Source organism: Talpa europaea (assembly GCF_964194135.1).
Source record: "Talpa europaea genome assembly, chromosome: 10".
NCBI lineage: Eukaryota > Metazoa > Chordata > Mammalia > Eulipotyphla > Talpidae > Talpa > Talpa europaea.
In genome coordinates, this window is record NC_140077.1 from 78,463,393 (window position 1) to 78,607,571 (window position 144,179).

General features: G+C 35.6%; 1 protein-coding gene across 1 annotated transcript; it reads right to left on the reverse strand.

Annotated features, from left to right (window-relative positions):
- Positions 1 to 3,382: 3,382 nt before the first annotated feature.
- Positions 3,383 to 117,473, reverse strand: PTPRC (protein tyrosine phosphatase receptor type C; the record flags this gene model as incomplete). Its single annotated transcript, XM_084244488.1, has 30 exons — positions 3,383 to 3,652; positions 5,099 to 5,234; positions 6,668 to 6,846; positions 7,060 to 7,182; positions 9,029 to 9,163; positions 10,031 to 10,164; positions 11,076 to 11,166; positions 14,259 to 14,408; positions 16,897 to 17,032; positions 17,231 to 17,388; positions 19,481 to 19,606; positions 20,316 to 20,413; positions 20,788 to 20,824; positions 24,581 to 24,657; positions 24,742 to 24,832; positions 25,407 to 25,516; positions 26,649 to 26,683; positions 27,368 to 27,476; positions 33,399 to 33,459; positions 35,579 to 35,784; positions 36,930 to 37,088; positions 42,360 to 42,479; positions 47,188 to 47,352; positions 49,999 to 50,193; positions 51,860 to 51,883; positions 52,878 to 52,991; positions 53,726 to 53,869; positions 56,423 to 56,560; positions 59,031 to 59,228; positions 117,407 to 117,473. 30 exons carry the CDS (start codon positions 117,471 to 117,473, stop codon positions 3,383 to 3,385), a joined length of 3,786 nt encoding a protein of 1,261 aa, XP_084100614.1.
- Between the last annotated feature and the right edge of the window lie 26,706 nt (positions 117,474 to 144,179).

Below are 144,179 nucleotides of genomic sequence, written 5' to 3' on the forward strand. Positions count from 1 at the left end.
ATTATTGATGAAATTCATATGGTCAACTAATCTTTGACAGAGGAGCAAAGACTATGCATTGGAGCAAAGAAAGTTTGTTCAATAAATGGTGCTGGGAAAACTGGGTCGCTACATGCAAAAGAATGAAGCTTGACCACTACCTCACACCATACACAAAAATCAACTCAAAATGGATTAAAGAACTAGACATAAGACCTGAAACCATAAAATACATAGAAGGAAATATAGGCGAAACACTACGTGATTTGCACATCAAAGACATCTTTACAGATACATCACCCAAAGCAGTGATAGTGAAGGCAAAGATAAACAGCTGGGACTACATCAAATTAAAGAGCTTCTGCACAGCAAAAGAGACAATAACAAAAACAAAGAGAAACCCCACTGACTGGGAGAACATTTTTGCACCCAACACTAATGATAAAGGACTGATCACAAAAATCTGCAAAGAGCTGATGAGACTCAACAACAACAAAGAAAATAACCCAGTCAAAAAATGGGCAGAAGAGCTAAAAAGAAACTTCTCTGAAGAGGAAATGCAAATGGCCAACAGGCATATGAAAAAATGTTCAACATCACTTGTCATCAGGGAAATGCAAATCAAAACTACCATGAGATACCATCTTACACCAGTGAGAATGGCACATATTAAAAAAACTAGCAACAACAAATGTTGGCGAGGTTGTGGAGAAAAAGGAACTCTCCTGCACTGTTGGTGGGAGTGCAAACTGGTCCAACCACTATGGAGAGCTGTGTGGAGATTTCTTGACCTACTAAACATAGAGCTTCCATATGATCCAGCAATTCCACTCCTAGGTATTTACCCAAAGGACACAGAAACATCAATTCCAAAGAGCACCTGCACACCTATGATTATAGCAGCACTGTTAACAATAGCTAAGCTTTGGAAACAGCCCAAATGCCCAAAAATAGATGACTGAATCAAGAAGATGTGGTACATATATACCATGGAATATTACTCAGCATTCAAAAAAGATAAACATGTGCAATTTGCAGCAACATGAATGGCACTGGAAGGGATCATGCTCAGTGAAATAAGCCAAAAAGAAAAAGAAAAATACCGGATGGTCTCACTCATAGCAGGAATCTAGAAAACTTAAATAAGGGACCAGGAAAATGAGTAACTGTAAGAAAGTGAAAATCAAAATCAACAAAAAACTATGAACCAGAGACACTTTTTGGGGGGTGGGGGGCGGGAGGGGAGGGATTGGGGTTAGAATGGGGGGGTTGCTATTGTATGGGGAATATAAAAATAAAATTTATTATAAAAAATAAATAAATAAAACTCTAAAAAAAATAAAATGCACTTCTTTTCATATGTCAGTGACAAAGCACTATCTGATGATGTAAGGGTTAATTGCTAATTTTGTATGTATATTAATAAAAGAATTAAAAGAATAAACACAGAGTAAATGTCAGTTGACTCAAAAACAATGGATGATGTTTTGTTAAGACATTTAAAGTCAGTCAAGAGAGGTAAGTAATAGAAAATCAAACCAGGGTCTTCCTCCCTCGTGGCGCAAGGGGTTAAACATAGCACTGTGAATCTATCCTCAGCCTCTGCAGCATGAGTTTGATACCTGGCCATGGCCAGGGAGGTGGACCACATGGTGCAGCAGACCTCTTCTGTCTCGCCTGGTGACCCCTCAGCAGTGTATTTCAGTCAGTCTGCCTGTTCTGTTTCCCACTCAGTCTCTGGTGAATTCTCTCACTACCCACACCTCTGGCCTGTACCCCAGTTCTTATATGCATAAATAAATAAATCTTTAAAAAAAAAACAGAAAATCAAACCAACCTAAAGGTAGTGTGTGACTAATATAATAAGCTGATGGAGAATTCTCCAAAAGGAGTTTTGTTTATTACTATTTGAAAAATGCAATATTCCTTGAAATTTTTCTATATCGTAAACAATTTTTTTAAAAGATTTATTTATTTATACAATAACTGGGTACAGGCCAGATGTGTGGGGGGTGAGAGTACTCACCAGAGACAGAGCAGGGAATAGAACAGGCAGACTGACTGAAACACACCACTGAGGGGGGCAATGGGAGAGACAGGAGAGGTCTGCTGCGCCATGTGTTTTTCTCTCCAGCTGGCCGGGATCAAACCCCACACTGCAGAGGCTGGGGACAGCTTCACAGCTGGTGCACAACTGCCTGTGCCACCAGAGAGGCCCTACCATAAACAACTTTTTACTGTGGATTTTTTTTCAAATGTGACCTGTAAAATTGTTCTACAAATGTCAAATGCAAGTCTATATTTTAATGTCTATATGAACATGTAACACTTAAAATATGTACAAAAAAGATAATGAGCAAATTTTATTATTATTATTAACTCCTGGTAAAAGCAGTCTAAGCATTTGAGAAATTCAAAGTAAATACACTTCAGTGAAAGTCAAGGATGAACTTTAACATGGAAAAACACATATGCAATAGGATATTTCTCATATCAATGTTGCACTCCATAAAAATAGCTACATTAGATTTCATGTGTTAATACTTAGCACAAATACATTTGAATGATTCTATTTTTATCCTATGGATTTAATATATGTTGGATTTCTTTAAAGATGTTCAGTTGTCAGAAACATACAATTTTTGGTTAAAAGTACCAAGCAATGAATTTCACATACTAGGCACAGAATATCCATATTGCAAAATTGTAGAGACTATGTGAAGATAACAAGATAGCCTTGCTTGAAAATTTAAATTAGGTTAAATAAGCTTGAAAAAATATCGGACTATATGCTAACATTTGGAATAAAATTTTTCAATAGTTTGATTTAGCTGGCCTACATTTGGTAACTATACGCACACACTACTTACATATCTATTTCTAGAAATAAGATAGTAAACATGAGTAGAACAAGGAGGACATCTTGAGGTCAATCTAGAAATATACAGGTATTCTTTCACAGATCCTATATATAATTCATGATTTAAAAATAGGTCTTTTAATCTAAATTAATACTTCCAGTATAAAATGTACTTTTTTCCAAAAGACAAAAAAGGCAAAGTTTTTCAAGAGCATTTAGATTCACTTGAATTCAGCCTTCCTCTTATTCTTTCTACCTGTCACACACTCATGCACACACACAAACACACACTAATGCAAAAGACTACAGAGTCCTTTAGTGACAGATAAAATTTAAAAAAAAAAAACAATAACACAAGACTGTACAAAATGTTTTCGCAAAACCATCTTAAATATTTTTTTTCACTGTTAAACTGAAACTTCTCACGGATACTGGCCCAGTGCATTTCATTAATCTACTATATATCTATTTTACCCACTTACTTCTAAAAAAATAAAAACACTGGCTAGGTGAGTTTTTGAGTTGCCCCAATTTTGTCTTTTTCTATGTACTTTGTGTTAAAGCTGGATTTGCTGGACCATTGGCAGATTGTTCTGGCTCCTCAGTGCCACTAGTGGATTTGGAAACTTCTTCCTTGTTTCCTTCTTGGGCTTTATCTAGGGCACCAATGGGACTAACACAATTTGCATCCTGATTTGCTTTGTCCACTTCATTATCAAATTCAATTTTATCTTCTTGGTTGTTTTTCTTTACTTGTCCATTCTGGGCAGGATAGATGGTAGCAATGATGTCATATAGGAATTGATACTGTTCCTGGTAAAGAAAAGAAGCAAGACATTAGAGAAATTTTAGTAATTATTTTTATATCAGATGAAAATTAACAGGAATTAATCATTTATTTGTGGAACTCCTGAAGAAACTCATGTTAATAAAGAGAACATTCTAAATGGCTTACAGTTCTAAAGGTCTGTCTGCAAGTACTCTTCAATATTTACCTTATATCAAAACTCAGTTAGTGCTCATTCCTCTTTCAGGACATGTGCTTTCTCATTCCCATGCCTGCTCCTATAATGCCACCACCTTCTGTGCTTATCCTCATGGTTTATGCCCACACATTATCTAAGTATCAAGGCAAGAGTTGCCTGAACCCCATAGGTTCAAATAAGTATTCTCATTTATGTTCTGCAATTTCTTTGTCATTTTACCTACTACATTATTTAATAAATATTTGCCTTTTTCTTCCACTAAACATCAAGTCTCTTAGTGACAGGAGCACATGGTAAGTGCTCAATACATTTTCAAAATCAATATATACAATATATACAAAATCAATATATACAAGCTCAGTGTCATATACAAATAAAAGTTGCATATATTTGAGTGAGTAGTTAAGTTTATATTGGCACTACTTACTAAATGCAGACTTTCATTTATGGTTGCTACCACTTACAGAGAATACATGTTACATTGACTACAAAAAAAAATTACACTTTTGTTCTCTGTTCATGACTGCAATGTGATTTTGCAGAAACTTTCAACAAGAGGTGGAGTCTATTTCCCCATACTTTGCATCTGGAATGGCCAGGTGACTTGTTAGGTGATAAAATGCAGAGGAACATGTATCTTGCCAGTTCTAAGCCTGTGTCTCTAGAGATCTTGTATACTGATGTTCTCCTCTTAGACCTCTGGAGCATTATATGAATATGCCTGAATGAATCTCCATTTTTAAAGATTTATTTCATTTTTATGCAAACAAGAACTGGGGTATAGACCAGAGGTGTGGGGGGGTGGTGAGAGGATTCACCAAAGACAGAGTGGGGAGCAGAAAAAGCAGATCTACTGAAATACACTGCTGAGGGGAGCAGCAGGTAAGACATGTGGGTTAGCTCCCTGGCTGGGGACCTAATTCATGCCACAGTGGCTGGCAGTAGTTTGACAGTACTGAGACATTAACCCCTGAGCCACCAGGGAGGCCCCTGGATGAATCTTCTTCTTCAGTGGACACATCAGTGGCAGTTTGGTCCAAAATGGCTAAGCCTTAAATGATGAACAGAACTCTTCTATTGGCAAAATCTGAATAGGTCTCCTATTTGGATTGATAATAATACAGTGTGAATTATCAAGTAAAGTGGAAGATAAAAATGAATAGAAAAATTAAAAGAAATGAAGGAAAGGAAGATGGGAAGAAAGGGGAGATGAGGAGATATTGTCCAAGTAAAAATACAAAATATATTCAAAGCAATAATGAGCTGTACTTACAAATGTGGGAACAATTCCTGGCCTTGCTTTGCGTAGAGATTTTACTACTTGAAACACATCAACCACCTCTTCTGTTTCTGCACTTTCCAAGAGATTTAACAAAGCACAAAATATTCCCGTTTGCTGAGATCCATCCCTAAAAGTGATTTAAAAAGATAATTCTACATTTTCTGGAGGAAGTGATATTGTAGTAGAATAAAGATTGAAAGAGACATAGAATATAGCCTTCACTTAATGTTTACTGTAATTATTTTGAGCTTTAAAAATATACTTTCTTCTGTTTAATACTTTGAAGATTATAGTCCATTTAAAATTTTACATCTGAAGTTGCTAAAACAAATATCATAGTGCCAATTTGATAGATGAGGACATCACGATTTAGGATAGATGAAGTCATGGCAAGAAATTGAGGAAAACATATACTGGACCTGATATTTTATAAGTTACTAGACTACTAATTATACTACTTTTCTCTTCTGTCTTTCCCTTTGTCTTTGTAAATTATTGTATTTCTGCATCAACAGAAAAAAATACCTTAAGGAATTATTCACTAAAAAGAAGGCAACCAAGTGATTTGCAAACTGTGAGAAATATGCTACATGTGTAATATTCAACTTAAAAATGTGTTATTAACAGGATTATCTAAAGAAATTATAGTAAGTAGCCAACCAAATCCTAAGAAATATAGTCTTAAAACCTAAGCTTTCCTTCTTCAGCTTTTTTTCCCTACATGTTTTTCACTATTGAAAACCCAAATTAATACTTAAAAGTATGATATCTGTAAGGACTTGATTCTGTGTATGCGATCATAGCAACAACAATAATAATAAGGCTTAATCAAAAATTCTTAAAGCACTTTGCTAGATTTACATTTACTTCATCATTTTCATTTCTCATTTACTTTAATTTTTAAGTGCAAACACTTATATTAACACCCTCCTTTCAAAAGCTCTTATTTAAGTTGGATATGAATTATCTATCAGATGAAACTTAAGGATTTTAATAATAGAAATTAATAAAAAATCAAGTATTATTGTGTACATTATTAAAATCTTTGTTCTTTGAGTCAGTTTAGAAATCAAATAATGGGTTTCATATACAAGTTGCTAAGCATTGAGATTTTAGTTAATATGTAACTGAAGATAGGTTTATTAAAGGCCAAGCATTCAGTCCCCTGTATTCTTTTAATATCTAATAGAGTGGACCAATATAGTGTAAGCAATTATAATACCTGTCACTTTATCTGTTCATGCATACTTACTATCATTCATTAATTCACTCAGGACATATAACATTCTAGGTTCAATGTTAGCCACCACGGAATCAAAGATGACATAGAACTAATATTAAGGAATACACAACCTAAAATTCTTCCACTACAATGTAATAATTTATATGATATTTCTATAATAGTTATGCTTGCGAGAATAATTAAGAGGGACTTCATAAGGGACTTTCACTGCAGCTGTGTTTCATGTAACAGGATAAATAGAATTTAACAGTAAGTGTGAACCAAGATGTCAAGTATTACTATGATTTTTAGAGAACATTTTATCAAACCGTACCTACCTGCAATGAATGAGAAGAGGCACATTCTTGTGATACTTAGTTCCTTCGGTGGAATTCTTCTTGGGAAGTTCTTGTTTGAGAACCTGAATCATAGAGATTAATTCTTTGGGTTCTGCAGGAAGCTCTTCCGCACTCCAGTTATGAAATTGGTACTGGTGTATAGTTCGACAGTCTTTCCTCTAAAACCAGAAATGGAGGAAGCATTAACTCCATTGAAGTTCAGCCCATTTTATAATTTAATAGTCATGTTTTCTTCACAAGTACATTCATATCATCATATTAAAGCTTTATTCTGAAGGCATGATGTAGTTGTTTTGCCCTTATTGAATAATTCATATTTTTTACTGGATAAATTGTATCGAAGATATATACTCCAGAAATTGTGTACATACCTTGGAATGCCTTAGTTCAAATACACGGAGTGTGTAAGCTGGAGATTTATTTGTGTTTTTCATTTCAACTTCTACATCTTCATATGTTTGCTTTCCTTCTCCCCAGTATTGAGCACAGACTTCCTAGATAAGAAAGAACATAGATCACCAACTTCCAAGGTAGTTTGTTTCTTAAAACATTCAGAGTCCACCCTTCTCTCCTGTCTGTCTCCTCTTTCTTTTCTTCTTATTTCCTTTTTTCCGTTTAAATTAAAATTATTACATTCTATAACTGAAACCTGTCCATAAAATGCTAAAATCTATCCTAGTATGTTCAACATCCATTCAACAAATATGTGGTATTTCCCCGTGCAAATGCAGGGGGTGCAGGTATAACCAAGGAAGTCAGGACACAACAGGAGCAGCTCTGTCCTCCCTGTGCAGGTCTTACATTCCGTACTCCTATGCTTACCTCTTAACAATCTATAGATGGAATTGCAGCCTATCAGGACCCCTGCAATACCTCGTGTCTTTCTGTTCCACAAGAGGTCTTTGAAGGAGACTGAATTTTGGTGAACAGGACCACTAGTAGCTCTATATAAGTTGACTTAAAATCTAAGTAAAGGGGTAGGTTCAAGAACAAATGCATTACAGACATTTTCTTCCCTTTGTAAATAGTTCTCCATCAACTACTATCCCATAATTGCTGACAACATTCCTGCTGGTCCTTCTGGTTCATTCCCTAGCTTTCACAATTTAAGTGAATAAAAATATTACTGGACTTTCATGCTGGGAATCTGGATTTATTTTTAAAGAAAAAAAATCTATCAATATATTAATAGAAGACAATTTTCTATGTATAAAAATGAGGGGAAAGAGAAAGAAAAGGCACAAAATATAATTGCTTGTTTATGAGGACATCATTAAATGAGTTTTAACATATGTCAAATTTGACCATATGTTCAATACTAAAGCTAAGTATGGCCTACTGCCAGAGAAATTTTGATAACTCAAGATATTAAGGAAAGGGTCAAATATATGTCACAGGTATTTTTATTTCAAATTATGTTTATGAGTAGGTTTACAAAGGGAGAGAGAGCATGTTTAGATAAATGGAATGTCAGTAAATTAAGACTCAGAGCTGACAACGCAAATGGTGTGTTAAGATTCAGTTAGTAGGGCCTCCCCGGTGGCGCAGCGGTTGAGCGCTGGGTTGCGAAGCTACCCGCAGCCTCTTCAGCACTGGTTCGATCCCTGGCTGTTCCCCGGCCACTGGAGGAGGGTCCCACATGGCACGCAGACCTCTCCTGCTGCCCGCTGCTCCCCTCAGCAGTGTACTTCAGTCCTTCTGCCTGCTCTGCTCCCCACTCTGGCTCTGGTGAATCCTTTCACCCTCCCGCACTTCTGACTGTACCCATTGCTTGTATAAATAAATAAATAAATAAATAAATAAATAAACAAACAAACAGATAAATAAATGAATCTTAAAAAAAAAAAGATTCAGTTAGTAAACCTAGGTGTCCAGAGTAGAAAATAAGGAAAAACATTACTGCATGAGGTAAATGAAAAGATAGATGAGACTCTGATTACTGAGGGGCTTAATATCAGACAAAGGAATATGCTTTTTATCCTGAAAAAATATTTATTTACTTATTTTTGAAGTAACGTTGGTTGAGAACACTGCATATGAGTCAGAGGTGTAAATTCACACCTTTTCAGATGTTTGTTATCTTCAGATGTTTGTTATCCCTTGGTTTTCACAAGGGATGACAGCAGCAAGCAGTGTTGGGAGAGTCAAATATGAGAAACTGTCAGAAGCCAGACAGTTGATGGCGGCAATACTTGAATGGAACGGGATCAGCAAGAACAAATGGTGTACTGTGACAGAAGGGTCAAGAGACTTGGACATAGGTAGCCAGCCATAAAAATCCAAGAAAGTAAAACCATGTTTTATGACTGACTTTAAAAAAAGATTCTTGAAAGTACAAACCTGGTCTCCATTCTTCAGCTCTGTTAACATAACAATAACTTTCACTTTTCTTTGGAATATCATCTGCCAAAAATCACCGATGGTTTCTTTCAGAGGTCCCTGAGCAGCAATCATCATTTCAGGTTTCCAGTAACTCTAAAGAAAAAAAGGTGGGACTCTGTAACTACTGCTAACTGATGAGAAATCAGTGGATCTGTAAAATCACCATTTGAAAATACAGTTACTTAGTTTGCTATCAGTACTATTACAAAAAAAAATTAAGATTTTTTAGTTCAAGGTCCAATGTTATATTTATGCAAAATACTTATTAATGATAATTCTTAGTAAAATCACATTGAAAATATATTACTTTGCAAAAGTAATTAGCTTTCTTGTCTACAAATATCGTTTCTCTCTAAAATGGTTAATGTAATAAAAAAAATAAATTGCATGCACATTTTAAGTTGTCTTCAGCATGTCTAAGCATTCTTATGATGGCTTATAATTATACTAGTATTCTATGAATGTATATTTGTGGAAAACTTGAAAAGTAAGTCTAACAGTAAATATGTAAAAAGTATTTACCAAAATACTGTAGCTACCTTGTTCAAATCTCAATTTACTGAAAAAAAAAGTTATGTAGACTAATAATTTAGATAATATGAATGAAAAATATTTAGCTATATGAATAGGCAAACTTGGATTTACTCAACAATTTGGATGTGTGAGTAAATATAAACATTTTCAAAAAGTTATATTTATTATTTTTATTATTTTAAATTAATATAATTATAGTCATATTTATCATAAATTATAATTAAAAGTTATTGTATATCAACTCATTAGGTTTCAATATTTTTCCTTTAATAAGTTAAAATATAGTCTTAAAAGTCTCATGTCATCAATATGCCATTGTAATCAAGCTCATTATTCTTTTATAAAACCTCTCATAAAATGGCCATAATAACATAGCTATACTTTTTAAAGAATTACATTTTGGGCTTTGGAAATTGAAGTACCTACCATTATAAAGGATGCATTGATATATTTGCTAATTTCCTCTGAGTCACTGTCATCATCAGAAGACTCATCTGAATCATGCTCACTCTCTTGGCTCATTTCCAGTTCATGTCTAAGTGGCACTCTGTTAAAGTCATCTGTGTAAAACAAACAGTAGTAATTCTTACTATAAAAATATCTGCTTGATAGTCATGTGGAAATTAAAAAGTAATTTTAAGGGACAGATTGTATTACATGAATTTATTGACCTATGTGAATGCGAATGTGATTCTACCTAAAATTCAGCTTTTATTAAAAGATTATGAAAAAAAGATCCCAAAAGGATTCCAGGAAAAATTTGTCAAACTTCTTTAATTTATAATAAACTGATCAAATGATCTAATTATCTACATCACCATCCATTGCATATTTTAAACTATATTCTTAAGGACTTCTTCAGAGGTTAACTAGATTGACAGTGTAATTATCTGAATTATTTCATTGTCCAGTTTATTAATCTACATTATATTTTCCCTGTGAATAATTTAGCATATGCAACTGGACAAAATTCCAGTTGTACCCAATATGGTACCATTAATATACCTAAGTAGCAAAATACAAGGCTTGAACACAGCATATTTTGATGTGTTAAATTTGATGATTGACAATTTATAGAGTACTTTCACCTACCTCAACCTCCAGATAGAAGGGAGAGGTAAGAGAACAAAAGGATGTGATTTCTGCTATTTGTCAACAACCAAAAGTAATGGAAATACCCTAAAGATGAAAGAGAACTGTTGAAGAGAACTTGATCATAATTTCCAAGCTTCAGAAGTTTTTGTTTTCCTACCCACCAAAGTCCATTGTGAATACCTGGGGTTCAAAGTATTTGCTGCATCTAAAATTGAAGTAACCTGTTAACTAGTCTCTATAGTCATCCAATTGTTGAAAGCTCGCTACAAGATCATTCGTGTGTGTGTGTGTGTGTGTGTGTGTGTCACTTTAAACAAATCCAAAAGAAAGCTTAACTTTAACTGAGACAAAAAGTAAAATAAAATAAACTACATACATGGAATGACATGAGAATTCCTGTTTTTACTTTTATTTTCTTCATGATTTCCAACATGCTGTGTCCTCCAGCTCTTATATGTAGGAAGTCTCTGAAAGAAAGGAAACTAGTAAGTCCTTTTAAAATGTAAATATTGGCTTATTTTATTGATATTTTTGGTATTATAAATACTCCCTAAAGAAAAGCATTTCAAGTTTTGTGAAATCTGCACACATTTTCTGTAGGTCACAAATTGTAAGTGTGCCTCTGAATTTTTCCTTTTAATTGCTGAAGTAGTTATATATTTGACTTGGGAGGTAAACTAGAAATACACAATTATATAAAAGAAAATACTTCTGACTGAAGAGGAAGAGGGATAGTATGGTTGTTCTTATTTATGATGAAGGTGCTATACAGATGTTGGTTATTAATTAAGATTGCAAATAGTAATGACACATTATTTCAATTATCAGAAATAAGCTCTCCAGACACAACATTTAATGAAGTCTTAGCACATGCTTCCAGTTGTGGATACATCATTTATTTATGCCTTCCAAATTGCTTTCTCCCTCACTCATAGCAGCTAGTCCACAATCTCTACCATTTCTACTGGGGAAGCTTCAAATCCTTTTACAATCATTCCTTACTTAACATTGCTGAGAGGTTCTTGAAAATTGTGACTTTAAGCCAAAGCCTTATAACAAATCAGTTCCTCAGATAACAGGCCTGGGACTGTTTTTTTTCTCATCAACATTACAACCTAATAACATAAAATGATATTGGAAAACATGCTGTCCTTTTCTCTCCTTAATTCCACTTTTTTGGATATATAATTTCTTTTTTTAATTTTGTTTGATGATTTTATATGCTTTTTTTTTTCTCTAGAGGCATGTCTTATTTATTTATTTATTATTTGTTTGTTTGTTTGTTTGTTTTGGTTTATACATGCACTGGGTACAGTCAGAAGCGCGGGAGGGTGAGAGAATTCACCAGAGCCAGAGCAGGGAGCAGAGCAGGCAGAAGGACTGAAGTACACTGCTGAGGGGAGCAGCGGGTGGCAGGAGAGGTCTGCGCGCCATGTGGGACCGTCCTCCGGTGGCCGGGGAGCAGCTGGGGATCGAACCGGCGCCGCAGAGGCCGTGGGTAGCTTCGCAACCCAGCGCTCAACCGCTGCGCCACCGGGGAGGCCCGATTTTATATGCTTTTTTATTGTATCATTTATTATTGAGATAATGTTAGTTACAACACTGTATTTTTTGGAGTTATAAATCCCTTCTGATGTATATTACCACATCACACTCACCACCAAAGCATTGTACTCCTCCACAGCATGGTGGACTTCAGTCCACTTTTATGTCTCATTTAAAAGCATCAGTTTCTTAACTGGGCCCTATCTGCCCTCTCACCAGCTCTAATCCTTTTAAAACCAAACCAGCAAGTTCCTCTGAGGCTCTTTAACATCTTGACATCCTTGTTTGAATACATCGAAACTCTTTAATTTTTTCCTTTTCTAACCTCTTTTTAATACAGTACAAAAAGCCTTCAAGGATCTATAATCTCTAGTCCAGTAGGAGATGAGGCTGACATTGTCATTCCAGTCTCATCCACCGCTGGATTATCTAGAACCTTGAATTTAGTTTTTTACACTTCTATCAAAGCCTCCAACATATTGTCTTTACTACTTACTTACTTTCTGAGGTCATGTCCTTCTATGATCAATTCCCTTTTTATCGCCCACCACTACGTCATTCATTTGAAAGTACTCTCAGCTCATTTGCTCCCCAACTTTTAAACAGTCATTTTAAAAAATCCTAGATGAGTTTAACTCAACTGTCAGCATTTGCAGCTTCTATTCCTTGCAAGCTCAATGATTCTGTAGAAAATACAATCAACTAACTCTTATTAAATCCATGATGATACATTTCAAATGATCCAACAACAATTTCTGGCAATCTTACTTCCTTTGCCTAGGAAGATTGCTTGCCTACTATGTTTTAACTATTTAATAACTTTCCCTTTCCTCAGGCATAATTTCTTTGTTCTACTCACTCTTGTGCCCCTAAAAATCAACTGATGATCTTGCTTCATATTTTCTTAAGAAAAGGCAATTAAACAAGAACTATTTCAAACTCTCAACAGCAAATCTACCAACTAACCATTCCTGTGCCTAGACTTGTACTTAGCACAGAGTAGATATTCCATCATATTTGTCCAGTGAAAGAATTTACTTTCTTTTAGTGACTATACACATGAATGTTTAAAGTAAGTTTATTACAAGTCTTTCCAAACAATGTATGTGTATATGCGATTAATTAGGGTAAGTGTATGGAATGTATTGTATTGAATGTAAGTGTATTGAATTTATCAGCTAAAAGAGCAATAAAATATCCCTCTGTTTAAGAATGCTCTCTGTGCCTGCTAGTTCTTCCATTATAATATAGGTCTTCTGGTGAATTGTGTTACTTAGTGATCTACCTCCACATCCAGTCTCATACCCACTTTGTTCCAAAACATTATTCATTCTGCATCTGATTAAAAGCACATTCTAAGTCTTGTTGTGAAACTCCTTGAATTGACTATTTTGGTAGTTTACAGAAAGCTTTCATAAACTGGAAATCATGGATAAAAGAGAAAAGTTTCAAAACTTTTTTTTCTGAGACCTGAACAATTGGAGACAGCACTACCAATTCTTTGAAATCATAGTGAACTGCATCCTAGGTTAGTTTTTAGAGTAATTGCCTAATAAATAGGTTAGGACACATGTACTGCATGCATTTATACTTTAGTTTCTGTCTACCAGTTCCAGTCAGTTCAACTTCCTAAGGAGTCATAAACTCCTCTAATTATTTCCTTTACAAACCAAAACCAGATGCAAGTTTAAAGGTGAGATGCTGCACTGCTTTTGGCGGGCCAATTTTGTAGCTATATACTATGATCTTGACACTTTATTTTATACTAGCTTAATGAGGAATGGCTAGAAGTGTTGACTGTAGAATCAGATTTATAGATTTAAACAAGTCTCCTAGATAATTGTGTGATTCCAGGCATTTTTCTTAAACTGTGTCTTAGTATCCTCATCTGTGCTCTATTGGTTATAGTGAGGCCCAAATGGAAGAAACTATGTCAAGTGACTAGCACAGCACTGGAAAATAGAACGCAATGAAAGTTATCTATTATAAGTATTATCATCATCTTTATTATTACCTGGAATTCTGCCTCTAGTGGAGAGGGGTCACTGGGAGGATCTCTTTTCTTCAAGTTTTGTAGAGATGAATGGAATTCAGACAAGCTCAATTCTGTTTCCCCATGCTGAACGTATTCCACCAATGCCTGATGGATCAAAATGTACTGTGCCTATAATTTTAAGGAAAAAAAACAGAAAATGAGTTGATAATTTACAGCCCTATAGATCACATTTATATAAATTATATAGTCCAATAATTTTGTTCATATTGTGACAATATGTGAGAGAGGAAATCGTAACATGTAAATATTAGTTGACTCTCACAGTTCTCCAGAATATGTGCAAATTCCATCTTAAGACTAATTTTCCAGGGAATTGGCTTCTACAGTGTAGTGGGTAGCTTGTATCTTTTTTTCTAAAAACTAAAACATACTACATGTTTCTTCTTTTGGTGATTATTATATCGGTAATTCAACTTACTAATATGTAGAACTATAATAAAAGTCACACTCTATGTTAGGTTAAAAAAAGCAAGTTGATATTCCATAGAACACATTCTTGAACAGTTTTCTCTAACTTTTTAAATATAGAAAATTATTTTTAAAACAAAATATGCCTGACCTAGATTTAGCAATGCTGAAACTTTTACCACATTTGAATCCACTATTTTTAAAAAGATGCTCTATTTCTGATAAACTTCAAGCCTGAGTTTGGCTATATCTTTCACTCTATTTTTTCATATGACATATTTCTTTCTGCTTAACAGTCTTTTAATATTTCTACACTAATATCTGCATTTATAAACATTATACATGTTTGTGTTCTCTTCAAAATTATGTCTTACATGTTTCATTTGGTGACTTTACTCACTTATTGCTTCTGATATGAGCACCTGTCTCTATATATAGAGAGAGCCTATGTATAGAGAGAGAGTTAGATGCTAGATATATATATATATAGAGAGAGAGAGAGTCAGGTGCTTTTATATATATATATATATTTTAATATATATATAAAGCTTAAACCTTTATATATATATATATATATATATATAGGTAGGTAGGTAGATAGATAGATATAGACATAAAACTAGATCATTCCTTCTAACTGCAGCATAGAGTATATTATACAAGGGCCCAAATATCTATATTTTGTTTGTCCATTTCCCTATGGGTATGTATTTAGGGTGTCTCCCCTTTTTGGGCTAGTCTAACAATGCTGAATGCAATGAACATTCCTGCAAGTTTGTAGTTGTATATAATATCAAGTTCTTCTCATAGGGACATAGTACATACAGAATTGCTGGGGGAAGTGTAGAAATTTTCTATAATAACCATCACTGACAATTACTGATGACCTGCATGTGCCAGGGACTAATCTAGGTGTTTTATTTACGTGGATTATCTTTTTGTTGTAACTTTATAAGGTGAATGCTGTCATCTCTATTTTACAGATGACTTGATATAAACATTAGGAACTTGCCCAGGTGTGCATAGTATTAACAAATGAAAGGCAGCATTTGAAACTTGGAAGTCCAGGCTCTTAACCACCATGCGAGTCTGTCTCCCTAGTTTTATTTTAATTTTATGAGATGCTGCCAAATCAGTTTTTAGTGTTGTTTCCCAATGTGATATGTTGTTGTTTCATTATTTAAAAAAAAATATTTGAGGGGCCTCCCCTGGTGGGGCAGGCGGTTGAGCGCTGCCCTGTAAAGCTGTCCACAGCCTCTGCAGTGTCGGTTTGATCACGGCTGGCCAGCGAGGGTCCCACATGGCACGGCAGACCTCACCTGTCTCGCCTGCTGCTCCCCTCAACAGTGTATTTCATCAGTCTGCCTGTTCTGCTCCCCACTCTGTCTCTGCTGAATCCTCTCACCCTCTGGTGCACCTGGCCTGTACCCCAGTTCTTGTACAAATAAAATAAATAAATCTTTTTTTTTTTTTATCTCAACAACCTTTAATATACATATTTTCCTGACAAACAAGACAGAGTATTTATCAGAAAGCAAGATGTCCTTTTGTGAGATACCCATGGTATTATATTACTGTATTTTGATTTTATTCAGACTGGTTAAAATGCCCCGCCCAGCACATTCTAGGAATTCAGTAAATGTTGCTGGCATTCATTTCACAGTACTGGTGTGATTATCAAGGAGGTCATGTTATGAACCTCATGCACATTTAGCAGATGATTTATTTATTTATTTATTTATTTTTAAACATTCTTTCCATTTTTATTTTTATTTTTATTTTTTTTATAAATTTTATTGTTATATTCCCCATACAATTGCAGCCCCCCATTCTGACCCCAATCCCTCCCCTCCCGCCCCCGCCCCCCTAAAAGTGTCTCTGGTTCATAGTTTTTTGTTGATTTTGATTTTCACTTTCTTATAGTTATTCATTTTCCTGGTCCAATCTTTAAAAAAAACATTTGATAGTCAACTTCTTTGTCAGTACTTTTAGCTATGAATGGAAAATGCACTATGATTGCTGCTTTCCACTTACTTTAGTTTTAATTTTAATTTAGGAATTTAAAACTATTTTTGCCCATTGTCTGAAGTTGGAAAGAACTTGTATTTATTTTGAAATTAGTACATCCACCACAAAAAGATTGGTCAGAATGCCAAAGTGATAATAGCGATTGAAGGCTAGAATATACCTCCACTTGAACCATCAGGCATCTCTGTCGCCTCAGCTTGACAACATAACCATAAATATCCACTTTGTTCTCTGCCTCCAGGCCTTCTAGCATGGCGTCAATTCCAATGTAGGTACCTGTGCGCCCAACACCAGCACTGACAAAACAAACAAAAAAAGGCCAAGGCATGAAAGGCAAGGAAATTAATGAAAAAGTCAATAAGGATGGAGCAGAGAAAGGACTATGAAGTTTCACTGCCTAGATTGCTTCCCAAAATAGCAGTAGCCAAATGGGTGGATGACCTAATAGCACAAGGATGTGAATAGCCCTGGTGCTTCCAGCTGGATTCACTCACCTGCAGTGCACCACTATGGGGCCGCTGAAGAAGTTGCTGAAAGCGTTCACTCTCCTTCGCAGCTTGAGGAGCAGGTGAGGCTCTTCAGGCACCCCGTGGTCTGGCCAGCTGGTGAACTGAATGTGAGTTATCTCTCTTGTGGCTGTTTTTTCTTTTTTCTGGACAAGGGATAATGTTTTCATTGACTTTTTGTTTGTTTGTTTCAAAGCAAATAACCTGACATAAATAAATAAGTGGAAGAAAGTCCAGGACAAAAACAAAAAAAAACACAAAACAAAACAAAACAAAACAAAAAAAGCAACTCCTCATGCAGAATTTTTTTCTAGGCAATATAAACTTTTCCATTCCAATTAGCAACTACTAACTGAGATGTCATGCAGGACTGGCATGCACTGACCAGTAAGCAGTAACTTACCAGGAAGGTAAGTAAGGTATGGAGTGTGAGAACTTAAATCTTTAGGTACTTTCATGCTGCCAAATCAGAAACTAAACTAACAAAAACAAAAACAAAACACACACAATTGGGAGATGGTGCATGGATGTGCAAAGATACAAAGGCCATTCAAATTGCTGCTTGAAATATGTATGGTTTGAAAACCAGCAAATAAGACCAACTGCTATGTAAACAAGGTCTGATGAATTATTTGATTAACATTCTCTTTCTTAGACTCTCTCACATTAGAAATGTTAACTCAGGGGCCTCCACTGTGGCACAGCGGTTGAGCACTGGGCTGTGAAGTTTCCCACAGCCTCCACAGCGTCCGTTCCATCCCAGTCTGCCGGGCGAGGGTCCCATATGGCACACAGACCTTTCCTGCCTCGCCCGCTGCTCCCCTCAGCAGTGTATTTCGTCGGTCTGCCTATTCTGTTCCCTGCTCTGGCTCTGGTGAATTCTCTCACCCTCCCATGCTTCTGACTGTACCTAGTGCTTGTATAAATAAATAAATAAATCTTTAAAAAAAAAAAAAAAAAAGAAATGTTAACTCGGACCATAGAGAAAGAACTGAGCAAAAATACATCCCATATTTGTCCCAATCTCTAAGTAACCACCAGAAGATGAATAATTCATAATTCTTTCACCTGGTATAAAGAAGAACCACCTACATGTAGATTACAGAAGAAATAAAAAAAAATTGGTTGTAATTTTCTAATAGGAAATAACTGAGTTAATTAAGAAAAGTAACATTAGACTAAATGTAATCAGATTGGTGTCCATTTTTACATATCACCCAAATCTATGATTTGTGAGACTTCAAAGCTTAGTCCATCATGTATTTAGCCATGAAACATCAGTGAGGTTGTTCCGCAGGTCTCCAGGGTCATATAGTAACTAATGCTATGGGACTCTTAGAAGGTCTTGAGGTGAAAAAAACCTTAGTGAGGGGGAAAATAGCCTTAGTCATTTTTTTTTCCTGTAGAAAATGTTTCTAGACCATGCAGAAATAAAATTTAAGTTTCTAAAAACCTACCAATGAATAGAATTCAGAGAAAATTTCAACTTTGTCTATAAAGACCCCCATTTTACATACCATAAAATTAAATTATTTAAAGTGTGATTTTTTTTATTATATTTAGAGTTGTGAAGTCATCACCATCATCCAGTTATAGGACATTTTATTTAATCCCCCCAAACTCATATGGATTAGTGGTCATTCCTATTCCTGCTCCACCCTCCTTAGTCCCAAGCAATCACTAATCAACTCTATATCTCTATAAATTTGATTAGTCTGGATTTTCATGTAAATTGAATCATATAATCATATGTGACCATATAGTCACACCTCCATTTTAACTAGATTTTTAAGATCACACTGACAGTTTTATTCTCTGAATAAAATGTTTTATCTCTACATCATAGTCAGAACTTTATACTTCTTACATAGTCTCTCTCATTGTGTGATTCGTATAAATATTCTTTTCATAATGGTAGCAAACCCATTGAAAATAGGGACCGTTTTATCCTCCATTCAATAATTCAATCATTTATTCAACATATTTCATGTGCTCTTTTCTTATACTTAAAGGACCACAGAACCATAAATATTTGTGTTGTGCTTTGCACAAATAGCACTTACATCAGTGACTTAACTGATCCTCTTGGCTTGTGTTATTGTTCTAACCCAACTTTTCCTCCTGCAGGACACTGAAAATATTTTCCCATATACATTTAGTTTCTTATATTTAATATCTCCTAATCATATTTTAGACAAGAATATGAAAATAAAAATTATGTAACCAAAAAAAACTCACATTTGCAATGTTCAATTTCTGAATGACATAATCTGGACATCTTTTGTACTCAGTGAGATTTACAGTAACATCTCTGAAAGTCCGTGTCCCCTCTTCCATTGATGGCCAGTACTCTGCACATTTGTTCTGGGGTTAAAAAAAAATCGTGAAATCTAGATTTCATTTGAACAAACCTGTTTGTCAAACATTCTTTTAAAAGGCAAAATAAAAATGTATTACTCTGATATTTGTATCGTCTCCTTTAAATACATATAAACCCTAAACTGTCACGTTTTAAATGCAATCCACTTCCCATTAATGGGTTCTGAAGGATTTCCTCTATACTACTTAGGGGAAGTATGATCTTCTAGCCTGAGCTGCATATTAAAAGAGGATATGCTCAGTGGGAGCAGAGTGATGTATATGCATGTGGTGAGCAGAATGAGAGTTGGAGAAGTTTCCATAGTTCCTAAAGTTACATTGTACGAGTCACCACCTCTCTGCCTAAGGTCAGTTTTGTTTCAGGTATTCATCAGTAATTGGGAAGTCAGACCAAAGAAAATAACTAAACTTAAAAAAATACTGCAAAGAAGTATAATCAAATGAAAGCCCAGCATTGAAGCAAAACATCTAAAGTTTGCTCATATACACATGTACTTAGATATGTATATGTTTTATTTCTCCACATGAATGAAAATTTAAAGCAGTTTTATACTGATTAAAGCAGACAACTATCTGTTTTAGTCACCAAGCACACATATGTGACTTCTTGAAATATAAATAAATCTTTTTTCCTAACCCCATCTGTACCCTAGGAATCTCTATCCTTCACCCAATGAAGCTTCTGGGTTCTTACCCTATTTCCTTCCTCACATCGAGTGACCATGACAATAACTGTGGCTTTCTGTTCCCAGATCATCCTCCAGAAATCATCAACTGTTTCATCCCTTGGACCTAGGAGGTAAACAAACACAAACTGCTAAGAAATATCTTCTTAAAAGTGATATAAACAGGGGCCTACCTGGCATCACAGGGGTTAAGTCTCAGTGCTATCAAGCTATCACCAGCCACTGCAGCACAAGTTCCATCCCCAGCCAAGGAGCTACCCACAAGGTGCAGCAGACCTCTCCTGTCTTGCCTGCTGCTTCCCTCAGCAGTGTATTTCAGTAGATCCACATGTTCTGCTTCCCACTCCATTTCTGGTGAAACCTCTCACCCCCTTGCACCTCTGGCCTAGACCCCAGATCTTGTATGTGTAAATAAATAAAAATAAATCTTAAAAAATAAACAATTGTTCAAAAAGAATATTGGACTATCCAACAAATTACCTTGTGCAGCAATGTATTTCCTAGGTTCTTTGAAACCCTGTTCAAAACACACAAAGATATATCATTTACTGAAAGCTCAATTATTCATCTACATGCAAAGCTGTGAGCTGGAAGAATTTGCTTCAGGCCCAACATTTCTTCATTGTTGGTTTCCCTGGGCATTTTAAAATGACAAAAGGCATTTTATAAAGTCATGAGCAGGCATTTAACTGTGACAATGATCTTAGCATTCACAAACAATATGCGTAATTTTCGTTTTTTTCTATATACACAAAACAAGAAAAAACAGACTTCATCCTCGTGTAGATGGTACAGCTATGTACAGAAATAACTCAGGCATTCCTCTGTTTTATATCCTGCCAGTCCTTAATGTGCCCTCAGTCATAACTCAAACCTTCTTATCAGGCATGTATTTACTTTGAGGATTTTTACCCAATTTCTTTCAATAAGTCATTTCTTCCCTTTAACTCATCTGGCTTATATTGCTAATTCCCTAGGCTCATTTATGCCATTCTCGACAAGATAACTTTTATTTCATTACCTGCAATATCTGCTTTCTCCACTCCTGTTACCAAGGCAAAAAGGAGTTTAGAGCAGATAAGATACTTTGATAATTTCTTCCAATACTACCTCACATTCCTTAATTTTATCTTGCAATCAGAAAGTCTTTTAGGGAGATAACATGTGCCATTAGATGAAATTCAGTCACAAAAATTCATGATGAGTTTTAGTGACTTCTTGAAATTTCTGTATCATGACATAGCATTATTCATATATTCATTTATTCAATATGTATATAATGAGTGGCTAATATATGTCACATGCCCTTCCAGGAGCTCAGGGCTCTGCTGGAGAAACCTGAGTATACCTCAATACTGTAATAACCATATACATTTGAATAGAAAATACAGATCAGATTATGCTTTCTTCAGAGACAATATAAATCCTTGTGAAATTGACATTTACTCTCAATTATTTTCCTTTGAAGAATAAATTGCTTAGAAAAGATGCTATTCATTAAAATAAACTTGATTGATGTTAACTATGAAGCTTACCAACGCTACCTGAAAAATTGGTTATAGTAGAGGACAAAGTTATGTCACATTACTACTAATTATTTTTCACCATGATCTCAGATTTGTAAGAGTTGGTTATTATTGTAAGCAAGGCTTTTGAGGATCATGTGAAACACAAATAAAAGCAGGAAGTTACACTGTGATATAATGAGCACATGTCATAGGAGAGGTATCTCTTGCTTAGGCTATTTTCCAGGGACAGCAATAGAAAAATACACAAACTATATCAAAGTTAATGGCAGGCAAGACACTCTAGAAATTAGAATGCTTTCTCTAGAGAAAGTGTGTTTAAGAAAAAGAATATCCCAAGTCTGTTCCTACTAGCAAAACAAGGAACACCTCATAGTGTTGTTTTGAGAATTAATTGATTTAATATATGGAAAGCCCTTAAAAAGGTGGCTAATAAATAGCAACTATGTAGCCAATTGCATTACCAATTGTCATTATAATCATTAATGTCAAGAATTTTGCTCTGGAACATTATTAGATGTCTCAGAAAGGAACTTTATTAAAGATTAAGTTACAGATGTTGGAGATGCATGTTTCAGGAATGATCCAAGTTAAAAAAGTATTTCCAAATTATTCTATATTTTTACATAAACTATGTGTAGCAGATTGAATAGCATTCCCCCAAAACTCAAGTACATTGGGGTCTCAGACTATAATTCAACTTGGAAATAGGGCCTTGGTGGATATACTTTGGGGACATGAGATCATACTGATTTGAATCCAATGACTGGTATCTTTATGAAAAAGGAGACACAGTGGCTTGGAGACTCATGGGGAAGAGAGCCATGTGATGCTGATGCAGACTGGAGTGATACAGAAACAAGCCAGGTATTACCAAAGATTGCCAAGATCTACAAGATGCTAGGAAGAGGCAAGGAAGGATTTTCCTCAGAGCCTTCTGAGGGAGAAGGGCTTTGCAGACACTTTGATTTTGAACTTCTAGCCTCCAGATTTGTTCCAAAGCATAAAGTTCTGTTGTTAAGTCACCTACTTTGTCGTACTTTATTATGTCAGCCTTAGGAAACAAAAGCATAATAATAATATGACTATTTCAGCTACTCCAGTAAAAGGTTATACATTTAAATAGATCAAACTAACAACTAGGGGAAAAAGTCCTCAATTTCAAGGAAAAAATGTGGAATCTAACTTATAACCAGCATATATGGAAACAAGACATCATTTTGTCAATTTGTCAAAAAAATATTTGATAACCACTCTTTTAGTAAGTCTGTGTGGAATCAGAACACTCTTGTACACTGTAAGTAGAGTATAAATGGGTGTAACCACAGTGGAGGACCATTTGGAAACATCTTTAAAATTAAAGGTGCATATTCTTTCTGAGCTGGTGATGCTTCTTTTAGAAATTTATCATATTGATATACTGAATCCCAGAATCCCATCATGAAAGAATGTGAGTCAGTTATTCATTAAACCATCCTGTGTAATAGATTAGAAACCACACTTACTATATATTATTATAGGAACTGATTAAATAAATTACAATGCAACTATATCATAAATTACTACAAAAATATAAAATAAAGATGCAGATATGCTCTATGTCTGGTGTTAGCAAACCACAGCCTGAGACAAATCAAGCAGGCCTGATTTTTTAGGGTTTTTTTTGAGCACGGCAGCCATATTATGTATTTATTGTCTATGGAAATGGGGCTACAAAATTGCAGAGATGAGTAGCTGTGGCTCAGATAAGTCTTGTAGAACCCAAAATATTTGTTTTCTGAACCCTTACTGAATAAGTTAGCCAAGCTCTACTTTTCATAATGGTATTATATATATCTCAGTTATGTGCTTTTATTTAAGGTAAATAAAGCATGGTACAGAACAGTATAAATATTAAAAGTTTTGCAAAAAGAGAGGGATAATATTTATTTTTTCTTGTTTAGATGTAAAGAAACTCTGATTGGATATCTAATAAGCAACATATAGGTTACTCCTCCTGATTGGTGGGGACACTGGATTGGGGACAGTGGATTGGGCGGAAGGAAGATTTTTTTTTCGGTCTCTATATATTTTTATACTTAAAATTTTGAATTCAAATGATAGAATATTTAACAATTATATAACTATTTTAAAAATTATTTTAGATAGATTAACCCTATTCATGTGCTGATATTTGTTTGGGGGGGAAATATAATAAATACAGGATATTTATTGATGAAAAGTATCTCTATTGAAATGCAATGTTATGTAATTGAAACTCAACAGTTTGGAGTCAAGCAGTCCTGGGTTTGAATCCTAATTCAAACTTTTACTAATTGAACAGGTAACAAGCTAGAGGCACCCAGTCCTTATTTCTACAGCCAGCACAGCGCACGTGGCTAGCACAAATGTGAGGCTTTTATGAGAAGTACATACATAGTTTAACAAATAATTTAGTCTAATAGTCAGTACCTAATAGGCACCAGAGTGTTTTAATTATTACAATCAGTTTGTTTGTAGATAAAAATCCTATATTACATCTAGGACCAATAGGCAAATAATAAATATTCTTGCAAATGGTAATGATTGTTTTGCTTATATCAGTGATGATATTATGGACTTATTTCAAACTATTTTTAATAATATTCTAAAATTTTGATATGACAAAGGAACTGAATGGAATGCATAGGTACAATAAAAAATGCAAATGGCCAATGATAAAATGATGAAGATATAAAATAATCTGACAATTATGCCTTGTTACTCACATCAATATAACTGGCATTTATGTAGTTTGAACCTGCATCTCCATTTAGATCAGAGAGTTCAACACGATTATAATCATCTGTTCAAAGAAAAAATATGTGAGTGAAATAATGAGTAATCAAGTCATGTAAATAGATGGAGATCCAATTCTCTGAGTACTTACAAGGAAGGATGTCAACATAACGGTTTTTATTCTGGTTAAAGGGTTTTCGAGCATCCTTGATAGGAAACTTGCTGAACACCCTTGGAATGCTCTGCAAAACACAGATTCTTTGGGTTACAGCAGATTCAAGAAAAACAATTTTCCCCTTGTCAGTAATTATTTCCAGCAAATGAGAAATACTGTAATATATTTCCTTTATACTGATGAACATGTTTCATATGGTATTGAAATCAAACTTATACAAATTATGCAAATAACCCTTTTTTCCTTTAAAATGAATGATTAACTACTTTAAGAATAAGTCCTATAAGTGTCAGTAAATTCAGAATTAGTTGCCACTTTAAAATGCATTTACTTGGATGATACTCCATCATACTTGGATGATACTTGGAAGAATATCTAGTAAACAATTACAAAATCAGCCAATCATGTTCTGTGCCACTACGTAAAAGGAAATAACAAAATGAAGTATTATTTTAAAATATTTACTAACTATAACTATTACTCTCCTCATCTGTAAACATGTGCTAGTGATAGCTGCTTTGCCTATATTGCAGTATTATATGGGATTAATTTGAAGCAAGTGGTTATACAATACATTAAAGTAGAATTATCTTGATAATTAAATAAAATTTCTCATTATATATATTAAGAACAGCACACACCTGAAATTCAGCCAGAAAAAGTCTTGCTTCATCAGCAATCTTTCTCTTATAAGTTTCCACCAAAGTATCTGCATTGATTGGCTCCACATTCATCAGTTGCTTTTCATCATCTTTAAACACATTGAAAATTCAATATGAATGTTAGATCTATCTTTCAAATGTTCATGCAGGTTTCATTCAGGGTATATCTTGGATTCAATCCTTGGCAGACAGTGGGAAAGCCTACTTATATATATACATTCATTAATAAACCTATGGCTTTGAAATCTTATGCCCCAATCCTATTCTGGGCTTTCCGTTAATCTTTCTGACTTACTCTCTGATTTCCCATGTAGCTATCCCATATGCACTCACAGGTACTTGATTTAGGAAAGATGTTCAAAGTGAAGGTCATGTTTTCCCTTCATCTAGCATTTTCAATCTGCAAATAAGATCAACACTCACAAAATAATTTAATACTGAAATGAATGCCTATCGAGGATTCTAAAGAATCAATCCCAAAGCTTCTGTTTATAAACTTGGTGCCTGTACTTGCTTGAGAGAAACCCTTCAAAGACAACTTAAAGTAAGACAGAGGAAAAATTTCAGAATTTTTTTCCTATCCTGAGTATACAAAAAAAATAATTTTCTTTATTATAAACATAACTTCAATTTCTCTAACTCCACAGATCAAAAAAACACATTTTTCAAAAAGAAATTAAGGAAATAATGTAAAAGTTGAAAAACGTGGAATTTGTTTTCTTATCCTAAGTAAATGATGGGCCTGTAGAGGGAGCAGCCATCCCACCCAGGCAGGGACTTGAACATTGTATTGACTCTTCTGTGTGACTTTCCATCTGCCTTTCCCTCCTTCACTCCCTCATCTGCTGCCTAATACTTCCCACAATCCTAGAAGACTCAGATGCACTTCTCTAGTTTCTCTATCTATACACATTGAACACTATGGCACTTATCTGATTGCTGTCATATTTGTCAGTGCTTTTGTCTTCCACCTATTAGGCTCTAGACTGCTTAAGAGCAGAGTCTGTGGCATGATGCTGCCAGATTTTCAGTGTCTGGTACACTATTTGGAATACATTTGAAATTCACAGATATTAGCTGGTTGAATAAATAAATAAATGAATTTAAGTTTCATCATTGTATCAACAGAAGAAGATCAGCAAGATTAATAAAATGTGAATTCTTATTTAAAATGGATTCAAATGTGAGGAGAGATTCATGAGTAAAACCAGACATACTTACCCCTTTCAACAAGTTCCTGTTGTTCTTCTAAATTTCTGTGAAAATAAAAAATGTTAATTTTTATATTTTAAAGAAATGTAGAATTCATTTTATATTCAATTTATATTTAAAGAGTATATTGGAGGGAGGAGGGGAAGCTGGTTGGATTTAAAAATAAGGAAAAGGGGAAGGAAGGGAGGGGAAACGAGGTGGAAAATGACGTGAGGGTAAGGAAGTGAGTGGGAGGGGAGAGGAGAGGTTGGGAGGGAGGAGGGAGGAGGAGAAAAAATAAAGAAAATGTGAGGGAGGAAGAAACAAGCTAAGGGTTGTCTGCTAAACTCAAATAAGGGATGACATTATTTTACATTAAACCTCTTAGTTTTCATAAAATGAAATATTTTTCAATTGCTTCTGGCAAAAAGGAATGCATATAATTCCCTAGGTACTTCTTCCTTTTCCTTTTCCTTTGTCATTCCTATATCTTTCTGAGCTCACTTTATACTTAAAGAATATACTCTTTTCATTGGTTATTTTTAAAAGAAATACACAACAATATTAATAAATAATTTGATGTAAACCAATAGGACATTATTAAAAGCCTTTGATCAAAAGATCTGTGATGAACCATACTTCATGTTGTCTTTTACTGAATTTACTTTTTTCCCATTTCAGTGGTTTTAAATTTGTCTTACAGTTGAGTGCTCCCATCATTGGTTTTTCTTTTTGAAACCAAATCTTACCTGGATCTTCTCTTCTGTAGATCATAGATTTTATAGAGAACAATAAGTAGAGCTATTGATGTCACAATAATCAGAAATGCCAAAAATATAATCAGTGATTTAGAATCATCTAGAAATGAAAAATAACACATGAAGAGAGGTTTATTATGTCAAATATTTTGCTGGATTATTTTAATAATCACATTTATTTATTTATTTATTTATTTATTTTAAAGAATTATTTATGTATACAAAGCTGGGGTATAGACCAGAGTTGTGGGGTGTGAGAAGATTCACCAGAGACAGAGTGGGGAACAGAACAGGTGGATTGACTGAAATATACTGCTGAGGGGAGCAGCAGGTGAGACAGGAGAGGTCTGCTATGCCATGTGGTTAGCTCCCTGGCTGGCCAGGGATTGAACTCATGCTGCAGAGGTTGCAGATAGCTTCATAGTGCTGTGCTTCATAGTGCCCTAAAGAATCACATTTAATTTTGATTTTACTATTGTCACTTATTTTGAGGTTTTCAAAAAAATACTTGCTATGAGAATACAATGAGTTTCTGATTTTGTGAATTCTGTCTATATTTTTAAAAAACAATAAAGCTTTTCTATTTTAAAAGAGTAATTAGAATGGGGGCCTCCCTGGTGGTACAGTCTCAACACTATCAACCTGTCACCTGTCATCATGAGTTAAATCCCTGGCCCGGGAGCTAACCCACATGACACAGCAGCCCTTTCCTGTCTCACCTGCTGCTTCCCTCAGGAGTGTATTTCAGTAGATCCATCCTTTCTGCTCCCCACTCTGTCTCTGTTGAATCTTCTCACTTCCCACCTCTGGCCTACACTCCAGGTCTTATATGCATAAATAAATAAAAAATCTTTAAAAAATAGTAAGTGAAATGTAGAAACACAATTCTCTTTCCTTTCATTAAAGAATATATTTTTATGGCTATTATCATTTAGATTTCTTCCTTGTTCAGTATCTCTATTTGTAAGGTCTCAAAGAGGTAGCAATCCAGCTGTTGTAAATCTTTTAGAAAAACTCATATACAATAGTAAAACTTTATATGCAGAAGTGAGTAGCCTTCTAAGGGGATCAGCACAAAGACATACTTTCTTTTTTTTTTTTAAATAGAGGCACGTTTTTATTTATTTGTTTGTTTGTTTGTTTGTTTGTTTATACATGCACTGGGTATAGTCAGAAGCGCAGGAGGGTGAGAGAATTCACCAGAGCCAGAGCGGGGAGCAGAGCAGGCAGAAGGACCGAAGTACACTGCTGAGGGGAGCAGCGGGCGGCAGGAGAGGTCTGCGCGCCATGTGGGACCCTCCTCTGGTGGCCGGGGAGCAGCCAGGGATCGAACCGGCGCGGCAGAGGCCGCGGGCAGCTTCGCAACCCAGCGCTCAACTGCTGCGCCACCGGGGAAGCCCCAAAGATATACTTTCTTATCTGCTTATTAACTATAAAATAAATTAACCAAGGGACAAATTTTTTTTCATTCTACAGTAGGATTCCCTTTATCTGACATGAATTTCACTAAGGTTTAAACTGAAATGCCCTTTTGATGGAAAGGTAGAGAAATGAGAGTGTGATTAGAATTATCCCTTGCCTGAGTATATCACTCTTCAAGTACAGTGACAGTTCAACAAAATACTGCAGGGATTTAAGGGCCTCAGCTCTCTAGAGAGAGTGCTTACTCTCTATCAGTTCCTTAATAGGCCCTTGGGCAGAAACCTTACTATGTGTCTCCATTCCCCAATTCCAATTAAACAGATTCCCAGGGCTGGGTGCAGATTAAGTACTAATTATTCACTATTCACACACACACACACAAAAAAATTCAAAAACTGCCGTAGATATCTAAGATACCTAAGAGAACAAAACAGAAACGATCCCTGTCCTCTCAGAACTGACCATCTGGGGAAGGACAATTAGCAGTATGCATAATATATCAGCAAATGGTAAAGTAGGTTAAATGATGGGAAGAATATGAGAAGGAAGGAAATTAAGCAGATACATGGGGGAGGTACTTTCTAGGCAGAGGTATGTTGAAGGCCAGAACCTAAGCTTGAAGGCAGGAGCATCCCTGGCAGGTCCAAGGAATGACAAGAATATCAGCAGAGGGAGTAGTGAGTGGGGGGTAGGCAGCCTGAGATGCCACCTGAGAGTGGGGCAGGGAGTGAGGGAAGGACAAAGGTTGTTGTAAGGCTCTTATTTTAAGGATACACTGGTTTTTGAGCTAAGTTTGAGAACTGCAGGATTTTTGAGTAGGGCAGGAACAGATTTTTATAACGGTTGAGACTGCCATAGTGCAGGCAAAAGATACAGAAGTTTATACCAGCTTGTTATCTCTTCTAGTTGGAAGAAATAGTTACAGGAAGGATTGATTAATGGAGATCATGAAGGCTCTGGGAGAAGCAGGATTGAGGAAAGGACAAGAGCTCTATTTTGGATCTGAGAGTTTGAAAGAATTGACACCCACGAGGAGTTACCAAGGAAGAAATTGAACATGCAAATCTGAATCTCTTGCACCATGAATCTTCTGAGAAACTTTCTGGGACTGTACATCAACTTGATAGTCTTCAATGTATAGCTATTATTTAAAGCTCTAAGACTGAACTATTCATCAGGAAATTAAAATTAGAAAGGAATGAAATCTCAAGAGTGACTCCTGAGACAATCCTATATTCAAAGGTTAGGGAGGAAAGATGGAACCAGCAAATGGGAAGAAAATCAAGTGTGGTATTCAGGTACTCAATTTAAAAGGAGGCACTTCAAAGAGAAAAGGAAAATCAACTAGAGAAATACCACTGCCAAGTCAAGTTGGATACAGATGAGAATTTACCTTCTGGCTTAGCACCAAGAAGATATTATTAAATTTGACAAGAGCAAAGTTACAAATCAGTTGAAATTTTAAGTTATGGAGATTGCTCTGGGTGAGCTGACCTTATGGTGAGTCCTTTAAAGGCAGGAGATCAGAGATTCAAAGTACCAGAGGATCCAACATTCTCTGGCTATCTTGACAATGGAGGATCCCTTTTGGAAAGGATCTGTGAATGGCCTTTGTGAGCTACATGAGACCCCTGGCCAAATCCCCCCCAAAATACGGGGTCTTCAGTGATTTCTCTGCATTGACTAAATTATCTGAGTAAATGTCCTAATCTGTAAAATGGGAAAGATTTTATCCTTGTAAAGGGGTTACTGTGAGAATTTGTGTGTTGATGTACCAGCTGATCTATCTATCATGTATAGCCTATCTTTAGAAAGAGAACACCAGCACATATTCAACAATCACTTTTTGTGGATATATAAAAGGATGAATATGTAGATAAATGTAATTATATACATAGATTGTATTCAATGTTTTAGGGAAGAAGTTCTTATTGCAATGGGCTCCTAAAATGACCCAAATGTTCTTTGTTCTATCTCAAATTATTGTCACTAAAATTATCAATCCATACTAGTGATTAGTGGCATATATTAATCTGTTCCCATATCTGTGGATAAAAACCTCATCAGAGAGGGCCTCCCTGGTGGCCTAGAGGTAAAGTCTCAGTGCTATCACCAATATGGTCTGAGTTCAATCCCTGGCCAGGGAGCTAACCCACATGTGGTACAGCAGACCTCTCCTGTCTTTCCTGCTGCTCCTTTAGCAGTGTATTTCAGTAAATTTACATGTTTTGCTACTCATGCTATCTCTGGTGAGTCCTCTTACTAACCCCACAAACCTCTATGAAAAAAAAAAGTTGTTTAAAAAATAATAGATAAAACCTCATCAGAGAGACAATCATCTAATCTTGTCTCCTTCAAGAAAATTATTAAAATGAAAGACTTTTTTTTTAAAGATTTATTTATTTCTTTATATAAGCACTGGGTACAGTCAGAAGCACAGGAGGGTGAGAGAATTCACCAGAGCCAGAGCAGGGAACAGAACAGGCAGACTGACGAAGCACACTGCTGAGGGGAGCAGTGGGCGCGGCAGGAGAGGTCAGCGCACCATGTGGGACCCTTGCCGGCAGCCGGGGATCCAACTGGTGCTGCAGAGGCTGCGGGCAGCTTCGCAGCCCAGCGTTTAACCACTGTGCCACCAAGGAGGCCCTAAAATGAAAGATTTTACTAGCAAAATAGAATACCCTGAACTGAGATTTTGCAAGAAAATGCACCAAATGATTGAGTAAACCTTTCAACCTATATCAATGAATTAAGATTGATTCTACAGAAACAGTAAGTAACTTGTAACAATAAACTTGTAACAATAAAACAAACAAGTATTCAGCTACATCTCATGCAGTAAGTACATGTTTTTCTACCTTCTGTCTATGAGTTCTTCTAATACTAAAAAAAAAAAGCTAAGAGTGGCATAGATCTGTAATGACAGAGAGAATGGATAAGAGAAACTAGAGAGACAACTCACAAGGTTTGGAAGGTAGAAAACAAAGGAAATCATTACTAAGCTAGCACACCATAAAGGATGGATGCCACTTACTCGGGATCTCTGACTCTCAAGTTTGGAGGCATCAGATACAATGAAAGTGAATCAAAGCACCAAAAATGGTGCAGTTGAACAACCAAGCACTCCTTAAAAGATATATCCCCCAAAGGAGAAAGTGATTTTCTGGGAAAATAAAATGGAAGAGGTAAGAAACTCAACGTCAAATCAGACCACATCAGAACAGGGATGAAACCAGGAATAAAATAAAGAGGAAAAGTAAAGATCTGTATTTAAAATGGTTGGGCACTATCCCCATGACCTGTCATGGGAAGAACCATTCCTGCCCCCTCCCCCAGATTTTACCTCACTACTAGGAGTGGTATGTTGATTATTTTCTGGAGATAGCGAATGACACAGCAGAAAACAATAATACCATAGGGATTCTATGCTCCTCAGTCAATAAACCACTCTACAAATGACAGAACATCTAATCAACTTTTCCTGTTGCCTTGCTGTAAATATGATCAAATGTCATAAGAGCTAAACTCTCAAGAAACTTTAAACAAGTAAAATGGGTGTCAAAATAAGAAGTCAACTTTTGAGTTGCAAATTACAACTAGTAGGAGCTCCAAAAGACAATAGAAAGAAAAGAGAGCACTAAAAGATTTCAGAGATATAAGACTTTAGATCACCAAAGCCAATATTACCCAGGAAAATAAGTAAATCAGACCCATGTATACTAAGAATAAAGAGAAAAGACTGAAAGTTCCAAAGGGAAAAACAAGGGAACATGAGCAGAAGCAGGGTGGAGGCAAGGAAGTGATACAAAAATACTTCCTGAATTATGGATTTTTATTTATTTTTTAATAGAGGCATGTTTTATTTATTTATTTGTTTGTTTGTTTGTTTGTTTGTTTATACATGCACTGGGTACAGTCAGAAGCGCGGGAGGGCGAGAGAATTCACCAGAGCCAGAGTGGGGAGCAGAACAGGCAGAAGGACCGAAGTACACTGCTGAGGGGAGCAGCGGGCGGCAGGAGAGGTCTGCGCGCCATGTGGGACCCTCACCCGGTGACCGGGGAGCAGCCGGGGATCGAACCGGCGCTGCAGAGGCCGCGGGCAGCTTCACAACCCAGCGCTCAGCTGCTGCGCCACCGGGGAGGCCCTGAATTATGGATTTTTAAACTTAGAATTCTATGCCTGGTTAAAAAATTGACTTCAGTGAGATAAATCAGGGCAGATTAATATCTAATGTCTGCTTCTGCCAAGCATACCATTGAAGGACAAATAAGATAGTACACAGAGCAATATGTATTGTTCTAACATGAAGAAATATCATAAACATAATCATTATTTAATAGTCTATACAGATAACACAAATTATTTATTGAAACCAGCAATCTTTTAATAACTAAATCTCCTAATTTGGATTTAAGATATTGTCCTTAGAAAGTAGTAGAAAGTAGTATTCTCATACTTATGCTCTTTTCAGACTACCTCAAATATTATATTTATGAAAAATTTATAATTTAAACACTAGTAATTAAATCAGAGTAAAAATAAAAACATTGAAAATGCTAACATATTTTAATATACATGTAATAAATAACAAAGACTTACATGATGTTTCTTTATCTACAGAACATGAAAGTCCACGATGTTTAGTATTGTTGTAATAGACCTGAATTTCAGCAATAAAAGAAAAAATAGTTTTTTAATGGAAATTTATTTATCATAATAAACACTAACTTTATTCTCATAAAATGTTGTTTATTTTCATTAAAAATATACTGAGTAGTTTTAATCTAAAGGTGAAACTTCAAGGTTATGCTAGTATTTTGTTGTAAAATAATTTTTAAAATAAAACATTTAACATTGAAAAAGGTATAAATAAATCTTAGCTCATTTAATAATCATAGTAATTATAACAATAATCACCGCCACCAAAGAACAACAAAACTATAGTATTTATTCTCAACAGTAATTAAAGAAATCCTATTGAAACAAAAAGATGAAAAAGATGATTAAAAAAAGAGAGATGTCAATACCACTTTCACCTAAACACCAAAGACGACAATGTTGGTGATTCTTTCAAAAGTAGTCATTTCATGCAATGTGATGGAAAATGTAATTCTATAACTTTCATTGGAATAAAAAAACTGTAAGTTCTTGTTGGTACAATATATTCATTTTCAGGAATTTATTCATACAGAAATGATGAAAGACATAATAAAAGATTTTGCTGTTTACTGAAAGTATGCTTAATGATGTTTGTGACAGAAACCAAAACAGGTATAGTTAGTTGGATGTGACAAAGCCATAGCATAGAACACCATGCAACCATAAAAATTTACATAGTAGCAGATTATCTAACATGGAAAATGCTCATGATATGGTGATATACGAAAAATGCAGTTTATCAAACTGTATTCACAATGTTGATTGTATATGTTGAATATGTATACAAAAGTGCATTACATATTATAAAGGTTGTGAGGTAATGGAAACTATCCATTGGCCTCTATCCCCATTTCATGGCACAGAGCTCCTAAAAACCCTTGAAATTTCCTGGGTGACAGAAATTACTTTCTTCTAATAAGGTGACTCCAGGTGGTCTTCTGGTTGAGGAAAAATCACCAGAAAGACTCTCATGACTGGAAGCTTGGAATTTTCAACCTGCCCTCCATTCTTTTGAGGAGGCAGGCAAAATGAAAAAAAGAAGAGTTAATAATCAATCTTTACATGCCTATGTGATGAGCCCTCCATAAAATCTTTTAACTGTGCATTTTGGAGAGCTCCCAGGTGGGCCAAAACCTGCATACTGGGAGGGTAATGTGCCCCAGTTTCACGGAAAAAGAAGTTCTGCCCCCAGATCCCACCCTATGTACCTCTTCAAATGGCTGTTCATTAGTTTCTTTCATTATAATTTTTAATAGTCTGGGATACATATCTCCTGAGTTCTGTGAGCTTCCCTAGGAAATTAGGTGAACCCAGTGAGGGAGCCATGGAAATCCCTAATTCATGGCCAAGTTGGACAGAAGTTACAGGTGAAGTAGGGATTTGTAACTGATATCCGAAGTGGGACAGGAGCTGCCTTGTGAGACTGAGTCCCTAACTTTCAGGATCTGACACCATATCTCCAGGTATGGTGTCAGAAGTTGACACCCAGCTGGTATCATGAGAATTGCTTGGTTGGGGTAAATCCCCCACACGTTTGGTGAACAGAAGAATCAGGCATGAAAAACTTTATGTAAATAGTAAGGAAACTCACAGAGAAGAACTGAAGGAACAGGCAGGAAAAACTGAGGGCTTTTTTTTTTTTTTTCCGGAAATAAACACAAAATGTGGTGAGTAGACAGTGGGTGAGTTTTCTTAATTCTCTAGATTTTCTGGTATTTCCTAATATTTATTTCTAGCCTCAATGTATTTGTACAAATGTTTGTAATTCTAAAAAGTCACATTAGTAAAGATAAACTATCAAGATAAGTCAAGTATTTGGCAAAGTAAAAAACCATTGTGCATTAAATGTGCTTCCTGACACAAGAGCTAAATTCAGCTATAAGTAAATCATCTCAAAGGTCAAAAACACTCTAACAAAACATTTGCTTTAGACCACTGTATTTAGTCCTAAGGACGAAAAGTTTGGAGTCAAATTTTGAAGACTTTAAAATATGATTCCATTTGACATCAAGAATTTCTCAAGTTCATGTGAGTACTGGTCTGAGTTTTATTTTAGTACTACATAATAGTCTGTATAATCTACAGCAGTACTATAGGGATTATAGAAATTATCATCTTACCTCAAAAGTGTACGCTGTTAAATAATGAAGGCCTTTTACACTGAAGTTGCAGTCTTTGCTGTTAGTAGTTCGCATATCATGACCTCCTTTGACTATCAAATGATAACAGCCTTTTGGACCATTAAGTTCTTTAGGCGGCTTACAAATCACATTCATGCTATTGTCTGAAGTTGAAACAACTTTCAATTCTTCAACCTTATCAGGCTCTATTAAGAATTTAAGAAAGATGCTTTACTCTTATCATTTGGTAAATGCATATTTAAATGACTTCCCCTAATATGCATACAACAGGAAATGACAATAGTACATACAAGAAAAAGCTGCAATGAAACCTCCAAAAAGCAAATTGTTCATGTAGAATAGCCACATGGACTCCATTCTTGAAGCCATGAGGGTTTTGCAGTCTCCCAAAGAGGGTGTAGAATTAGAGAACAGAAAGACAGGAGTCAAGAGGGGCAGAGGAGAAGCAGGAAGGGAAGAGCAGGGGACTGATCCAAGGCCTATGTGCAATGCAAGTCCTCCCTTCTGGTAGTGCTTCCATTATCCTGGTAAGAACCTACCTGACTGGGTTCTGCAGGAGCAGCCACAAATTCTTTTCTGTGTTATCACAAAAATCAGGAAAATAACAAAGTCATAAAGTTTGAGGATCTGGACTTTCTAAACAAGAACCTAATGACAGAAGGAGCATTTTCTGTCTTCCTTAAAGAAGACAGTTTTTCCTCATGCACCTGATGCCTGTATGGTCTGGAGCTGCTGCCTTGTAAACAGGCATTTCTCTTTGCTGACCGCCTGGAGTCATGTTCACTTCAGAGACAGATCTAGCTTTGGGTCTGGAAACTGTGGAGATACCATACTGGTGGCAAGAGCCACTGAAAGGGAAGCTTGAAGGAAAAATGTGACATTAAATAAAAGTGCAGGTAGTTGAGTGTAACAGAAAAGAAAATGCTAAGGAAATAATTATGTTTTTTGAGTTGAGTAGAGGTTAGCAAGTGAATGAAACATTATTAGGTGTCTGAGTGCAGTTAATATTTCTAGATTACAAGGAAAACCACAGACATTACATTTTTATCAAAGTAGATTGCACACTTAATTGCCTGAAATCTTAAATATTGTACCAGTTAATAAGACCTCATGCTTTGTTCTCATGATTCTATTAAAATATCTGAAGGATACAGAGAACATGACAACAATTTTTAAATTATTGTATATTAAGTTAGTAAAAATCCTAGATTTTATCAAATGCACCAAGTCAATGAGTCTCCCAAATGAAGCATAAAGATAGATATATTGTGTGCTAAAATGTTCATATGTGGCCTGGTGATTCACAGAAGCACTGAAGCATATAACTTACCTGAAGGGTTTGTTCGAAATTTACACATGGCTGCAGTTCCATTACGTTGCACTTTTCCGATGGTGGTGGCGTGGAGTGATACAGTATAGTTTGTGTAAGGTTTCAATCTCTCCAAATACTTCTCATTTTCTTCAGCTGGAATATTATAGTCCTCTTCATCTTGGAAAAAAATAAAATACCCATTAAAAGTCAGAATTAGGGACTTCCCTGGTGGCACAGGGTTAAAGTCTCAGCACTATCAAGCTATTGTCAACCACTGCAGCATGAGTTTGAACTCCTACCAGGGAGCTACCCACATGGCACAGCAGACCTTTCCTGACTTGCCCGCTGCTCCCCTCAGCAGAGTATTTCAGTCAGTCTGCCTGTTCTGTTCCCCGCTCTGTCTTTGGTGAGTCCTCTCATCTCCTGTACCTCTGACCTACACCCTAGTTCTTATATGCATAAATACAAATAAATCTTTTTTAAAAAGTCAGAATTACCACATTTTTAATTTGTTCTCTACATGAAATCATTCCAAGTCTACTCCAACCTGAGTGATTGAGAAATACATATTTCTGGTACTCAAATGTACATCCACACAATTATCAACAAATGTATTGAAAAAATGCAATATTATAAATGAAATATTCAACTATTTTGAACTGTACTTCATATAATTAATTTCGTACACACAATATTTTATTAAATTAAGGCACACTTGTGAAGATGGTTTCTTCTCTTTCTGAGAAAAGGACTTCAGGTGCAGAATCCATTTGATCACCAGTAACTCTGTCTACTCTATCATACAATTTAATTCATGGGGGCAGTGAGAATGAGGGAAATACAATTTGGCAGAGGAATCTGAGCGGTTCACTGAAAGATGAGTGAGACTGAATAGGTGAAAGGGAGAAAAGAAAACATTACATATGAAAAAGGAGCACTTCAAGTTTGAGGGACAGGCCTGAGTGGGATAGCAGATTTTAACTGGGAAGGCATATGAGAAGTCAGATCTTGTTTAAAAACATTTTAACATTCAGGCAGAAGAGTTAGCAATTAAATTAAAAAATCAATATTCATAGACAATTTTTGAGTAGTCAAGTGATATCAACAAAGAGAGGTTCAGGAAGCTAAGTGTGACAGCATGTCACTGGGTAGCAGTTTCAGTGATGATGACGGATGATGATGGTAATGATAATTATTATAAATGTAACACCAATAATGATTAATACAACAAATAAATCACTCTATGTGCCAAGCTCTGCTTTTAGTGGTATACATGAATTAACTAATTATCACTACTATCCTATTGGCTGGCATTCTTGATATCATTCAGTTTAACAGTTGAGAGAGCAGCCACAGAGACATTGACTGATTAATCTGCTCATGATCTCAGGGGAAATGAAACACAGCCAGGATGGGATCAAGGCACTGAGGTTCCAGAGTCTGTGCTCATCTTCACCACTGTGCATACCCTGATTAGAAGGAGGGACAATGTTTACAGTGGGGCCCAGCTTTTCCTAAATCATGAACACTTCAGTTCTCTTTCTGGTCCAGCCGGATGCGCCTCCAGAATTTCAATAACAGTGTATGAAAAGACCTAACGTGCTAATTTCTTGTCTCAGTTACTTGTCTCAAAATGAAGGTTACTGTATTATCTGTAGCTCACCTTGAGATGCTCAGTAGTGAGGTGAAATGTCTATTCTAGCATGCTTAAGTGTCTACTTTTCAGAAATCCCCCAAACTGGGGTTAGTTGTCATTCACCTACAAGCTCAGTTCTGCCCTAATGCAAATTCTCTCTCAGGACAGCAAAGGTGAGCTCAAGAGAGGGACATCTGACTCATGGCTCCTTACATGGGATCTGGCACTGGGCATTGCCCCAGTTCTTACTCAGCTACAATCCCAAGTGTCAAGATGTCATTTGTAAAATCAAACTGACTTCCATTCATTGACTAATTTTGTATGTTTGTATACATAACCTCACAAACATTCTGGATGAAAACACATTTTAATTATGTAGTTCTGTAAAGTTTTGTTTCAGTTTTGACAAAATTTGAATGCTTATTAATTTTGAACAATGCATTGTTTAAAGATTTGATTGTTTGGGGGTTAAAATTCTCAGCTCTTAGAAAGGTGGTTCAGAATGCTTATTTCTGATGGCCAATGGTTTCAAACTTTGGTTGAAAGCCTTAAATACTTTCTATGAACATCTTTGCCTCCTCTGTGTGTTTGAACCTCAGGATGCTGACATTAAAAACACAAGTTGTAGGGGACAAGTTAAGGACTTAATAGGCTTAGTGTTGAGAATTGTTTTTCTAGGGTAACAGGAATATGCCTATAGGGCTGGAAATGGCCAGAAGTACACTGAATGCCACATGTCACCTTTTTTTTTTTTTAGAAAATATTTCAGCAAATCCATTAACTTCTTAATTTGTACTACTCTCATGTATCTGCTTGAATGCTATGCCATTCACCTCCAAAAGATTTTGTGATGGCAAAAATGGTATGTTTTCTCTTATATTAAAAGGTATTACACAAAACAAATTTCATCAATCATCACAATCTTGAAGAGTGCCACACTGGATTCAAAAACATTTGAAAAGTGGACCTTTGAATGTAGCAAAGCAAAGCAGTCTCTGCCCCATTATTGAGGAATGTTCACTGTCACCTGTCATTATTATAGTGATCACAGCACTGCAGTTCTCCACGATAACTCATGCTAGAAACATGCAAAAAGAGTGCTGTTCAGGCTATTGAATTTGAACATTTAAGTTTTGTGATTCTCAGCTGCATCTTAGGAGCTATAAAAATATTAATATATCTCCTTTCACGAGCATTATTAAAATATTTAACAAAATTTTTAAATATTATAAAAACACCCAAGAAGACAGGAAACTGAACAAATGCCAATTAACTTTCCTCCACTTTTATTCCCTATCTTTCAGAGAAACTGAAACAATTATGAAATAATGAGATGAAGTTTAACATATAATTAAAAAGTAATTATAAATTGCAGTGATAATTTAAGACTTTGTTCCTGTGAATTTTAAATTGTGATTTTATTTTGAATAATGAAGGTAGTTAAAAGATTAACTTTAACAATGCTATAATCCTTTCAACTCCCTCTGATTTATATAAAATGGAGAAGATCTCATTATGGCCTATGTTTGAGAAAATGATGAATAAAAGCAGAGCACACTTTTCTCTAGAGTAGTTGATTTTTTATTGCTTTAAAGAGAGAGAAAAGACTGTGTGAGGTCAGCTTCCAAAGGTTCCTTTAAGAAGAGTCAGTGCATGATGTAGAATGGAGGATAGATTCAGTTACCAATGAACAGTATGTGAGAAAAAGACTCACATAACCTGACATTGTCCAGCTCCCCCTTCTCTCTCAAGTATGATATTCGATAGCCATAAATTTGGGTAGCACTAAACAAGGAGTTATACTGTTAAAAAAAAGCAAAAGAAAACATGCTAATAACTAACATATTCTTCTTAGTCAAAATATGCAAATAGCTTTGAAAAACAATATTGACCTAGAAAGCTGATATAGCTTTCCAGAGAGGATGGCTACCAGGAGGGGAGTGGGACGGGGAGGAATGAGAGCAAGTTGTCAGGGAGCACAATGGATGATGGTGGTGGACAATGGGTTTCTTGCTGAGGGGTATGTGTGGTCAACAAGTCCTGAGGAGATATATACTATACTTCTAATACACAAACAATAATGTAAACCAGTGTTACCATTAATTAATTAATTAATTAAAATAGCTATGAAGAATACAAGGAAAAATAAACACTGCTCTACAAATTTCTACCATATACATTTTCATACAAAATACTCTGTAGTGGGGGGTCTCCCTGGTGGCCTAGGGGTTAAGTCTCAATGCTATCACCACGACAACATGAGTTCGATCCCCAGGCAGGGAGCTAACCCAAATAGGGCCCAGCAGACCTCTCCTGTCTTGACTGCTGCTCCCCTCAGCAGTGTACTTCAGTAGATCCCTCTGATCTGCTCCACACTCTGTCTCTAATTAATCCTCTTACCTGCCCCAACACCTCTGGCCTACACCCCAGTTCTTCTAGAAATAAAATAGAATGGTGGAAGACAGCAAAAGAATAGAAAGAAAAACAATGTGTGTCAATACAGAAACCAAGCAAAGGGTGTTTCTCTGTTAGGTATCCAATGAGACAGAGACACCTGATGTTTTGGTAATCTTCCTATAATTCCCCACATTTCCTTTCTCATATATCTAACTTTTTAATTTTTGTTAAAGATTTATTTATTTATGCATACAAGGATTGGAGTGTAGGCCAGAGTTGCAGGGGTTGAGAGGATTCACCAGGGACAGAGTGGGGAGCAGAACAGGAGGATCGAATGAAATACACTGCTGAGGGGAGCAGCAGATGAGTCAGGAGAGGTCAGCTCCTTGGCTGGTGGTGGAACTCATGCTGCAGTGACTGGAGACAGCTTGATAGTGTTGTCTTTAACCCCTGTGTCACCAGGGAGGCTCCTATCTCTAACTTTTTAAACTGACCTCAAATACATGGCATGCTTCTGCATAGCATTTGATTTCTCTTATGCTAATTTGAAAACTACATGTATATTTAACTTTGATTTATTAATTTATTGTGATTCAAACCACCAAAAAAAGTCATCAAAATATAAAATAACATGCAGAATATGTATGTTATGTTCAACTTTCACAGAGGGAAATTTATATCTAATTCTTTCCCACCAAAGAAAGAGATGGCAGCCTGTGAAATGTTCAGCTCAGTCCTTTCTAGCATGTGGGTTATTCCAGGTGCTGAGGTTGCTCTAGGATGGTCCATTGATGCTCCCTACTATCCACTGATATCCCTACTATCCCTAACTTAAGCATTTAGATGCTTAAGTTACCCAGACAATGTCTGCTCTTTTATTTAGTTTCCCATTTGGGGACTCATGGTTGAACTTGTTTTCACAAAATTTTGGACTATATTTACTTTTGGGGAAGTCTAATCCAAATGGCCTTTAGGGCTAAAGGTATATATGCTATTTTCATTCATCCAATATTTTGCACATAACAATCAGAGCAAGCATTGTAAGCTGTATGCTTATGGGTCAGAATGATGATGTCAAACCAGTGCAACTCACTGGAGTTACTCATTACTGAAAGACAGTAATGAACAGTATTTTTAAGAGATTTTCTTTCTCCAGGTTTGGAGTGCAAAAGTTTGAACAAAACAGATCATTAAAGACAAGCAAATATTGGAGTGTTCTAGTCTATAGCCATTTCAGAGTATCAAGAGTCCATGGTATACAAAACTGATTTTCAACAGTTCTAAAATCAAAGCACAGAGGATGCCCAACGCAGTCACTCAGCAGGGAGCTCCTGACTCACTAGCTCAACCCACATTTCTAATATTTTTCCAATTCTTCATTTTTCTTTTCTAATATGGAAATATATGAGAATTACCTGTGCTATTCTTATAATAAAGATAAAAGTTATGAACGTTTTTGTCAGGTTTGATCCAGGTAATCCGTCTTCCACGTTTATCTTCAAATTCACAAGTAAGATTCTTAGGCGGGTCTGGCACTGTTGAAAAAATAAGAACAAAAATGTGAAAAATAAGAAATTGAAAAAAACATTCTTATGCTATAAACATACATTATTAATAAACCATATTTATTAATTATAATTATGTATGTTTAATTATAAATTAACAATGACATTAAAAGAATCACATTTGGACCTATTCCAAGAGATCAATTAACAGAATAAATGTCACTGCAGAGTGGCACTGTAGAACCTAAGCATGCCACTGACTTGAAGTTACCTGAGAATCCCCTCACCCTCTCCAATATATTATTATCCAACTATCTTGGGATGCTTCTCTATACTAATAATCTGTCATTGGTAGCATTCATAAATCTAATAGTCATCATTTGGAGTGACACTTGTCATTGTGTCAAGTAACTAGTCTTTTGAAATTAAGATAAAGTATGTAATAAATGCTTAAATCAACTTTACAAGGTATAATATACATCAAAACATACCCATTTGAAGTATAGTTTATGAGTTTTGACAAATGTATGCATCTACAGAGTATAACCACAAGCAAGCTATAGGACATTTCTGTCATCCCCCAAAAGTCCTTTCATTCCTAGTCTAGTAAACTCAGTCCTCCTGCCCAACTGTAAGCATCTTCTGAATGGCTTTCTGTTATTACACATTAAATTTGTCTCTTCATTCATTTCACAGAGATACAAAACAAAGAGCAAGTATTTTTTATGTCTAGCATATCACACTCAATATAATGTAACAGAGATACATACTGTTGCATGTTTCAGTAATTAGTTCTTTTTTACTTGCAAGTAATATTCCATTGTAAGGACATACTACATATTATCCTTTAATTCAACTACATGTGTTTTTTTGTGTGTGGTTTTAATTTGCTTTAGAGAGTTATTAAGAGGCATGGATTTAGACAACTCCCTTATTTTCTGGTATCCCTTCTATATGAAATTTAGAATCACTTCAGTATAGTCAATCAAAAATCAGTAACATTATAATTAGTAAACAAATTATTCAATGTGGCAGACTGTAAGATCAATACAGAAAAATCAGCTGCATGTCCACATATTAGTAATAAACAGCAAATAAAATTTTAAAGACATTACCATTAAAATCAGGAATAAATTTAAACCTAAAAATAAATTGAAGCAAGTGCAAGACTTGTGTACTGAAAACTGACATACCTTTTTTTTTAAATTAAAGGAGACTTAAATTAATGAAAAGATACCCCATATTTACAGATTGGAAGACTAACACTGTTAAGGCACTATTCCCTAAATTGATCTACATATCCAAAGGACCCCTTATCAGAATTTTAGCTGGCTTCTTTATAGAAATTGACAAGCTGATTCTAAAATATACATGGGATTTTGAGGGAAATTTGATACCCAAAATGATCTTGATGTAGAATATAGTTGAGGGATTCACTTTCTGCTTTGAAATCTTATACAAAGCTACAGCTAATCAAAAATGTTGTACTGTTGTAAGATAGACATTAAATCAATGGAATACAACTGAATTCAGAAATAATTCAGAAATAAGATCATATCATCGTTATGATCACTTAATTTTTGATATGGGTAGCAAGAATACAAGAATATTCAACGGGATAGGAATAGTTTTTTCAGCAAATGGTTCTAGGACAACTGGATAGCTACAACAAAAGAATAAAATCAGGCCCTTACCTGATATCATGTAAAAATACTGGCTCAAATTGATTTAAAGGGCTTAATTTAAGAACATAAGCTATAAATGGTATAGTGGGAAATGTAGGTAAAAATCTGTACGTAAGGATAAATCTGCATGGGTTTTTAAATGTGGCACCAAAAGCATGATGAAAAAAGGAAAATTTAGAGATTAGACCTCATCAAAATGGAAAATGTATAAGCTTCAAAAGCTTTCAATGAAATAAAAAGATAACACATAGACTAGGAGAAGGTATTTGTAAATCATGTATTTTTTTTTTTTTAGAGGCATGCTTTATTTATTTGTTTGTTTGTTTTTTTGTTTATACATGCACTGGGTAGAGTCAGAAGCGCGGGAGGGTGAGAGAATTCACCAGAGCCAGAGCGGGGAGCAGAGCAAGCAGAAGGACCGAAGTACACTGCTGAGGGGAGCAGCGGGCGGCAGGAGGGGTCTGCGCACCATGTGGGACCCTCCTCTGGTGGCCGGGGAGCAGCTGGGGATCGAACCGGGGCAGCAGAGGCCGCGGGCAGCTTCGCAACCCAGCGCTCAACCGCTGCGCCACCGGGGAGGCCCTGTAAATCATGTATTTGATAAGAGACTTGTGTTTAGTATATATAAAAATGTCATAACTCAATTAAAAAAACCCAGTTGAAAACTGGGCATAGAATTTGAGGACTATGGGTGCCTTAGTGGTAGGTCTGGCATGGTAACATACTTTGAATTATGTTTATCTCTGAATCTTATTCCGTATTATAAACCAGTGTCACCTCAATAACAAAATAAATGAAAGGTGGGAAACAATAAATAAGAGTAAATTAGGGGGGAATAATTTGAATAGATAAAAGATATGCAAATGGCCACTAAATCATTTGTCATTAATCCCAATCACAATGAAATACTACTTCATACCCACTGGGATGGATGAAGTAAAAAAGTTAGGCAGTTAGGAATGTTGTTGAAGATGTGTAGAAATGAGAACCCTCATTCACTGCTGGTGGGAATGAAAGATGAAACAGTCATTTTGGACTGGCAGTTCTGCAACATGCAAAATATGAAGCAGCCATCTCACCTCAAAATTCCAAGCACAAGAGAAATTAAAACGTGTTTATACACAATCTTGCGCATGCATGTTCATAGCACTATTCACAACAGCCAAGAGGTGAAAATAACCTAAATATCACTCAGTTGATGAAGAAACAAACAAAATAAATTATATTTATACAATGGAATATTATTAGGCAATTAAAAAAAAAACCTGATGTATTGATATAACATGGCTGCACTAGAAAACATTATGCTGAGTGAAAGAAGCCAGTCACAAAATAAAACAAATTATGTGATTCCATTTATGTGAAATGTCCTGAATCAGCAAACTCACCAAAGCAGAAAAGCATCAAAGCACCAAAAGATTGGTTACTAGCTAAGGATGGAGGTAGGAGGGAAATGATCACAGACTGTCTATAGATATGGGGCTTCTCTATGCTCTGATAAAAACATTCTGAAAATTGATTCTGGTGATGGTTGTAGAACAACCATAGAACTGAAAATGTTAAATGGGTGAATCATATAATAGGTCAATAAACAAAGTTTTTTTTTTTCTTTAAGAACATGGCTTCTTTACAATTATTCTACAAAAATACCCCTTCTTCCCAGAATGAAACAATATGTAACATGGTTAAATTGCTATTTTTTCAGGTTGAGGGGTTTCTGCATTACTGTGATAAATCTTGCTCAATAATTTTTAAAATAATGATTCTATTTTTTAGAGCATTTATAGCTTCTCTGCCCCCCCCCCACACACCATCCATTACAAACACCTCTCCTCTGAGTTCATACATATGTTACTGATGATGAACCTGCCTTGACAAATCACCCAGAACCTGTAGTTTACATTGGGGTTTACTCTTAGTATTGTACATTCTATGTGTTTGGCTAAATGTGTTTTATGACACATATCCATTATTCTGAGACCATGTAGAGTATTTTCACTGCCCTAAAAATCCTTCCCTCGCCCCCTAACCACTGACAATCACAAATCTTTTCACTGTCAACAGAGTTTTGCCTTTTCTAGAATGTATTAGGGTTGGAATCATACATTTGTAGCCTTTTCAGATTGGCTTTTATTCACTTAATAAAATGTATTTAAGTCTCCTCCATATATTTTCATAACTTGATAGTTCATTTCTTTTAAGTGCTGATTATTATTCCATTTCTTGGTTTTACCACTGTTTACTTAGTCTGAAGGACGTCTCTGTTGCTTCCAAGTTTTGACAATTATGAACAAAGTTGCCATAAACTTTCATGCGTTGGTTGATGTGTCAATATGTGTTCACCCATTAAGTAAACACCAAATAGTGTGGAAGACTATGTTTAATTGTGTAGACACTATCAAAATGCCTTCCAAAGTGGTTGCACCATTTTTCATTCTTACCAGGAATATATGAAAAATCCAGTTGATCCACATCCTCACCAGCATTTGGTGTTTGTTGTCAGTGCTCCAGATTCTAGCCATTCTAATAGGTGTGTAGTGGTAACTCACTGTTGTTTTTTAATTTCCCTAATAACATATGATGTGGAGCATCTTTTTTATATACCTATTTGCCATCTTTGGTTATTACATATATTTTTCACACTTAAATCTGCCTCTGTTTTATTAGTGTATGTGCTCACTCTATGCCTAATAACGGCGGGATTTGATGGACAGGCAGAGGGTGTAGGAGCACACCAAGAAGGGAATGATTCTGCAGAAAGAATGGGGAAGTGAAATTGGGAATGAATACACAAAACATTTCACTTACTGCTCAGTTTGTTTCTGCCACAACCTCACTACAGCCCATACTTTGCAAAACAAGCAAACAAAAAAGGCTTGATGGAAGTTTGGATGCTCTCTTATTTATTTCTAAATTCTACTTTAAAGAGTCTGACAAATTAATTCATTTTCTGAAACACTTTCCCCAAATCTACAGCATCATTTTCTGATTCTCAAAAATTCATAAAAATATAATAAGAAGTTTTACATATTACATGTAAGTAAAATACTCACTTCCAATATCTGTTAAAATTGTAATATTTTTTTCAAAAAGCAGCTGGTGATTATAAAGTACTTGTGAAACACAATTATAATTAGTTTCTGGTTGAAGATTTTCAAATAGTCTTGAATTATTATGAGATTCATTAGGTAGGGTCATATTAGATCCAGTAGAGTTATCTGAAAGAAAGAAGTATCACATATTAAGTATATTAACATACCATATCACACTTTCTTTTTATATTTGTATCTGTAATCACATATTATCTATCATGTTGAAAATTTATGCAAATAGTCAAAATAATAAGTAAAATATCCTGAAAACAACTACAATAATGCATTATTTTGCTGCAATTAGTTTTAAACAAAATATTAGGAAGTATAAGTGAACTTGAGTATCTCTGATTTAACTGATGGAATGAGGCATTAGTTCATTGTTTTCTGTTCAGAAACTGAGATTGCATCTGAGATAGTAGATATTTTAGATTCAGCTCTGTTTTCTTATCTGCTTGCCATGTATTATCACTTTCTTTATATTGCATATATCATAGCCATGCATCTTGCTTGTAACATGATCACAACCATGTCACAGTCCATCCGCTGTGTGTGAATGAGTGTCTGTGGCTATTTGCCAAATGTGACCTAGCAGGTTAATTCAGGGCAAGTAAAGGAGATTACATCTCAATAAATTTAAATAAAAAGAAATTAAAAATAAATAAATAAATAGAAATACTACCTCCATTATTCCCACTCAAAACTGAACCCAAAATCATAGTTCTAGAAGAACTTACATTTCTTTCCCACTTCCCTTTTCATCTAAGCATTCTTGAAATTGTTTAGGAATTTTGTTGATGGAGAGCTAACCAAGCAAACTTTTTCTTTAATACATTTTTTTAAAGATTTATTTATTTATTTATACGAGAACCGGGATACAGGCCAGATGTGCTGGAGGGTAAGAGGATTCACCAGAGACAGAGCGGGGAGCAGAACAGGCAGACTGAGGAAATACACTGCTGAGGGGAGCAGCAGGCAAGACAGGACAGGTCTGCTGTGCCATGTGGGACCCTCGCCGGCCAGCTGACCGGGATTGAACTGGCGCTGCAGAGGCTGCGGACAGCTTTATAGCGCAGCGCTCAACCACCTGTGCCACCAGGGGAGGCCCCAAGCGAACTCTTGAATCAGATGATCTTATGTTTGCTTTTGCTTCATTCCAACAATATGTATAATGTAATGTTTTATGCACTCTCTTTTGATAATCTCTTCAATGGTAGCTTGTAAATAACAGTTGCCAAGAAAAACCTTGTAAATGAATTGATCTTTATTACTTATTTTTAGGGGCAGTCTGTCTAATTTGTGAATTTGAGTCCTATAAAGAATACAATGGTTTGAGTCCAAACATACCGCAGAATAAATAAGAGAGACACACAAGGGGAAGGGAGAAGAAAAGAGAGAGAGGGAGAAAGAGGGGGAGAGGGAGAGGGAAGGAGAGGGAGAGAAAGGGAGAGAGAGAGAAAAGAAATGGAAGGAAAAAAGGAGGGTAGGGAAGGTGGGACAAGAGAAGGATGGAAACATTGCATAATATCTAAAACAACTTCCTATCACAGAAAAATTATTGGTTTAATGCCATATTCTTACCACAGTGAAATGTGTACATAATATTTTCTTTACAGTTATCAGTTGAAGTCCAATTTAAACAAATAGAAGTATTTGCTGTTTCAGGCTGTGTGCAATTTTCCAAGAAAAACACTGTCAAGAAGATATAGAAATAGATGACTAATATTTCATATGTGTTATAAGTCCAGTTATAGTCAATGAAATCACACACAATTATATCTTCCTTGGTAAGCACATTTGGATTACATTTGAAAAGTTTAATAACTTAAGGCTTATTTCTTGATTACTTAGTTTACTCTTTTTTCACATAATGCATTTGGCAGCTTTTCATTTAGAATTTGTTACTTTTTAAAAAATGAAAACCTAGCAAACATTTAGATAAAATTATAAAGTTTGCACATTTTTAAACACTCATTCCAGTTCATTTTCTTATTTGTGTTGTTAGTTATTTTCATTTATTCCTTGATCATTCACTGAATGACTATTATACCAAGAGCAGTACAAGGGCTTCCTTTTTGGGAATGCATTTTTTAATTCATTATCATCTTCTCTTTTCCATGGGTAATTTATTTCAGTAATATTTAGAGAAAATGAATAGATAATATTTTTTAAAAACCTATTTAAATGTTAATGCATCAGTAATTTTGAATTATTAAATGATGTAAGATATTCAACCAAATCACATGGTCCCTGAATCCCCTTTCCAGAGCAAATTCTGCTTTCATATTCTTTAGCCCTTCTCTTTCCTAACCTGGCCAAACCTGCTTTATCACCTTAATGACTGTAATATTCCTTCTTTTGTGAAAGATTTTCATTCTTCCACAATCATCAAGTTCTTGACTGTGTTTTTCCCCAATATATCCCAGATACACCTGTATTTTACAGGACTCATATGTGCATACATTTATTTAATGACTTCAATTACATTGAGGAGAAAAATGAAAGCTTGCTGGTAATCAGTGGGATAAATTACATCTAATCTGCATGAGCCACTTTGAAAAAAAGTGAAGGGAAGTAATTAGTCATAAAGCTTATATGAGTCTGTAATTTTCTTAGGTCAGGGGACTAGAAAGGTCACCTACTCCCAAGGTGCTGACTTTCTTTCCTCAGCCTTATTCACCCAATGGACTGAGTCCTATGACTCTGTAAGGCAACATATGCAACACTGCACTGTTTTTGTAAATACACAATTAGAAATCAATTCCTACTGACCTGATGGTGCTGTGAATGTCTTAGGTGAATCAGGACATGAAGTAAAATTTACATTGAAGTTCTTGCATGCCATTAGGTTACTGATTGTTTTGTTTTCACACTCAGGTTTACATTTATCTTTACCATGAACAATAAATTTTGCAGTAAATGTTTTATTTTCATTGCCATAAGTGTAGCTCACAGAGATATTCTCACCTGAAAGAAGATACAATAGTAAAGATTATCTTTTTTTTATTTTTCAGAACAAGTAAATCTCCATTTAATGTAAATAACTTAACATTTGATTTTTTAAAAAATATGAAATTATTAACAAAACATTTGTCAGAACACGAAAATGAGAAGGAACACACCAGGTGCCTCCTTATTATTTTTTTCATATTCCCCTTTATGCACTGTCAAGTGCCTCAGCTTGTAAATTTATATTTGGATGGTTATTGGATGAATTTTTGTCTTCCTAACTGGACTATAATTCTATGACAATAAAGTTCATTTTATTTTGATCATGACCATAAAAACAGATCCTTATATAATGTTACTATTAAAGATGCACTAATTGCTTACTGAGTTAGTGTACAGATGAAGGTGAGTCTGACAAATTTCTTGTTTTATAATTCCCCTTACTTCTAAATGCATTTTGGTTATGTTTCTCCAAATACATGGAACATAAATTATTTAAAGACCACAAGTCTCATGTTTCCTTTACTTTCGTAATATTATTGATAATAAACCCTCCTAAACACCATTCCACCAGGTTATTTCACACTCTCACCTGAATTAAATGAATTCCATTGACTGATTTAAAAAGTATCTCTTCAGCAGATATTAATTTATTGAACCATTTTAATGCAACAAAAATTATTCAGCCCTCATTATGTTTAATACACTTACCCAAGCACTAAATATACAAATGATCAACATATAGAAATGTATAGTCAAGGTAGAGACATAAATTGTAGAAGGCATGTGAACTCCTAAAATAGGTTTATGCACAAAATAAAATGGAAGTAAAGAGAGACAAATCTACTCAGATTAGAAGAATAAGAGAAGCTTTCCAGAAGAGGTAACTTTACTTATGTTTTAAAATATAAGCCAAACTTAGAAATCTCATGGAGGGAGAGGGTGTACTAGATAAAAATGGATGGGAATTTCAAGTGTATAAGAAGAAGGGCAGGAGTAAACACCAAGGTAGAATGAAATGCAATGTGGTTAGAAGACTGTAAGTAGTTTCTCATTACTTAATGAAGAGTGTAAGCAGGCAAGGATGCTAGAAGAGCCTAATCATAAGCATATGGGACATCTTTGCACTCAATGTCTGAACAGCTACTGAACTCAGGAGATTTGGTGTAAAGTTCAGAAACATAGGAAAGAAAAGGAGGAGGAGAAGGACTCTGTTTCCACAGAGAAGAGAGGAAGAAAATGGGACTAGTCTCAAGCATCTGCTTTGAGCCAAACCCTGCCAAGACAGGGAGAGAGGGGAAGAGAGACAGAAAGATTATTTTCTTCCTGATGAGCTTTGAAGGTTTACCCACCTTGCATATTTATCATCACAATTAATCCTTACCCACCCAAAATAAACTTGCTATCATTACATTTTACAAATACCGAGCTGAAGTTAAGTGGCTTCACCCAATTTGCTAGGTATTATTTATTAATCCTGGTACTCAAAACTAGCTCTGAATATGACATCAAAGCTTCTTGGTCCTGAAGCACATTGGCTTTTAAGATGTGGAGCTTGTCATTGGTGAAAAATTTGAGTCAGTGAGTTCAACGTTCTAGTGGATCTTGGAAGCTTAAAATACAGGAAAAAATGTAACATGCTCTTCTAAAATGATATATGCTACTTCTCAGTGCATAAACTTACCACAGGGCACCACTGGAGTTGGAGCTGTAAAAGGGAAAAATGCAAATATTAAAATTTAATTTTGAAACATTTCTTCTATGACCATTTTGGGGAAAGGTGGTTTATGAAGTTCCAATTTTGTAGCCTATCCAGTTCTTTTTATGGTTAATTTGGGGTTTCAGAGTTGCTAGTACAGTATTTTGATCACAGAACTTCAAATATTATAACTAAAGGGCTAGTTATATAAAATATTTTCATAAATTTACCCAAAAAACAAAATTGTGATAAGAATAATATTAAGCCCTTTCAGGTTGAATATTCAAACATGCTAAAGGTCCTCAATCCTTGATTAATTTAAAATATAAATAAATATAGCCCTCAGAGAGTTCAGTTTACACTTTTGTTTAAGCAAGGAAATAGGCAAGGGTTGCTTCATTCTCTAGTTTAACTTTTGTTAGCTCTTTGCACATATAGTAGATCCTGGATAATTGCTCTCTCAACAAATTGAGGCATTATCTTGTGTGAACCTATGTATTTAACTGACCCATGAAAGCTGAGATCTCTGCTGATCTCATCTTTGAGTAGGAAGACTTTGAGTGAGAATGGTGGGCTTGCTGGCTCTGCCTTGCCTGGCGCCTTTACAGACACCACCAATCTCTTCCTTCCCTAGAAGCCCTTTGTCTTTGCCTCCACACTCCACGCTGTTGGATCAAAACTCAGCCATTAGTCCTTTGCCACTCAACACATGGAATGGAAAGTCCCATTGATAAAACTGTCCCTTTTCATAGAAACACCTAAACTCACTCTTACAGAAAGAAGTCCTAGTATATTTGGGCATTTATCTACTTATTAAAACACACATTTCCGGGGGAGGCTACGTTATGACAATAATACTAGGCCTCAACACTTCAGCTGTTACACCTGCGAAAGTAGATAAGTAATTACCACCCTCAGTATTAAAATGCTCTATCGCATTCTCAAAGAAAAGAGCCCAGGGTAGATCAGCTGTCAGACTCTTCTGGGAACACATCCCAGGTACATGGGGGTGGCATGGTTGCATGACTGGAGGTAAGGTTGTCACCTATGGTTGTGGAAGCGTTTGTAGGGGCAGTGCTTGCTGGAGAGCTCTGAGTGGATGGTGCAATGGGCTGATCTGCAAGGAAATGAACAGAAGAATAAAAGTTAATGAGCTGGTCATATTGAAGGGTGAGGGAAAAATAACGAAGATAATCCTAACTGAATCTTTAGAAGTTTTGATCTGAATTGACACTTGTTTGCTTTAATATAAGAAAATGACCAAAGATTTATCTACCAATGGTCTGTTTAGATAACTAGTGGTTAAAATCATTAGAATTAAGTATTGTATAGTTGAAAGGTGACTTGAGATAATTCCTACCTGACTCACCATCTTCCTCAAACTATTCCTTCCCTTTCAATTAAAATTCTCCTCATTAATTTACTAATAAGAATCCAGGTTGCTCTTTTATAACATTCATTGCATTTCAGACATTTTACTTACTCAGTCCTCACAGCAATCTTATGAAATTACATCCATTTTTCAGATAGGAAAACAGACACACAGAAAGAGTTAGAAGCTTGTGTTACAGTCAGCTGGAAAGTAAAAGTACTGGATGTGACTCCAGGATTAAAAGAATAAAGTACATCATCTTTCTTCTTTGTCATAAACTTTCATAATACAGAAAATAAAATATGCCCAGAAAAAAGCTTCCTGCAAAGTTTATTCTGCCTAATTTTGTATTAATTTGTGAAAATTCATATATCAGGAAACCTGATAATATATGGTGTGAAACAAAAGAGATGCCTGAAAGTTTCAGGTGCCTGTTTCATTATCCCTACCCTAAAACACCTAGAGCACCATCTTCAAACCTGAGGAGTTATCTGTGGTGAGGTTGTTGGAGGTGAGTGCAGGTAAGGCAGCGGAGCTGCTGAGTGCAGGATAGAGGGTGGTTACTGGTGTGTAAGCTGTGCCTGAATCCAAGGTGCTGGGTGTAGTCTTGTCTTCTGGGGCACCTGAAATCAGAAAGGTCATCAGCATTGCTGCTCATGCTACTAGGCCAGGGCAATGCCAGACATCTCACAAAAGGAAGATTATTGAAGCGAAGGCAGAGCAGCTGTTAAGCACTTAGGTACAACCACATGTGCATTCTGCAATCTGAACGAAGTTCAGCAAGGCTTATGGGATAAATTTAAGTGCAGGCAACTCGAAATCTATGCACCTTTGTAATCAGACCACAAATTTTAACTTTGAGAGGTAGCTTGGACAACCCAAGCCTCCTGGTTGAAAACTGCCTTTTGGAGACATCAAAAATCCTTCAAGGTAATAGAGTGGAGTATGGGCTTGTTGGTGCTAAGACCACACCACGAACGTGGACGAGGAGCTCTGAGTGTGAAAACCTGTGCTAGGGTTTGTATAGGAGGAAGTGCAGCTTTCCACATGCTGAGAACCTCACAGAGGGTGCACCTCCCTGGGGAAAGATCTCTGGGTGGAGGTGCTGACTTCTAATTTTCTTAAAATAGAGCTGAAGATAGCTGCTGAGCTCTGAATTTTTTTCCCCTTTCCAGATGCAGATTACAATTCTGCTTTGGTCATATATGCCCCCTTTACCAGGAAAAGTAGAATTGGTTTGGAATTAAGGAAGTTCCACATTATACTTTCTCTCTTTTTCCAATCACATAGGAGCTAGTTGTTATAGAAGCAAGTGTTGTAATAAAGAAACTGCATGTTGTATTCAGTAAGGATGTTTCAAAGTCAAGCTTCAAAGCACCTCATGTATGCTGTATCAACCCACAATTATAGCCCAGGCTATCAATATACATTCATTGGGGATCTACTAGCTAGCATGATGTTAGCTGTCAAAGCAAAAGCTTAAGAAATTTGAGCTACTCCCTATTTAAGCTTGTTTGCTTTTTCACTGTAAACACCCCAGGGGTCATCCGTTCAATGATGTGATATCAGCCTTGCATTTGTGGTCTGATTCGCAGTGTCTCACGGTGAAGCATGCACACACATTTAGAAAATGACTTTGACATCAGAATGTAGGCCTTCTCCAGGCCCAAACTATCCATTTGAAATGAAAAAGCATCTTCCCCCTAAATATGAGTTTGCGTTCTCAGGTCCACTTCAAAATCCACTAAACTCCAATGGGGAAGCCATAGTATAGAATAAACATCAGTTCTTCAGTTCTGAATCCTCAGAGATAGGCTCCAAAAGAAGGAGCAGGTGAGTAGGAAGATTCATTGTTTTAGCCTTAAAAATAATCAGAGATTGGCCCTCTGTAAAGTTTTTTAATCAACTAGATTTGTCTTTAGCCCTTTGCCATATTCTCTTTTTCTCTTTTCTTGCTCTTTTCCTCTCCCAGCCATCCCTGTACATGTACTGCTTTGAGGCGCCCCCCACTTTGAGGTGTCCACACCCCCCACTTTGCTACCATCACTCTTCTAAGGAAATGACTTTCCCCTTGCTGTGTGGTGACCTTCAATGACAGTTTAGGAGTAGCATCTTATAATTTTAATTAGGTTAATTAATCCAAACAGATTTTTACATAGTGGAATTGGCCTCTGGGAGAGGACTAATCAAGAGGATTCCTTGATAGAGGCAAAATAGACTAATTTGTGTGGAGATTAGCCCCACAGTTTGGTCTTTTATTTTATGGCTCCTTTCCATCCTCAACTTCTGAATCTGTGGATTTGCTGAAAGCTCCAATTCTTTCCACTATGGTTCCTATGGCAGCAGGTGTAGGTGGGATGAGGCAGGGAGATGGACTAGCTCTTTACTCAGTAGTTCAGTGTTTATAGACTGCTTGTGATGGTTTTATGCTAAGTAAGCAGTTTTAATACTCCAGAATCATAATTATGTTTGACTTCCAACTTTGATCCACACTTAGTAGAACCATTTTAGTGCCAATTCTGTGGGTGCTTTCTTCATACCTGTAACCTTCAGTCACACATGTCACTAAAGGAATATATATGACTGGATTTGTAACCTGAAAAATATGATGCTTGTTTTTGAGGAAAAAAGGGGTACCATGAAGTGATTCAGACACTGATTTTGTAACACTTTGTTGTTTTTATTTTTTTTTAAATAGAGTTGCTAAGCTGACAGTTGTTTGAATGGGGACTCTGAGCATCATCTATTTCTTTCTTCTCATTCTTTAAAAAAAAAATACTGATAGTGGAGTCAATATGAACTACTCTCCATTGTTCTGTTTATTAGTAAAAGAGCTTTGAGTAAAGATTAATGTGTTATTTATTAATGTGTAAAGAAAAAAATTCATTTTCATGGTACAATACTTGCCCCTGATATAAAGAAACACATACGTGAATAACTGTTTTCTCTTGAAGAAATTTCCCCTATGTTATCATAATTCTCGTTCTTTATTATTTCATCTTTTGCAAGACCATCCCATGGGGCCTCATAGACTAAGAGTAACTATGAAAGTTTGAAATTTCAAGCTCATCAACTGTAAGTGCTACATGGTGACAAATACCCCTCATCCACCATTATTAAGCAAGGCAGTTGGCGTGCACTCCTCATATTTGCACAAGTCTAAGGGACCCGCAAACCTGATGTGTCATTCATGCCAGCAGCAGGGATGCGTGCGGTAAGGGCAGCTGAGCTGCTGAGTGTCTGCGTGTCAGGTCTGGTAGAAGGCGCTTTCGAGTTTCCATGCATGGAAAGGTGAGGCGGTGTTGGTGTAACATCTGAGGTAAGAAAGTGAGATCATTGCATCAATACTTTCCCAATGCTGATGAAAAATTCAAATATTAAGAGCAATTTGTTATTATTAGAGTTTACCAAACTGTGGAATCTATTACAATGGATGTCTGCAGTATTTTAAGTTCACCTCACTGAAGGTAGCACCCGAGGTTTCATTTACATACCCTGGGAGGCTCCCCTAGTTGATGCTGTCATGAGTGACTCAGGTTTCCTGGTGATTTTTTATTTTTTTAGAAACTATGAACTTTTTGAATTCTCCTTCAACTCTATGAGCTGAAAGTCCAGACAATTCTTTGTAGGCAGAATAAGAATCCCTCAACATACAAGAATCTCTCACAAATCCCAAAGAAAAGAAAAAACAGAAGATGGACAAGAGATGTAACAGATATCTATTTAATACATACACTGGGTAAAACATCTGCATAGACACTCATCATTATGAAAACCTTTTTGAAATGTTAATCAAAATAAATATTTTAATTATACTACTGACAGTTTTAAAAACTAATAAGATGGGGGAAAAGAGTCACACACACACATAAACACACACTCACGGAATTGTATGCCCGGTGTCCCATAATATTACATATTTAAAGTTAATAATATACATGTGGATGTTTATTTGTAACCATTATCAAAAAAAATCAATTTGTGTATAAAATATCGTTAAAAATGAATTGAGATTTTTACCATACTTTTATCAGTGAGCTAAAAGACTGATTATATTCCACAGTCTAAATCAATTATAAACACAAATTAACACATAACAGATTTTATCCCAGTAGATAACTAAAATATCATAGAATAGAAGATTATTTATTAGAAAAGAAAATGTGTTCTTTGATCAGAAAACAAAACAAACTTTTCACGCTAATTTCACCATCTATGTTATTGCTCCAGAGCAACTTGCTGTTTCAAATTATTCATCTTTATTGCTCATTCCATTTTAAACCCTTTTTGTCACACTTTGCTTCATATGTTAATCTCTGACTTTAAAGTTTTCAGGGAAAAATTTGTGAGAATAAAAAGGGTAAGAAAGTAGAACATACCAAAAAAAAAATGGTAGAAATGTCACGTGTGTGTTTATGCATGTGAAGTGAAATTTGGAAATGGAAAATTGCATGACGTTACACAGTTAATTGAAAGTTTGTAATAGGGGGCCTCCCTGGTGGCCTAAGGGTTAAGTCACAGTGCTATCACCACTATGGACTGAGTGCTAACCCACATATGACCAGCAGACCTCTTCAGCTACTACTCTTAGCAATGTATTTCTGTAAATCCACCTGTTCTGCTCACCACTCTGTCTTTGGTGAATCCTCTAACCCCCGCCCCCAACCTCTGGCCTATACCCAAGTTCTTCTACACACACAAAGAAAGAAATAAAAATAAAATATTTTTTTTAAAGTTGGTATAAAATACAAGAAATTCAAATGCTTACAATGTTAGTTAGTTCCCAGCCACTACTCTGTTATGTTAGCTGGAAAAATGTAGTAATGACTAAATATACAACCGTATAATCAATACAAAAAGTCACTGACCATTTACTAAACTGCTTCTTACAATGAATAAATTTCATCAGTATGATACTCAAAACACTGTAATTACCCTGTACAGAAATGTCTGTGATGATATACATGATTGTTTTTCAAAACTGATTAATGGCATTGTTGATCAAATGGCTTTGTCTATTTTTTCAGAGTATGTCTATCAATCTGTTTGCTTTAGAAAATGGCAACATAGTGCATTATCTCAGATAAGTCACAAATGGTCTTCATGATGGTTGATTCAAGGATCGGAGACTTACTGGCAGACCTAGTATCACACACAGAATGATATATTCAAATTCTAAGAAGCATCGGTGGCTTTTCCTGATGAAGATACCTCCCATATCACTCTGACATTTTTCTATAAATATGGCCACATAGTCTTAACTCTACCATTAGGACTCACCACCTTGATTAATTGTTTTTCTTTTAAAAATAATGCAAATGTCCCTGGAAGACATTTAAAAAACAAGTAGTCTGTCTCTAATAATTTTCTGACATTAAGAATCTGGAATTGAACAAAGAAAGATCCTACTTTGGGATAACATCCAGGGAGGGCAGTATTGACAAGGTCTGAATAGGGAGTCCCATATCTGTTGGGGCTACAGAAAACCTAAATGAGCAGGAACCTGGAGAATGAGGCAGTTCCTGGAGATCAGATGTCTCCTGATTTTCCCAGGAAGGATTCCCTTATCTCTGTCCCTAACAACACATGTTCATTATTTCATTCAGCCAATATTTCATAAATATCTTAGCTCTCTCATATTTTATACACTTTAATAAAGTCACATACATAGAAAGTGGACACATAATTTAAAGAAAAACTGTTTCTGATAATGTTAGAATTAAAAAAAAGAAAAAGAAAGATCATTTTCTCTAATTCCATTTCAGTTAACATTTTGATGCCAACCTGAAACATCAGAAGTGCTAGCATTACTCAAAGAGTTCAGGGATACTTCAGCTGAAACAGTGGCTGGACTAAGAGATGACATGGTCTCTGAGGAGCCATTTTCGCTTTCAGAGGTGCTTGCGGGTAAGAGTGCAGTGCTGCTAGCAGGTAAGGGGCCACTTGTAGGAGAAGCACTGGGATTTTCTGTTGCATTCAGTCCTGTTATATTTATGGGAGATGGAAGAAGGAAAAAAGTAAATATGTGAATATATCCTGAAATATATACTCACCTGAGTTTACTAACTCCCCAGTCCATTATGGTATATATAAGCATATATACATACCTGTGTATATGCACAAACCATACAGATAGGATGTACAATATATATGTACATAATGATATGTTTGTAAATGCATATACCTACATGCATGCATCAAATGGAGATGCAAACAAAGGTATAGATATGATAAATAGACTTAAATGTACTATGAGCTACAGAATAGTGATTAAAGATAAAAATGGGGAATGGAATTTGAAAGCAGCCTCTTCCATCTTCCCACTGGGTTGCTGAATTCTCAGCTCTCCAAAGCAATAGGGTACAGGAAAATGAAATACCACACATAAATGTGATTTAAAGAGATTATAAAAGATATCAATGAAGAAAAGAGAAAGATAAAGTCAGAAAGGACTATTAGGAGGGTTTGGGCTCCAGAAAAAAAAGAAAGACAAACTTCTAGATACACAATGCTTTTCTTTTGAATAAATCATATCCAAACAAAGTAAAGACAAGGCAAAAGATTAAAAGACAAAATTCTTAAAGGGATATACAAAATGACCCTTCTACAAAAATGTTTTTAATTTCATAATATCAAAAAGCCACAACTGAGATACTGAAATAACATTTTCTATAGTTTCAGTTCACTTCAGAAAAAAGAAAAATATGACAAGATGTTTATGAAATAGGTCCTTGCATAGCTGATACAAGCATACGATGGCTATAAACTTCCTGTAGGGCAAACAAACATCTTGTATAAAAGACTTTTAATTTTGTTTATGCTCTTACTCAGAAGGTGTATCTCTTCATAAAAGAATGAGGAAATACACCAAAATTGTATTTGAAAAAATAAAAATCAAATTGTGATTTCTGTATGTTGAGATTATAGAGTCTTCTTCTTTCTTAACTTCTGTTTTACATGTATTTATTTCTATGAATTGTAAAATTTATGCCTTTCAATATTTAATTAATTAAACTTGATTTATATTATGCAATTAGTTTAATTAATTTAACATGATTGGATAAGAGAAAAAGGCACAAATATAGGGAGAGAATTGGAGAAACAAGAAAAGAAGTAAAATTGACATGATAGAATCAAGAACTGAAATGGAGAGATAACTAAATAGGGAATTAAGAAAATGGAAATAGAAGTGATACAGTGGAGTTCTAGCTTCTTTCTTTTAAAGAAGTTAAAGTGAAATCAACTTTTACTTTTATTGATTTTGGAAAAGCATCTGTATTTTTAAATATGGAAAAACATGAGGGGGAGCAACACACATCTAGTTTAGTGGCTTATTATTTATACACACTTTCTCACTTGGACAAAACTTACATGAAAGGAAGCAAGATTACTAGGAGGCAGAGATGCCAGGCACCTCCCCATCCTCTCATCAGTCTTCTGCAAAGTGGCATCCTTAGTACTTTCCAGCTGAGGAGCACTTGTCACAACATGGTAGAAAATTCTTAGAGTTAACAAAATGATGTACTAGGTACAGGATTGTGCCCATGAAAAATTGGAAAACTATTCTGGGATTGCAGAAATCCAAAATGATAGTAGAGTTATTGTACATGTTATTTTCCAAAGAAAATTTTATGGGGTTTCATAGCCTGATCACTTACAAATAAATGCTTACAAACTTTCACCCATAATTACATCCAACTGAGCAGCCAGCACATGGCTACATCCTGTCCTCACTGTACATCATAAATCCAATGTTAGTTGTTCTCTAATCTGCTATATGTTGAAGAAAAAGAAAATAGGAGTGAGTGGGGAAAGACAGGACAAGGAAAGGGTAAGTGTCCAGTAACATTAAATCACTATCATTGTTACAGACTTGGGTAATTATGGTTTGTTGGTTTTAGATTAAATTAACTTGTGTGTTGACGGGATTCCAACAAATCTTTTTCCTTTGAGAGAAATATTGCAGCTGCTCCCTTCAATTTGAATGACAGATACTTGAAGCAAAACCAGTTCAAACACCTTATACTCTTTTGAAGAGAATCATTCAAGACTGCTTCTATTCAAGCAAATTCAGTCCAGGGTGTATTAAGAAAGGGTGTTCAGAGAACTACCCTCATGCCTAGACGCAGTAGTGTCCTTGCATACTTCAATAGATACTCCCTAGTTTCATTAATAAGAATTTAATTAAAAATTAATTAAAAATTCAAGTGCCAACTTACGTTATCTCTGCACCCCTACTTGGGCAATATTACTAGTTTCCGCTAAGTATATTCTTCTTGGCAGTATTTGGAGAGACCATTCTCATTTAAGTTTTAGGTCATGATTTTAATCTGTTTTCATCATTTGGGGACTTGTTATAATAGAGTTGGTGCATAGGTAATAAGGTGCTGAGTCATCTACAATTTTAAACATTCACTCCCATTCCACCTCATTCCCATTCCCTCCTGCAGAGATTACCACTTTATACAGTTAAAGTGAACTTACTCTTCTGTAAATGGTAGAATTGCTAAGTTGCATGTAAGTGGCATAAGCAAATCACAACCTGTTTTAATGAGTGGCTTACATATTTTTATAAAATCTTTCTGCCATGTTAGAAAATTACAACATTCTAATATTAGATCTTTTAAGAAAGAAGAGAATATCCTTCTATGCAACTTCAGGAGCATTTTGTTACTGTTTTCAGAGTTCTTTGATTCTTCAGTTTGGAATGAATTATCATTTAATAACAAAAATAATTCTGTTAATAACCGAATTCTCAGAACATTTCTAACTGAATTCTCAGAACACTTGTAAGTACTTCATTAAATGTGCATTATAATTATTAAATCAGAATTCTCATAGTGGTTTTACTTACCCTCTTAATGCAAACTGTAAACCAAATGGATAATCAGGAAATATATATTTCAATAACAATAACACTTAAGTGATACAGTTTATTTTTTTTATTTTTATTTTTTTAAAGATTTATGTATTTATTTATACAAGCACTGGGTACAGTCAGAAGCATGGGAGGGTGAGAGAATTCACCAGAGCCAGAGCGGGGAATGGAACAGGCAGACCAATGAAATACACTGCTGAGGGGAGCAGTGGGCAGCAGGAGAGGTCTGGCGCCATGTGGGACCCCTGCCTGGTGGCTGGGGATCAAATCGGCGCTGCAGAGGCTGCTTAACTGCTGCGCCACTGGGGAGGCCTGATACAGTTTATTTTTAACAAGATTCAATCTCTAAGTTGACTTGTAATATGTATGAATTTATTTTCAGCACTTTCATTGGTTAAATTTAATTTATTTCTGGTAGGGCACTTGTTAAGCTTTGAATTTAGCCATGACAGTAAAATTTAAAAATGGTTATTACAAAAATCCTAATAGTCTAAGAGCTTTTCTCTTGAAGGATTTAATTAATTATATTTATGTTTAGAATTCTCTCTAATGTTTTCAGATAATTCCTTGACCCATTTTTGACCTATAAGGTTTTGTCCTCTAACTTAAATTCATTTCCAACATTAAGATTTAAAAAGAAGGGCCTCCCTGGTGGCGCAAGGGATTAAGATGCAACCAATGAAGCTATTCACAGCCACTGCAGCACAAGTTCCATCCCCAACCAGGGAGCTACCCACATGGTGCAGCAGACCTCTCCTTACTCTCCTGCTGTTCCCCTCAGCAGTGCATTTCAGTCAGTCTACCTGTTCTGTTCGCCACTCTGTCTCTGGCGAATCCTCTCGCCTCCCACATCTCTGGCCTGTACCCCAGTTCTTGTATGCATAAATAAATAAATCTTTAAAAAAAAAAGATTTAAAAAGAAATTGGAGCCCTGCCATGTGATTTATGGTCAAGTTTAAGAAAAGCTTCAATATGCACAATAATGCATATAAAAATAATTATATGTGCAGTTTCATACTTTTATATAAGTTTCATATAAAACTTATATTAGTTTTGCAAAAAAATAAAATAAGAAAATGCAAGTGTTAATTCTTACCACCAGTGGGAGTTACGGATTCTCCTGCAAAGAAAAACAAACATCTTTTAGAAAATTTCAAATTTCATACATATGTATATAAATATGTTAAATTTATGTATACATAGCCATCTATATGACATATATACATTTATATATCATCTCTATATTATTCAGTAATAACAAAGTGGTAACTTTCATCACCTTTCACACAAACGAAAATATAATTCTTTTCCTAATTTTATAGTTACAAAGTCCAAGGGTATCAAAGCTATGCTATTAATTTTTGAATTCCAGGTAAAATAAGAAAATAAAGGAAAGCTATTGAAATTAATTTCAGCCTTCAAAATACTTTTGCAAAGTTTTTCTCAAATGTATTCATTTATTTAGGTAATGATTATATATTACCTACTATGTGCTAGATAATACACATTATAGAAATACAATAAGATAATGATATAGAAATTCCTGTCCCTAATCATCTCAGTTCAGTGTGACATTAGTGCCAAAAAGAAAAAAAAAGTCCCCCAGTATTAGGGCAGAAGTGCTTTGGAAGCAGATAGGAGCATGGTCTAATTTACAATTCCAGGTTTGATACTAATTAGTGGAGGAGGTGTGAGAGAAGGTTTCTTGGATACATATTAGCTGTTACCTAAAACATTATAGAAAGCTAGCTTAGTCCTAGAGGAATACAAAGTTAGGGCTTAGAGGCTTCAGATAGCCATTGCTAGGAAGTGAGGTGTTTTTTTTTTTTTTTAAATTGAGGAAATGGTTTATAGCACTGTATAGTATTCACAGCTGTAGGTTCACAGTTCTTCAGAAGTATGGTAGCACACATCACTCATCACCAAGACACCCACAGTCTTCCCCCAGAGGCCCCTCCTCATTTTGTTCTCCACCTTACCCTCCCTTTCTGGCATCCTCAATTTTATAGTCAATTTCTCAAGTTTATTTTTGGTTTAATTTTGTCTGCTCCTTTGCTTTGTTTGTCTATATTCCACACATGAATGAAATTATCCAGTTTTTGTCTTTGTCATTCCGGTTTATTTTGCTAAGCATAATCTCTTCCAGTTCTATCCATGTTGTTGTGAATGGCAAGAGTTCATCTCTTTTTATAGCTGTGTATTATTACACTGTATATATACCACATCTTTGTAATCCACTTATCTGTCTATGGGCACTTAAGTGGATTACATAACTTCACAATTGTAAACAGTGCTGTAAGGGAACATAGGGGTGCACATTTCCCTTCAAACTAGTGTTTGCACTCATTAGGTAAATGCCTGGGAGTGGAATTGCTGGATCATATGGGAGATGTCCCAGTATTGTTTTGAGAAACCTCCATCTTATATCATAGGGACTGGGTCAGTCTATATCCCCACTAAGTGCATGAAGATTCTTTTTTCTTTACAACCTTAACAATATCTTTTTTCCTGATCTTTTTAACATGGTGTCATGTCTCACTGGTGTCAGCCGATATCTCATGTTTTTGATTTATATCCCTGATGTTAAGTGATAATGAGCATTTTGTATGTGCCTTTTGGCCATTTGTATGTCTTCTTTTTGGAGAAGTGTCTGTTTAGCTCTTCTGCCCATTATTTTTTATTTTTTATTTTTGTTTTTGAGTTGAATTAGTGTTTTGTAAATCTTGTATATTAGCCCCTTGTCAGATGTATGACATACAGATATTTTCTCCCACTTAGTTGGATGCCTTCTCATTTTAATGGTAGTTTCATTTGCTACACACAAACTTTTTAGTTTGATATAGTCCTAACTTCTTTATTTTTCACTTTTTATTTTCCTTGCTGATGGAGTTGAGTAATTAAAGACATCCATGAAGCCAGTATCATGGAGTGCATGGCCTAAAATTTTCTTTTTTTTATGGTTCCAGGTTTTACATTCAAGTTTTTAACCCATTTTGAGTTAATTTTTGTATATAATGTGGGAGAGTGGTCCTGTTTTATTATTTTGCATGTCACTGTCCAGTTTCCCAGTACCATTTACTGATGAATGTTCCTTTCTCCAATGTCTACTCTTGCCTCCATTGTCACAGATTAGCTGTCCATAATTGTGGGCTTATTTCTGGGTTCTCATTTCTATTCCACTGATCTGCATGTCTCTTTTTGTTCCAACAGCATTTTCTTTTTAAGATTATTTATGAATGCAAGAGCTGGAGTACAGGCCAGATATGTGGAGGTGGGGAGAGGATTCACCAGAGACAGAGTGGGGAACACAACAGGCAGATCTACTGAAATACACTGCTGAGGGGAGCAGCAGGCGAGACAGGAGAGGTCTGCTGTGCCATGTGGGTTGCTCCCTGGCCAGCCAGGGACCAAACTCATGCTGTAGTAGCTGCAGTCAGCTTCATAGGTTGCGTCTTAACCCCCTGCACCACCAGGGAGGCCCAATAGCATATTTTTTTAATTACTATAGGTTTGCAGTATAGTTTGTCTCTGTGACTATGAAACCGCCATTCTTCCTCTTTTGTGTGTGAGTGTGTGTGTGTAGAGGTGCTTTCTCTATTCAGGATCTTTTATAGTTCCATATAAATTTCAATAATGTATGTTCTGTTTCTTTGATGAATATCATTGATATTTTGATAAGAATTGCCTTGAATCTGTATATTTTCCTATGTAAGATGGCCACTTTAACATAGAGGGAACTGTTTACAGAGAGGTTTAATGAAGAAGCATTTCAATTTTAAATCAGTATGTTGGAAATGGAAGATTGTCGAAATGCAAAATTGGGCACAGGAAAACCAGGAGACTGAAATAAAAGCATATTAGAAATACTGATCACAAAAATCTGCAAAGAGCTGATGAGACTCAACAACAACAAAGAAAATAACCCAGTCAAAAAATGGGCAGAAGAGCTAAAAAGAAACTTCTCTGAAGAGGAAATGCAAATGGCCAACAGGCATATGAAAAAATGTTCAACATCACTTGTAATCAGGGAAATGCAAATCAAAACTACCATGAGATACCATCTTACACCAGTGAGAATGGCACATATTAAAAAAACTAGCAACAACAAATGTTGGCGAGGTTGTGGAGAAAAAGGAACTCTCCTGCACTGCTGGTGGGAATGCAAACTGGTCCAACCGCTATGGAGAGCTGTGTGGAGATTTCTGGACCTACTAAACATAGAGCTTCCATATGATCCAGCAATTCCACTCCTAGGTATTTACCCAAAGGACACAGAAACATCAATTCCAAAGAACACCTGCACCCCTATGTTTATAGCAGCACTATTTACAATAGCTAAGCTTTGGAAACAGCCCAAATGCCCAAAAATAGATGACTGGATCAAGAAGATGTGGTACATATATACCATGGAATATTACTCAGCATTCAAAAAAGATAAACACGTGCAATTTGCAGCAACATGGATGGCGCTGGAAGGGACCATGCTCAGCGAAATAAGCCAAAAAGAAAAAGAAAAATACCGGATGGTCTCACTCATAGCGGGAATCTAGAAAACTTAAATAAGGGATCAGGAAAAAGAATAACTATAAGAAAGTGAAAATCAAAATCAACAAAAAACTATGAAGCAGAGACACTTTCTGGGGGGTGGGGGCCAGGAGGGGAGGGATTGGGGTCAGAATGGGGCATGTGCAGTTGTATGGGGGAATATAAAAATAAAATTTATTATTTAATAAAAAAAAGCATATTAGAAATATATCTTAACTAGGAAGATAGTAGCAAAAAAAAAGTGAGGGTGAAAAATCCATTCACCACTTAAGAAGTAGTCAAGGCTATAAATATTTGGAAATGAGGAAGGTGGACAATGAACAATAAGAAAAAATATCTAGGTTGATAGTTTAAACTATTATGCATTGCATTAGATAAAATGCAGAAGCTTTTATGCAGAACTAAAGAAGAAAGAAAAGTAGGTGGGGGAGGATATTTTTATATGCTCAAGACTTCCAGGTAAAAAATGTATAGAAGTATTTGGCACAGAAATTGGTAGCTCAGGATCTACATCTGGGTCAATGCTATACATCAGCATGTAGGTGGATATTGTTACAAGGGAGGAGTAAGATCCTCAAACATAAAATAGGGACATCTGTCCAGGATACAATCTTTTTTTTTTTTTAATTTATAGAGGCATGGTTTATTTATTTATTTGTTTGTTTATTTGTTTGTTTGTTTGTTTGTTTGTTTATACATGCACTGGGTACAGTCAGAAGCGCGGGTGGGTGAGAGGATTCACCAGAGCCAGAGCGGGGAGCAGAGCAGGCAGAAGGACTGTAGTACACTGCTGAGGGGTGCAGCAGGCGGCAGGAGAGGTCTGCGTGCCATGTGGGACCCTCCTCCGGTGGCCGGGGAGCAGCCGGGGATAGAACCTGCGCCGTAGAGGCCTCGGGCAGCTTCGCAACCCAGCGCTCAACTGCTGCGCCACCGGGGAGGCCCCAGGATACAATCTAAAGTTAAATTAATATTTAAGGGGAGAGCCAGAAAAGGTGACTTAATTTTCTGTATAGGGGAGAAGCCAAAGTTCAGCAAGAGTTAAGAGTAGAAGGTGTTTCAAGAAAGAAATGGTTGATGTCAAATAAATGAGGACTAATATGGGAAACTGGATTTTTTATTTGGGTTTGTGAGAATGTTGGAAAAGCAAGCTTTATGGGCATGATAGGAGCTAATCTTAGTTTACATTGGAGTAAAACATGTTTCCATCTCTCATTTTAATAAATGATTATGACAAAGACCACAGAACTTTTCTCAAATGATAGTCAATGTATGCTATAAAGGAAATCAAATATTAAATGAAAGAATGTACTGGCTAGTATTTGAGCTACCTTCCTGCCTTGAGATTTTATCTTCTGAGCACAAACTGAACTGAAAAGCATTTATCCCAACAGAGGTGCCACCAAGGGGGTATGATTCAGTATTCTGCAATGACATTCTATGGTTTATTCCTTGAAATAAAATCCATTTTTGTATTACATATATATTACACATACAAATGTATGTAGTTATTAAAGTAGTAACATTAAAATATATTTATAGTTCTCTATTTTTTCTTAATAATTTATTCTTAAGTATTATTTTATTTTTTTAAGATTTTATTTATTTATATAAGCACTGGGGTACAGGCCAGAGGTGCAGGAGGGTGAGAGAATGCACCAGAGACAGAGCAGGGAGCAGAACAGACAGAAGGACCAAAAACACTGCTGAGGAGAGCAGCAGGAGACACAGGGGAGGTCTGCCGTGCCATGTGGGTATCTCCCTGGCCTGCTGAGAATTGAAATGGAGCTTCAGAGGCTGTGAACAGCCTCACAGCACTGCGCTCAACCCACTGAGCCATTGCAGAGGCCCTTAAGTATTATTTTAAATTTGCATTATTTGCACTTTTATTCTCTTCTTTTTTTTTAGTCAGCTTTTACCTGATTATCATAAAATATTAAATGTCTTAATAAAATTTCCCATTAATAGTTTCCTCTCATTTATTCTTATTTCCTAATAAGTTTTTAGGGTTTGTAAAATGCTCATCTACAAAACAAGTATTAAAAATATATTGATGTGGGTCTCCCCTGGTGGCGCAGGTGGTTGAGCACCATGCTGTGAAGCTGTCTGCAACCTCTGCAGTGCTGGTTCAATCCTGGCCAGCTGGCGAGGGTCCCACATGGTGCGGCAGACCTCTCCTATCGTGCCCGCTACTCCCCTCAGCAGTGTATTTTGTCAGTCTGCTTGTTCTGTTCCCAGCTATGTCTCTGGTGAATCCTGCCACCCTCCTGCGCATCTGGCCTGTACCCTAGTTCTTGTGTAAATGAATAAATAAATCTTTTTAAAAAATAATAAATCGATAAAAATAAATAAAAATATATTGATGTAGCAATAAGAGATTCCTTGTGTTTTTAATGAAAGGACAAATAATCTTTATTGTAATTTTTTATAAATAATTCAGCATATAGCCACATTGAAAATATTCAAGTTGGCTTGAATGTCTGAGGACCTTTCACATAATCATCTTCCCTCTTTATCTGAGAAATTCAAAATTTTAAAATATCTAAAAATATGTTTGATATGTCCCATCTCAGAATAGACACCCAACTCTGTGGAATTTTAAACAAGTCAGTTTGATTCAGTTGCATTCAAGAAATATTATTTTGCTGGTAGATTATTAAGTGCTAGGGTTGTAAGATATAAAGGCATGGTCGTTTGTCCTGTAATAGTCTCCAGTGATCCTCAAAGGCATTTAGGTCACAGATGTAATTTATGTATCTTATTATGACTAACAATTAAAATTCTTCCCTTTTTAGATAAGCAAGAGTCACATAAAAAGATTAGGAGGGGAGAAGCAGTGGTCGCCATTTAGTTAAGGGTCTTGTACTTAGATCAAGTTTGGTAAGCAATTGTTGAATGATTTTGAGCATGAGTAAATGCAAGGAAGATCAGCTAAAGTAGAAATGATGACAAAAGCTTGGGCAGAAATTTAAGAACAAGCATTATAGGACATTAGAAAATTGAATTTTTATTTCCTGAGGGCAATGGAAATCATCACATCAATGACTATAGAAGAAAAATCAAATAGAAGACAGAGAAGAGGAATTTTAATACTACCTGTACTACCACCGTCACAAATTTCAAAGACCACTAACTTCAATCATTCTGATGTATTAGCTTGTTGCCACCAAATTATGTTGTATAAACAATGCAGGTACTTTTATAAAATGAAATTATAACTTGTCACAATTTATTATGGAAATGAGAAAAGTAATGGAGAGACTGTAAGGAAACTATTTCTATTTTAACATAAGAACTATGAACATGAGAGTAAATACATTAGAAATATTTCCAGCCAGTAGACTATCCATCAGACCATGGGCATGTTAAATGCGCTGGAGTTATTAATGTAACTCTAGCAGGTTCAAAAGAAATAAATTTTCATAAAGGAAATGCACTATGTGTAGTATTTTAATCTGTGTTTTTAAAAGAAAGTATATTACCACAATAGACTATACAATTTTTAGAGATTTATCTTTTTTAAGGAATAATTCAGAAATGGTATTGCATTATTTGCTAACATTTACTGAATGTTTGCTGAGTACCAGATATTACACTAAATCCTTTGCCTTTATTTTTTTCTCTTTAAGCATAACAACATTCAGAAGCTCAGAGAAGTCAAGTGTCTAGGCTAAGTTCACAAGACTAGAATAAGCTAGTCCAGGCTTGAACTCGAGTCTGTCTGACTCTGCAGGCCATGCTCTCAAGTCTTAGGCATCCTGCCTTCCTCATTAACTTGTCCTTAGCCTGGTGGCTCCATCTGACCTTCCAGGGTGGAAATTCTTTGAGCCATTATTTTAAGTTCCATAAAGATTGCTGTTTACTAAAAACTCATAGACTAAGTAAATTTTTAAAAATGCATCTTAATCAAGATTGAACTGCAAAATAAATGACTTAAAATGCTACAAATGCTAAAATAAATTTGACCTAAAAATAGATATTCAGATTAAATTTTAATACACTGGGTGACTTAAATATTCAACAAAATTCAGAGATATGCCAATTTAATTTGCTACACATTATTATTTTGAGAGGAAAGTCAATCAAAATATAGTAACATTAAACAAAAGTATACAACTAACAGACCTACTATCTAACTGTAACAAAGTTTTTGGAGAGTGGGAAGAAAGAAATATGCATATATATATATAATTATACATATATATTTTGACTTGTATATATATATATATACACATACAATATACATGTATATATATATTCTCTTCTGTGTTCATGCTTACTTTTCAAAGGCATTTTGAATTGAATATGCATTTTTTAAAACATCCATTTATCTCTAAATTTAATTTTAAATTTGTCTACTTCGTGATTTTTAGGCTCTAGTAAAAGACTGTAGTTTATCTAATGTTTATTTCATTTTCTTTATAAAGTATTTCTCCCTCCCACCCACCTTCCCAGACATAACCTTCGATCTTCTTGGAAAAAATTCCAAATACTTGGGCACCATCACTGTTTACACTCAGCATAAAACTAAAATTGCTTCTTCTCAGGGTCACAAAATCCCAAGAAGCTGATATTCAGTCTTGTAATATTTTTAGTCAACATAATAAACCACACGAAAATTATTTAGGCATTCAAAAATTCTTAGATATCTCTCTAAAATGAAAATTTAAAAATGCAAGCTACTCTCAAATTTGTCTATCATTAAGAAAATATTTAGGCACTACTGCAATGCAACTTAAAGCCACACTTCAATTTTTATAAACCATATACACTAGATTATAAACATTAAATTATTTTAAATTTAAAAATTATTTTTAAAAAGTAACTATAAATATCAAAGTAGGATCACATATAAAGGCAATCTACGTGAAATAGTCTAGTTAAAATTTTAATATCTGGGCCTCCCTGGTGGCGCAGTGGTTGCACGCTGAGCTGCAAAGCTGCCTGCAGCCTCTGCAGCGCCGGTTCGATCCCTGGCTGCCAGGCAAGGGTCCCACATGGCGAGTAGACCTCTCCTGCCGCCCGCTGGTCCCCTCAGCAGGACTGGTCCCCTCAGTACTTCTGTCCTTCTGCCTGTTCTGCTCCCTGCTCTGGCTCTGGTGAATTCTCTCACCCTCCTGTGCTTCTGACTGTACCCAGTGCTTGTATAAATAAATAAATCTTTAAAAAAAAATTTAAAGGACTTGTCCAATTAAAAAATCACCAAATGGCTTTTACATAAATGTAAGCAGTGTACTTAAAAACACTTCTATAGAGACAGTCTACATCTGAAATAGGGTGGTGAAGTTATTGAAATTTTTGATGTCTCATCACATTAGAATTCTTCCTAAATGTTATTAAGAGTGATTTCAAATGTCTGTTACATTTCATAGATGCAGAAATTGTCAGAACATTACTAAAATTTTAGGTAGAAGGGATGTGTTAAATCCACATCACTAAACAAGAAAATGACAAGACTGGTTATATGAGATATTTAATTCATTCATGACCTACTCATTTGTCTCATAGTATATAGTCACAGATTGATCTGCTTGACTACTGCACAGTAACAGAATGATGGAGTCACCTTTATTGATATATAGAGACAGCCCTGAAAGCTATAAATCCCTATTACTGTGTTTTTTCAAAGCAACTATATATGGTTAATGGAGTCAGACAGACTTGGAAAAAGAATAAAATGGTGCTTAATAACTAAAACTCATCTTTTTAAAGTTAGGAGATTGTATTAATGTAAATAGCATTACAATTTATGTAAACATACATGAAAAATGCTGGGAGGGTGTGAAAGAAAAATATGTGAAATGGTATGGGAATTAAGAGAACACATGTGTGGATATTTTGGCAGTAAGGAAAAGACATCAATATTTCTGAAAGTTTCTCTCAAATTCTATAAACATATCAAATATAACAAAACAGATCACAGTAACATACTTTGTGTTTCTGTGTAGTAGAATATACTTAGTGTTTCTATGTGACTTTATCTGGGGGCATTTTGTACACTTTTTAAATAAATTAAAAGATAAGTTTAACTTTTTTTTTTTACTGAAGTTAACATTTGTTTGCAAAACAGTGTGCAATTCAGAGATATGTGTTACCACAGCACTTCTGATAGGTTACCACACCACACCCACCACCTTAGTTTCATTATTTACACAAACTAATATTTATCAATATTCCAGTAGGTGGCAATATAACACCAAAAATCTATCAATCATTTAACCCAGCACTCTTCGTTATGTATAAATCTGCTGTGAATCACCAATGGAATTGATCAGGTAACTTAAACAGATAAAAAGTTAGGTAACAGAGCATTTGATCTTCAAAGCTGTGTTATTCTAATACATGTAATGGTACTGAATTTATTTTTCCCAATATGTTCTTTTTCAACTCAAAATGTTTAAGTGATCACAAATCAAAACTACCTTGAAGTCACACCACTAATTCCCCATCAGAGATTTCAGCAAAAACTAGGAATCAATTGAGTGAAAGGCACACTTGGGTTTTAAATACTACCCATTCCACCAACACCCTTTCCTCAATGAAATGGAATGCCATTTCCAAAGAAATTTAAACCTATCTAGTTCAGCAACTCTAAGGTGTACAAGGACAGAGGATGAAATCAAACAGATAAAATAAATACTTATTTCAGTATCAGCCCTAAAAGTAATGATGGCACATTTCAAACTTGACCTCCATAAAAACAAAGATCATGCAAAAGAGGAAAAAGCAAATCAAGCCTTTCCCTTAAACTGCCCCCCCACAAAAAAAAAAAAAAAAAGAGGCAAGAGGAGACAGCTAAAACAGGTATGGTTTTTATTGCTTGGTAAGGCATGGCAATGATAAAGCACTTAAATGAAAATGAAAGGCTTCTATCTTACTCAGTAAACCTGAAAAATGGTCCACAGGCAGCAAATTCAACAAATCAGATCAAAATAGTATGTATTTATGGAGTAAACATTCTGGGCAAGTCACAAATAAGTTATTATTTGGATTTCAGAATATCGTGGGAGATAGTCTTTCCTTCCTTCCGTTCAGCTTCTCGGTAAATATAAAAATGATAGCAATAGCTTACTGAAATCTCATTATGTATGACATTATTTCAAGCATTTTTACTTTTTTTTTTGCACTGAATCATCCCAGCAAGCCAATGAGTTAGCAATTATTTTTTCCTGTTACCAGAAATAAAACTGAGAGTTAAAAGAGCTTAGAGAATTTTGCTGACAGTCACACACCTAGGACCTCGTAGTAAATTTGCAATTATGTCTAATAATAATTTTCTTATTCTTTACACAGATTTTTTGTTAAAACATTGTTTATATTGCCATTTTGCCTTTTAATCCCATAAATAAAACAATGGTCGATTACTACCAGTAAAAACTTTCAGTAATTTCTATTGGTAAAAAGACATAAAATTTTAATATCTGTTGACATGCAGTTCATTTGATAAATAAGGAAACTAAGAATCAGCAGGCTTAAATGTCTTTCTGATTTCAAACAATTTCATGAAATCCATGATTTATAAGTTTCATTAATTATGACCGTTTTGACATACCTTTTTAAGGGGGAATCTCACTTCCAAAAAACATTAGACCAAAAGATCAAGATAAACTGAAGAGAGACATGGGAGAAACTGAGAAAAGGCAAGGAGCAGAAGAAACCCTAAAACCAAATGTAAATCATCTGCTCAGAGGTGAGACAACATTGCATCCACGAACAAAGAACAAGGGCTTATAGAAAGCAATATTTCAAGATTAAGAAACAAAATCAGTAGATACTGGTTAAAATCTTAAAAAGAAGAAGAAGAAGAAACAGCAGTAGAACAGAAAGTGGCATTTAAAAAATGGCAAAAGCATTTGTGTTGACTTCTAGGAAGCAGGAATCAAGGATGGGGACAAAATAATGATTTTATCTATTATACACCTACAGTACTATTTGAACTTTCAAATCACACACACACACACACACACACACACACACACGTGCATGCACGTCTTTAAATAAGAATACAAATAAAGAAGAAAGGTACCATGTAAAACTGAGGTGAGGCTAAAGAAGACACATATAAAGGGTGGCCTCAGGGTAGAATAGAATCAAGGAATTCATCATTTTTAAATATAGTAATCATATCTGTCTCCCAAAGAACTGTCATATCTGTCTCCCAAAGAACTCCCAAGCAGCCATAAGAGGTATTCTTGTTCCTATGATTGCATGTGAATACATATACACAGCTTTGAAACTAGACATATGCTTATTATACATATTTTATATTTAACTTAGAAAACCATGTTTCCAATCCCAGCCATGCTGATAAGTTAAACAAAAATTTATAAATGCAAGATTATCATCTTTACAAGATTGGTTACTTTGCCTCATTTTCTGTCTTAAAATATTTATCTACAAGTCATAGGGGGGAGGTGAAATTATCACTTCCTGTGTGATGATGACCAACCCGAGGTCTTTGGTTTAGGTTTGTATGTCTTAAAATGTCCTATAGTTAAAAAATTATTTTACAAATATTTCATGTCACATACCCCTCAGGAAGAGTAATAAAGTATATTAGCCTATTAAAGGCAAAGCTTTACCTAAGGCCTGTGACAAACTAAAGCCAGGTAAGGACCCATTTTTACCCAAATCCTGAAGGAATGGAAGGTACAGTCCTCTGCTGATTTTGACTTTCTACTTACTACTCATTAAAATTCTACAATTCAGTTTCACAATAAGTTTTAAACAATGTACGTCAGACACTCAAAGGAGGGAATATAGACCATGTTTGAAAATCGTTTAATTGTATTACGGCCATCATTTAAAACAAAACAAAAAGCTTTCCGTGATCAAGCCTGTCTCTTGTGAAACAAGTGGGGAGAGGGAGCAGGGGGTGAGTGTGGGTCCCTCCGGGAAGCTACCGCGCAAACAAGCTGGGCTCCGAGGTGCATTTAATCTAGCTGTGGAGTCAGTTATACACAACACTATCCACAGCTCTTTTTGAAGAACCGGGAATTAAACCTAAATTATTCTATTTGTGCACATGGGAACTAAATACAAGAATATAAGAAATAAGCAGAAAATAAATACCAGGTTATAGGGAGTCCCCTAACCGACTAGTCTCTCATCTGACAAACAGGACCAAACGTTCCTGGAAGCTACACATAAACGTCTATTTCCCAAATGAAGAGTTAAACAGCAAAGCCTGATCAATGTATGACTGACGTCTTCTCCTTTGCCCTTAATGAGAACTGCACTCATAACAGTTGGTTAACTTTCAAAATCATTAAAGCAACGCCGGTTTAATGGGCAAAGATACACTTTCAAACAGCAGATCTTTTCAATATACTGTTCTCACAAGACCGCTGTTAGCACAGCTAAAAGCGAGCAGCAGTGTCTCTACGGCTCTTGTGGTTTCTCCTCTTTGGTATACTTCTGTTTTTCTTACTCTAAGTCTTTATAGGAAAGGAAGAGGTGCAGCGCGTGCGGTTAAGCACAGAAGCGCTTCCAAATGTGCAATAGGTTGCCATAGCACCCGCATAATCAGCCCTATCTCGGGGTTAAACCACAACTTCTGTACTTATGTTGAAGCTCTCTGATTATGCCTTTAACTGCTACAAAATACTGAATTTGGGGAGCATTTGTTTTAATGAAAATGTCTTTCAAAGATAAGGTTGAGTATGATGACTATGATGATGTTACAACTTCACAAGCACTTCATTCTGAAAAGTATTGGTAAAGATATTTTAATGAGAGTAACCATTACATCCAATCTTAGCTTTGATAACCTAAAATTTTGCCTTATCTTTGACCAGGAGTGAAATTTTATTAACTAGTTATCTAGTGAAACTTGGAGAAGAAAATAGATTACAAAGGAAAATGTAGAACAAGTGTGCTGATTCGTAAATAGAATTCACATTACTTTTACCTCAAGCTTATGAAATGGCCACAGAGTCAAGGTAAATTCACATTTCACATTTGTGCAGTGCCCTTTGTCATCACATGTTCATGCTTTTCTACCACTATGGCATACCACACTGCATCCTCTGCAAGCAAATATGCTGAGCTACGTAAGTCGAGTGACTTCCTTAACATCACGCTTGAAGTTTCATGAAATTGATAACCGAAAAACACAGAAAAGCAGGGAAATGTTTTGCCGCCTACTTGCAGCCTGCCTGTAATAATTTTCCATGTTCGGTATTTCTACCAAATGTCTTACTCTTTGACAAAAAAATAATTGTTTTGTGATATAAAAAATATATATACTGTTATCCATAAATTGCAATCCTGGCAAGATCACAAGAATACTTTCTATTTAACTTCTTTGGGAAAAAAATTCACCTTGGGCCCATTTTTTCATATCAGAATTATTTTTCTCAAATAGTGAAAATAATTTTCTCAAATAGTGAAACACTTTTTGAGTACTGCCATCCTCATATTATCTCTGTAATAAATGTTGTTACTCTTGTTTTATAAATTAGGAAATGAAGACAGATCATTAAAATTGATTGTCCCAATATAAATTAAAAGTGCAAAAACTCAACTCCAGGTCTACCAGATGCCAAAGCACCTGCATCTCCTACTAAGCACAGAATGTAGCTCCTGGATGTAGAGGGTTAAGTGAATTCATTTCACATCAATTCTCTTGAACTTCAGTACATAGTCCTTGACTATCTGATATCTGAGGTCAATTGCTTCCTTTCCCTTTCCACTGGCTTTACCCCAGTCCTAGTACTTATCATGTCTTATTTCTCCAACCTTTATACTCAGTTTCTAAATTGACATTCTGCCTCTCCCTTCAACATGCACACTAGGCACTGACACATCAGTCTACTTTTAAAAACAAGAAATGTTTCTTTTCTGTTGAAATACGTTTGTAAGCAACTCCAAAATCTGTTATCAAAAGCCCTTCATAATCTTTCTCTAACTTGCCTTTGCAATAACATTATCAACATAAATTAAATCAATTAGTTCATTTCAGATTTAGTTCAAATGCAACTTGTCATAACCCAAAAAAGGTTTCCATCTCTCCCTTTCAGTTTTGCATTACCCTAGACTGAAATACTGTTTCTACTTTTAAGAGTGATGTGAATTATAGCCACCCTAAAGACTTGGTTCAATGCTTTGACTTTCATCTTCATGACAATATTTCTGATCTCCCTATGCAACCAAGATCTTGTAACATTTAGAATAGTAATAATATGTGCCACTTGTGGTATATATAATAAGTTGGCTTATCTAACCAGTTGTCTGTTTACATGGAGAGTTCCACTTAAGAACATAGACTTTGGAAACAGCACATGAGGGTCTGAATTTCTGCATTGCCATTTCTAGTTATGTGACTGCTAAAAAGGACATACCCTCTTCCAACATCAGTTCCTCTTTAGTTAAAGGAAGTTTATAATATCTACCCATAAGGCTGTTGTTGTTAAGCAAGATAATGTTTGTGAAGCATTTAGTAACTCATTTAGAAGCAAAAAATGGTAGTAGTCCTTATTGTTATCATTATTATGATTATACCGTTTGACATTTGACTTGTTACCTTTATTTATGTTTCTTAAAGACATTGGTGAAATCAACATCATTTATATCCTACACAATGGCTAGTTTATGGAAGGTAAATAGTGAATATTTTTGGTCTTAGATATGATTTGTGCCTATGATCCCATGGTAACAAAATTCTGAGTAACATAATTTTGAAACTCATTGCAGATATGGCAACTACATTGTAGTTATGTAGCTGCTCATTTCATAAGATGGTATCACATTCCTTTTGGTATTTTCATATGCTTTTGAATTTCCATACATATCTATATTTATGTCATACAGTTATGAACAAAATGCAAAACTATACCCAGAAAATATAAATACCTATGTAGAAGGAAGCATAGAGTTTTGCATTGTACTCAGCCTGACCCAGTTTTGAATCTTAGCTCAGCCTGTTAGGATCTTCTGTGGGTTAAATAGTATATGTGAACTTTATTCTCCTTGTATGTGGAGTCAGAATCATCATAACTAGAGCATGTTTAACTTAGAGGGAGTAATATTTGCAGGAGGTTCACTAGCAGGCACATATGTGGTGGTGAATAAATGTTTGTTAGAGTTGGCACTAGTCTATCCCTCTGCATTTTTCACTCACTGGCTATCACTGGTAAAATTTTCAAATGAGATTCAGAAATCTAGCGATAGTTAAATCTGTATTAAGGGCTAAACCATCTATTCTTATAAATAGCACTAAAAATCCCATTTCATTATTAATTACTATCTAGGTAAGAATCTAGATATTCCCACTGTCTTGAATTCTGGATTTCTGCATAATTTTTCTGTGACTGTGCAACTTGTCCTGAGAAAGGAAAAAAAGAATCTGAGTTTCATCTCCAGATGATAGCATTTTGTGTGCCTCTACATTTGAATGTATTTATCAAATTCAATGATGTATTTTATCATATTCTTCTTGCATTTCCCCTCACCCCTTGGAGGGCTTTGAAGAACTTCCATCAAAAGCAAGGCTTATGAGTGCCAATATAGATACCAATCCTCAAAAACATGATATCCCAGTGACCTATAATCTGTGGTCCTCTCTGTGTAGGGTAATGGAAATGGCTGTATCCTGTGGTTCTGAATCCCTAGCTATGCTCGCAAAGGTGTGCAGACAACGCCAGCACCACACGATGTTGGGGAGCCAGTATCCTGGCAATCCTCCAAAATCCCCACACTGACTGTTACAGATCTACCATCTGTTTTAGTTTGAAAACTGTATCAAAAAATGAAAGTTTTTCACAGCTGGATGGAAAAAGACATGGCCTCTTTTCAGCTTCACATTCAATACTGTTCCTCCCCGTGGACTGACTGAGGGATTTCCAAATGTTACATGAATACCTTATTCTTAACATTAATCCTAAATTAGAATAACCAGCATTTTAAAAACTGAGGATATGGCTCCTTTAGGCCTAGATCCTTGGAGGGTCCAGCAACAACCTGGACTCTCACATGGCACATCAACACACAATGTATTAAATTAAAAATGGTTTGACTGAGTGGAGTTAGTGAAAAAAAAAAAAAAGCAATAATTACAAGTCTTTTAGCAACAATTAGAGAGTTCACAACTAGTGGCCTAAGTAAAATTCCTCAGTATGGCCTATTTCTCATTTCAACCATTTCTTTTACTTACTTTTAACTTTAAGGGGCACATTTTAATCACATAGAGCATCTATAGCCTTGGTTTTAATGTTTAGTCTCAGGCAGAAATTATATTCTGGTTTTTGGAACAGTTCTGAAATCATGCTTTTAATATTTTCTAAGTTACAATAGAAATGAAATTAGCAGTTGCAATAGAAATGACCTCATTCATTTCAGATCCTGGAATGTAGGTACAGGTCAGATAATGCTGAACAGTAGGGAAAGGGTAGCCTGCCTTCCTCTTGTAGCGATAAAAACCTTCCAGGGGAAATGGACCTTATGTGTCTAAATTATTAATTTATTAACATATTTTCATAACCTAAACCTAATAAATAATGATAGAAAAATATATTTTTTAAAGATTTATTTATTTATTTATACAAGCACTGGGTACAGTCAGAAGGGCAGGAGGGTGAGAGAATTCACCAGAGCCAGAGCAGGGAACAGAACAGGCAGACTAACGAAATACACTGCTGAGGGGAGCAGTAGGCGCGGCAGGAGAGGTCTGTCGCACCATGTGGGACCCTCACCGGTGAGCCGGGGATCGAACTGGCGCTACAGAGGCTGCGGGCAGCTTTGCAGCCCAGCGCTCAACGGCTGCGCCACGAGGGGAGGCCCGATAGAAAAATATTTTGCCTGATCTATGGCAAAGGAAATCCAGTTCTTGACATGTCATTTCATGTAAAACAAAGAGCAAATTTGGACTCGGGTAATTTTTATGGGAAATCTTATGAGAAGTTCATAGATTTATTTGCATTTATTATATTTGCATTAGTTGATCTCCTTATCTTAGTCTACTTCAATTGATCCTATTGCGGGGGGGAAGCTAAAATTAGGTGGGTTTATAATCATGGATTTTTACCAGTGGCATAAACTTTTTAAAAGAATAAAAACTAAATGATGATAATGAAGTAAATGTAGATTTGAGGCACATATAGTGATAAAACTTTGGGATTTTATTTCTACAATAAACACTTTTCCCATAGTCTATCACCCAATAAGATTTTTTTTAATTTAGATTTTTTTCACAAAAATAATTTCAAACCAAAAAACAACAATTATCATTTTCAAAAAGGGAGTAGGACTGAGATATAGTCAAAATTTTCCAAGGATGACTGCCAAATTTGTGACAAATATTCTTCACTTCAAACCCTTTGGATCAGAGAAATAGTGAGGTGAAATCTACTAATGCTTTGTGACAGCTAATAATTTTTTAAAAGGATAATGCAAACTAATAGGGGCATTAATAAGCCCTCCAAAGTGGAGCAGGAATTCTAGTTGAATAGTTTAGTAGTGTGTGGTGTGATTACATTTTTGGTAAATTAGGTACAGACCCTGGTGTATGTCTGGGGGAGGAAATCTAAAAGCACATGCATCATTATATTAACATTAACAATTGACTATTATTAACTATTAACATCATTATCCATCTTATGTGTTTCTATGGTGCTTAAGTTGCTATAATGAATCTATAATAAAAAAATAATATTGACTGTGTGAGATAAATTTATTTAAATATGTTTTCTGATAATTGGTTTTGATAGAAACCAATTAATTTTAAAAAAGCACATAGATTTTTTTTTTAGAATATAAGGATCACATTGCATAATAGCCTTATTAATGGATATGTAAATGTTACTCTGACACATTTATAATACAACAGTTGCCTCACTGAGTATCTTAGAACACAAAGAAGAGACTATCAACATCTTTTAAGGGTTATAAAGAAACAAAATAAGTAAAATGAGAAAATACTTAAAATTACTTGAAATTTCCTTCTATAGAATGCTAGTAGTAGTAATAATGATGATAATGATAGTTAATATTGATTAATCCCTTCCTACATGCTAGTGTCATGCTGAGGGGTTCAGATAAATAAGCCTTTCCTTCAAGTAGCATCCTTGCCATTCTCTGTTGATATTTCTCGTCTAATATTGATAAATTCACTTCATTGTTGTTACTCCTTATATCTCCCGATGCAGTAGTTCTTCAAGATCTCTATTTCTTTAATACATGAGCTGTGAAATGTTAGGCACTGCATTAAAAATTACCATTAACCAAAGGGATCATAAAGACAAAGTACAAGGTAACTGGAAAGTGGTAAAGGGTAAAACACTGGTTCTCACTTTTAATCCCTAAAAGTGAGCTGTGCCTTCTTCTCTGACAACTGGGTGGATTATACCTACCTTGCAGTGAAGAATAGAAATATCTAGATAGCTAGTAAGCATTCCAAGTAGTAGGCAGTCTTTTTCATTGCCAGGGATGCAAATTTGAAGTGGAAAATGATCATACTTGCAAATATCAGTTTAAAGTTTCTTTAAGGAAATTTATAGTCACTTATATTTGTGGAAGGGATTCTATGATGTATGCTGAAGTACAAGAATTTTGCAGAGGGAAGATAAATGTAATGCAGATAAAAAAAACTATGCAAACAATATAGCTGAAAAGAAAGCATATTAATAGGAGTCACAGATCTTCAAGCTTCAGTGTCATTGTGAAGATTAAGTAACATACTGTCAGAGATAATACTGTAAATTAGATGTAAATCATTTAGATTTAACATTAAAAGGCTCTTGAAAAATACTATGATTAGCAACCACCTAAGTTCAAGAATGCACATCAAAATGCAGTTTGTACATATGACAAGTCCGAATACAAAGACATTCTCAAAATAATCTAACTAGTATCTCTTCAAAAGTGTTATGATCAGGCCTCCCCGGTGGTGCAGCAGGTTGAACACTGCGCTGCGGAGCTGTCCCAGCCTCTGCAGCACAGGTTCAATTCTGGCTGGCCAGCTAGAAACCCACATGGCGGGGCAGACCTCTTCTGCCTCTCCCACTGCTCCCCTTAGCAGTGTCTTCAGTCAGTTTGCCTGCTCTGCTCCCCACTCTGTCTCTGGTGAATTCTCTCACCCTCCCGCACCTCTGACCTGTACCCCAGTTCTTGCATAGATAAATCTTTTTTAAAAAAAAGTGTTATGGTCATGTTAGACAAGGAAACACTAAAAAACTCATAGATTAGAGGGGACTGAAGAGAAATGATGGATAAATTCAGTGTGTATCCTAGATTGGATACTGTAGCAAAAAAAGGACATTGGTGGAAAAATTGGTGAAATCTGAGTAATTACTTCTTCATTTCAACAAATGTTTCATGGTTACAGTGGAAAGGAAGTGAAAGGGGGATGGAAACTCCATCCCATCTTTTCAACTTGTCTGTAAATCTGAAATCATTCCCAAATTAAAGGTGAGTTTTAAATGTTTTGTTTATACAGTTTAGAGAAAGAGGACATATTCACAGCATATCTGAGAAAGGTTTTGCAGTCATGGCCCTGGTCAACAACAATATCATCATCATCATCATTATTATCATCATCATCATCATCATCATCATCATCCAGTCCTAATGCAGATGCTACAAACACTATTACAAAAAGACAATGTTATACATTGTTTAAGAAATCATAACATTTCACAATGGAAAAATGCAATAAAGTTTACCTGACCAGCTGATTTATAAAATACCCTCTTACTAGTTACGAATTTATCCTTAAATGCCTTTATTAGAAATTTTCTCACAACTTTTTAACGATAAAGCCATTTTCTAACCAAAGTGATGATGAGCATGAAATGGTCCATGTAAAATGAGTGCATAGCTTTTAAGCCATTTTTGCTGAATATAATCAGTAAATACATGCAGGGAAATTGGGTCTTTGATTGAAGAAGTCTGGATTATGTCAACAGTATACACATATAATTTTCTTTCAAAAGTTTTTGATACTACTTTATGGTAGACTGAATGAATACACAGATATCTGGCATTAGTATTTGATGCATAATAATGCCAGATACCTTTCAGCTGTTTCACACACACACGTATATGTGTGTGTGTGTAATCTAGTATAGTACTTGATGCATAATAATGCCAGGTGCCTGTCAGCTGTTTCTGTGACTGTCCTATGTGAATTGCTGTCTTTTAAGGCTATAAATTGCTTTATGCCAAGGACTGTGTATCCACAGCATCTGATCTTGGATTATATATATATATATATATATATATATATGTGTGTGTGTGTGTGTGTGTGTGTGTGTATCATATAATGGCTTCCTCAATTATTATAATCCTATGAGCTATGTATAACTATGACCCTGATTTTAGAGATGAGGAAAACATAATAGTACACAGCAAATAACTTGTCAAGGGTCATTCTACTTAAGTGACATGGACATGATTTGGATGCAGGCAGAATGATTGACAGTTAATTCTTGCAGTCACTAAACTATAACCACATTATAACATAGAGGCGCTGAACACCATGTGCTAAGGAAGCAGAAAGAAATAACTTAACCTATTCTTGGGGTAGTGATAGAAGATCCTGAAAAAAAGTAATGTCTTAGTTGGGCAGGACATGCAGAGTTGGGTAGGAAGTGAAAATGAGACTTTCAGAGAAAGAGAATGATGTGGCCCAGAGTTGAGAATATAGTCACTTCAGAAAGTAAAAGTTGCTCTTCATGGCTGGAAAGCAACATGTAGATAGGGACTTAAAATGTTTCTTTAGGGGAAACAGAATGCTGCTGCTCAAGGCCCTACTGTGCACTAAAGGGTATGAACAGTCCTCTCTCATTTGTGGTGTGCAGAGTTGAGTATGGGGATGCAAGACTAAGATGTAAGTTAAGAGGTGGTAAAATGCTTCAGATGTAATTAACAGAAAAAAAATTCAAACACAATAAACACTAAGGAATTCATTATTTCTCTCCAAAATGTAACTAATTTGTGGTTGCATTCATATTCAGGTTACCTTCATATTTTTTTTCTCACATTCAAAGGTAAGGCACTAATTGCTTTCAAGGTTTACAAATGAATAGGTGTCACATTCTCATACTAATTCAAACAGATAGGAAAATGGCCTTGTCTCCCTTTTGTTTCCTTTTAAGACTGTGGACCAAAGTTTCCCTTACACATTTTCATGTTTTATTTTTCTAAATTGCATCACTGTCAAAGGCAAAGTAGTCATCACAGTTCACTTTGACTAATCAAGACTAAGTTTAGGTCACATGAAATCGGTGAGACCTAATAGAAGTTTAAGTCACACCAAGAGACATAAGTAGCTAAGTAATTTAATAACTGCAAAATGCAATTCTTCTTAAAAAGGAAGATTTCACTAGCAAGAAACACACAAGTTGTGGTGGATGACAACCTCAGAGGCTATTGTAAGAAGCCAAGTGGTCTGAATTGAGGTTGTGGCAAAGGAAATAGAAGCGAACATTTCAAGAGCTATAAAGAGTATAAGTTTAGTAATATTCTATAACTAAATACAGAGTTATGGGTAAAGGGGGAAATAAAGATTAGTTTCTAAGTTTCTGGCTTGGGCTACATTGTGGAATCTGATGTAATTCACTGGTATAGGGAACAAGAGTGAAACAGGCTAATGACAGAAAAGTTTGAATTTATTGTTGGCAATATATTCGAAAGGTCAATGGGGTATCAGCTGGAGATGTCTAGTACATAGTTAGAGAAATGTGTGCTTAACACAAATTGCAGAATTGGAAATATAGATGTAGAGTCATCAATTTATAGACGATAAATTAAGCAATGGGAGGGAGTGATATCACCCAGATAGGCACCCACACCAACATTTAAGGAACTAGTAGATGAAGAGGAGCCAGAGGACGGAGATAAATAGAAAAGCTAGCACAGGTGTTTTCACGCTTCATAGAAACTAGATGAGAAAAGAGTCTCAAAAAGAAGGAAACTGTCATATAATGTCAAATGTCTCTGAGAGTTAGAGTAAAGTAGCTTGGCACACAGGATTTGATATTTTAGAAAATAGAAGGTGGGGTTGGTGATATTGGTGTTTGCATGCAAGTAGTTTCAGTGGCGTGCTGGGAGAAGAAACCAATAAATAGTAGACAAGTGAATGGGAAGTGGGAGATTATGGACTGTGAAGCTAGAGAAAAACATCTTCAGGAAATTTGTGAAGGAAAAGAAAACTGGAGGGCCTCCCCGGTGGCGCAGCGATTGAGCGCTGGGCTGCGAAGCTGCCTGCAGTCTCTGCAGTGCCAGTTCGATCCCAGGCCACCAGCAAGGGTCCCACATGGAGTACAGACCTCTCCTGCCACTCCCACTGCTCCCCTCAGCAGTGTACTTCATCAGTCTACCTGTTCTGCTCCCCGCTCTGGCTCTGGTGAATTCTCTCACCCTCCCACACTTCTGACTGTACCCAGTGCTTGTATAAATAAGTAAATAAATCTTAAAAAAAAGAAAAGAAAAGAAAACTGGAGTAATTACATAGGAATATGAAGTGGATAAGGGTATTTACTTATTTATTTTACTATTACTATAATTACTACTCTCAAAATTGTGTTTTGGTGATAATATTTAAAAATTGTTTTTGAATCTATGGAAGAAAATCTATAGATTTAAAAAACAAAATTTAAGTATTTCTGTGATATATACCAAATCCATTAGGAAAATTTTTAAAACTTTCTTTAAATCTTTGTTTTAAAGTACTGACTATATCCAAAACTATCTTGTGGTTTTTTTTCTTCTAAATATTTTGTCAATGGTGTTTAAACTTCAAAGTTGTTTTACGTTTAGGAAGTTGAATATAATTTTTTGACCTAATAAAGACGTACAACAATAATGTTATTATCAAAATTTTATCATGGAAATTTTTGTCTTCCAATTTCTTTTTCAAAATGTGCAAAAGACAATCAATTATATGAACATTCGTATTTAGAACCTAAGGATAAATTTTTCATGTGGGTCCTGGGCAGGCTATGCCAGGGATATGTTTTATTTTTATTTATTTCAATTGTATTCATTTTTATTGAGATAGCATTGTGGTTTATAACACTGTATATGATTTAGAGGACTGGGTTTATATGTCCTTAGATGTATGTTGCCACACCATGGCTACCACCAAAACACCAATAATCCTCTACCATTGTCCTTTGGGCCTCCTCTCTCCCTTGACTCCCCCCACAATACCTTTCTTGTAGTCTCAATTCTGCAGTCAGATTTCTAAGATTTGTTTTGGTTGTTTAGCTTTGCTTCTGTTTTGTTTCTTTGTGTTTCAAGTAAGAGTGAAATCATCTGGTATTTGTCTTTCTTCTTCTGACTTTTTTTGCTTATCATAACTCCCTCCCTGTTCATGTTGCTGCTAATGGCAAGATTTTATCTTTGTTTCGTAGCTGAGAAGTATTCCATTCCATGTCTGTATATACCACATCTCCTTTATCCACTTATCTGTTGTTGGGCACTTAGATTGTCTCCAAATTTGGCTATTATAAATAGTGCTGCAATGATCATAGGTGTGCCTCTATCCTTTTAATTCATGTTTTTGTATTCTTCTAATAGACCATTGTAAGTCTAGAAGAATTTGGCAAGAGAAAGTATAAAAGGAATTCAAATTGGAAAAGAAGTAATAAATCACTATTTGCAGATGACATAATAATATACATAGAAAACTCTACAGACATCACGAAAAAACTATTAGAAGCAACAAATTGGTACACAGAAGTGGCAGCCTACAAAATCAATACACAAAAATCTATTGCATTGCTATGCGCAAATAATAAACCAGAGAAAAGGAAATGAAGAAAATAATCCCATTTATAAGATAGTCCTTGCTCATGAATTTGAAGAATTAACATTGTTAAAATAGCTACCTTTCCCAAAGCAATGTACAGATTGAATACAATCCCTACCAATGTTTCAATGGCATTCTTCAAAGAAATTTAAAAAAATACTGAAATTTACATGGAACCACAAAAGACCCTGAATAATCAAAGCAATTCTGACAAAACAGAACAGAATTATCAGGTATCTCAGAGTTCAAATTATACTACTACAAAGCCACTGTGTGGTATTGGAGTAAAAATAGACACACAGATTAGGAACACCCAAGTAGCCCACTCAGTTAATTTATGACAAGAATATACATTGGAGAAAGAAAAGTCTCTTCAACAAAAGGTGTTGGAAGAAGTGGACAGCTACATGCAAAAGAATGAGAGTAGACCACTACTTCACATCATATACGAAAATTAACTCAGAATGGATTATAGACTTGGCTGTAAGACCTGGAACCATAAAAACACATAGAAGAAAATATACATCCCTAGGCTTCAGCAGTAGAGATATCTATGTGGACTCAATTCCAGTGGCAATGGCCCAAAACCAAAAATAAATAAGTGGGACTATATCAAACTAAAAAGATTCCACATGACAAAAGAAACTATTATAAAAACTAAAACACACTCTTCTAAATGGGAGAAAATATTTGGACATAATACATATGACAAACGGCTAATCCTCAACGTCTACAAAGGATTCATACAACTCAACAGGAAAACAAATAATCTAGTAATGACAATTGATGAAAGATTAAAATAATCACTTCTCAAGGCACAGAGATAGAAACAAGCAATGGAAAAATGGTCATAATCACTTATTATTAGGGAAATGCAAATCAAAACCACAATGAGATACCACTTCACACCTGTGAGAATGGCCTATAGAAAAAATAAAAAAGCAAGTGTTGGCAAGGTTACTTGGTACAGGTGGTTTTTGTTAAATTCTCTTCATTTAAATTCTCATCATGTAAATTCTCTTCATCCCTTCATTTCCCATCAATATATTTCTGTTCATCAAAGGTCTCTCATCCATCCATATTGAAAAATGGATTCCCCAGTTCTGAAAGGCTAAAACATCTACCCTTGACCTTTTGGGTCTGAAATCTCTGTGACCCCATGTCTGTTTCCTCCTCTTGCATATAGAGTCTTTAAGTCTTCTCTGCTTCTGTACTTTTACTCTCAAACAAGTATCCTTACCTAGTCTGAGAAAATGTTTGATTTTTCCTAGAGTATATTTTAATTGCTACCATATTTCTTCTTCTCTTTTTAAATTAATCACCTTTCCCAATTTCAGAACGTACCTAATGCCTTATGACACATTCTCATCTCAAATTTAAGCATTTGTCTTTCCTCCAAACCATGCAATTGGAATTATTATCTTCATTTTGTATTTACCTGCCAAATGCAAGAGCTTTACATAAGTTCTCAGACTCCTTATTTCCTTTAACTAAATACTGCCTATTCTTAGCAGTGATAGGGGAAATACAAGTCTATAACTTAGATGTCTTATTGTCATCTATTTCTTTTCTTTTATCTTCTCCCCTCTCTTCATCTAGTTAACTCCTATATGCTCTTTAAAAATCCCGAGTTAGAGGGCCTCCCTGGTGGTACAAGGAGTTAAGATGAAACCTTCTGAAGCAGTCCGCAGGCAGTGCAGCACAAGTTTGATCCCTGGCCAGGGAGCAACCCACATGACCCAGCAGAGCTCTCCTGACTCGCCCACTGCTCTGCTCAGTAGTATATTTCAGTCAATCTGCCTGTTCTGTTCCCCACTCTGTCTCTGGTGTATCTTCCCACCCCCCCAATCCTCTGGCCTGTACCCCAGTTCTTGTATGCATAAATAAATAAAACTTTAAAAAATAAAATTTTGAGTTAGATATTATTTTTGGCTACCATATCACCCTGTGTATATGATTACATAACATTTTATAAAAGTTATCTCACTGTATTTTCACTTTTGATTTTTCACTTTTGACTTGAGTTCCTGAAATGTTCTTCCCCCAGATAGCCACGTGGTTAGCACTCACCATTTCTACACTCTGTTGAGTGTCTCCATAAGTCAATTCCTTCCATTTTAACAATGAATATTCTGCTGTTGTGACAGCACATTTTAACATCGACCTCTGCATTCAAGGTTTAATATAAGCTAAATGCCTGAGTATTTTTGCCTAACATTCCTTTACTTACTCTGCAAACTAATATAACTGTCTCCTTACTCTCCTGTCTGTAATAATCTTTAATGCCATAATTTCTCATGTTGCATACTGCCTTGAATACCTGTAACACAGCTGCTCCTTGCCCAATTCTTAGGATTTACATTCTATTGGCAACTGGATAATTTCTCTGAACATTCTAGCTTCCATTCATCTTTTTCCCCCTTAAATGTCTATGGGATGCTATAAAATTGCCGGTTTGTACACATGTGTGTCTATTACACAAATAGAAGGAATATGCTTTCAAGGCAGAGATTATGACTTTTTCTTTTCCCTCTCAATGTCAAACTCACTGCTTTTCAATTAGTAAGTGTTCAATAACAGCTAGAATGATGGAATGAATGGATGAGTGACCCCAATTTTTATCATCCACTAATTATGCCACAAAGCCAAAATCTTTTCAGCTACATTTGGCCAAAGAAATTGACACTTTATACCACCATTTATTTTAAGACAGAATTATTCCTATTTGAGGCAAGCTCACTGTGTTTCTTTGATCTTTGGACACTGCAAAGATTGTCAGATAAAATGGCCTCATAGATTCAGTCATTTGAAGTGACTGCCGGCTATGGCAACCAGCAGACATAATAAATACTCAAAAAATATTCAAAACTCCATTATTCATTGTCTAACTCTATAATAGAGGTTGGGAAACTAAAATATTTCCTTCCTCGGTGCCTTCCTTCTACTCCTATGACAACAGATGGCCACATGCTATATCTCAATTCAATAAGTAAAGACAAAGTCTCTGGGGTAGGTTTCCATGCCTGAGCAAAAAAGTTAAAGGTAATTAGGAAAGTTCTTTTGCCACTTTGTCCGTTTTTTCTTTTGCTTGGAATGCAGATGAAAGGTGAGGATATATAGCAGTCATCAAGAGATGTGAGATGGCATATACGAGGACACAATTCTATAGAACAGGATGGCAGTAAAGAAACAAGAGTTTGGGTTGCTCTAACATCCTTATGCCTCTCTATGACTCCTGGATTAAATTTCCCTAGGTCTCTAGTTCTGTAGCTCCTCTTCATTTGAACCACTAATTGTTGTATTTTATTTTGTTTGCCAGCAGATTACAGTACTGGCTGATACAGTTACCTACAGGATCATTACTGTGGATTCGTCTAAGATTGTATTTAATGTAAAAAGGTAAATAAAAGTAAATCTATTATTTTAAAAAGCATATCCATGGGGAAAATAGCCATAAGATATATTTTTTCACTGAAAATAGCAGTACAGGGCCTCCCCGGTGGCACAGCTGTTGAGCGCTGGGTTGCGAAGCTGCCCGTGGCCTCTGCGGCACCAGTTTGATCCCTGGCTGCTCCCCAGCCACCGGAGGAGGGTCCCACATGGCACGCAGACCTCTCCTGCCACCTGCTGCTCCCCTCAGCAGTGTACTTCGGTCCTTCTGCCTGCTCTGCTCCCCGCTCTGGCTCTGGTGAATTCTCTCACCCTCCCACGCTTCTGACTGTACCCAGTGCTTGTATAAACAAAACGAACAAACAAACAAATAAATAAATAAATAAAACATACCTCTATAAAAAAAAAAAGAAAAGAAAAAAGAAAATAGCAGTACATTAAGATCACTTTGCCTGTGGAATATTTAATACCCATAGCTTCTATAGCTGATTTACTAAAGCTGAATAAAATCTGTTCACTGACATCACTGTTATAGTCCTCTACCTATTTAAAGAATATTATTACATCATTCCTTAAACTCTGCTAGATGAATAGAGTAATTTTACATTTACTTTAGCAGCTAGACATATTTAGCAAATTCTTTAATTATTTCATTTTCCTTATAAGACAAACCAGCCTTACAATTAGTTTCTAAACAAAATTTGATGCAGAAAATTCTATTATATTTAAAGAATCTGTTTCATGACCAATCTGATCCAAAACAATCTCTTCCTTTTCCTTGCCCTCCCCTTTCCACATGAGTGAAACAAACAAACATAAAATAAACTATTTCAGACACACACTCTACTCCACGTCAGACCTCTGTGAGCTGATGTCCACAAATCTCCAAGATCTTTAAATGTGAATTTCTGAGCAGATCAAAAGTGAATGAATCGTCCTTTTTAGGTAAAAATATACTACCAACTTAATGCAATCAGTGCACGCACTTGAACTGTCTGCCTAGCTTTAGGAAGAAGTTCACTCTCATATCTCCATAGTCTCGTTCATCCTTAACATGCCAACAAAAATTCATTTGCCAACACTTTAACATCTTGCCAGATAAGCTTCTCAGTTTATGTCATGCATGGCATTTATTACTCTATTGAACATACTTGAATGTGCCCCTTGTATTTACCAGTCAGATGGCAGAGAGCCAAGACAAAAGAATAAAAGTGCTAGGTTCAGAGTTTATCTGTTCTTAAAGACACACAAATGCATGGAGAGATCAAGACCAGATATCATTACAGTGACTCAGTTACCTCAAGGTGGGAATCTGTCTGAGACAAGATGGCCAACATTGCAAAATGTCTCTATGTGTATTTTGGGGAGCTGACACTTATTTCCTTTGCCTCCAACTTGTTTTCACTGCCCTCGTGCCTAGTTTGATTTATTTGACCCATTTTGATGTCAAAACATGCCCACCCATTAAATTAAATTAAATATAGCAAAATATGATATAATAAATTATAATTCAAATGGCATGTTAAATGGCAATAGAAGCCCACACAAGTGTTCCAAAATTGCCCTCCTAATTATGACTCCAATTGCATTCATAGTCAAAAAATACTCTCCAAGGGCCTCCCCGGTGGCGCAGCGGTTGAGTGCTGGGTTGCGAAGCTGCCCGCAGCCTCTGCAGCGCTGGTTCGATCCCCGGCTGCTCCCTGGCCACTGGAGGAGAGTCCCGCATGGCGCACAGACCTCTCCTGCCGCCCGCTGCTCCCCTCAGCAGTGTACTTCGGTCCTTCTGCCTGCTCTGCTCCCCGCTCTGGCTCTGGTGAATTCTCTCACCCTCCTGTGCTTCTGACTGTACCCAGTGCTTGTATAAATAAATAAATAAATCTTTAAAAAAAAAAAAAAAGAGAGAGAGAGAAAAAATACTCTCCAAGTTGGGAGACTTGAATTTTTTATGACAGGTCTCCAGGACATCTTTAGAAAATAAAGGTAGCATTTTGCGTTCTCTCCTTATAGTGAACCACTGCTAATATGTATATAACATGAAGTCAAAAGAAAAATATTTCTTCCCATATTAAAATCCATTAGGAACATAATGGGGAAAGCTCCGCCACAGCGGGAGAGCAAGTCCTTGACTTGCAATCTGGCAACTCTGAGTATTGGGAGTGCCCTAGAGAGATTTTCTGTTCTTTCCCAAACAGCCAGTTCTAGAGCTTCATACATACCAGCCTGAAGTAAACATTTAAGATAAAAATGAGGGCCTCCCCGGTAGCGCAGCGGTTGAGCACTGGGTTGCGAAGCTGCCTGCAACCTCTGCAGCGGCATTTCGATCCCCGGCTGCTCCCCGGCCACGGGAGGAGGGTCCCGCATGGCGCGCAGACCTCCCCTGCCGCCCGCTGCTCCCCTCAGCAGTGTACTTCGGTCCTTCTGCCTGCTCTGCTCCCCGCTCTGGCTCTGGTGAATTCTCTCACCCTCCCGTGCTTCTGACTGTACCCAGTGCTTGTATAAATAAATAAATAAATCTTAAAAAAAAAAAAAGATAAAAATGAAACAACTCTTGGCATATCTGAGTTGGAACTTTTCAAATTTTCAAAAAGCATTCACTAAATCTCATTAAAGGCTACTTTACATGACTTTGTCATCAAGTCACATGACTATCAAATGCTGCTAGTGCCAGAGGAAAAAAACAGGTGTTTTCGACAGTTTCTACATGGGACACGTTAGATAGCTATAAAGGTAAAAGGAAACAACATATCCTCTCAAAACTGTTCTCAGAGAGACTGGCAGGCACCTGGTTTTTCAGCATAGTTACCATCTTTAAATCTCTTCTTGCCTAAAAATTTCTTTTGCTGCCAAAATAGTACTGTAGAATTACAGTAGAAATCATGTCAAAGAGCCATTTTGAACAAATATTTTCCTATTTTTGTACAGTTCCCTTTCAAAAGTGGGAAGATTTCTGTTCCTTATTTCTCACATTGGTCGCAAAATGAAAACCTATAATCTCACCTCAATTATCCACAGATCATTTTCTTAGAACATATAGGATGATTTTTACATGGGCAGATAAAAAACTATAGTAGATAATGTCTTAAGTAATATTATTTCCCTCTCTGTTCAACCCCATCTAGTCTTGTTAATTGATCTGCTACTTAAATGACATAAGTGCATGTGGGGCAACAAAAATAAAGGTTCAGATCAGAAACATTTGAAGTGTTTATTGTTATTATGAATGTAGAAAAATTTTGTTGTGTTCTCATTCTCTGTGTTTTCATTCTCTGTTGTAGGTAACATGATGCCTTTTATAAAGGAATATTAATAAAAGAAATAATAGCATAGCAATGAATAATAATAATTACTCACATTCATTCAATACTTTATTTTGAATCATTTATTCTTTAGTGCATATGACACAAATACTCAAATTTTATCACCATACAGAGGTTCAGCAACTTTCCCAAAGAAATACGGTAAGTGACAAAGCTGGGGTTTAAATTCAGAAAGTCTACTTATTTAGTATACTATCATCACCACCACAAAACTACCTTTTAATTGTTAATGTATAAAAAGGTCACCAGGTCACTTCTGAATTTAGAGGGAGGCTACAGCTCTTCAATGTCCAGGTCAGGGTGTTGTCAGTCCGAGCCTCTAAGGAAGTCTTCTTCAACTACTTCCTCAACTACAGTACCTCAAATTATTCTGGCCCAGCATTGCTTCCTTTTACTTCTGCAAACCACCTGTGCCCTTTTATACTTCACAGGAAATTTAAGCTTATTTAATTAGGTAAAGGAAGCTTATTTCTAAAAGCAGTCCTTGGAATTTTATTTTTTAAAGAAAGATAAGTTAAAGACCATTCGTATTCAAATTTTTACCACTACCAGTTTGGTTTGGCTCTTTTAATGGACTGAAAAGAATGAAATTCAGCAAGATGTGGAGGGGAGCAGGTGTACTCAGCGGGACTCAGGTCTAGGGAATTCAGAATTACATAGAAGGAGTGGTCGTAAGTTCAATCCTGCCTGCCGTGCAATTGTGCTGGGAGAATGTCTTTATTCAACAGTAGAGTGATCATAGACTTGGGAGTCTGATGCATTTCTGAGGTGCAGACACCTGGGAAGTAGGACACAGATGCTCCATTTCTCCTACAGCCAGTGACTGGTCTCTAGGGGGCCATGATAATTCAGCCCTTTCCTCCCACCGTTATACAATGGACCCAGGGCACAGCCACAGAGTTGCACAAAGGGAGTGGTTAGTACAGAACGGGGCTTAATATGAAGTCCTTGAAGTTAAAGGAGAAGCCATAATTTCACACACACACACACACACACACACAAAAAAAAAATCTACATGAGACAGGTATAGAGGCAGGCATGTTAAAAGAGCAGAAACATTAACTGTCAAATAGCTAAGAATATTTGTAAGGCTGTCTTAAAAAAGGAGAGAGTATGTGGAAAAAGGTCAGTATGTGGAAAGGTGGACTTAAAGATGAAAACAGTCACTTATGTCCAGAATAAAAAGAGTAATATATTTTAGTTTTTCAATGTTCATAATTACTTTTTCCTTTCTTCTCTCTCTCTCTTTTCATTCTTGCACATCACTTTCATTGCTACCAAATAAACTACTCCTATGTATAACATTCCAGTTATATATTTATTTATACTAATGGAGACATGTTTATATTTTAATATATTTATCTAAACACAGTTTCCAGAAGATGTTTGGTCAAAATGACTCTGGAATCAAATCGTCCGGATAAAACCTTGGCTATATTTCTTACTGGCTATGAAACCTCAAACAACTAATCCACTTTCTCTGTGCTTCACATTTTTTTCTCTACCAAATAGGGATTAAAAAATATATGTCTATCATAGGATTATTTTAAGAGTTAGATGAATGAGTGAATATTACATTAAACATAGAATCCAGCAATTCCAAGTGCTGAGTATGGTCAGTAATTTTAATGATTATCCACACTGGTATTTTTACTAAAGTAACCAATATGGTATGGAATGAATAGAACACAATGTCTAAACCTGTGTAAACTAACTGAGATTTCTGCTGTTCAATGTAACATGAAAAAAAGAGCCAACCAGTTGAACATAGTAGTTGCTTAATAGCCAACTTTTGGAAGATATCAGGTCTCTGAAGTGCTGTGTCCAGTTTTGACTACCACACATTAAGAATGGAATTGAAATCCAGGAGCAATCAGAAGAGAACAACTTCAGCATATGAGGTCAGAATGGGTGTAATATAGTGTACCAACCATAAAAAAACTTAAGAAAAAGCAGGCTATTTTTTCCTAATATTTCAAACCCTTGAAATATTAGTATATGGAATAAGGTATAGTCCCTATCTATGTTGCAGCAAAAGAAAGAATTTTATCCATTGACTTAAGTGGTTCTTAAAATGTTCTGGAGATCCAAGGGATCCCCAAATACTTTTCAAGGTGTCTTTGAAGTCAAAATTATTTTTATAATGTCTTATTATAATAGGATACTATTGTTTGTCTTTTTTCTCTCGTTAGCAGACAATGTATGTTTCCAAGGATTTTATGGCACGCAATATTGCAATATGTAGAATGTAAAAGCAGATATGATAAAATTCAACTATCTTATAAGAACACAGACTTTAAGGAGATTTTTCAAAAATGTAAAATAGTATCACTTTTCTTATTAAATAACAAGTGCTAATTTTTCATAAAAATGTTATTTATATTTATATATATATATATATATTGGGCTTATTGTTATCAAGCTAATAGTAAATAAATACTTGCAAATTCTCAGTTTTGATTTCCCTTTTAGTAAATATGTATATAAGCCACATAAATAAAGTTTGGGTGAGCATCCACAATCATGCTTAAGAATGTAATTTGTGTTTAACAATGTTTAAGAAGGAGTCCTCAAACCCAAATGTTTGAGAACCACCGTTTTTAGTCATAGGATAGGAAATTAGGAAACCACAAATTTCAAATAATTTAAGTGGTTCACCACTAAACTAGGTTTTTCTTTTTTTATAAAAGGAATCCTTAGAAAATATTGAGCGAGGATGTGTGGCAAGGAGGATACATGTATTAATGTCTCCTAAGGATTTCTTTCAACTTCGGTGGTGCAATTCTCTTGTGAAAGCAATTTAAAAGGAGTGGACTGAAAATACTGTTTCTCATAGGCTGTTGTGAAAGTTAACAAATAGGTATGTGGTTATGGGTGGAAGTTATGGGGGTGAAGCAAAAGGTGAAGAACTCCAGCACATAATATAGTGCACTTTGAATCACTGTGCTGGTGGCTAAGTTCCTTGATAAATAGGATAATGGGCATAAGGACTTATTGCCAAAGCCACCTTGATTTCATAAAAAGATCTCTTCTGGGAGAATGCAAACTGGCCTCCATTATGGCCTCACAAGTCTCCCCTGAATATTCTGGGGACTAACAGTTTTATAGAAAGGAAAATTTATAGAAGTGCCTATGTCTCCTCTTCCAGACAATGTCACAGATGGCAACCTGGTAAACTCTACTCACTGTTCTGATTCTGTCATTTATATCAATTCATAAAATATATTTCCCTTCTATACATATCTCTAAATCAAAATTTAAACGCAGTCACACCAGAGAGGAATCTACAAACCATGTGAACACAATTCAAAAAATGGAAAATGCAAATGATGATTAGCACATAAAACAACTCACAAAAACCAAACTAAACACAAAGTAGAAATTTTGTAAGAAATACCAGATTTACATATAAAATTAATACATGTTGGAAAATGGCGAAATCCATCTCTGGCAAATGTATAAGAAAGGAAACTCTCATACATTGCCAGGAAAGATCATAGGCAATACAGTTTTTTTTTGTAAGACCGTTTGCTATTATCATGAGAGACTTAAAACTTTCCTAATCTTTGACAGAGAAATTCCCAGTTGAGAGCTCTATCTTAAAGATACGGTCATATAAATTTAGGAAAACAGATTTCTGTTTATTGATATGCATTTTAATGACAAACTGCCAAAATATCCTTCTTTGACAGCAGAAAATGAATTAGTTCCATAGAAAGATTAAATATCCCTCAGGACCAAATTGGTTAGGGCATTAAATACACATTGCCCATTTCCTCAGACAGTCCCCACCTATTGTATCCTCAAATGAAGCTTGATCCTCCGTTTCCCATGGGGTAGGACCTGCGCTAGAAATTCCACACACCTCATAGCACTGTTGTGTCTTCTGCTCGATGGCATACAGTGACACATACACTTGTGGAGCATTTGCAGGAAAGCCTTATTTTTTTTTTCCCACAAAAGTATGTCTTGTGGTTACAGGCAAGAGAATAGGCAGAAGTAAAAACATGAAGAAGCCGTTTCCTCCTTCTTAGAGACAGAGGTTCCTGTAGACATGACCTAGACCCAGATGTCTCTGATGGTCTGTTAATCAGTCTGAGTTGGTTTTAAATTTTATGAAAATACAAAATCACATTTCTAAACATGTATCTCTAAACATGTTTATGTCACTTAAAGCAACTTGGTCCTTAACTTTAAAGTTCATTGTTAAGATTTCTAAAAATATTATTTTGAAAAATCTGGTCTAGAAAGAGAATTTCTTAGTCACCACGAAAAAACACAGAAGCTGCCTGCCAGGCAGATACTGACTATATGCTCGTGAAATAGGGCCACATCACTTATTCAACTTCACATTGCCCAATAATTGGAGTAAAACAGGCTTTTTCTTCTAAAGACTTTCACTGCAAAGGGAAGGAAGAATTGGATTCTTTTTTGATTATGATGAAAAACAAAACAAAGCATGTGTGTGTGTGATGTGTGATATGTTCCATCTAGCATTCCTAGGTCACAAATACCAAAGTGTAAACCACATTTTGGGGGGTGAGAGGAACAGGAAGGGGTGAAAAAGGCTCAGAAAACTTGATAACTTAGTCTGAAAATGATCAAGCAAGAGGCTTAACAAAATGTATCTCATCACATAGAAGAGATGTTTTTCTTATATAGTGGAGATAGATAAATCATAATAAACAGTCAAGATTATCCAAGCCATTCTATCTCAAGGAAATGAGCACTTATGTATGGCTTTGCTTTCATGAACAAAACTATTTGGAGTGCACAATGACTTATCCCCTCTTTATATAAGAAAGTAATACAATACTCAAGCTCAGTAGTTTGCCATTCCATCAAAATATCAGTCATCAATGTATAATAATGTATAATAATCCCACAACACCAAGTTCTCTCAAAAAGTTGTAGGGATTCATCCATTCATTCATTTCATTATTATTTTGATAAATATCTGTTTAAAAACTACTCTCTAATATCAGGCACTGAGCACCCAACAGAATATAAGGAAAGGTTCCTCCTATAGAGAGGCTTATGATACCATATGAGAAACTAAAAAGTAAACTAAGGATGGACATTCAAAGTGAGACAGGGATTGGGAGGACATCTCTATGGGCATGTGAGATGGTTGCATTTTACATGGACTTCACATCTCTTCCTGGGAAAGTGAAAAAACTGCTATTCTCCAAAGCTGGTACTTGAATACTACTTAGTGTAATGCTTTCATTTAGCAGCTAACCATAATTAGACTATTTCTATATAATTATGAAAGAGATGCTACCAAGGCATAATTTAATGGAACATGAAAGAAGTCTGTGGCAATTGGGAACATAAAATAATTCATTCAGGGTGAGAACAGGGATGATAAAAGATGACTGACACTTCAGAAGGGATAGAGGGTAGGTGTACCAAGATAACTGAAGAACTGCAGTATAGATACAATATTGAAATGAGCATTTAGCAAGAATGGACTTTCCTCTCAGACTTCTGGTATTTCCATTTAGGTGGAGATTTTAAAAAACATATAGAAAAAGTTTTCTCACAATGTTTTGCAACTTCTGCTTCCGGACTCAGTGAGAACCCAGAAGTAGCAAGAGAGTTAAAAATGAAAACACTGTTGTTGTTTTTTAAATAATTGATTTTTATACACAAAGCTGAATATACTTCATTGGAACATGTTTGGGATTTTAGGTGAATACTAATAATATGTTTATTTTTATTTTAAAAGAGTAGCTTATTCAAGACATTCTTTGTCTTAGCTGAAGAGAAAATAAAACCTTCATTCTTAACCTCAATAAAAATAGAAATTGGTTTGACTTATCAAAGCTACATTTCTTTAATGGAAAAAATACTAAAGCACCAATAACCTGGTGTCAGTATTCAATATCCGAAAAGGTATTTTCACCATTAACATATTTATCAACAGGTAAACTTAGAAAAACTTAATTTTCTGAAAGATTAACTATCAACACTACGGTCCAACTAATTTTTTCTGCTATACTTGCCAATTGTTTTTGATATGAGTTCAAACATTGCTTTACTGGAAAAAAGATAAATCAAAATATTTATCTCAGATATTAATACACATGTGTTCCAAGGATGAAATGTTCTTAAACCATCATATGATACAGTTAAATAGATCTGTTACAAAAGAAATGCTTCCTTATTTAGGTTTTCTAAATTCCTGCTATGAGTGAGACCATCCAGTATTTTTCTTTTTCTTTCTGGCTTATTTCGCTGAGCATAATCGCTAAATAAGGGACCAGGAAAAAGACTAATTATAATAAAGTAAAAATCAAAATCAACAAGCAACTATAAACCAGAGACACAATACGGGGAGTGGGGGTTGGATGAAAACAAGGGTGGGTGGGAATTGTATGGGGACTAAAACCATGACGAAAATGCATACATTTTGCAAAAATGAAAAATGATGTAAAAAATAGATAAAATTAAAAAAAAGAAATGGTTCCTCCATTTTAAACAAAATTGATTTCCCCCTTTAAGTCTCCTGTCTAGTGTACTTTCTATGATTCCCTTTAACACATTTAACAATTGTTGAAGTTCCCCTTAACAATTGCTAGTCACAGGAAGTGGCTGCCTCAATTTTTATCTCCATCTGGCAGTACATACCAACCTATTTGAGCTCTCAGCTCCCACTTTATAACAACTAAGTTTTCCTCCTGCACCCGCTCCCCACCGCCTCCATTCCGTGACGTATATTTCTTGTAAAACCACAAGTCAGTAAACTTCCTCAGGGAACTTGCAGCAATGCATGACCAAGTAACCCGGTAGTGTTGCAGAGTTCATCACACTACCTCTTTGGACTAGCATTAATTGCTAGAAAAATCTTCTGGTGTCCTGAACATACAAAGTGTCTGTACTAGGCTTTCACCTTCGGTTAGCAGGTATCTAGATCCAGTGGGAAGAAAATGAAGGTGGTGGAGGGAAAGAAAGAGAAGTAACATTATCTTTTAATTTAACACTAATAGTAGGTATCTATTTCTTCCATGTGCAAAGGACCATTTTCAAGATGAAACAATGGTTGCACCAGCAAATCTTATCAGAAACAAATGCCCTTCACTGTTCAAATGGCTTTAGAAAGGAACAAAACACATCTTTGATCTGAAGTGAGTCCCTATTAATCTATGAAACAATGATTAAATTGTTACTGTAGACTTTGGTAAAACTGCTAAATACATAGATATTCTTACATGAAAAAAAATTGAGTCACTTACAGTAGATAAGCATTCTTAAACCTTTCTAGTGTTATCTTACTGCTACCATAAAATTCTCATCTGTAGATATTTCTGATCTTTGATTTTACTTTTCTAAAAATGATATGATGTCCTTTTTAGTTACTGTAAATAGGCCCTAACAACTTCATAATGAATAAGGCCTAATGAATACTTTTAAATGACGTATACAGGAATTAGCCATATTTTCTGGGATAAACACTAAGTTAACTGCTGGGTAGGCCCAAAGAATGGTCTCAACTAACTCAGTAGTTTTCAAGGAAGGTGGTGAGGACTGGCAATTTTGCCTTCAAATGATGCTTGGCAGTGTCTGGAGACATTTATGGTAGGGAGTTTAGAGAGTGGAGGGCATGCTAATGCTTCTACTTTGTAAGGTTTAGGGACTTTGCTAAACATCCCATCATGAACAGGATGACTGAATTATCCATCTCAAAAGATCAATCAGGCCGAGATGGGAACTGAAGTAAACAATCCATTTTCTTAGAACTAAGCATTTATCACTGGGAAAGGAACAGACTGGAAGAAGTCAAGTAAGTTACCCACTAACACACATCAGAATCTGAGTCTAGTGAAAAGGAATTAGTGATCATATTAGGATTCAAACTTGTCCTGAATGACTAACTTGATAGTCATTCCATCATATCAGGCAAATGGGAAAATACCTCCTGATACAGCAGATAAACTCCAGACCAAGTTCCTTCATTTTTGGTGTAACTCAGGACACATCATTAAATGTTTTTGCTTCCATTTTCTCATTTGTGCAATAGATGATTTCTAAGATTTTCCCCTCTATAATTGTATTGTTAGGTAAATAGTGATGTCTTACATTAGGATAGTTTCCAAATTCTCTTTTTCTTTCTTTTTAAATTTCTTTAGGACTCAATCTTTTCATTATAAAAAGGGAATAAAGTTTTTAATGTCAGATTGTTTTCATTCTACTAACTACAATTGTTTCAATCATTTCATTTTACTATTATTTTTGTACAACAGGAATTTTAATCTGGCCCAAGTGCCATCATTATTGTTCACTTCTGGACATTTTAACAACATGGATGAATCTTAAATCAATTAATATATAAAGGAAAACATCTGTGGCCCTAATACTTTTTAGAGTGGCCCTTAATGTTGTTTATATAAGGAATTTAAGATGCATTTAATAAAAAAGGTCACTGAAAATTCCATAATTCATTGAGTGTTAAAACAGTAGATATTAAAATCATGTCAATTTTGTTAACAAACACAAAGCATGTGTATCTGTTAGAGAGGATTATTAGAAAAGTCAGCGGAAGGAAATGTTTTCATGCCCATCAAATCCAGATGTTCAGCCCATAAAATGGAAGCTGAGAGTAAAAGGCAGGTTATGGTCTCTGATATACTTTTTTTTTAACCCCTCCCCAAGGTCTCTGATAGTCGTAAGAGGTGTTTCTTCTGGGAAAGTTCAAATTGGACAACAAAATTCAAATTGATTTTTTTAATGAATTATGCTTTACTTTTGTTTTAAATAATTACAGTAATTTATATTAAATATGGAAAGGAATAATGGATGCATTAAAATAAAAGATAGATTTTATTCCCCAGGAACATCATTATGTAAATAATTTGTTTTAAAATATAAAGGTTTCTCTTTAGCAAAAAAATAGATCTATGATGAGCATTTTCTTTTATAAACTGACAAAACATACTGGAGCAAAGATTCCATAAAATCCTGGTTTTCTGGATCATAATGATTATTTTCCTTAGTCTATTCCTCTTTAGCAAATATAGATTTTATAGGATATTTTAACTACAAAATAAGAGTCTACATTGACAGTTGCTGAACACTCCATATATCTATTTTTGTATCAAAATGGTCATAATTTATAGATTAATATTCAAAGTATTTCTTATTTTTTAAATCAATATTTTACCATTCCATCTCTTAAAGTAGAAATCCAAAGAGAAGGTAATAGTGATAACAGAACATTTGCATTCTTTTATAAAGTTTTCCAAATGTTTACATAATTTAACAATCTCATATATTATTTCATGTCATTATACTTTCTGAAGTGCTTTCACATTCATTTTCCATAACCTTTTTTAACTTGAAAATGGGTAAATACTATAATTTAGTTTAAGAGAGGCATTCTATTAAGGATAACAAAAATATCACTTAGGATTCTTTCAGCAAAATGTATTTTTTTCTTTTCATAACTAAGATGAGAAAAATATGTACAGTTAAAATGATGTTAATAGAAAATATCTTTAGTTTTACAGTGCTCCTGAAAAATACAGTGTGACAAAACTGGCACAAATTTTACATTTGACAACAAAAGATATTTTTATTATTCTTATTTCCCTGTATTTAAAGTACTCCTTATGTTATATCTAACTTGTTCCACTTCTAGAATCTTGAGGTTCTACTTGCCCTTGATCTCTAGCTAGTCATTCCCAATAGCTCTTTCATCCATGCTTTTCAAGCTGCCCTCAACAAAACACCACCTTCTGTTCTTAGAAAAGAGATAATCTTTTATTTCAAAGGCTTTAGTGATTTTCTGCTGTAGTTCATCCCAAAAATATCTTTATTCTTTCTCCATGTGAGAACCTTTCTTGAGTTTGTAGATGGACTTGTAGATTCCATTTGTCCTAACGCTGCAATGAAGCGAGGGGCATCTCAACTCTTAACACTTAAAAGATGCTGATTCCGCTTATTTAAATAGAAGTTCATTTCCTTCTTTCAAACTTGTACATTTAAAACAATGAGAAAAGTGTAAGTGAGATTTGCTTACAAAGTTGAGCTAACACATCTGAAAATAGATCACTTAAGATTATGAAGCTTTTATCTCCCTACCACTCACACACAACTAGATTTTTCTTGCATTACAGCAAATTATGTTTTCTGACTCACTGATGAAGATGCCTTATGCATAACTCTCTGTTTCCCACACTTTAAAATACTGTTTGCAATAAAGTGGACCACTTTCTCTTATCCCCTCCTTCCATTGGCCCACCTCTCACCTTCTCTCTGTCACGGTGTAGCAGATGTACTTCAACTACTGCTTTATATTTATATCTATATGAAAATTATGCAGAGGCAGGAAGAGAAATCTGAACAACTTTCTCCTATGCTGAGCCTTTTCAGTATGAGTTCATTATTGAGATCATAGGAAACTTCCAAACTATCTGACATGCATGCCATTTTTCAATTTCAGCAAAAACACTACAACACAAAAATAAATATTAATAATATTTAGATTACTTGGTCTTTTGGTTTAACCATAATTTTGATTTTCTCTATTAAGACTAGTGACTAAGGATTGTCTGAACATTCATTTAATACTCTGAAGAATTAGAAATAAAATGTAGAAAGAAACCTAAAGCTGAATAGCAATACATAGATAAAGCATCTTGAAGAGGGCCCAGCACATGGGAAGAGTTCAGTGTTACTTCCCTTTCTTTACCTTTTTTTTTTCCCACAATTTCAGTATTTACAATTAGAACAAGCAACAATAAACTTTATTATTCACTTCCAGGATATGATAATCAACAAATTTTATAATAAATATCAGGAAACATAAATTAACAAATTTACTTATGTTAAAGACAAGTATAAGCTAGACTGGATTATATAATGCTTTCTTAAGTTAAATGAAAGCACCCTTATAAAATGTTGAAAGTAGTGCCTGGCACATAATAAGCACTATTTTTCATAGTAGCTAAGGATTTTTCCTATTCACTAACTACCAGTTAGTACAAAAATAAATTACTCTAAAACTATCTCTTTTTTAAAAACCTACCAAGTCTGAAATTAAAATCCTATATGCGTATGTTTCCTAAAGGACAAATCAATGTTTACATGCTGCATAACTATTAAGGCTATTAGAGGAATATAATATAAGCCTAAGTGATAACCAATTGTTTCTCAAATTTCTCAAATGAAAAACTTAAAATTTGATTTAGAAATGAACTTTTTAATGGATATAATAAACTATCAAAACAATTTTCAACCTATCCAACACTGATAGTAATAAGACATTTTCAGTTAAATGTTTAATTTATTAGTCTTTCAATATACTTTGTATAATTTTTATTAAAAATTTATTTTAAAGTGCACCTTCTGAGGTATATGGATTTATCTTTACCATATAAACATCATATATATGAACATATTTAAATCTTTGTCCAAATAATATCATAAATTCCTTCATGCTTACTTTTGTGATGATATTAAAATTAAATAGGGACATTCAACAATAATTAGAATGTACACAACTACTATTCCATCAACTTTTCAGTAGGCGACATGAATTTGAATTTTTACATGGAATTTGCCAGATTTTCATAATGTACTAGCAAGCACAGTAGACCTTTACTGTCATCAACTCTTTCCTTTGACATTCAAAGCAAAATATTTTTTTTTCCTCACTGGTTATGGTTCTTAGTTTCTTTTTCTAGTCACTGCTCCTAACTCTCCAAATAGGAAGAATACCAGGGCTCAGAATTAGCTCTTCTGTGCTTCTGAAGCTATACATTCTTTTCCTCCCTCAGATTCAGTCTTTTGACTTTAAATTCCAATTGCAACAGTAATTCCTAAGTGTATGTCTCCAATCAAGATTTAATGGAACCCAATACTCCAGTTGATTGATAGACTCCTCTGCTAGATGTTTAATGAGCAATACAAACAAGACAGTACCCTTGATTGTTTGCCCTTAACTGCGTTTTTTCCCTTCTGATTGCCTATGGGGAAAAAATGAGTCATTTGGCAAAACATCTTTTCCACATAGCAACAATTCTTGATCCTAGGTATATCTGTCCTTTCTTTCTACCTCCACTGCCAACATTTAGTCCAGATTGCTTCTCCTTTCTCCCTTTCACCAGGGAGCCTACAGGTTTTGACTCATTTCCAGTATATTCCATTGACAGCATTCAGAGTAGTCTCTAAGACCAAAATAACATTAGGTCATTCTCTGCCTAAAAATTTCAAATGACTCCTTTCCATTACATATAGGATGTAACCCAAGTCCTTCTCATTACCAACAAGGCCTTAGGACCTGCCTCCTCTGCTTATCTCTCCAGTGCCACCACAACGTTGACCCCGTACTCACCACACTACAGGCACCTGACCTCCTTTCTGTGCTTAGACCCACCATTTTTTTTTTCCTTTCCCCAAAGGGCTTTTGCACCTGCCAGTGTCTTTTCATGTGAATCTTTACTTTCTTGTCAAGTCAAGTGGCTTAAAAAAAAGGACTTCTGCATAAGTCTTCCTTGATTACTCTGTCTAAAGGGGCATTCACCCTTCAAATTGTTCTGTCTCATCAGATAACATATCTGAGCATTCATAAAGACCTGAAATTTTCTCTATTCTATTTTTTGTTTGTTGCTTCCCTTTGCTAAGATAGGAAAGTAGATAGATTTTTTATTTATTTACTACTCTGCCAGCATTTATAATAGTTCCTAGTACATAGTGGGGCTTTATAAACAACTATTGAGTCAATAAGTAAATCATCTCATATAATAGCTATTGCCATTATTATAATCTTACAGATAAAGAAATGGAGGCTTTGAAAGATCAGTTTCCTAATGTTTCATAATTGGCAAGCTCAGAATGATGTCCAGGTAAAGTTTCAAAGACTGACTTCTTAAGCACTTTAAAAGTGGAGTTTGCCTGAACTCAACATTTCTAGTATCATATCTTAAAATTACTTTCATCCTTTCTGACCTTCTTTTATTGATCTACTTTCTTCACATCATCGTTTCCTCTCATCAGCAGAATTCTAAACTGTTATCTTCTGCTTCATTTTTTCTTATCTATTATATACCTTGACTAGACCTAAAGTATCAATAAGTAAATTCAGAAAATAAAACAATGGAATATTTCAGAAAACCAAAAGGGTCTTTGGAAACCTAAGTTTAAGGAAGTCAAAGAATATTTGGTCTAAATTAGCTGATTGGCAGTCCACATGTATGATGGTAACCAAACAATAAATATATTTTTTCTTTACTTTTCCTTAAGGTATAACCAACATGTCCCTGGAGTAGAAAACTGCAAGAAAGTTCTACCTGAATCATTAATATGCTGCTTGGATGACTATGAAAAGATTATCTGGTACCTACACTTCCTGGAATAAGATGAAGCCTCGTGTGTTTTCCATGATCAAAGTGTTTAACAAAGGTCAAGTTACTTCCCTTGCACTTCAGAAACAATAAAATCTAGATTCTTTGGTAAATTATTCAATGTCTTTCACTTTATGTAATATCAAAAAATGAACTAGGTGGGGGAAAATCCATTCTTTCCATTCTATCACTCACCTCTAGATGGTTTCAGTCTTATACCTTGTTAACCTCCTTTTCAAGGTGATTGTACCACATTACTTTTGAATTCCTAATGTGGTATCAGCATTCATAGTAAAGACCAATTAATCACAGGTGTCTGTTTGCTTCTTATATGAGACACACAATTTTAGCTGGGTTAGATCTTGCTAAAGATATGGGGGTGATTCAGTGCACAATGGTTTACCTATTTGGTCAGACTAGATGGATAGGTCTTAAGTGTATGTTTCAAACAAATGATCTCTAGGAAGCTACTAACTACTCTTTAGTCTTGGTGAGACTTGCCCACCATCATGTAATCATGATCTCAATTACCTGTTTATTAAGCTGATCACTGAGAGGTCTATGCAACCCAGAAAATAAAAAAAGACCCAGAATCACATAGACTCAGCCTCACACTCCAAACTCCCATACTTTATTAGCTGGTGACCTTGGAAAATTGTCCTGAAAGATCACCATAAAGAATTAAAGAGTTTTGCATGGCAAACATGGTGTATGTATGTTTTAAACTTTTTATGTCTTACTGTATTTATTTCTAGGCAAATTAAACCATGATTATGCTAAGTAATTTGAAAAGTGCAGAAATGAATAAATAGGCAAATAAATTTAATAATAATCTAATATCCAATAATAATCTATGCAACTCAGTGACAGCTTCAGAATTTCTGTCACTGAAACCTACAGAAGAGATCTGGTTGGAACTAGAGCTTAGACACTATCTTACAAAAACAGAGTTTTTATTTATATAGTATATGTAGATTTTAAAATAGCAATTTACTTATAATTTATAAAAGACCAGAGCACAAAAAATTATTTATAACAAGGTATATTATTACTTTGCTGAGGAAAGTTATGGAGAATTTGGATCATTTGGAGCTCCATCTCTGAGCAGCCACTGTCATTATGAGATTAAACTTCATGAGGATAGTCACAGGGATATGTTATTCTCAGTTTCTGGTGTAGGGAAAACATACTTTTTCTGAACTGAATTAAAGAATAAATAAGTAGATTTAGCTAACCTGATAAAATACTCAGAAAGCTTTTAGATTGTAAGTATTAATAATCTGTGAGATTTTTTTTATTTGCCTAACATTCATTTCTGCATTTTTCCAATTGCCTACCATAATCATAGTTTAATTTACCTAGAAAAGAATTGGATGTGCAATTTTACACACAACATGCAAGTGAAAGAGGGAATGGAAGATGGAAAGAAAAAAAAATCAGCAAGGACTTAGCTAATTCTTCTATTTCCTGAAATTTCTATCATGCAGAAATTTTACCAGAAATTTACTTAAATAGAAACAAGACCAAAAGGACAAGACTAAAATTACTTTTATGAGCTGTTAAGTACTTTCTACATAGATGGCTGTGTTACACTGACAGACCATCCATTCTTCAACCAAGTTTCAAAAACCTGCAGTCACTCACCTACCTGAGTTTACCAGCTACCCTGAGAGATCCCCGGAAAGAGATTTTCAAGAAGGTAACTGAGAGGATTCTCACAGCAGAAGAGTGCCTCTGCAGTTGTGAAAGGGGTGAGAGAACTGAAGATGTGCAAGAGGACTGCCCAGAGGAAGTCAACTTTGAAAATTTTAAGTAGCAATTATAATTTTCCCAATTTAAGAAAAAGATGCGGAGTAAATGTAAAAAAAAGGCATGCCCAACAGTTGGGAGACAGGAAAACATATTTTTACTAAAATACAAGCCTATATAATACATGTCACAAGGTGGTCACAGATAAAGCTGGAGAAATCTGGTGGAATTAAATTAGAGTTGTGTGCCATGCTAACAACTTTTATTTTCCTAAATGTACAGAGAACAAAATAGGAGGATTTGACTGCAAATATACATTGTACATCGAGAAGATTTTAAATTTATTACGTTGATTCCTCTCCTCACTTTCTGCTCCATCAATGAGAAGTTGGCCAACATGTGTAAACTAATCAGAAGAATCCCATACAAATGATCGGTAATGAAAATACAACAATTTTAGATTAATGCAGCATTTCTCCAAATGTTCTTAAAGTTTCTATGGGCTAACTGACAAATAACCAAATATCCAGTTTCAAATGAATCTTGCTGAAAGAACTCTCAATTATGAAAGAAATGCTGCTGACAGAAACATTAACACAATATAAATTTGAGAATGGCTAATACTGCTCAATCTAAACTTTGACAAGAGAAAAATGATATAAATTACATTTTATGTAACAATGAAATTTTTTAAATTGAAGCTAGCAGTGACTAAAATTGTATACAGGGAATACTTATGGCTAAATAGTATTTACAAGTTGAAGCCTTTTGGGGGAAATTTAGGTCTGTAATGCTTGATAAGAAAAATTACACTGAGAAAAATAATAAAAGGAAAATTTCCAGAGGCATAAAATTTGATGTGGATAAAAATAATTCACCAATTTAATAATAATTATAAATATTAAATTTGATGCTGTTAAATTTATTCAGTAAAATAAAAGTATAAATAGGGAAACTGGAAATTGATTAATATGTTGATATAAAAATTACTCAGAGAATTAAATTGACTTAATGGAGTTTTTCTTTTGTGAGACCTATCTTCAAGGCAAATTCATAAATGTAGTTATGTTCTAATTAAATGTTTATTTTTTTTCTTTTCAAGAGAAACAACCTAGTCTTCGGAGTCATCCATGGAACCAGAGGTGATACATCCCCTTCCTTTCTTTCACTGCTCCTAGTGACCAGTAAGTTGTTGATACCAGGGAAAATATTTTTATTGTATGAACATAAGAGGGATTGAAGAGTGGCAAGATTTCAGGTTGTTGTTGAGGATAAAACATGATAAGAATCTTGAGTAAAGAGTTGTGAAAGGAAATGGATTTACAAACTATTTAAAAGGTAAAATCCAAAGTAACCTGAAAAATCCCTAAAACAGGACAAGAAAACTTCAAAGAATTCAAATATTTATAAGGGTTTATTCTTCTGCCATATGGCCTTAAACTTCATCCCTCAGAGTCTCTCAAAGGAAGAATAGTGATTTGGAATCACGTCCCAATGGTAAAGAGCTACGTGCTTTGATTTTATGGGATCGCATTAATAAAAGTTACAACTTTGCAGAGTATGCCATAGTTTTCAAAGGATTTTCACAAGTATTATCACTTTTAAAGCTTACAACACTATATAGTCAAGAAAACTGTGTCTTGAAGGTGGAAAAATGTTTGAATCATGACCATACAATTCATAGAATTGAATTTCCAAGATATTTCTCAGTCCAGATTCCTTGGTATTCTCCAAGGTGGAATAGCTCCTAACACAATTCCTATCATGCTTACTATTTATTTTATCAGTAAAAAAGTTACTATTTAATTTTTCTTTAACTAGAGATATTTATTCTTTGCACTTTATACTTTATCGCTATGATATCATCCCTTTGGTATCATCTCTTAACATTATTATTATTTATATAGCCTAGTTTATGTTCATGGCTATCAGGACAAATATGAGTCTGTAAATTTACAATAAGGAGTTTATTTTTGTTTTTCAGTGATTTTTGTTAAAGTTCACTTTAACAACTGCTCATATCCTAATACATGAGAGTATGATGCTGAGCTGCCTTCTCATCTCTTCACTCTGTCCCAACGTTAGCAGATCTCTTTTTTTGGAGGATTGAGGATTTACTTTCAGTTGTGAAAATTTTTGTTGAATGTAATTTTTAAAATAAATAAATAGCAATGATTTTCACTTGAATAGTATTGCATGTAGTTACAAGTTTATCATAATGCTGTATGTATATGTGTATATGTATGTATGAGAAACTGAAATTTAATAAAGCAGCTTTTAAACTTCAGATATTTGGGTCTCTTTTTTTAGCAGGAGTAATGTTTACTCTTTACACTTCAAACACTGTATAGTAAGTACCACAGAAAATGTTACACTTTTCTTTGAGCTCAGGTCTTTGTTAATGAATCTAATAAAAGCATTGAAGAGATTAATTGAAGATATTATAAATAGTAACATACATAAGTACATAGATTTTATGTACATTTTTCCTTGTCCTGGTTGAAAGAGTAGCATGGTTTCATTCTTTGTTTCTTTCTTTTTTCCTTGTTTTTGTATGACTCTTGAACACAAAATACTATGCTTATATTAGCTAGAATCTTGACCAACTAAAGCTAAAGTAGTACATTGATAAAAATGGTTGCAGTTGAAGATTTTAGGCAATATTTAGATATTTTCTAATCTAAATATTGGCTAAGACCATCTACACAAAATCTAGAGATTACTATAATTTTTATTTCTACATATTTTAGTATCATGTAGAAATAGGTATCACATTATATTGCTAAATAAACAATCTGCAATATTTTCTTTTTTATTCTTCCCTAAAAAGTATATCTTCACGTATGCAAAAATCATAGCACCAACCCCTAGTTGGTAATAGGCAACTAGTCTGGGTTTGGATGTCTAGTATTGACAAAACTACTGGACCAGGGCCTCCCCAGTGGCGCAGCGTTTGAGTGCTGGGTTGCGAAGCTGCCCGTAGCCTCTGCAGCACCGGTTGGATCCCTGGCTGCTCTCCGGCCACCAGAGGAGGATCCCACATGGCGCGCAGACCTCTCCTGCCGCCCGCTGCTCCCCTCAGCAGTGTCCTTCGGTCCTTCTGCCTGCTCTGCTCCCCGCTCTGGCTCTGGCGAATTCTCTCTCACCCTCCCGCGCTTCTGACTGTACCCAGTGCTCGTGTAAAATAAATAAATAAATAAATAATAAACACAGAACTTATAAAAAAAAAAAAAACTATTGGACCAAACTAAGTTTAAAACTAAGATTAAGTTAAATTTCCACTCCAATTTTCTCCCATTGAAATAATCTCATAAATTTATGAAATGACTGAAAAAGATCAAAGATCTGTGGTGATGGTGATGACAAATTTCTTACTCTGCATCATGTGCTATATACCCATGGTCTAAATACAAAACCTTTCTACAGCAGTTAACGCTGTGCTCTACCAACAAAATTAAGCAAACTGATTACAAATTCCTGTTCTTTACTTACTCAGATTGAAAAATCATTGTCATGTTCTCACATAATCTTACAATATCATGTAAGAAATGATGCCCAGACTCTAGAAATATTCTGTGTACATACAATGATCGTGCAGGGTGCTTCCTCTTCTAGGTGCCCTTACAAACAGTCCCCAGTACTAGTACCCAGGCCACACATGATCTTGCAAGAGTTGAACCTGGCTCCATTCATTTTGTCCCCATGCTACATGTCCCCATGCTTTCCCTCCTATTCTCCTCTTCTCTTTCTTTAGGCAATTGTATCTGAAAAATGAAACTAACCCACCAAATGGAATGCCAGTAGCAAAAATATGCATGTAGCAGATCAGGGAAATATCCATGTAGCAGATCAAAGAAAATTTAGGAGCAAAATTTTTGAAATATGAATTTTTAGGAAGTCAGGAGATAAGAGATAAAATAAAGATGAAAAACAAAACAAACAACAAAAAAACCAAGTCTGCAAAGATACAGATCTAAAATTATAATTAATTATCTTACATATTTTAAAAGCACAGGTTTATTAGGGAAGGGATAAAGGAAAAAAGAGAGATGCCAGCATAGTCACAGGTGGTCAGGAGGAAAGCTGCTCTAAAACAATTCTATTTTTTTTAAAGATTTATTTATTTATACAAGCACTGGGTACAGTCAGAGGTGCGGGAGGGTGAGAGAATTCACCAGAGCCAGAGCAGGGAGCAGAGCAGGCAGACTGAGGAAGTATACTGCTGAGGGGAGCAGCGGGCAGCAGGAGAGGTCTGCGCGCCATGTGGGACCCTCGCCAGGAAGCCGGGGATCAAACCGGCGCTGCAGAGGCTGCGGGCAGCTTCGCAAACCAGCGCTCAACCGTTGCACCACCAGGGAGGCCCAAACAATTCTATTTAACCTTGATAAAATTGTCTCTTTCCAGCCTTCTACTTTGCCTTGCTGTCTGACTTTTTTCTTGTCCCCTTTTTTTCTTCTACATTACTATAATCTATAGTTATATTTAAAAAAAATATTTATTCAGTGCCTGGTAAGAAATTAGATTTTTAATAAGGTATAAGACATAGATTCTGCTTTTGTATAGGTGACAATAACAGTAAATGCACTGATGGGTAAGTGATAAAATAATGCCACTACCAACAAATTAAAATTCTATGTGAAAATTGACAAAGCAGGGTAATAAAAAGCATGCATTTTCAGTGTAGCTATTTTTTGGCGAGAGTGACAAAAGAGAACTTCAGAGAGGAAATAGGATTTGCACAGAGCCTTGGTAGTCCTGAGGAAATACAGAAGAGAGGGTGTTGAAACCTCTAACTTTTTTTATTTTAATCGTAAGAGAAAAAGAAAAAAGTCCCTGCCTAGCTCCAGGCTCATTCTGATCTCACTTGTGGATCCAGTTGATCTGGCTAAGAGTTTAGAATTTATAATAATATCAATGAAGGTATCAAAGGGCTTTGCCCCCTTTTATATTTTTTAAGCAGAAGAGTATAGAAGAGGTGGAACTTCAGACATGAGAAAATTATTGAAATACTCCAGGAGAAAAATGATATGGGCATAACCCTAACCCTAACCCTAACCCTAAGGTGACAACAATGGAGATGAAGAGGGGAAAATTTTTCAAGATTATTAAAATGTAAAATCATGAAATACATATTTCAGAGTGTATCTTTTTGTGAAAAAGATTTCAAATTTAGGAAAGGAGATAGGTTCCTCACTTCTGAACGATGAGTCTGGAAATGGATCATAAATACACAGCAGATAAGGAATGCTGAGTATAGAAACCAAGAACAAAACTGGTCAAGTATTGAAGTTATTAAACCTCAATGTTTTAAGAGACAAATAGGGAAAACCAAAATATAGATGATAAATAGATAAATCAGTGTAAATGTATGTAAATGTAATGTAAATGTAAATGTAACGGTGTAAATGTAACATACATTTGTATGTATGTTATATACTGGCATAGGTACAAGACACATAAAACTAGTATGTATATATGTATGTGTATACTTATGTGCATGTGTATTTACATGAGCAGTGTAGAAATATCTCTAGTCCTACACTAGTTACTAATCTCTAATGAAAGGATATCACGAAGCCCCAAACAGAGAAAAAACCTGGCTCAAGCTAACCAATCTACTTGCATTTAACCTACTGAACAAAAGAGGAAAAGGAGACACTCTCACCCCACATCATCTTTCCTTCAACAAAATGCACCTCAAGTTCTAGCAATGACTACAGACAGGGTTTGTATTAGGAAAATACTTACTAAAATTAGTAGATAATCAATTTTACTTTACCCCAAATCTCTAAGTCATATAGTATTTAAAATATAACAACAGTATTTCTTATTAAATTGAATTCATAACTTGTTTTGAACACCTGTGATATGCAAGCACAGTACATGTTTCTAACATGAGAAAGTGGAAATAGATGGAAAATCAAGAATTATGTCCAGGAAATTAATCTGAACAGTTATGACTTATAGCTCACTTAATACCTTATACACCTATTACTTCGATGTCACAGAACGATAGCTTGTCTGGCATTATCTCTGTTGGAGATAGACAACACTAATCTCTATCTACATTCTTAAAACTATCTTTTCCCTTAGAATTATCTAGAAATTTTAAACAAAGTTTTGGTTTCCACTTACAAGGTGATGTGACACTACAAAAGAGCTTATGTACACTTTTGTGTGACATAACCCAGCAATGTTGTTACCCTGGCAGTACTTTGGCCTTGTACATATTTGTATTTTAGAGATTAAATAGAACATCTGAATTGTGCACATATTTATGCATTGATGCATCTCTACATGTGGCTCTATTTCTTTATGCCTTTAGAGAATACAATTGCCCTAAAGCCAGTTATTTCCTATAGACACTAAACTCAATTTTGACACATTAAAGTAAAAAATATAATCCAATTCATTTGTTGCAAATGAAGAAAAATGTGTAATTTAAATCATTTTTAACTCACCAAATTATATATTACAGGATAAAATGTCCTTCAGAATTTAAAAATAAACAAGATTTACATATACAATGATTATCTCTATATGCTTTTCCTGGAGAAAATATTTCAAGAAAATTATTGATGCCTTTCAATTTTTATGTGAACAATTAAAGTTACACCTGACCTTTTAAAATAAATCTATATATATCTAGCCACTTAATTACAGTATAAATTATTCAGCAAAATTGACTTAAAGGTTTCTAGATCATTTTATATTCTTATTTTGATTATGAATTTAAGGGAACTTCTTATGGTAAAAACCTTTAATAGAATGAGATGAAATTTTTATGGGGTTTGCTCTACGGCCTATGAAATATTTCAGTATGTCTTTATGTTTATTTACAAATGTTTGCAACAGTTTCTGAGTGGGAATTTTTAATGGAAAATACGCTAAAATTATTCTCTACAATTTGTTTTTGATTAAGATAACCTACTTTTATAAGGACAGTGACAATAAACATGTTGCGTATTAAGACTTTAAAAGGCTACACCATAAAGTTTTTTTTAAATCCATCTTTTAATTAGTAAATTATTTCATACTACTTTCAACTCTTTGTTTACTCAAAATACAATTTGACAAAATTGCCGAGTTGGTAGGTACTGCCCTGCCTTTCACAGGAAGAGAGAGCAGTGGAAAGCCAAAGAACAGTTTCAGAGTGAATTTCTAGAAGCAAGATTTTATAAAGTTTTTCTTTCTTTAAAATGTATTTGATATTTCTATGAAAATCCCATTTCAAATTCCTTTCAATAAGAAAGACCAGTCTTTAGATACTGCACCATAAGGAGTAAAATTAATTATCAAATTTTTAGCTACATTTAATAATCAACTAAAATGTACTCCACCCAAACTGAAACTGTTAAAACAAATGTGTATTAAATAGACCACATGTATCTAAAGGTCTCAAGCTGAAATAGCTATCTGAGCTCCAATTAGTTACATTTTCCTATAGAATACATTTGCATGATTCTTAAGACTTTAGATATTCTATCTCTTCAAGTCTCTACTATTTACCCATCACCGTGGAAGGGCGGCGGCCCAACCTGAATCTCCACGGCAAAAAAAAAAATCATTAAAACAAGTACTGTAACCATTAACTTGACTGAAAATATATTCTGGAATAAGAATGTGAAAAACCGTTAATATTTTATTTACTCAACTGCATTTTTTTTACTCGACTGCATTATTTTATACTGTAAGCATGTATTTAATAAAATATTTCTGTAGTAATCAAATTTGAGGAAGCAAACTTGTCTGCTAAAGGAGGGAGATACTTGCATGGAACCAAAACCTTCTAATAACTCAGAAAAAAATCATTTTTGCTAAAAAGATACAATGTCACTAATTTTGATATTAAAAAGTTCTCAGACTTTCATAAACCTATGTTCACAGACTTTGGGGGTTCAGCAACATTGTTGCTTTTTTTTAATATCCTTGAATATATCTTTTTTCAAGGAACATAAAGATAGAAAATGTTTTACTTTTAAATTGCAATTTCCCCCAAACATTTATGCCTATTCAAACAAAAACAATTATTTTATCACATCACAAGCCAAGTGTCTCTGAGCTACAACAGCCTCCACCACTTTCTAGCAGATTCCAGTCACCAATGCTTCACTAAGGCTTATGTTCTTTTCAAACCAGTGTCCCTCTACAAGGAGAAAATAAGGCTATATTAAAATTATTTTGCTTACCTGTAACAAACACTCCAGTGTCCAGAAAGACAAAGCCAAAGGCCAAAAGTTTAAGCCACAAAAACATGGTTATATCTGGAAATCAGCTGTATTCCTATGAAACAGCATGCGTCCTTCTGAAAGGCAAAATAATGGTTATCTCTTTAAAATATTTTCTCCATGAAACTGAATCCAAAATAAAAGAAATGAACGCACACTCTACCCTGTTGACTTATCAGACGGGGAGCAATTTCCTCCTCTGTTACCCTAAGAACAAACCACTTGCTAGTAGCATTAACAGCGAGGTAGTGATGTCAGATTCAGTTTTACTAACTTCTCCAAAAATACTGTAAAGGGTCCTCTTTGCAGGAAGTCAAGAAAGTTGTTCAAGTCTGTGCAAAGGCATCTTACTTCCTTAATTCATGTAATTAGACCACGTTAGTAGGCTTTTGGAAAGATTTTTTTCTTAAGGAACATTTTTTTTAAGTACCCAAAACATACTGCTTCACAATATTCATTACAACTTTTTAAAAATACCAAATCCTCAATAAATAATCAATAATTTTCTCACCTAAGAGATGATAAAAACAATTTAGCATGGATATAAAAAAATGGGGGATGACAAGGTGATAAAATAACTGTGTTAGTAGAGATTATCTCTTTTTGATTTACCATAACCAGAAGAATGAGTAAACAACTATCTATCCAGTTATTTTTGGCAACCATTGTCATTTACCAGTAGGGCACTCAAAACCCTGTAACATGACAGTTTTAAGTCAGACCCATTTCCTATGCAAAATCACTCTCAGAGAACTTAAGAGGTTTGCCCCAGATCTTTCATAAATATCCTTATGGGGCTGAACGAAATCAGAGTGTCACTTTTACTACAGCACATTCTGCTTCAAAAAAATTAATGCTTCTGTGAATTGGGATATTCTTGGTGCTGTTGATGAGGAAAAGAGAGCAATGAAAATCAGAAGTTGCCTTTTATTAAAACTAAGCTTTTATCTGAGCAACACTTGCCCAAACTTTTTGATTAAAAAAGACAACAAATTAATATACAAAATGGTCTTTATGATTCTGGATGGTGAGTCCATTAATTAGAAAAATCCATACTAGCAAAAAGTCACAATGAATCCAGCAATACAATTAAAAGAACTGGCAGCATTATCACATATGTGTATGTGTTTAAAAATAACAGTACATATATCCACAAGGAATTATTTTTTAAATTGCAGATAATGCATTGGGGACTTAGAGCAAACAATACTTCCACTAACTCTACAAACCCCAATTAGGAAGTGCTACTACAGAGTTCTTGTATTTAAGTACATAAACCTTTTGGTATTTACAAACTTACTTGTTTTAGTCCAGCTGCTAGGGACTACAGAGCCAAATGTGCACATCTCTCCTTTTTGTTTGCAAATGGAAATAATCCTGCATCTTATTTTATGAAAAACAGCATTACAATAAGAAATTTGTTTGGTAATTATTTTATTATGATTATTATTATAACTAATTTACTAGCTTCCTAACTACTTACAGGACTGTGCTTAGCACTTTAATTACATAATCCAGTTTGTACACCAATGCTTGAACAATATAATGCTATTGTTCCTCATTTTATCTATGAAGTTCAAAGAGATTAGATGTTTTGTTCAAGGTCTCACAGCAGGATGTTGACATGCTACGTTTTGAACCAATTTCAAATTTTCATTTCATTTTTCTTACATAACTTTGTGTCTTTTTATTTTTTCACCTCTTTTTCAATGTTTTTTACAACTTTGTCATTTTAATCTATAAAGACAGGACTCCATAAAAATGTGTTTTTGTTTTTGTTTTTTTTTCAAATGTTCTTTCAAATAAATTACCTGTGAACACAAGCACTGCTCCTCAGCAGGTAAACCTCATGAAAAACATGTGTCAAGGGTCACAAATTTCAGTATTCAGCTCCCCCTCACTCTGGTCTGTTTCTTAAAATACATTTGCAATGGAAAACTATTGGGAAGTTAGCTTTGAATATCTTTAAGCAAATACATGTGTTCTCTCAGCTGCCATCATGGCAGCATATTTGGCAAAACTAACAGGCAAGGAAAAAACTACATCACATACAATGTTTTAAAAGGGAGTTAAGTATATAAAATGTACTCTATACAAGCTAAAAATATAGGTTTAGAAGTCTTAAAGAGACATTAAAAAGAGGTTGTATAGATCACAGCTTTGAAGAAATAGTAAGAATGTGAGAGATTAAATTCTACTTTAGGCAGCTAGGTAGAGAAGTTTCAGAGAGGTTAAGCAATACTGAGAATAATTAGCAACATAAAATTTAGATTAAATATTTTAATATGTTTAAAACTGAGTTTGGTGTCTGTAGGAAATAATAGACTTTGGTGTAGCAAAAAGCAAAATGTTTTGGGGGAATATAATTAGCAGTTTGTTAATATGCTTTTTTTTTACTTTTTACATCATTGTTCATTTTTAAACAATATTTTCTTCCCGCTCACCTCACGTGTAGTCCCCCATAGAATTTCCTTCACCAATGCACCCTTGCACCATCACCACACTCTCCTGTGCTCCTCCCTACCTCCTTCTGATCTCTCTCCCTCCTCCTCTCCTGCAGGATGTCTCTGATTTAAAATTGTCTGGTTTTTGGGCCTCCCCGGTGGCGCAGCGGTTGAGCGCTGGGTTGCGAAGCTGCCCGCGGCCTCTGCGGCACCGGTTCGATCCCCGGCTGCTCCCCGGCCACCGGAGGAGGGTCCCACATGGCGCGCAGACCTCTCCTGCCGCCTGCTGCTCCCCTCAGCAGTGTACTTCGGTCCTTCTGCCTGCTCTGCTCCCCGCTCTGGCTCTGGTGAATTCTCTCACCCTCCCGCGCTTCTAACTGTACCCAGTGCATGTATAAACAAACAAACAAATAAATAAATAAAACATGCCTCTATAAAAAAAAAAAAAAAAGTGTAAAAAAAAAAAATTGTCTGGTTTTGTTTTGTTGTGTCAGAAAGCAAAATTTTTTTATTGTATACTATAAACAGATAAGGAAATAGAACCTACCATACAGAGATACCAATCAATGCTCTCAAGAATGGAGTCATTGGCAAGGCAAAGATTTGGTATCAGCTGTTCAGAGGGAGGCAATAAAGAAGACACTAGTAGTTGCTAGAGGAGAGGACACAGCTCCCCTCCAATAGTGGATAACACTAACTGTGGCATCTAGGCAGGAGTATGGTTAGCAGCTGATATTTCTATAGGACAGCCAAGGAAATCTCCTCCACTGTATTTCAGGTGGCCTAGCACCCAGGGCCTAGGCATGCAGCAGCAGCCAAGTCTCAAAGAAGTAGTTGGAGCATTTGGGACATACGGATGTGTTCCTTCCTATCCTCTTTCATTGGTTCTGAGAGAGATTAGGCTGCTATTAAATGGTACTTTTTAAAGAATAAATGAGATTGGGAAAGACCTAAAAAGTAATATCAGAGTTTACGTGTAGTGAATAACCTGTTACTTCTTGAAGGGCAGAAACAGTACATGTCCAAAACAATCTCAAAGGTTGATCAATAAAATTTGAAGATAACCAGAGCTGATTAAATTATAATAAATGTTTTTAAACTATAATATTAAATTATAAATGATATTTTATTTATATTAATCATTTCCAGATTTTTTTAGGTCCATGATGTAAAGATTATACAAAGGTTGAAAATATTACAAGAAGTTAACTGCAAAAGAAGATATTCATTCATTCCTTCATTTATTCATTCAACAAATATAAAGCTATCTCCTAATTTTACAGAGTAGTTTTTCCTAGCACCAAGAATAAATGGTGGGGGGCCTCCCTGGTGGCACAAGGGGTTAAGACACAACCTATGAAGCTATCTGCAGCCACTGCAGCACAAGTTCAATCCCCAGCCAAGGAGGAGACCCACATGGCGCAGCACAGGGCGAGTCAGGAGACTCACCCACTGCTCCTCTCAGCAGTGTATTTCAGTCAATCTGCCTGTTCTGTTCCCCACTGTGTCTGGCGAATCCTCTTACCCTCCACACCTTTGGCCTGTACCCCAGTTCTTGTATGCATAAATAAATAAATTAAAAAAAAAGAATAAATGGTGAATAAAAACAGACATACTCCTGTCCCTGGTAGAATCTATACTTTAATGGTAGAGACAGAATTAAGTAACCAATAACCATGACAATTTCAGCACACAGGATACACTTGATGTTTGGTTTAGTTGTGATGTTAGATAAGTTTACCTGAAATTAAAGCAATGAAGTTAGACCTAAAAAAAAAATTATAGACGTTCTGGGAAATCATGAGGTCTCAGGGGGAAATGACAGTCAACTTCACTAAGACTTAGGTTTTAAGAGATTCATTACTGTAACCTAACACATTTGAGGAGTTATTAAACATTGTTTAACTGCAGTTTAATATTACAATATTACAAGATGTTGTTAAACAACAGTGAAATCTATCTTATACCCACCATTTCTTTCTTACATCACTGCTCAGTAGCATTACATACAATTAGCCTCTCCTTCCCTAATCACTATGCAGTTTCCTAAACACCATTATTTACTGATTTCCTTGACCTGGCTGCCATGTTGTGTCCTCTTCCTCCATCTGCCTTATAAGTATTGTGATACATTAAAAGTTCAGTTCTATGCCCATTTTTTTCTTTTTTTAAAAGATTTATTTATTATGCATACAAGAACTGGGGTACAGGCCAGAGATGTGGGTGTGTGTGTGTGTGAGGATTCTCCAGAGACACAATGGGGAACAGAACAGGCAGATTGACTGAAATACACTGCTTAGGGGAGCAGTGGGTGAGTCAGGAGAGGTCTGCTGTGCCATGTGGGTAGCTCCCTGGGTGGGGATTGAACTCATGCGGCAGTCACTGTGGATAGCTTCATAGGTCGCATCTTAACCCCTTGCGTCATCAGGGAGGCCCTCCCCATTTCTTTCTTTATGGGTACACATGCTGATGGCTCACAAATACGTATCTCTTGTCAGCTCAGGTCTCTGGGCTCACATTTGCTACTGTATTGTAAACAGTACATGATATTGCTTCAGAGCCAAGTCAATGAAGTGGAGAAATCTTGGACCCTCCCCTTAAACCTGCCCTAATTCCTGATCTTATCCATGTCTGTAACCACACTAATGTACATCCTGTAGATTTTGCCAGAATCCAAGTTTTAGTCTTTATTTTTCCTTTTCTGTCATAAGTACTTACAACTTATTAATAGGTAGCATTAATTCCATCGCTACCATCTTTATTGTGATCCATTTCCAATCATATTACTTAGGACAAGGTCACTGTAACTACTCAGTATTTTAGCTGTTCTCCAAGCTTCTTTCTATCTCCTTTCATTATTTCCTCCAAGAAGCAATCAATTTGATCTCCTGTAAATACAAATCAGGTTGTGATAGATCCTTAACCTTTCTCAATATTTCCCCCATGCATGTTGAATAAAATCAAACCTCTGCAAACATTTCTCAACTCATTTAATGCCACTTTCAATCTTGTTCATGCTATATTCAGGCTGTGCTATTCTTTTTGTTCTTTAAAATGCCAAGCTCTTTCCTGGCCTTTACCTTTCATTCTTCCCTGGATGCTCTTTCTATAACACTCCACCATCCACTTTTTACACAGTTTCCTATAGGTAACAGTTTAAATGTCACTTTCTCATGAAATTTCCCTGAACATCCCCCATAAAAACACCTATTTTCTTCTTTTCTATCTCAGAATCTTGTTCATTTTCTCCAGATCTAGAGATATATTTATTTATATCCATCTCCCTGACTAGAACAAAAACTTGTCTACTGGATGGTAAACCATGAAGCCTGAGGAGTGCTTAGTATAGAGGTTGCTATACATGGTGCTTGTTGAATAAATGAATGAATCAGACACATGAGGCTGTGATATAGCTAGTATTGAAAAAGTTGGCAAGAGGAGCCAGTAGAATGGTCTAGAAGCTTATGTTGTAGCACAGGCAAGGAAAAATAATAGTAAAAATATTCACCAATTGAATAAATGACTGCATTGAATGCATTAATTATAATGAAATTATAATGCAATTGTAACTTGATACAGATTCTTATCAATGGACAAATATAAAAAATGCAAAGGATGAAACATTTCTACATTTTTATGATTTGACCTGAAAGTACATTCTTTCGTTATGCCTTTTTGTCTTAGGAAGATTTATTGAGAAATCAGTGGTGTCTGATTAATCTTTCTCGTTGTCTTTTTGTAACATGCAAATCCAGATAAAAATAAGTGTCACCAATGTCTAACGCATGAATGGGGAAGTGGTGACAGATCTTCCCAGTTTGAGCACCAGAACATGACTCTCCTACTGAGCTTAGGAAATCCGTCCATGTATTGCAACATGCTGATGCCAACTGATGTAAACAAAAATACACTACTGATATAAAAATGATCTTGCCATGGTCAAGAAACAGGATTAAATCCTAACAATGTTATAATATCTCCACTAAGCTAGTAGAGCTAATAACACTACTTAAGTATTGTTGTAAGAACTAAATTAATTATTTAGGTACATATTCAATGAATTGTATAACCATACCAGGTTATCATTAAAAACATATACAACAGAATGTACATTCTAACTCTCCTAACCCCAATAAGAAAGTAGAGTAGGGAACCAAAATGGGAAGGAGAGGAGCTCCACTAGGATTTCAAGCGTACGCTTTCATTTCATTCTTCATTTCTCAATCACAGAGATAAAGGCCTAATCAGAGCTAAAGGTAAACAGGAAGTAAAGACTTAAACTGAATATAAGATTGAGGGGTTTAACTGAACTGGAGTGAAACTATTTTTTAATCCAAAAGTAATGAGAAGGTTGTGGAACTTGCCCTATATATTATCAAGAGATGGAAAAAGGAAACTCAATATTTTGGTTTTTTAAAAAGATTTATTTTTATTTATTTATGCATACTGGGGTGCAGGTCAACGTGCAGGGTTGAGAGGATTCATGAGATAGTGTGGGGAGCCAGAACAGGCAAATCTACTGAAATACACTGAGGGGAACAGCAGGCGAGACACCACATGGGTTAGCTCCCTGGTAGAGGGATCAAACTCACGCTATAGTGGCTGGATATAGCTTGCTAGTGCAGAGACTTAACCCCTGTGCCAGCAGGGAGGCCTTATGTTTTCTTTAGTTGAATTAAAGGCAATATCAATTGCCAGAGGTGTCCTGATTTCAGTAATGGGAAAATGTGTTTTATAAAATGTCTACCTTAGAATCAATGAAAATACAGTAATATAGCTGATCAGAGTCAAGAGAAAAGCACAATTATTTTATGTTTTTATCCTCATTGAGTTCTGACTATCCAATAAACCAGTAATATGTGTAAAGAATTATGATACAGGCAATGAGCTCTGATACCAGTCTCCAAGTTCTTGTCTTGTAACTTCTAAAATGATCAGAGAATATTCCACTCTGGCCTGGCTTCTATGGATTCCAAATTGTTCTTTTTTTTTTTAAGATTTATTTATTTATGCTCACAAGAGCTGGAGTACAGGCCAGACATGCAGGGGGTGAGAGGATCCACCAGAGTCAGAGAGGGGAACTGAACAGGCAGGCTGACTGAAATACACTGCTGAGGGGAGCATTGGGCGAGATAGGCGAGGTCTGCTGGGCCATGTGGGTTTCTCCCTGGCTGGCAAGGGCTCAAATTTGTGCTTCAGAGGCTGTGGATTGCTTCACAGTGCGGTGCTTAACCCCTTCCACCACCAGGAAGGCCCTCCAAATTGTTCTTGTTTCAGAAAGTCTGCCTGAGGGGTGTGTGTGTGTGTGTGTGTGTGTGTGTGTGCCCTTCCTGGAATAATATGATCAGATGGCTAGATTTAATTTGAATTACAGAAAATGAAGAAATATGACAACTTTGAAACTTTAATTACAAAATTATAGCTGCTATGCATGTTCAGTAGGATACCGTAATTTTTCATGTTTCCAAAGACAGGTTCATTTTCTGCACAGTAAGCAGGAGGAAATAATATGAACACATGAAACCAAATTAACACCCAAATACCTTTCCTTGTTTCAGAGAAAGCCTGTTCACATTACTAATAAGCACTATATTTATTAGGGTTAATGTTACCTGTCTGTATTAGTGGTAAAGGGGTAAAGAAAGTATAGACAGACAATTCCTAGAAGCCTTGGCTTGGAAGTGACACACATCACTTTACCACCCATTCTGCAGGCAACGTCTGTCACGTTGTTAGACCCACATCTGTGGGTTAGGGGGTCATGAAAAAATTTAGTTTCCAGTTGGGCATCTGCTAGCCAGCAACAACTCTATGCTAAGGAAGGGGGCATAAAGAAAAGTTATGGGAGTGAGCAAGATATGTCAGCCAACATACCTTGGATAGGAAAAAAAAATGTTCACGAGAATCTGGAAATAGAAACAGTATACTAAATCATTCTACTATCTGTAGAGGTACAATGCATATAAAAAATACATAAGATATGACCCCAAGGCCAAGGAGGAGCAGGACAAATGATAATATGATACGATATGTAATATGTGTATGAACAAATAAATATGTACCCATGCACATGTGTTCACTTTTGATGAATATGATTGTTTTGTGACCTGAAGGATATGCTAAGAGCTTAACTGTTGTGTCTATTTTCTTTCAGATGATTGTCAAGCATGTGGTTTTGCTGATGCCAGGGGAACATTACCAAAACCAAATTACTTGATTTAAAGGAGAAAGAAGCCCAGTATTTGTGATGCCTTATTACCTTTCACAGCTGACACTTTAGCTTTTTATGAATTGCTGAGATATATAATATGTAAGGTATTACAATTTCATGGTTAATAAAAGGTAATTGCAATGTAAGCAATACAGCAAAGACACCATAGGAATCTGGGGTGAAAATGGAAAAAATATCATGTATCTGAACAATCTCATAGGACAATTACCATTTGAAGCAACATGAGGGAAGTTTCAGTTTTACTTAGTTCTGTTTTCTCAACTCTGCTAATGCTCTTTCACAGGTTCCTGGCAAGGACCCCAAGCAAGGCTGCCCAGCCAATGCCTGCAGGATCCCTCTTGTGCTCTCCTTGTGCCCACAGGCCACCTAGCATGGTGCCTGGTGTCCGCACTGCAGTGGGAGGATCAGAAGTGAGAAGACCTCAATCTTGTGAAGCCCTCAGGCTCTCCAACTCACTTTGGCCCTGACCAAGCCTGATGCAGTTGCTCACCCACTGATTCTGGAGGCTGTTCATCAGCAGATTCTGAGCAACAAGTTCCTTATTATATGAATGAGAGAACTTCTAGGGAGAAGTTCTTATAGTATTGCATTTAGTGCTTACTATGTGCCAAGCATCATGCTAATATTAACATGAATTTTCTCATTTAATCATGACACCAGTACGAGGTAGGTACTCCTAGGTTTCATATTTTTTTCTGGTAAACTGAGCCTAGATTCATCAAGAAACTTTCCCTAGTCCATTCAACTATAGGAGCCAGAACTTAAACTTGAACTCAAATTCTGAGTTTAAGAATTTAAGTCAAATCCAACCCCCCTGAAATTGTACATTAGGAAGTTTTTAGTTACAGGTAACACTAATTCTATGTAATTCAAATGGAAACAGAAATGACACAAAATACATTGTCAATCAAATATGCCTTCCTGTCTCAGAAATAATAAACACGAACACAACCAAAAAAGCAATTTTTCAAAAGTTTAATACTAATTCTATCCAACTTATAAATATTGCAGTTTGGGGTCCTCTTCTCCCACATTTTCTCCCAAGATAAACTTATTGATTTCCATGAATTGAAATGGCATAGATTTTCTACCCAAACCTTACCTCTATGCCCCTGCTTCCTCTTGTCTAAGATGACAAAGCACAAACAACAATGTTGAACCTGAACTCTTGATTTCTCATGCCCCCAAATCTGCTCTCCCACCCTAGTACATTCCCTGCATGGGTACTATATTCCCTACCCAGTTACTCAAGCCAGGTACCTGGAAGTCATCGTGGATCCTCCCTTTTCTTCACTCTCCATCCACATCTGGAGTTGTCATCCAGAAACATACTCTGTCTAAAAAATGCTCTGGGTCTAAAAGGTATATCATCTTCATCTCCTTCCCACTTCCACCACTGCATGTCTGCACAATACCACTTATCCCCAGGAGTATTAGCAAGCAGGGTTATAACCTGTCCCTCAGGTTCCCTTCTTACTCTCCTCAAAGCCATTATTCCAAAGCCATGAGAGCTCTTTACAACGCAAATAAGTCCATGCAATGGCCCTGTATAAAATCTGTTTAAGCATTTCATTTGTAATTCAAATAAAATGCAAACCACTTATCAGAGTCCACAAAGCCCAGTAAATTCCAGCCACTGCCTGAGTCTCTCACACCTGGTTTTATAGGACTTTGCTCTCCAGGCTTCTCCCAAGTTCATCTTGATCCCACCTCAGCTATTATATAGGCTTTTGGTTAAACAATGTGCTTCCCTCCTACTTCCCATCACCAAATTCTTCTTATATTACATAATGGTCTGACCATCCTTTCTAAAGCAGATCCCCAACTCTGGTTCTCCACTTCATCTCAACCCTCTGTTACTTTCATAACAATTCTTTCAACAATTGTGTTATCTTTTTTTGCCCATCCGTTTACTTGACTTTTCATCACATGCACTTGAATGTGAGCTCCACAAGGGAGGAGCCCTGCCCACTGCTGACTCTGGTAGCAGCAGCAAAACCTGTCTTCTAGAAGGTGCCTAGTAAATGTCTATTAGCAAAGGACAAAATGATGGTATAAATGACTAAGTTTATAAATAAAAAGGGAATAAAAAATTACCCATGTAAGGAAATTTTAATGTATAGTTTCGAGAGATAAAGATACATCATAATACAGAGATACCTTACAATATTGAGTTAGTTTTCTTGCTAAAAATTTATCTGCTGCCACAAAATTTTGGGAACTTGTAAGAAGTTCCTTTGTTTTCTACATTTAATGGTACCTTTTCTTAGCATAGTTCCCTCAGTAGAAAATGGTAGATACCACTTTACAGAAATGGAATGTAAGCTGAATAAAATGATATACAACATCTTACACATAGAAGGGACTCAAGAAATGCTAGTTCCCCAGGGGATATAACCTGCAACTTAGACACTGGCCCACAAACTGAAGACCTCTCTTCTATTCTTGGCTTTCCCATTTACTTCTAAATCTGACCACTTAGCTACCCTTCTCCTTATTTCCCTAATTTTCCCTATTTCTCCATCACTTTCTATCTTACAAAATTATCTTTTTTTTAAAGATTTATTTATTTATTTATTTATTTATTTAAAGATTTATTTATTTGTTTGTTTGTTTATACATGCACTGGGTACAGTCAGAAGCGCGGGAGGGTGAGAGAATTCACCAGAGCCAGAGTGGGGAGCAGAACGGGCAGAAGGACCGAAGTACACTGCTGAGGGGAGCAGCAGGCGGCAGGAGAGGTCTGCGCGCCATGTGGGACCCTCCTCTGGTGGCCGGGGAGCAGCCGGGGATTGAACCGGCGCCGCAGGGGCCGCGGGCAGCTTCTCAACCCAGCGCTCAACAGCTGCGTCACCGGGGAGGCCCAAGATTTATTTATTTATACAAGAACCAGGGTACAGGCCAGATGCGTGGGAGGGTGAGAGGATTCACCAGAGACAGAGCGGGGAACAGAACAGGAAGACTGACGAAATACACTGCTGAGGGGAGCAGCGGGTGAGACAGGAGAGATTTGCTTTGCCATGTGGGATTCTCCCCAGCCGACCAGGATCGAACCTGCACTGCAGAGGCTGTCAGACAGCTTCACAGTGCGGCACTCAACTGCCTGCACCACCAGGGAGGCACTTACAAAACTATCTTTCACATATTAATTATGTTAGCTAATCACTGGACAATGCATCATCATCTCAGGAGTTTAAGATAGTTTTTACTGAATTTTAATAGTATCAAGGGATGCAAAAATTTAAATGCTAACTTTTCTGAGGAAGAGTCCAGTCTAATTGTCAAAATATTTCAATCCCCAATTTATAATCACATTAAACATGAGTTTCAAAAATCTGCAAATCCATTTGGCAAACCAGGAAGAAATTGATAACCACCTACAAATCCTTGGTCACCCATAGAATATGTCCTTCTCCATACCCTGTATCCCCATGTCTGGAGAGGGTGATAGCACAGGTGAGCATAGGCTCAACTAAATCCATTGTTGTAGAGCTCTCTCCTGGCAGAGAAGAAGACATGCAGGAGAGGCCCTGTTCTTCCCCAATACATACCTACTGCACACCTGAGTGCCTGCCTCTGACTAATATATGCATGCTACATCTAATATGTTAGATTTAGATATTTTAATATGCATGTTAAGTGTAATTATGTTCCACAGGGGGCACATAATCCAGTGCTAGTTGATGAAACTTTAACTGGCATTTCTGGAAGAGAGACTCTCACTCTCTAGTTGTTATTTTTTCTGCTGCATAGAAAATTAAAAATAAAAAAGGTTGGCGTTTGGACCTTCTCTTGCCACCACACCAATTCTAAACCTAAAGCCAAAAGAACTTAAACACAACCTTGGGATAAGAAAAAAGAAATGTAGAAAAACACAATATTACTTGTAAATTCAATCTAGTTATAACCTACTGATATCTATAAATGTTTTATCTGATGTCATCTAACTGATGCTTAAATTAGATTAGGTCAGATTTTGTGACAGTTGGAACAGAAAGTGCCCAAGTAACCACATGGGATATTAATTTATTTACTCTTTAGCAACTATTTTTAGAATTTTTTCTACTATAGCCCAGACATTGGCGATAGGACCTAAAAACACATACAAAAAAATACAGTAACAAAATCCTTACCCACCCAGAAACTCACAATCTAATAGTAAAAACAGACTCATAAACAAGTAATTAAAATACAGTGTGATAAAAGTATGGCAACACTGTGGCCTAAAGGGGGAAGTGATCAACTGTGCCCGAGGGGTGCACAGAAGGTGCACAGAAAGCTCATCATCCAGCTGCCCTGGGGGAGGGGCAGCAGGAACAAAGGCACTGCTGAGAAATTTCCAAGGAAACACACTCTTTGAGGAATTGCAAGCACTCCGATTTTACAGAATCATAGTGCAAAGAAGGAAGGAATTTGGAGGGATTGTAGAGTTGCTGTTAGACCAGGAAAGGCCTTGGATGTGACAGTAGTAAATGGGTGTCAGTCTAGTGAAGGATCATCCAAGCATTCTAAGTAGGGAAGGATTATAATAAATTTACTTTTGGGAAATCATCCTGTTAATGGCATTAAAGTGTTCTTGAGTGGAAGAATAATAATCATGACACAAGGATGAGGTCCCAAACCAAGGGAAAGCTATGAGGTTGATCGTAAGAACCAGAAGCAAGAGGATAGTCAAGAAGTCTCACCAATATTTTTGGGATTGTCAATTAGACAAGATGAAGTGAAAAAACTCTCAGATTATTTCCCAGTATTTGTACCAACCAGATGTAAAATGCTATAATTTTAGATAAAAATAAGTTTTCCCTGTTTTCACTCAATTTCAACTTCTGTTTTAGCTTATAAACACTTCATCTTTTCTTCTTCCTTGTTACCAATTCATCTCAAAAAAGAATGCACATTATTTTAAAAATTTCACTTGCAGTGGCCTTCTGATTAACTTTTCACTGATAAATCCATGCTCCCCTCCCTCCTCCCTCCCCCTCCAAACACCTTCCTCCCTCTCTCCCTGTCAATCCTCTCACTCCTTCCCACCTCCCTCCCTTTCTTTTTTTCTCAAATTGTCAGACTGTATGTAGCAATGTGTAATCTAGGGTGAGAGAGACCAGTAGAGTTAGTTTGTGTCAAGGAATGTCACTGGACAGCAAGACTGAATAAGGAAAGACTTCTCAAAGTTAAAGCTTCAGCACTTGGAGGGCTACAGCATTGGTTCCCTATCAACACAGTGTAGGAAGCAGCAGCTTGGTCTACAAGATATAACACAGCTCATGGAGGTCTCAAATGTAGCTCTCCACAAACTTCTCTCTTGCTCTGATGTGGGCGGAAATGAGCTCAGCTTACAATGCTCCACTGGTTTCACCCTCCTAGCTGGGTGGTGCAGCTGCAAAGCGTGTGCTGTGAACCTTGTGAGCCAACATTTGAGAGTCACAAGTCCATGACTTGTGGCAAGAATGTAGGAACATATATAACTAGAGGCATGGTGACCTTCGAATGGGATAGTGGCCTTCGTCACAGTTGGAATCCCTTCCTCAGGCCTCCAAGCTCCTGGGAGCTGCACCTTGGGTGCTAAGAACTCCTCCCAGCCCAGCCTCTGCAGCAGAGCAAGGGTGAGACAAGAACAAGCTTCACAGGAAGTCAGTGGTTCCTTTTTAACAATACCTGCTTTCAGTTTAGCCTCTCCAAATGCAGTCTCAGCTTCTCTGTGTTGGACAGGGAAGCCAGGCTGTTGCCCTTCCCCTCTGTGGGACTTCTTTCCAGGGTCTGAGCAAAGGAGAGGTTGAGGGGCAGGAAGCAGACAGTAGGGTTTCACAGGACAGGCTGCTCAAGGAGTGAGGCCCAGCTCCAGGCTCACAGCGTGGGAGCAGAGATCCACAGCAGGGTCCAGTGGAGGTGGTTAGAGCAAGGGCAAGCAGCAGGAGTCTTCTACCCTTCACATGACAACAAGTCAGTGTGCACACGTAGATGACACGCACAGTGGGTCAGCACACCTCCCAGCCAGGAGTGGCTGTCCCTCCCCAACAGCATCTACTGCACACTTTCGTGCCTGCCTTTGACTGATATATGCATGCTAAATCTGGACAGGATCATTCTTTAAGAAAGCACAATGTGAGAACATTTAAAATAGGTAGAAAATATCTATTATGCCTAGAAATATATGAATAAGGAGAGAGCTCTTTCCTTGTTACCCTGATGCTGATTATTTCTACAACGGTAAACGGATTGAGAAGACAAACAAAGGTGAGTATTTGCGGGGGTAAAGAGCACCATGTCTATAACAAAATTGACTTTATCGTCTCACATATATTGTGAAGGAGAATATATATTTTAATCCTAGTCACCTGATGTGCACTGTTGAGAAAACGCCATTCAGTTAGCCTTATGAAGCCAGCTGATCCAAATAAAGAAGATCCCCGGAAGTCTGGTTTTTTTGTTTGCTTTAATCTTTCTTTGTTTGAAATACAAGAACCAGAACCATGTTTCACTGTTTTTCAAGACAGCAATCCTCTGCCGATCACTGTGGTAACAGTTTGAAAAGGATGCAAGTGAATCTAGCCTTTCTGAATGGAGAGAGGCTAACAGCACAAACATGTAATGGCTATCAGTGTAATGAGTGACAAATATTGACACACTAGATAAACAATCAAATGCAAAGTAAATTGTGTGCAAAATTTACACCACAAAATATTCACAAAAATTTTTCTCATGGAATAAAATATTTTCTTAACTTCTACATTTGCACATGTTATTATACTTATGTTTATATAGAAATTACACAACAGACAGTAGTTTAAAATCAGCTTATTAAAAAAGCTATTTGCATTAAGGGAATTGAATTGCTCAACTGTAACTTAGAAGAATTTTTTTGCTAGCTTTTGAAAGCTGGCTTTCAGAATAAGTCAATTTTCAATATTAAATAATATGAGATAATTTTTGGTAGTTTTGTTAGGTATCTGGTTAGGTATTATGATGACATGAATGTGAGTGTTAGAGATTGTTAATATTTTATAAACTAAGGCTGAAGTCTTTGGGGAGTAGTGTCGTAATGTTTTTATAATGCTTCAGGAAATAAAAGTGAGATTAAACCAAAAGATTACTAGATAAACAGAAGTCAGAAAATTCAGCAAAATGCCAACAGCAGATGAACACAGGTGCAGTGTGTGTGTTACTCTGTAAAGTTCCTTTTTTCTTTTTGTTTAAATTTTCATAATACAAATGTGAAAAAAATAAGCATATGTAACAAATATTCAAATATACCTCACACACTGTACTTCCAGTTAATGGTTTCTTATAACTGGCCAATTCACCATCTGAAACATTATTCAGTATTTGCCACTCAGTATTTTCACTTCGCTACTAAGTTAAAATCATGACACTTTCAAATGCACTTTTCTGGATGAACATCTATCTCTAGCTTCACATAAAATGGGTGAATTTATTGATGGACAGAAAAGCAGGTGCTGTATAGCACATTTTGTAAGAATCCACTCACATCAAGTGTGTGTATGTGATTGTGTTTGTGAGAGACGGAACACAAATCTAAGTATAGAGAGGTGCAGAAGTATGTTTGCCAAGAGGGCTATGATTATCTGAGTATTAAATTGCCAGTTGATGTTATTTTCTTCTTTGTACATGTTAGCCTAGTTACATCATTTTTATACACCAAAGCATGATATAGTAAATCAATAACACATTAACTTTAATCCTATCCTATTTGAGAAATACCTTAACTTGTTGACCAGAAATAAATTCTGTGTACACAGACACATGTACGCGACTTTCTCAAGTAAAATGCAATGGCATTAAGATATTTTTAGGTTGTGCTTGCACTTAAATTTCTTTTCCTTTTCCATTTAGGGTAGCATTTGGGTGTGTGGTTTTTATTTCAAAGAATTTGAAATTCTAAATAAATAACTTCCTTCAACTCTGTATATTCCTCTATATCTTAGGAAAAAATTATTCATACATTGTAGGTAGACTAAACCATAAGAGAATTTAAAATATTTCACTTTCAATGAAAATCTCATTCTACTCACTTAAAGTGTCATTAGCAAGGCAAATCTGTAGATTAGCAGAGAGCTGACTTTTGATTTTCACCCCTACTTCATGGGAATGGACTCTTCTAGATGATTTACAAGTTTATAGCTTCCATATTTGTGTTTGCTACTGCAAAATGGAATAAACGCAATCACATTATTATATAGTGTTTATTTCTTCTCATCATGTTTATTACAGTGATGGAATTTACTCTTAATTTTTAATATCTATAGGTTTACTTATTAGCTACTTACCCTGTAAGTATATTTTGCAGCATATTTAAATTTTTTTTTAAAAAAATAGCAAAATGTAATAAACCAAATAAGAGCTGTTGCTTGAAGAGGACATGATAGCCCTCCCTATCTTCTTCCTTAGTAGATTAGAACATACTTAATATTGTTCATATGAATGCATTCAGAGTAGTTCATGCAAAAACTAGTGATGACTAATTAGTAGTGCTTTTCATTTTGGTTTGCTCCACTTATCCTTTGAAGCAAAGCCATTCTCAAGAAAGGATCTGAAAATTTTCTTAATAGTGACATAACACATTGAGTCCTTAACTGAAAATCAAAAATCTAGAATATAAATTCTGTTATTAATTAGTGGATGATTTCTACAAATTATTTAATTATCTGAGTGTCAATTTTGAAACTGACAAGTGATTTGGACATGGGAATTGCTAAGATTCTTATGTGCAAATGTTCAAAATTGGAAAACATGTCTCAGCAGAAGGACCAACTTCCTCCAAATGGAGGAAAATAAGGCTCCAGCAAAATGTCAGCACACAAGTTTCTACAAATATGGACTAATCCTGGTGGATAAACCAACTTCCTCTAATGCTGTCAGGTGTCTCCTATACCAGAGTCAAAACAACTGAATTCTGAGCCCCTAACTCAAGAATCCCTCTCTGTACAGTAGGTAGCCCAGCTGAATGCACATTACAGTATGATTTCAATTCACTTTTGAAGCCATTTTCCCTCCTTGCAGTTAATTAGATTTTTCCATCTCTCTTTGTTTCTGGAGCTCCTGTATTTTTCTCCTGGAGATCTATTTCTGGCCATTTCTACCATACATAATAACTCTACCAGACATAATAACTTATGTGTGTTGTTGCTCAGATCTAGCACTAGCTCAATTCACTTGGATTTCTATAAATAGTAAAAGGATGACTAATATGCTACTGAAATCTAAAAGTGCTATGGTGCAAGGTGTGAGAGCATTGCTATTACTGCTTCAGCAACAACAGACACAATGCCTAAAGTTTCTGCCTTGATAAAATCCATGGTCACTCACATAGACAAGAGCATCAACAGTGTTACTCAGCTGCCTTGATGTGTTTATCTATGGATTTTATCTGCAATGGCAGAACAAATAGAATTTTAAACAAGGGCTACAAATGAAGGAGTAATGTCATCAGAGCTGTAAAGAAGGAAAAGACCAAAGATGCTGAAGGATAGCCTAAGAGAATGAGTCAATGTGAGACTAATGTATTTTACTGGTGTTCACAAATGGGAGGTGCAACATTGTGAGCTTGTTCTTAAAACCATGTAGGATAGAATAGGAAAAACATATTGTATGGATGTTATGACACACTTATTTAATTTTACCTGTCCACAAATTATCTGTAACTAGTATAAACATCTATAATTAGCCTCTAAATTTTCCATGCTCCCCAGAATCCTAACCTAATATTCTATGATATAGCACATGCCATTGAGATACTGATACGTAAGATAAACTGATCTAAAGTATATAAATATGTCATTACCAATCAATCTGCATATATTTAAGTCACAAATTTGTATTGAAATCTACCTTAGATGTGATGCTGCTATAATTATGGTGTGACATTCAGTAGAAATGTTATCAAAATTAAGAATAATTAAGATAAATCTTAAGAGACAGATTATAATACCAAATAGCAATAAAAAAAAAACAATAGCAGCATGTCAGCAACCAATCACTTGTACATGTAATTTTTCATTTAAGTGTTAAGATCAATATTGAGTTGTGCTATTATTCCTGCTACAGTGCTGGGAAAATGGACTTCAAAGCAAGGATTACAAACTTGTAGCTGTTATTTTTGGGGGAGAGTTTATGATTTTGGTGGTTGCTTTAATCTGAGATAGTTCTTAGCATTTAAAAATGAGATTTTTTTTTTTAAATTCACACTTTTGGTTTCTCTTGAAGAGCTACAAGATGGTGCTTCACTAGCGTCCATATCTTACAAAACAGTAATATGCTAATGCTGAGTAAAGGACACTGCTCTAAACAAGGCACCAAAGTATCATAAAGCACTTTTTAGAAAAATGCAAAATCCTCTTTTTCAGCTTGATTAATTTTGATGTAATTTGTATCTTTATATTATTTTCAACCAAAACCATGACTATGGCAAATATCTCTATTTAGATCTTCTTTATTTTTTTTTTCAGGAATACACTATTAATTGTATATATCTTATACATTTTTATTAGATGTATTCTTAATATTTAATGCTATTTGGTACTATTGTTAATTACATTTTTACTTTCATTTTCTTTTTGTTTGCCTCAATGTATAAATGTCATAAATTTTTAGTATAATAATCTTATGTTCAGCAACTGTAAGCATCAAAGTTATTAAATTCACTTGTGAAACTGTGTAATTTGTAGATTCATTGGGTTTTTTATATCCTTGACAATATCTCTTCCATTCTTAGGCCTTTGCCTTTCATTTCTTTATCTTGCCTTTTTGTATGAGGAAGGACCCACAGGACTTTGTTGAAAAGCAGTTATAATACAGGGCAGCAATTTAACATCTACAAATTCAGGGGTAGTTTTCAATAATATACAATTAACTATGGTATCTGCTGCAGATTTTTTAATAGAAGTTCTTTATTTGGTTTAAGGAAGTGCCTTTCTCTTCCCTATTTACTGAATTTTTGTATCATGGTGTGTTAATTCTTTCCTGCATCTGAGCTAACAATGGGAGTCAGTCTCTCTCTCTCTCTCTCTCTCTCTCTCTCTCTCTCTCTTTCTGTCTCTCTCTCCCCTCTTCCTCTTCTCTCTCTCTCCTTGAATGCTAAACTCTTCATGCATTCTTAGAATAAGGACTATTTAATCTACTGTTCATATACTAATAATTTAGTATTTTTACATTCTTTTATACTTTTCCTTTCTTGTAATGCTAGTGTAAGCTTTTAAAAAAGAGGTTTAAAACAGTAATACTTCTTTACTTTCTCTCATGGTTTATGTTTGTGAAGAATTCAGAAGCAGCTTGGCTGGGTCTTGGCTTGGAGTCTCTCATGAGATTATAATCAGATGGCAGCTGAATTGCAGGCATCTGAAGACCTGACTTGAGCTGGAGGATCTACTTCCAGAATGACTCATTCACACGGACTCATGTATAATTTACCTATGAAAGAACTCATTCTAAAAGCTTGGTAAATAATTATGCCATTTGAATGCTTAACAATCAAAAGGAGACAGAGGGTATAAGGAAGCTGGTCTCCAATATAGTTTCCTAGTATTTAAAATTTTATGAGCTACATGAACAGTAGAATATGCTAAGACTAGAAGGATTCCAATACCAAGTTATAAATGGCATCGAAGCTTCTTTTGCATGTGGGTCTCCAGTTTTCCCAACATTATTCGTTGAAAAGACTTTCCCTTTTCCGTTGTATACTTTTGGCTTCATCATAGATTAGCTGTCCATAAAAGTTTATTTCTGGGCTCTCAATTCTTTTGCACTGATCTCTGTTTCTATGCCATACCATATTGTTGTGATTACTATGGTTTTTTAGTGTTTGAAGTCGGGTAATGTGTGAAGTCTATTTTGTCAGTACCGCTTTGGCTATTTGGGGTCTTTTGTAGTTTCATATGAATTTCAGTACTGTTTGTTCAATTCATTTAAAGTATGCAATTGAAACTTTATGGGAATTGCATTGAATCTTATATTGCTTTGGGTAAGATAGCCATTTCAGCAATGTTAATTCATCCAATCTATGAATAAGGAATAGCTTTCCATGTCTTTGTGTCTTCTTATATTTCTTTTAATAAGATGTTACAGTTTTCATTGTAGAGTTCCTTCATATCCCTTGTTAATTTTACCCCTAGATATTTAATTATTTTTAAAGTGGTTGTAATTGGGATTGCGCTCTTGCAGCTATAGTCCCCTTCTCCCATCCTTCCACATACCAGCAAGACTCCTTTGATGTCTGTTCCCAACAAACTAAATACATCACTTGACTAGATGTGCATTGTGCTGCAAAGGAAAAGATAGAAAAGAGCAAAATCTAGGTCTGGATGCCAGAAAGTGAGATTTTTACATTAAATTTTTTTCTTTATATCTCAGTATCTTTGTGCAGCCAGGTACCTCTCTTATACATGAGCCCTCTCTCCCATGGAAAAAAACAAAGGCAAGTATTAGATTTCAATTGTTCAGGAGTTCAGAAATGAAGTTTGAGTGCAAAAGTGGAAGTTTCAAGACCCCTGACTTAGACAGGTCCCTTTCAAGATCCCAGAGAGGTGTTTATACAGTCACGTACTTTTGTAAAATTTGCAAAAGTAAGATTTTTCTGTATTTTTTTCATAACAAGTACCCAGGAAATCATAAAAGCTTTAGGTTCCTGCTGTGAAAGGAAAAGGAGAAATGGCAAAGAAGCAAGTAAAGGTAAGAGGGTCTCACTGGATTTCTGTATGTTCTAAAGACAGAATTTTCATAAGAAAAAGTAGGCAGTTTCCAAAAATAGCTACTATAATATCTTAGGAAAAAATAAATATTTAAATTTCTGCCAAGCAATAAGATATCCAGTTACCCAATGACCTGAATTCATGACATTCAACTGAAAAACCTGTCAGAAAATAGTTCACCAATGCATCTGCTTTTTTCCCTATATTTCACACATTTAAATAGTGCCAGCTAAAAGGAAAAGGACATGGTTATTACAATAGTGCAATCTTCTGAAAACAGAATGTTTTCAAAAAATGTTTTCAAAAATGGCAAATTTTAGGAGTTTAAATTATGTAAATACAGGTGCATACTCCTTTTGCTTTCATGTAAGAAAAGTATTTCAGCAAAAATGCACAAATCAATATTTACTTGCATTTTGTTCACCATATTATAAAAATAGTGGGCTTTGTGGCAGAAGGTAATGATAACCCTTCCCTCAAAGGCTCTCTTTCTAAAAGACTCTGAATAAAATAGTGACAACATGCATTAAGCACAGCCCCAGTGGGTCCATATGTGGGGGTTTACAAAAGAAGCAACCAGTAAAAGCTAATTTAGATGTTTTACAATGCATACAAAACTCCAATATAAAAAGGAGCTTTCCTCCTCCATACCAAGAATTGTCAAGTATCCCGAGAATGAGATCTCTTTCTTGGTGAAGGCCAGGGTTTTACTGAAATGAATAGTGTTTAGACTCAGAAACTGGAGAGGGATATGTTTGGGAGACCAGACATGAATGGGAGACCATGTGACCTGCATAGCTTTCTATGGTCTCCACCTCATTCCCCAGCTGTAGCCCTTAAACTTTTCAAAGACTTCCTTTATGAGGCCAATGGAGTTATAGCAGTTGACTAGAACTTTGTTAATCTTTCCTTCATCACAATCCCTCATGACATTTTCCTAGTTCTTCAACAACAACAAAAAATGTGCTGTAGAAACTGAAAATAGTAGGTAACAGGGAGAAGGAAGATCTCTTTTATCTATTATTTTTCAGACTCCAGTTGAGAAACTTTGGCTACCCATACCCTGCCACCTGGAATTCCCATGAGTGTTGATACCAGACAGCAGTCCACAACCCAAATAGAGGTTGGAGCAGGGAAACCAATACAGTGAACAAGTTTGTCTTTCCCCCATTTCTTGCAATTTCCCCTTATTTAACATTAATAAGATACTTTTTGGACATGATGTATTCAAGGCAACAGTAAAGCCAACTCAAATTAACTAACAATTCCTCTAGGATGTGTATATGGAGGGTGAAAGGTAGAGGAAGGTGAGCTAGAAGGAAGAGAACTCTACAAACCATGTCTTTGAATTTTTATGCCCTTCTATAAATAATTGGTAACTTAGTGATTAAACACATTTCAGTACTTACTGCAATAGGAGATATTTCCAACTGACTAAAAGTTCTAAACAATTTCTCTCTCTTTCTTCACTTTTTTTTTTAATGTTTTGGTACTCTCCTTGATATGATAAAATGATATGATATTTCAGTGATTCTGAAATAGTAGTGTTGAGTCTGGTAATAGCAGGAAATTCTTATAAATGAGTAACATTCTAAAATAATAATCATAATAATTCTTATTCAAAATGAAAGTTCTCACATTATTAGTACTTAATTATTAAGTTATTTTGGGTAACTTAAGTTTAAACAACCAAGAACTGATAAATTAGTTGCTTACATTTTATTAGTAAGAAAAATCAATGTAATTTTCCTTTTTAGAAATGAGTATAATGTTTACATCATGAAAATAATTTTTTTTAAAGATTTATTTATTTATTTATACAAGTACTGGGTACAGTCAGCACGGGAGAGTGAGAGAATTCATCAGAGCCAGAGTGGGGAACAGAACAGACAGACCGACGAAATACACTGCTGAGGGTAGCAGCGGGCCTGGCAGGAGAGGTCTGTGAGCCATGTGGGACCCTCGCCAGTGGCTGGGGATCGAACCAGTGCTGTAGAGGCTGCGGGCAGCTTCGCAGCCCAGTGCTCAACCACTGCGCCACCCAGGAAGCCCTAAAATATTTTCTTGATCTCTAAAGAATATAACAGAGCCCTAAAATTTTAAATAGCAGCAATGCTGTTTGTTATTTTTTTTAAGATGATTTAGTCATTATATGAGTTTAAGTGTTGATGTTATCTGTTAGACATCTGTGATGACAGCAAGATGGTAATGGCTTCATCAAATTGAAAACAATTCTTCCAAACACTCAATTCACTTTAAAAGGACAAAATCTCCTGAGGGATGCATTGAATGGAATGGCTAAGAGATTTGCACACCTTTTCTTTCACCTAGGAGGCATCTGAGGCCCAAAGACTATTTCCCTCATAAACATCTGCGTAAAGGCTATTTATCATAAGCTCTAGAAGTTTCACACTTCTGGAACGCCATTTCTAAAAACTATCTAAACCAAAAATTTTGGAATTCTTTTCATTTAATACAAGTTATTTTGAGTGGCTCATGTTCCTTCAGGGATGATAAAGATCACATGTTGTGGAGATGATAACAATTTTGATCCAGTAGTAAATGGAGACAGCTGATTACTACAGTTTATAGATTGCTCTTAAACTCAATCAAACTATGCACCTTTTCAACTATGCAGTCTTTTAAAACAAAGACTGTTAGAAAGAACAATGTTAAAAAAATAGTTCTTCAATTTTCACAGCAAATTCTGTCATATACTTTATACATGGCTTGTGCTGCCACATACATGAGTAATGTGTAGAAAACTAAAAGTTGCTAAGTGTATCCCCCATTAACATGAAGACTTTATTTATATAGCAAAAAAAGAAGCTATTATTTAAAAACTTGCTAAAATTTACAAAAAGTGTACCTTCTTTATTTTAGTACTTCCAAATGTAAAACACTTAAAGGTAAGAAAATGCCAAAACCATGACAAATCGCATAAAGTATATAAAAGTAAATATTTTGAACACTTAACCAGTGTTACCACCTAAGTGATAGTAATGACAGGGCACTAAAATAATTCATAATAAATCCAGTCATGGAAACTGTTTTTATTTTATAGTATCAAGGCACCCAATTTTGCACAAGAAAGCAGTGAACCTTAACTCAAAATTATTTAGAATATGTATTTTCCTACATAATTTTTATCTTAAAACTTTTGCTTTTGTATACTCAAACTTCCAATACAAAAATGCAGGAGTATAATTAAAAATAAAATAAGTAGAAAAGAATAAACTCGTGATTATTTGTTAGGGTGTCATTTTATAACATTAAAGACTTAGTTCCCCATCCACCTTGCCCAGCAGGCAAGTTTGAGAGGCTTGCATAGATAAGGGAAGCAATATAGCTGCCATGAGAGCAGGGCCATAAGACATACCACCAAGACCAGAAAAACCAGCCCAGTTCTAGGAATGCAGAAGCATGGCCAGAACACATTCTGTGTCAAAGGCCATTGAGGAGACCAGGTATCCCAGCACATATTTGGTGCGAACTAACCTGTGGGGAGGTTAACAAAGGAAGGGCAAGCTGGGAGGAGAAGCTGGAGAGGAGACTAGAAGAAGGAAGGACAGAGAATTAGAAGGAGACCTGGACGAGGCACACGGAACAGAGTGACATGTGAAGAAACTGCACTTGCTTCTCAGCCCTGGACTTGTACCAGGGACTTGGGGGGCATGAAGAGGAGACACTTGAAACTGATATGGGTGAGAGACCCATAGGGAGGTTAAACAATGCCAGCGTTTATCTTGATTTTGATTTTGCTATTTCTTCCAGACTTGTCTGACCATTTCTACCCTTTTTTAGGGTCCCCACCAGAAGGTGTCTTAGACTTGGGGCAGGTTTTCAGGCCTCAGTGGCCCTGCTTTGGGCCAATCCTGTTTGGCAAGGCATTTACCCACAAGGGGATGGGCAACTTGCGGTGCTTGATTGTAAAACTTTATTCCTTTTCTTGTCTTTGTTGCACACTACCTATAATAAAGTTTCTTTTCGCTAAAAGTCTATTTTGTCTTGATGCAGCAGATGGCAGAACCTATTTAGAGTGGGCAGATTTGGGGATTCTGGGGTGCCCCTCACTGACAAACATTGAGTTCCTCTTGGGTTCTTGACCATGGCTTCGCCAGGGTTTCTTTATCTTCCTTCTTAGCACTATTACATACATTTTGGTTGGATAACTCTTTGTTGTGAGAGTCTGTGCTGAACACAGACATTCCTGGTCTCTTCCCACTAGATGCCAGTAAGACCTCTCAATTGTGATGCTCCCCAAATGTCTCTGGATAATAAAAAAATGTGTGTATTGTGTGTGTGCAGGGGGTGGGGAGTTGTTAATTTTCTCCATTTGAAAGCACAGAACTGTAGTTATTAGGAATTTTTGAAAATTAATACAATAGAAGCAGGGATATCTTTTGCCTAGCAATGGTTGAAAATCACTTTCAGTTCACATAGTGTAAGCATGGCTTTTTTTTTTTCCTCTTCTTTTTCCATAGCTGTGAAGTATAGTCAGGCGCTAAGCAAGAATGCTTTTACAGGGGAGGGGCTGGAGTGCCGCTAACTACCACCTGAACTGTGTGGAAGAAACGGCACAGGAATGGTCACTGGGGTGTCCTTCGGGTCTTAGAAAATCTTCATCTCTTACACATATGAATGCAGAAATCGGTAGCTTTTCAAGTGAAAAAGAATAAGCTTTGTATAATCCAAAGTGATTTTCAATGAAACAGAACATTTACATTTGTCCTTGCAACTCTCCCGGGGTGTGGCAGGACAGAATCTGCACACCGGGTGAACCTCCCACCGAGGCCTCAGCACACTGGCCGCCTGTTGTCATTTTTGATGTGGGCTTGCAGAGTCCTGCTCAGAGCTGACTTAGCCCTGGGCTGCTCCTTACAGAAAATGTTAACAAGCACAGGCATTGAGGAAACGGCTCTCCTGCAGGGATTCTGACCCGAGGCCACAGATTCCGTAGTGAGTTTATAGCTTCATAGCATGTTTTTAATTTAGTCACCTCAAAGATTTGTATTCCTCAGACTTGCAAACTGCCCACCACCTCCTCCCCCTTCCCCCACTCCCAACCCCAGAGGAAGTTTCTCTTGTAAAGAACAGAGAGTCCAGTTAGCTAACTAATGAGCTACATACACTCTGCTTGAGATACAGTTTTTTCCTTCTTCAAAAGACAGCTCATGGGGGTGCTTTGTGTTTGTGCAATACCAAAGTCACCACAGTACCCCCTACTCTGTCACCTCCACCAAATTATTTCTATTTATCCAAGTTGGTCACTCTGAGTAGCTTTTAATCTGGATTTTGATAGTCAAAATTTTAGATACTACTGAAAAGAAAAAATAATTACTTTTAGAAGGATATTT